This window comes from Mastigoproctus giganteus, unplaced genomic scaffold (genome assembly GCF_048544385.1).
Source record: "Mastigoproctus giganteus isolate SK-2022 unplaced genomic scaffold, ASM4854438v1 scaffold_30, whole genome shotgun sequence".
In the NCBI taxonomy this organism is placed as follows: domain Eukaryota; kingdom Metazoa; phylum Arthropoda; class Arachnida; order Uropygi; family Thelyphonidae; genus Mastigoproctus; species Mastigoproctus giganteus.
The window spans coordinates 75,500-219,678 of record NW_028328307.1 but is presented as its reverse complement, the minus strand read 5'-3'; the positions used below and the strand labels follow the sequence as shown (position 1 = coordinate 219,678).

The 144,179-nt window shown below is 39.1% G+C and overlaps 1 protein-coding gene across 1 annotated transcript; it reads left to right on the top strand.

Moving 5' to 3' along the window:
* Positions 1-35,004: 35,004 nt before the first annotated feature.
* Positions 35,005-131,209, top strand: LOC150074868 (uncharacterized). The gene is made up of 2 exons (XM_090389449.1): positions 35,005-35,255; positions 130,820-131,209. The coding sequence occupies exons 1-2, from the start codon at positions 35,186-35,188 to the stop codon at positions 131,173-131,175; spliced, it is 426 nt and encodes a 141-aa protein (XP_090245575.1). The 5' UTR covers positions 35,005-35,185; the 3' UTR covers positions 131,176-131,209.
* The last annotated feature ends 12,970 nt before the right edge of the window (positions 131,210-144,179 follow it).

The following is a 144,179-nucleotide window of genomic DNA, read 5'->3' as shown; positions in this document are numbered from 1 at the left end:
ATCTATCCCATGGCTCTGCTTTAGCCTTCCTTATTATATCTTTAGTTTTATTGCGTTTTTGTTTATATATTTCTTTATTCTCACTTGTCCTGTGTTTTATATATATTTAAGATACAGGTAGTTCTCGACTTTGAGTTAATTCGTTTCTAGCCCGCGCTCGTAAAGCGGGAATTTATTTCCCATAGACATAATGTTAAAAATAGGGGTTACGTTATCAACAATGAAATTAGTTAGCTAATTAGTTTATGTTTAAACAACGACTGATTTATCCAAAGAAATGAAAACGTAGCCTGTAAAATCAAGTAAATTATAATAATAGAGAAATCATTTATGACTTACAAAATTTGAAGAATGTTTATTCTTCATCATCATCATCGACTAAATGCACTCTCGTTGATCACTCATTATTGGCTCGGCACTCGTTGGTTTGTTGCACAAGGAATCGTCTTCTTCAGAAATGCTTCAAGAGGCGTTTATTTCCAAGCTAATCTTCTCTTTTCTTTTCTTTATAAATTTCAATAGCGTGCACGTAGCGAAAATTTGAACTTCCGCGGTCGTGGAATGAATTATCAAAAAACAACGCGTTATTGGGTTCACATTACGATATTTACGCGATACGATGCAGTATTTATGAATGTTTAACATTCATTTTTTGCAATTAATATTTTCGATTTTGTTGATACTTTGGGAAAAAAAAAAAAAATCGTTAAGCCGGAAACTCTTAAAGCGAGAACTGCCTGTATTTATCTTGTACTGCTTTAGCTATTTCTTCATTCCATATCTTTACCCCCCCCCCCCCTCTTCTTATAGTTTTTCCCGAATTGTCCTAGTGTATCTTTTGCTGTCTACGATCTAGTTATACGAAATAATTAATTTGCGATTAAAACAGAATTTTAAATCTGTATGTTACGCACTTTTAACGGAACTATATTATTTGCGGACGTATATTTTCTTCAACAGACGCTAAGATGTGCTTAATTTTGCAGCAAGTACAGTTCAGAAAACAGTTGTTGCTCTGCCTTCAAACGACGCCCACGTGACAGCAGTTTCTCGCCGTGTGATTGGATGGAAAACAACGACCTGCGGAAGAACACTAACTGCGCGGTAAATGAGGCTACAGCGGGGTTCGACATAGTAGCAGTGGTCACTGGGATGCAAGTCGGGAGAAAGAAAATCTTTCTGAGAGGCGGCCAGGTATGAATTTCTCTTTCTTTTAGTTTATAAATACACGAAAATATGAAGTGCGCATAGTTCGTAATATACCATTGCTATGATCGCGTGATATCTGCTTTTCGTGACTGAATTCCTCATAGAACTTACGGAGGTTGTGGCAGCCATCTTGCGTCCTGTTGGTGACGTGGCAGAGCTGCCGACCCAGACGTCGGACAATTTTGTCTCCACTTTGTGCCTTCTTTCTTTCACTATCTCGCACTCTGAGAACATTCTTTATTCTAGTTATGTTCGTTAACACATACGTTTTCTGCTTTAATTCGAATTGGCACTCTAATCGTTGCTGAGGTATTTCTTAAGTTGCCTCAGTCTCGTGATTCGTAGCTCAGCAGCAACAGTTGCTTGGATTGTACTCTGTTGTTAGCCTTCGTCGTTATTTCTGTTAAGATTTTATTCTTCTAGATCGTATGTATAGCTTAGCTTAATTTTCAGCACTCACCTCATAGTAATCAGCTTAGCTGGTGGAGAGTTTTACCACATACATACTGGTTATAGGATTCTAATAACTTACAGGGATTATGGGTTTAAAAACTAAGTTATTGGCTATAGAAATTTTTCTAAGAAAGGAAAGTGCACCTTCCATTCTATGGTTGCCTAATTAAATTAAATTAAATGAAGAAATAGAAGCTAATAGTCGCGACGAGCGACTTTCGAAATTCGTCCTCAGTTAGCTATATTGGGGGGGGGGGGCGGGGAAGAGAGCGCGCTTGTGTTATATACCGGTTGGGTTCCCGAAATGCATTTCAGTGCACATGGAAACTTAATACGTGCTAAATTCCAAATGGGGAGAAATTGGCGGGAATCTTTTTGTTTAACCCGTTGAGTGATGTGTGGCGCTTAAACCATTCGATGACGAGGGCTTCGCTTTCAAGGATTTTGTAGCTGGAATTTAATTTGACTACTGTGATGGCTGAATCGATGAGTGGGTTGTGATTTTGAGATTAGACATGTTGTGTTAGTTCTGTGCTTGCTGAATTAGTTTTGAAGCTATTAAAGTGGTAGTATGCGCGCATGTTGGAAATTTTTGATGTCCCGAATTTTGCTGTTGTACTGCCTATGTAACATGCTTGGCAGTCTGATTGGCATCTGAACAAATATATAATGTTGTTGTAATCTTGTGTCTCGTACTCGTGTGTTGTCGTGTATGAATTGAATTTGGAACTTAATTTGTTATAAGTTGTGAATATTAATTTGATATCTGTATTTTTAAAAATCTGTTGAAGTCGTCTATCATATTGTTGATGGTAAGGGTGGGCGATAAGGGGTTTATGTATCTTATTCTTGTTCACGTGGTTAATGATTTTGTTTGGGTTATTAGCTTATTATGAACCTTGGTGATGGTTTCTTTTATTAGTTGTGATGGGTATTTCCTGTTGATGAATTTTTTGGTGAGGTATTGTAATTCTACCGATAGGTCTGTTTGTGTGTGGCTATATTTTACAGCGTTGTATATCTGGTTGTATAGAACTGCTTTTTTTTTAAATCTTTAAAAATCTGTGAGTGTGAGTGGTGTGAGTAGTAATGTAAGAATTTACCTGTATGTGTGTTTTTTCTGTATATTTTGGTGCCTAAAGATGTGCTTATTTTGTATACAGTGAGGTTTAGAAAATTAATTTTATTATCGGTTTCTACTTCGAGGGTAAATTTGAGTCTTTCATGTGTTGTGTTAAAGGTGTTCAGTAAAGTATCGATGGTGGTTCTGTTGCCTATTAAGAGGACGTCATCTGCATACCTCATGTATAGTTTAATTCCTGGGGGAAAGGGTTGGAGAATTTTTTCTTCGATAGAAGCAAGGTAGATCTCGGATAAAGGGGCAGAGATTCCGAGGCCCAAGGGAAGGCCGAAAATTTGTTCGTAGATGTTATTTTGGAATTTAAATTGTTTGGCGTCAAGTAACAGTGATGTGAGTTCTAAATTGCCATTAATATTTAAGTCGGTACGTTTTGTCAATATGCCGTCTTTAATTAGTAGTTCTTTAAGGGCCAGTAGCATGGATTCGATGTGCACGTTTGTGTAAAGGGAGACGACGTCGAAGGACGCCAGAATATCGTTTTCAGATATGGTTATGGAAGTTATACTTTCGTGTGCTTGTTTAGTATTGTAGACCCTGAACCGAGAAAATCTCATTAGAGGTGAAATAATTTTGACGAGGAATATGGATAGGTTAGCATAGGCGGATTGTTTATAGGAAACGATGGGCCTTAAAGGATAATCTTGTTTATGGAGTTTGACTATTCCAAAAATGTGTGGGAGAATGTTATTTCGTATGCCTATTTGCTGGAGGGTATGTAAATTAATTTGTTTGTTGGCTCTGAGTCTTCTTAGGATCCCATCAAGTTTATTTTTAAGTTTATTAATGTTAAACGTGTTGCAAGCTCTGTATGATGTTGAATCTGATAAGATTAGCATTAGCATTAGCAGAGGCATATGATGCAAGAAAGCAAGCTTATTCAGCATCAGCCAAAAAAAAAAAAAAAAAAAAAAAACAACACACCACTCTCATTTCACCCCTCCGTTCGTTCGAAATACCTGTGCAGTTGAGCCTTAAATTTGTTTAGGCTATCAACTTCAACAACAAGTGATGGAAGTCTGTTCCACCAACCAACCACCCGCTGGCCAAAGGCAAATTTCCGCACATCTATCCGACATCAGTCCTTCCTCAATTTGAATTTATGCCCTCTGAGGTGATTATTCTGAGCAAGATGAAGAATCCCATTGGCATTGAGCATGCTCAAACCACTCAAAGCCTTATACACCTCTATCAGATCACCTCGCCGGTGCCTAGTTTCCAGACTCTGTAATTTGCAAAATGTGAGCCTTTCTTCGTAAGAGCAACCCTTTGTTCCATTCACTAATCTTGTTGCACTTCTCTGTACCCGTTCCAGCAGTTCTACATCCTTCTTCAAATGAGGCCTCCAGACCTGTATACAGTACTCAAGATGTGGCATGACCATTTCCTTATACAAGGGAATAATCACCTCCTTATCCCTGCTAGAAAAATTCCTGTATATCATTGATAAGACACCATGAGCTACTCTTGCAGCTCGTCTGCACTGCTCAATGAACTTCATATCTGCCTGCACAATTACCCCCAGGTCCTTTTCATTCTCCACCACTGTCAGTGTAGTTCCGCAGAGTTGATACGTTGCTCTGGGGTTACTGTTTCCCATATGTAGTACTTTACATTTGTCAATGTTAAACTTCATTTGCCACCTCTCAGCCCATCTGTTCAACCTTACCAGATCCTGTTGCAGCAGCATAGCGTCAGTAGTGTCCTTAACAACCCTGCCAACCTTTGTATCATCTGCAAACTTGGACATTAAACTTGATGTACCATCATCAATATCATTCATAAACACCAAAAACAACAACGGACCCAACACCGAACCCTGAGGAACTCTACTAATAACATTAATCCACGTTGAGCAGTGTCCATTGATTACCACTCTCTGTCTTCTGCCACTCAACCATCCCCTTATCCATAGCAGCAATTTGCCTCCAATGCCACAGTGCTCCAATTTGTGCAGCAGTCTTCCATGTGCAACAGTATCAAAAGCCTTTCTAAGATCCAAATATATAATATCAAAGTTATTCACTGCATCCAGTTCTTTTGTGACTACATCATAGTATCCAATCAAATTGGTCAGGCAAGACCTGCCCTTAACAAAACCATGCTGCGTCTGAGCTATAACTGAATTCTTGTCTAGATGATCCTGCAGTGCTTCTTTAACCAGTGCCTACATTAATTTACCTGGAACAGAAGTTAAACTAACAGGTCTATAATTACTTGTGTCAGCCTTTGATCCTCCTTTGTGAATTGGGGTTACATTTGCACATCTCCAGTCTATGGGTACCTCCACTGAGTCCAAAGAAGCTCTCATAATTAGGCTAGGGGTTTGCTTACTTCCTTTGCTGCCTCCTTTAATATAAATGGATAGATCCCATCCACCCCAGGTGCCTTTTTTATGTTTATCCTCAACAGTCTCTCCTCCACTTTCCTCTCAGTTATTACAAAATCATCTAGCTCACTGCCAATGTTTACTTTACCTACGTCATTCTCCTTCCTGAATAACTCCTCATGCGTGAATGTAGATGCAAAATACTCGTTTAGATTGTTAGCCACCTGAGCAGGATCCTCAACTGTTGAACCATCAATATCCAGTGTACCAATCTGATTCATCCCTTTCCTTCTTGAGTTTAAATAGGTAAAGAACTCTTTTCTGTTTTTCTTTGCATCCTTTGCCAAGGATTTTTCGTAGTCTGCCTTTGCCTGCCTAATCTCCTTTGTGACTTGGTTACAGACCAACGTATATCTATCATAGGCTTCCATGTCACCCATTAATTTGTATGTATCCCATGCATGTTTCTTCTCTGCCACATGTCTCATTAGTTCATCTGACAACCATTTAGGCCTAAACCTTGAACAATATTTCTTAGTTGGTATGTAAAGCCTGGTAGCTTCCAAGATTAGTTCCTTGAATGCTTCCCATTTTGAGTTTGCTGTTGGTAACATCATCATTTGGTCCCACTGTATATAATTTAAATACTGTCTCAGTCCATCGTAGTCGCCTTTACGAAAGCAATAACCCTTCCCTTTACCCCTGATGGTAGTTACCTCCTTGAATAAATCCCACTTCAACACATTGTGATCACTGCCACCTAGTGGTTCATTTATCTGCAGATTCTTAATGCATGAAGAATCACTGCTGATAATCAAATCAAGGGTATTACTCCCTCTTGTTGCCTCACGAACATGCTGATTTAGAAAACAATCATTTAGAAAATAAATCCACAAAAGCCTTGATAGTGTGTGAGTGACCAACCCCCAAATTCCAGTCAATATCTGGGAAATTAAAATCCTCCATTATAAGACTCTCTGATTTACTGGCCCACTCTATTTTCCTGTACAATATCTTATTATACTCATCAGAGTCATTAGGCCTATAGCACACTCCTACTCTCAATTTTGATTTCCCTATGCTTATGTCACACCAAACTGACTTGACACTGCCCTGTCCATCGATGTCGACTGGCTTCACTTCCTTGGATTTTATGTGTTTCTTAACTAATAGCATAACCCCTCCTCCCCTCCTGTCCTGTCTATCCTTTCTATACACATTGTATTCCCCAAATTCCAGTTCCGCATTCCTTATATCTGTGTGACACCACGTCTCTGATATCCCAACAATATCGGCCTTTGATGTTTTGAGCAATACCTCAAATTCATCAAATTTATTTACCAAACTCCTAGCATTGGTGTACACGCAGGTATACATGCACCTGTTTCTATTCTTAGCTACCCTAACACAACCCATGTGTTTACTTGTACCTCAGTGACTCCCAGCAGTCTCTGAAATATCCTGCATCTTGTTTTTCAGGCTTCTGCTCATTTCAATAGAAGCAGTGCAAGAATCTCTTTCACCTCTGCCAGTGGCTACTGTCAATCTATTGGTCTTTGTCTCCCCCCAACTAGCAGTTTTCCGACCCACCTAACACTGCCTCGACAGCATCAGCAAAAATTCTTGCACCCTTTCTATTTAAGTGTATCCCATCCCTGTAGAAGCAATCTCTCCTGGTAACAAGTACAGTCCAGGCTGAAAAAAATTCCACCCCTTGAGCCTTGCACAATCCCTCCAGGGCCGAATTGATCGACAAGGCTCTCATCATATACTCCCTCCTATCGTGTCTGGGCAGAATTGCAGAAACTTTCAAATTCAACCCTAATTCACGGCTTTTTTTCAAGAGTGACCTGTACTTGCTAAGTAATTCCGCCGCTCTCCTACTCTTAATAGCATTAGTGCCAACATGTACAACAATATCACCTTTTGTGCCCTTAAAAGATGATATCCGCTCTACAACGTCATCAACCTTTGCCCCTGGCAGACATACCCTGGTCTTATTCCACCTATCCTTTTTACAAAGCATGTTCCCCGTTTCCCTGACAATAGAGTCACCAATAACTACTAGTTCCTTTGGGACCAGCGCATTCTGCTTAGGGGGCTGCCTCTGTGTTGCCTGATGACCAAGTGCAAGCTCCGGCGTTGATGTGGGCAGCTGAGAGCTTGATGGGCCCCTCAATTTATTTCCTTCGAGGGCATCCACCCTGTCCTTCAAGCTCTCATAAAGGCCCATAACAACGCTGAGTTGTCGCCTGATTTCCTTGCACTCCTTACATCGTGCACACACAAAGACATCCCCCATGGCAGTATCATGTCCCGTACCCGACGGCTCCGCAAACATCAAGCAAACAGTGCATTTTAAAAGACTGTGATTCAGAGGGCAACTGCCCCCCTCAGTTCTCCCCTGAGCCACAGCACTCCCATTAGGTGGAGCCTTTTGCGTTGCTGTTCTGGTCTGAGTCATGATTCCGATTTAATTCAATAAAATTTCAATTTCAGAACAAAATTAAATCCTTAAGTTATATCCCAAAACAGTTATAACGCTATATTTATTTTTTCGGTATCGAGTGTTTTCTGCGTGTTCCCTTTATACAACTTCCGTATCACGTGTACCACTATAGTTATGTATTAATTATTTGTTATGGTTAAGTCGTTATATATATATAGAGTTAAAAGTACAATTTAATTGACAATAAAGTTTATCAAGATTAATAGATTTACTGATTAATTGACAATATTATATTATGCAGTATACTACACTAAGCTTATGCTATCGTGTAAAAATGGCGGGAATTCACGAACGGTATTTCTACGGACTCGTAAGTATTGATTAGCTTCCAAATCTCGCTATCTCAATTTAGAACAAACTATGGATCCTGACTAGGTCTATAATCTACTTGTAGAAGATAATTTGATATAACAGTTGGTTAATAAATCGACTAAATTTGGTTAAAAAAAAAAACCTCCCGTTCAATTTATAACACGTGGATTTGATACCGTTACCGATACTAACATTTTCTAAGACATGTAACATTTTCTTTATATATGTGTTTTTGTCCATGATTGCGATGGTATCCCCTTTGTCTGCCTTTTGTATTATAATGTTCGGGGTTTTCATAAAGTCTCGTATGTGGGTTAATTGTTGTTGGGGAATGTTAGGTTTACTAGTTAATTGGAAGTTAAAAACAGCATTAGTTTCATGTATGATTCGATATTTATCTGGGTGGTTATGAAGTTTGGTTTGTATTTCTATCATGGCGTCTTTAACTGGGTAGTGGTTGCTGTTAATGGCGAAATTGAATCCGTATTCTAGACTGGCAAGTTCGTTCGGGGAAAATGTTTGTGTAGAAATGTTAACAACTGAGTTTGTGGGGGGGTTTTTGTGTCTCCTGGTGACTGTATCCCATTTCTTGGGGTGTTTTTGTGTAATCTGATTTAAAGTTGCTTGGATTCGTGTGTTGTTCTGTTGTACGTAATCGTACCAAGTCGTGGGGGTTAGCTCTCTTTTAAGTTTGAATTTAAGGGTATGTATTTGATCTAAAAGGAGATATTTTTCTCTCTATCTTTTCCGTAATTCGGCTTTAATTATGGCAATGGAGGCTTGGTGTATGATAAAAGGGTATTTTTTAACAGTGTTTTTGGTGCAGATACGAGCGAAATTGGGGATTATGTCATATGTGAGACATTTCTTTAAGAATGTGATATGGAGTTTGTCGGAAAAGTATTTAACTAATAGTTTTGTGAAATGGAGTTTCCTATCGTGCAGATCTGAAAATTAAGTGCTGAAAATTAAGCTAAGCTATACATACGATCTAGTTATTACATTACAGCACATAAGGACTCCTTAAAAATCAAGAGTCGATTTTATTCTTCTTAAGAATTTATTCTTCTATTTTCCTTAAATTGTGTTAACATCCTCTTCTTTTCCCATCCATCATTCCCTCTAAGATTCTTTTGTTTTAACCGTATTCCTGTAATGGCTGTGTTTCTATCGCTAAAGAAATCGTCGCAAAGGGGAACCGATAGAAGGATGGAGGGGCGGTTTGGTCCTTCGATTGGTTTGCTTTTGCGACGATTTGTTTAGCGATTGAAATGCAACGATTTGTTTAGCGATTGAAATGCAACGATTCTATGACCATTATTGGCCTCGTGGTCCTCTGTCGATATGGGGCACAATGGTCAATCTATTATTACGTTGTTTTATTTTAGTAGTTTGTTTAGTACTCTCTCTTGGTGATATTTCACGTTTGTCAGAACGGCACCCACCAAGTACCTTACTTGGTGGGTGCCGTATAGTGGGTTTACTATATAATTGGCTTCGTATTTTAATATGGATTTACTTTGAATTGGATTTAAATTGAATTTATAAATTATTTGGAGTTTCCGTCTTGTTAATTTTCCCTTTCCATTAATGTTGAATTTTTAGGTTAAAATTTCGCTCTACAGTTTTGCCGTACTAACTGGCATATGTTTTAATTCTGATTTTCATTTTATATTAAAATTCATACGTAATTTCGGTAATATATATAATATTGTAGAATTAAAATTAAATCCAATTAAACTTGAAGAATAGACAGCAAAAATGAGTACAAAATTAAATGTAAAAATAAAAAGAAAAAAATAGAGCAAACATAAGTAGCAGAAAAAATGCAAAAACAACATATTGTGTGTATTTAAGTATAAAATGCGAGGTAAAGATGTGACAAGTATGCCAGTAGTGTGGCCAACCAGGAGAGTGAAGCTTAAATTAACTAATAGAACAGCAATAAACGCAAAAATAATGAAGAATAGAGTACGGTTAGAGAAACAATGCTAATTAATTTAGCAAAAAAGGTCCAAATTAAAAGAAATTTAATGGCGCCCATCGACAAAGCACCGAAATATGTGAAATATGCAATTGTAATCTGCGAATATTAGAGACTAGTAGACAATACTGAAAATAATATCGATTTGGATAGAAAAGACTGACAATTATGCCTCATCTCGGCGGAGAACCACGAGGCCATTAGTCATGGAAACTGCATTTCGAACGCTAAACAAATAAATGGCACAACAGAATAGCATCAAGCTGCTGAAGCGATAGATTTGCATAGCGGTAGTCCTTATGCAGAGTAAAAATAATGGAGCAGAAAAAGATACTCACGTAGAGAAACCCAAACTACTGAACTAAAAAAGCAACGGCCAAACTTGTATATCTGGAAGTAAAATGGCCTATAGAGGGCAGCACAGACGCAGCGTTAGCAAAACATCCGCTACTACCACGTAAATATAATTCAAATTGAATCGAAGAATAGAGAGCTAAAATGAGGGCAAAATTAAATGTAAAAATACATTTAATGATACAAAGAGCAAAATAAAGCAAAAATCCAAGGAAGGAGTACAAATCCTTTTAATCTTCGGCATTCCTTCTAGTTTGAATACTGTAACCCCTTCATATTGGTGTGTCTTTTTAAACCTTGGTAATATGTTATCTTGGTCCTCAGGACCAAGATATCGACGAGGAATATTACAACTTTCTGAAAGTGATAAAGCCCAAGAAACCTATAGGGAAACGGAAAGGCCCCTCAGGCAACGTCGTTTCAGAGCTATTTGGCCCCTCCTCAGTGGGTGGGTAGGTATCCATTGCTTCTTAAAAAAAAAAAGCTGATCTCATTTGCACTTATTAAAATGATCTTATATCCCAATTGGGTTAAACTCAGTCAGAAACATTCCGTGGAGGGCCCCGTCCATGTGACTACCTGCTTCCCAAGCAGCTACCTGGACTTGGTTTGCCCTACATGAATTCTCAAGTCCTCCACCTCTTTCATTCTTCCCTCCTTACGCGGCTGTATTCTAAACGTAAGCCGCCGCATTGTCGGGAGAGGAACCATTTGCTTGCAGCCAGCTTGGTCCATATCCCTTCTAGCCTAAGCTAAGAAGATTTCTACCCCTTAGTCCCTAGTATACCACATAAGCTGCACGTACACCTCATTGTTCACTAGCCGGCATAGTGGTGTAGGGTACCACCATTGTTTTAGGAATTGCTGGTTCCCCAATTGAAGTAGTTCCAACATCAGAAATCTCCTAATTGCAGCATATATGGGTCGGATAGTGTATTTGTATATCTCCATGCATGTTTCCTCTGTTTTTCTCTTCCTAATCTTCCATGCTTGGTATTTTCCTTCATTTATTACGAACATCAAGACGTGTGTGGCTCTGGAGACAGGCTCCGGAAATTGCAAAAATAACACCTGATCTCTTGTTAATCGCGGTACTTTCATGATTTTGTGGACCTTGTTCCAGATACGTTGTACAGCTGGACAGGAGAAAAACGCATGGTCTACTGTTTCCCGCGCTTTGCAATATTGACGCTCAGTGTTTGAGTGTCCTCGGAACTTAGCCTTGTTTACTTCCACCGGCAGGTGCCCGTAAATCACTGTCCAGGCTAAGTCACTTCCTGACCCATACCCTATATGTTTGCGAAGATTTTTAAACATTTGCGTTTCTTCTGAGCTGCACCATGCTCGGGGATTTTGTACTGGTTGCATGTATAAGTCAAACAGTTTCCAGTAGATTTTTGAGACTTTTAGTTTTGTCCCCATGTCTAAACCTGCTGCCGATAGCTGCTGGAGGTATATTTAATGATCCGTTTGTAGAAAGGTGGTATTATTTCTGTCGCAGATCCTGTATATTCTACTCCTAGCAATTTTGTGAACCTTCCCATGTGATATTTTATTATGGTGGATGCTACATGCGTTTTCCATAGGGCCGTTCGGATATGTTTCATTATATACGCCAACCGTAGCCACTTTAGTTGTGGTATTTCATAACCACCGAGCGCTTTTCTACAATGCAACCTTTGTTGCGTCACCTCTTGTTGCCTGTTGTCCAGAATAACTTAAATAGCCTTCTGTGCAACCTTTTTTGTGTGATATATTTAAAGGTAGTGACCGTCACAATATTCATAACTATTGGGATGAGAATCATCCATATGATTGTTACTCTTCTAGAGAACGACAGCAGGCCTAGGTTCCATTGGCCGATTTTTTCCCCCAGGAGCTTAATAGTTGTCGGGTTGTTATTTTTGGTTGTCTTGGGAAGGGCACTCCCAGAATGGTGATGGGCTCTGCAGAGAAGGAGAGGCCCACTGGTAACTGTAGTGGAGCATTCTTCCCCCATTGTTGACATTTTGTTTTATGTTTATTAAGACATAGGCCACTTGACAGGCTAAAGTAACTGAACAAATCCAGCGCACTCTGCAAGGAACTGCAATCAGACATGGTTAGAATGACATCATCCGCATGGGCTATGTATTTGCAATCGGGATTCGATCCAGGGAAATGGACTCCTTTGATATTACTGGAGTTGTCTAATTGCCTGAGTATGGGCTTCAACGCCATTGAAAAGAGAGCAGGGCTTAGTGGGCAGCCCTGTCTAACCCCCCTCTCCAGTGTTACTTTATTCGAGCTGTATCCATTGATGACTAGAGTGGTGCTAGCTCCTTTATATAAACTGATGATGGCTGCTCTTAACTGTGAACCCACCTGTACAGTATACAACAGATTTTCAAGATAATTCTGAGACAGTTTATCAAAGGCTTTCTCTAGGTCAAGCACCGCTAGGATTATGTTGTAATTTTCCGCTGACAATATGGTTGCAGGTCCCTCAAGAAAAACAGATTTGCTCCCATGGATCTGCCTGGCACCCCATATGTCTGGTTTGCACCTATAATTGATCCTAAATGTCTTTTGAGGCGATTATTCAATACTTTAGCATACAGTTTATAGTCTACATTTAGTAGTGAAATCGGCCTCCAGTCTCCCACTTCTTGACTCCTTCTCCCCTGCTTTCTTAAGAATACCGTCTGAGCCTCCAGAAAGCTTTCCGGAACTTTACCCGCCATGAAGAAGTCAGAGAGAATTGTAGCCAAAACTGGCCCCACCTTTTCCCAAGCTTTCTTGTAGAAGTCTGTTGTTATTCCATCTGGGCCTGGCGCTTTGTTTGCTTTCATTTCTCGTAAGGCTGTGGAAACTTCCTTCAAAGAGATTGGCTGGTTATGTTCCTGTTGCTGAGCCACGGAGAACCATGACGTCTCCCAGCTAGTTGGTAACGCTGGCCCTAGAAATGCGGCATTCAACTGTTTGTATACTCCATTGAAGTATTCCATGATGTCTTTGGTGGTATCGTACTGACGTGATCTCACTTGGATCTGTTGTATGGGGCTGTTGCTCGTTTGCATCCTGTTGTACTGATCGAAAATCAACCCTGCCGTCTTGTCGGCAAGCCTATATCGCAGTCGCATTTGGACTGCTTTATTCTCTGCCTGTGCTTCCAGATGTAGCTGTATTTCGTTTTGCGCCTGCTGTACCCCTATTTCATCATGACAGTAGCTTAACAATCGCCTCACTTCACACAAATGCCTTAGCAATTTTTTCCTTTCCACCCCTCTTTCCTTAGCTGATTTTTGGAATGCTGTTCTTACAGCCTGCTTAAAATCTGCCCACCTCTCCCATGTCCAATGCTCAGACTGCACCAGCTCATGCGTTAAACTTTCGACGTTATGCCACCCGTCCTGCAAGAGAGCCGAGTTTAAATGCCAAGTGCCTCTGCCATAGTCTATTGTTGCGCCCAACGGGAGGTTCATTATTAACAATTTGTGATCCGTCAGGGGGCGTGTTCCAGAGATATTTACATGCCTAACTCTGGTTGCTTTGCTTGCCATATCCCTTGGTGCATATATATGGTCTATTCTTGTGCCTACTGTACCCCTAGTCCATGTTGCGTTGTGTGCTGTGGGATTGTGCCAACGCCATACATCTATGAGATCACACTTTAGACAAATGTGCAATTCCAGAGTGCTACTTGTCCCTCTTGTAGGGTCCCCCGTGCCAATCTTATCCTTAACTGGATCTAGGACACAGTTCCAATCGCCCCCAAGGATACTCCAACGTGTGCCCATCATAAATGGGCGCAGATTGTTAATTAACCGTACCCGTTCTGGGGCATCGTTTGGCGCATATACATTTATCAACCGTATTGTATTGGAATCTAGTTTCCAGTCTATGGAGACTACCCTGCCTTCTATATCTCTTTTAAGGTTGCTAAACCTTCCTACAATGGGTGGTAGGATTATGATGCCGACCTCCCTGGCATTTGTTGTGCCAAAGCTCCAAAAGCTTAAACATTTAAATCGATTTTGAAAATTTTGTACTTGTAAAATATTATGCATGTGGCTTTCCTGAATAAATAAAATTCTGATACCCATTAATAATGTCATTCTCCAGATGTGATGTTGTGTGTGCCCCTGGGAAAAGCCCCGGACAATTATCAGAACCCCGGGTTCCGATAATTACCATGTGTATTGATAATGGATCCGCCAAGGGATTTCACCTATTTTGTTTGGGATATGCTAAGGCCGTATAGGGTTTTACCCAGCTTTTGTTCTTGCCCCGCGATCCATTTGATTAGGGAGTTACTTAATTGGTGTGTGATTCCTACCGAATTGCCAAAGAAAATATCCCTCCACATAAATTGTATTCTCTCCATCTTTTCCTCTTCGGTTTGCTCTAGTATTATTCTGGATTTCCCCAGACTTTGCTCCCATTCTGCTAACTTTTCCCCCAGCTTTTCCTGACCTGGTGGTACACATTTCCCTCCCTTCATCTCGAGATCTTTTCTTTTTCCTCCCCTCATCTAGTGGCATCTGCGTATGACCTCACTGAGCAGCTGCCTGTTTTGTGGTTTGCATCACCACATTTGCTGCATGGTTTTGGGCAGTCGCTACTGATATGCCCAACTTCTCTACAGTTAAAACACCGCCCTTTTGTGCAATTCGCCCCTAGATGGTCCGAACTGCCGCACTTCAAACATTTTTTCTCCACCCGTCTGTGGTTTAAAACTAGTCGGTTCCCCATAACATATATGATATTGGGGACTGGCTTCCACATTTCCATTTGTATCGTCACTTTGCCTGTGTAGTATAGATCTGGGAAACCCTCCCACGCGTGCATTTCTATTCGTGTAACATTCCCGTATGCGTCTAATGCACTTTTTAAATATGTGTTTGGTATCTCAATCGGATACCGTTCAATGGTTATATACCTCCTGATACTGCCCACCAAATGGGGGTGTATCATTTGGTTCTCGAAAGGAAACCCTCTGACCAGTGTGTCCCTGGTCACATAGTCCTTACATACTACTTGATACTTCCTCAGAGGCAACAAAGTGAACCCCTGTAGCCTCGACAGGGTCACGCATTTTGCTAATCCCTCTATTACCTGCCTCGGTTCATATTCTGTGTCCAGAGTAAACTCCAGAGTTCTTTCACGTATGAAAAATTCATCTTGGAGAGAGAGAGAGAGAAAAAAAAAAAAAAAAAACCACCACACAAGTGCCCGCAGGCACTTAATCCCACCCTGTAAGCTTTACCAGGGTCAGCAAAGAAATAAACTTAATGTCAAAACTTACGGTCTTCAGAAAATCTTCCCTCTTTTCGAAACAATACCCGACGAAGTAATACCGTAGCAAAGTCCGTTGAGCGTCTTCAGTGGGCGGGCAGGTACCCAGGTAATGCAACATGCCATCACGGTTGCGAAGCTATTTCCACAATATGAAAGTTGCAAAGGGTGTGGGAAATATAGTACAGTGTTTGAAAATTTTATCGGTGTAGGGATTATGCCTTGTGCATAATCCCTACACCGATAAAATTATGCACAAGGATTATGCACAAGGCATAATCCCTACACCGATATTATGTAATTAACTACCTAATATCTTTGTGTGGAGATACAGAATAGTCAACCCATTTATTTGAACTACGAATGTAGTGTAAAGGGCATCGTTTTAATTGTATCTCTCTCTCTGAAATTATTGTATATCTCTGAAAATAAATAACAGTAGTCTTCTCTACTAGAGAAGTGTTATATATTTGAAGTAGTGCAATACCAGCTATCTCGTTATGACGGCAGCCACAATACGAGATACAATTAAAAATAGGTTATAAAATTTAATGTTATGTTATGAAAGTTTATTTGTATGTATATATATTTTTTATTTATATTTGTTACGTTATGAAAATTATATTTCTGTTAAACTTCTCGCACCTCCTTTTGCACTAGTCCGCGCCTCCCAGTTTGGAAATCGCTGCTCTGAAGCGTCTGTTTGAAAATTTCTTGTAACAAAATAACTTGAGTGTAATTCTGAAAAAAACAGTGATTTGCAATTTCAAGTAATGCGTAAGTTGTATGCTTCAAAGCAGGTCTCTCTTGGTAAAAAACCTGTACTGATATTAGATTGTAGCAGTTCCCACCTATCTAACCAATCAATAAATTTATTTAGAAAAAATAACATTTTCATGATTTTTAATTAAGGGTTTTTACGGATGCTTTTTTAATCTTTGTCCCTTTAGGGGCATTTTCACATTCACTATATACCACCATGTTAAAACAGTTCTAACGAAATCGGTGGTATCTTTATGAAACGGCAATTCTCTTTTTGGGCCTAAAAGAATAAGGCTATTAATGACATGTTCATTGAAAATCTGCAATACAAGTTTTGCACTTTGTCTCTCCAAACTTGAGGGATTCAAAGCCTTCAATGTTGTAACTATATTTCACAGATTTTTCAGTTTCAATGGAATGCAATGCTTTAAGGCAAGATAGTAAAGCTATATGAAGAAGTTCAGCACCTTCAAGTTGTGTTTTTTTTTTTTTTTTTAATGAAAACCCCAAACACGAGAGGTATTAGAACCTATAGTTTAGTAATTAGTACCGTGCTTGGGTTGGAGGTTGAGAAGATGAAAAAAGATATTTGTTGACATTGGACTTGAACTTCTGTAGACTGTAATTTTTAGGAAATACGTATGAAGGAAGGTTGTTCCAGACAACGGCAGTTGAATGAATAAATGAGGAAGATGAAAAGTTGGTTCTGTGGGTTTGAAGTTGGACAGTAAATGGATGTTGGCTGGTGGCGGCACGTGTTCGGACTGTTTTGAAAGAGAGAGCAGGAATTATAGAAGCCAATTCAGAAGAACAGTGCCCATGGAAGTATCTGTAGAAGAGGCATGCAGCAGAAACAGTACGTCTATGAGACAGCAAGTGGAGAGAAACTGTTAAAGATGAGTCATTAATTAACCTAACTGCCCTCTTCTGAATGGAATATAGAAACCTGAGAGAGAGGTTTTCGGGGCACTGCCCCAAATGTGGAAACAATATTCCATGGTAGGGCGGATTTTTGATTTGTAGAGTGAACAGCTTTTTCGAAGAAAGCAAAACACCAAGTTTTTTACATGCAGAGGAAGCATTATTTCTCATAGACGTACTGTTTCTGCTGCATGCCTCTTCTACAGATACTTCCATGGGCACTGTTCTTCTGAATTGGCTTCTATAATTCCCGCTCTCTCTTTCAAAACAGTCCGAACACGTGCCGCCACCAGCCAACATCCATTTACTGTCCAACTTCAAACTCACAGAACCAACTTTTCATCTTCCTCATTTATTCATTCAACTGCCATTTTCTGGAACAACCTTCCTTCATACGTATTTCCTGAAAATTACAATCTTTAGAAGTTCAAGTCCAATGTCAACAAATATCTTCTTTCGTCTTCTCAACCTCCAACCCAAGCACGGTACTAAGTACTATAGGTTCTAATACCTCTCGTGTTTGGGGTTTACATAAAAAAAAAATATATATTTGTAATGTGTTTGTGATGTATATTTGTAATGTGCTTGTGATGTATATTTGTAATGTGCTTGTGATGTAAAATATATATTTGTAATGTGCCGAGAGAGATTAGAAGTCAGGGTAATCCCCAAAACAGATATATCCGATAAATAGGAGTGTCACCAAAGATAAGCATAAGAGAAGAAGAATCCTTTTTGCGAGATATAAGACAAGACTAATAAGTTCTACCAGGATTGAAATCAACTAAGCTGTCTTTGCCCCTGTTGGTACTGGTGGAAATGCAAAATGCTATGTTTGGGCGGCAGTTATTTCTGACCTGTCATTTATTGTTACCCGTATTTCGCCTATGCCCTGCTTTTGCAGTCTGTGCCTCTATTGAAGTCTCCTTTGGTCAGCTTATTTTTATTTCCTTGTACTGCCAATTTTCTGAAGCCACACAGACCTTTATGGATTATCCTGAACTGGTTTTTGGTACACTACAACAAAAAAACGTTATCATTCTTATGGATTCTAACGCTAACTCTGTTCTTTGGAACAATCCCCACTGATGATAATGGAGAACTTTTCGAAGATTTGTCTTTTCTCATAGGCTTAAAGTCCTAAATTGTCCTGATCGACCTCCAACTTTTGTAAATTGTAGAGGATCCTCCTTTAATGATGTGTCTCTTGTCTCTTCGGCAATTGCTGCATCCTGTCTTGAATGGAAGGTTCATACCTCTTGGTCTACAAGAGACCACGATGAAATTACCCTTTCTGTATTTGCTAATTTCACACAATCCAGATGTGAAAACAGGTATGTTGCTAGGTTTCACACTAAATCTGCTAATTGGCCTTTTTTTTGAACCACTGCTAAAGAATTCCTTCTCTGAATTTTCCTTTATGGACATTGAAACTCTGGATGCGTTTGCCTTAACTAACCTAGTGCAAGGTCTCATCTTACAGGCCTGTGATGAAAGTATCCCGCTGCGGAAAAGGAAAACGTATCACGTGCTGTGGCGGTCTCCTGCTCTCATGGATCTTAAGAAGAACACCAAGTCCTGCAGAAGAGATTATCAGAGGGCTTGACGGTCCTCTTCTCATTCCAACTTAGAGATTGCTGTTTTGTTATCCAGATATAAGAATGCCAGACGACGCTATCACGAAGAGATTTATAAATCCAAAAGAGCATCTTAGGAGTCCCTTGTTACCTCTCAGGAAAATAATGAACACTGGGGGCTAGTTTATAAATTAATCAATCGCAAACTTTCCCTTAATGAAGTTTTCACCTCTACAAAACTTGACGATGGTACTGATACCTTATCTTGGGCTGACTTGGTCAATAAGATTCTCGATGTCGTCATTCATCAAGATGCTGATGCTGAATTATCCTATGATCAATCCAGTATTATAGAGGAAAATTTTAGATGTTCTGGTTCTCCTGATGAACCAGGTTTTATCAAAGATGAAGTTAACACTGGCATCATGTCTTTGAAATCGGGCAAATGTCCTTGTCTTGATGGATTGGAAGTTGAGATTATTAAGCGTTCCTAGAAAATATTTCCTGATGTCTTTATTTATCTCTTTAAAACCTGTCTTCGTGATGGAACCTTCCCTTCTGCTTGGAAAATTGCTGTACTTAAAAAATACTAATTAAGGGACCTGATAAATCGCCTGATTCTCCATCTTCCTATAGGCCTATTGCCTTACTGCCCGTTCCTGGCAAGGCTTTTGAAAAACCTATTGCTAAACGTCTTATGTCTGCTTATACTGCACTTCTAGAGGACTTATCTCCAATTTTCAATTTGGCTTTGTCAAAGGTCGTGGTAAAAGACGCTATTCATAAGTTGTTTGACTATCGTGATCTTTCCCCTCTCTTAATATGTCCTGGGTCTCTTTGTGAACTTTAAGGGGGGAAGCCTTTGATACACTTTGGTGGCATTGTGTATCGAAGTCCCAGGCGGCCCAGGTTTGCATGCCTATCTGTAATGTCATAAAGAATTATTTTACAGACCATCATATTAAAGTCACTTCTGACTTTGAAGAGATTACTCGCTGTGTTACTAGGGGCTGCCCACAAGGGTCTGTTCTTGGGCCCCTGTGTTGGAATATTGGTTTTGACAGTTGGCTCTCAAAATCCTTTGATAATGTTAACACGGTTGCTTAGGCAGACGAGGTGACTATCATCATTAATGGAAACTCTAGACAATGCCTGGAAGATACAGCTAACTTTATAATGAAAGAACGTTTTAATTAGACATCGATCCACAAATTACAAGTGTCAACTGCCAAGACTTGTCAGATGCTACTTAGTGTAAATTGGATCCGGATCGGTCGCCAACTATAAAATACAATGGTATCCCCATTCGCTTCAACTCTACTGTAGGTGTAAAATCTTAATGGTTAGATTAAAACAAATTGCTAAACAAGACTAGGATATCAGAGTGTGCTCTGATACCCTAGTCTTGTTTAGTCTGATACTCTGATACGACTATATTATAATTGCTTCTTTTTAGCCAGCATTTTGTACGGTGCTGGTGCTACCGTGCAAATAAGGTTGCTATTATCAAACAACTTTTGCAGGCTCAAAGAGCTGCTCTTATCTTGATCATGCAAAACTACCTCTACATCTGCTCTTCAAGTAATGCTAGGTCGACTTCTAATACATTTTGAAGTGCAATATCGATACTTTCTATATCATCTAAAAAGACGTTACCCTGCTGCCATTAGTGGTTCTACTTTGAATCTTGATGAAGATTTTTCTCCTGAAAAGAAGAGGATCAGAGTGAATTTTAATAATATGTGGCAACAGGATTGGTCAAATTCTTCTGTTGGTGCTGCTACTAGAGGTTACTTCCCAATTGGCAAGGAATTTCAGAATAAAGAATTGCTTTGGTTATCTCCAAGCCTTTCTGCCACGTTTCTCCTTACTGAACATGGGAGCTTAAACTTTAAACTCTTCTCGTTTGGTCTTTTGGACACACCGCTTTGCCCTTGTGGTGCTACTGAAACTGTAGATCATGTCCTCTTTCACTGCCCTTCCTATTGTGACCTGAGACTTGATTTACACTGTGCCATTCCAAACCTCACTATTGAACACACGGAACTGATAAACCAAGGAGTTTTTTATTCTGTTTAATTCTTATGCCAACAGGGCCTTCAAAAGAAGAAATGTTATTCGTGCCTCAGTACTGCCTCACTAATAGCGAAGTTTCTTCCGTGAGATCCTTATCACCTTTTAAAATTTGAGAACTTTCACTGTCGGAAGTCACTTACTACGTTGAGAACTGAGAACTTTCAGCCTCTGTTTTCACATACTGTTTTTGCTTGCTAACAGTTTTCTTGTTAATATGTTAATAGTTTTTATGTGAACTGAGATCTTTCATCTTTTAGAAGCCTCCGTTTCATTTTCTGTCTTTGTATGCTGACAGATCACATGTTGATATGTTAATAGTTTATATGTTCATATGTTAGTTGCACAGATATTTAAATGAGTGGTAGTTCTTGTGTTGATGTTGAATCTAAGAAATGTAATATATAAATTGTAAAAATGTAAAATATGCATCCTTCTCAATGGCAATGGTTCCAGTATGATAGAATTGATTGTTGTTGTTTTTTTTTATTGTTGTGTATATTAGCATTTATTGTTTTGTTTTGGTTTGCTTTATTTCCGCTTGTTGTTCCTCCCTCACCCTTTTTAATCTTCTTTTTAACCCCCTTTTGTAATCAGAGCTACTTTGCTACTTTGAGCTGCTGTTTTACGTTTTAATTTTCCCAGCTGTTGTGTCTCTTCTTTTATTATATCTCAGTACATACTTTTTAATTTGAATTTTTATTACATATGTGTATTAATACTATAACCCATATAATTTTTCTTTTCTTCATGTCATGACCACATTTTTACGTATTCTGTATATATAACTGATTTATTTTGTATATATTGCTATTTGAACCTTGTGGTTTAATAATTAAGAGTTTTTTATTAGTTAGACTTCCCCTTGTAATTAAGATGCATAATCTCTTGTCCGATATATATATTGCTGTTAAATTTTGTGGTGTAATAATTAAGAGTTATTATTAGTTGAGACTTCCCCTTGTAATTTAGATGCATAATGATAAACTTGTTGGGTGGGCAGGCAACACCATTTTCCACTATCTTTTTTCTTGCTTTATTTCTATTGTCTTCTGAAAAATCCATCTGTGATTTTTCTCTACTTTCTGTAGATAATTTTGTATAGTTAAAAATTACTCTTCTCTCTCCACATGATGTTAAACAACGGCTAATGGGGGAAACCCTGGGGTCCACCAATAAATAAATAAAAAATGCTTCGTTTAACCTTGAGATAACGTGAAACGTTGAGATGCAACCCATGCTAAATATGTACTAAGCGAAATGAAGACTTTGACAGACAATATATAATTAGAATTACCAAACGTTCTTGGGGTGGGAAACCCTCCACTTTCAAGCTGTACTACTAATGCATATTTATTCCTATTGTCTGCTATGCTGCGGGCGCTTGGGGCCCCAGTATACATAGACTCATGGCGGAAAAAATCTTGACTCAAGCTCAGCGCTTCTTCCTGATTGCAACTTAAAGAGCTTGTCCCACGATTTCGACGTCAGTATTGCAGGTAATCAACGGCAAACTGCCAATTAAATACGAAGTACTGTACAATTATTTTCAGGCGCCTCTGTAGCCAGGTTGGCAGAAGCAGCAGTATGTAGCACACGCTTTTTGATTAGACCGGGGTTCAAACCCACGACCACAGAATACGGAGGATGCGGAAAGGTCAGGGAATGACCACCGCATACCCCCAGAGCAATATGGCCTTAGTTGCTAATGCTCCTAAAAACCAAATAACAACAACAACAATTATTTTCAGTATTGTTGATGGAACGGTATTGCATCACATTTCAATCAGTTTTCTCTTAACCTTGACGTGCCAGTGAAAGAAGACAACGCTAGATTAAGAAACCAGGTCCACCAGGAGTGGCAAAACGAATGGACTACTGTAATCTTAGAATGTCGATATTATGTAGATATTCGTTTTGAACTTCAGACATTAATGGAGGTTCATGGTGTAAATAACTTCAAGTTTTTAGGATGTAAGGAAAATTATCAGGCACTGGCTATCTTTGCAGACAAGGCTTTCCGCAGAAGGAAAGGACTTGACTATTGAGTATAATTATGGTGTATAAATAAATTGCTGATATAAATAAGGTGTATATTAGTGTACTATCACTGTATATAGTTGCCTTTGTATTGATGGTATTGTTATTGGACCTCTGATGGAATGGAAATGCATTGATTGATGCAGTTCGTCCAAAAACCGTTTTGTATATATGTTGAGGTGCCAGGTTCACTGTTGGGTGGGCAGTGTCCTGGGACTTGGGCCTCTAATAAGGAGCATAAATTGTAAATCTTAAATTCTATAAATTGTAAGATATATCTATAATTGTAACCAAACTGATAGGTGTATAAGTTGTGAATGTGAAGGTTAAAATAGAAATTGGTGCTTTCAACATATTTTATTTATTGAGTTCCAAGTATTATGGACGACTGATATGCAATACACTATATAACACTATTTTTGCTGTTAAGTTAGTGGATCAAGATGTTTTGCAAGACTATAAATTATAAATAATGTACAGTTACTCTTCAGCGGCGGACAGGGGAATCCTGGCGCCCACAGAAAATAATAAAATATTTTGAATACTTTGCCTCGTTTAACGGTTATGTCCATGTTGTTTTGTGGGGGGGGGGATATTTTTATTTTTTCTCTTTTGATTTTAATTATAGACCTTATTTTAATCTATCCCTTAGCTATTTCTTTCCCCCTTTACCTTGGAACCACAAAGGCTGTTGTTGTTATTTTTCTTTATTCCTTTAAACAGGGGGGTCCTCACTTCCCTTCCAAGGCCCACACGCTACCTGCTGCATAATATATTATTCCCTTAATTTTATCCTCTTTGTTCATCAGAAGATCCAAGTACTGAGGACTTTATTTTATTATTTTTTTTTCTTTATATTAGCTTCCCTAGCTTGGATAGTTCGTGTGACTTACAGTTAATGCTTGGTGTCAATATCACACATAAAGCTCATGATAAAACAAACTAGATTTATTTACTTGTTTATACCAGATATTTACACACACTATATAATTCATAATATCCAATTTCTTACAACTAATTATTAATATACAAGGGGTAATTCCATTGTTTCACTTTCATCCTATATACTCTAGAGAGGAATGTTCTACTGAATTAATATAATACACTGTTATTACTAGTTATACATTCCATAAACTTGACCCTTTTCAGGTTTAACAACTTTCCTTATTTTTCAGATACTTCTAATCACAGATGAGTAACACTCACACACTTTCTTTCTCTCTTTTTCCCTAGTTAGTGACTCTAATTTCTATCACTTACGATAGTGTTCATCTGGTTTCAGTTCTTTACTGACTGTCCTGTCCATTACTTTTTCTTTCGTTTATTTCTTTATAACACCGTTTCTGTTAATAAATATTCTACATAAGCTTACTTGCTTTCCTCTTCTACCACCTGGATGAGTTTTCCTTCTTTGCTTCTTCCGCTATTTCCTCGCTGGACTTGGCCACCGCAAATTCGCTAGATGTGCTCCCGGCTCGACCTCAGACGTTCCTATTGTGCACAGGATCTTCCTCCAGGACTGTTGCTTTTTTTCCCCTCAGTGGATAACTCGAACGACCTTCCTTACTATGACCCTTCCGCCTTTTTTGCTATTATTCTACCCACTATATTTCCATTTTTTCGGAACTTTCTATATGCGTTTCCCGCACTCCCAAAAATATCTTTCCGCCACTCTCACGCCTCTCCCCGGAATTTCCTCCGGATCCTTCCTTCCAGGCTTCGGGACTCTGACTTTCGGGCTCTCGCTCCGTCTTCTTCCTGCATCCGAGTTTTGTTTCCAACTCTCCCTTATTTTTCGTCCAATCATAGTTTTCTCTCCCTCTTCATCTTTAATTTCATTCGCTTATTTTTTTTTCTCGTTGTCCCGACCCGCGTCTGGTAGGTCGAGCTCCCTTCTTTGTGTCGAGAACATCCGGGCACTAAGCAATCTGTAGAACTATCTTTGGGATGCCGGCTACCACTTACCTCTTCCGTTACGCTTCCTTCCAAGACACCGCCTGTGAAATTATTGAGAATGCCTCCCGTATCGGCCTGTTTGGACTTTGTTTACCGCTCGAACACGGTGAGCTCTCTGATCTGGGTCTTCCCTTTGGATGGAGTACGAAACCACTTTAGGGGTGTGGGCGTACTTTTGTCCCCCGCTACCGTCAGTAGGCCACAGCCCTTTTTCTGTACACACGAACTGCGCCAAACTGGCCTACCCATTGTATCACAGTTCGGTCAGCGCCCCCCCCCCCCCTGCTGTTAAGCTAATCTCTTAGTATTGAAAGGTGCACTGCACAAGCAAATCAGCTGAGTGCTTATCTGTTAAAAACATTAGATATTGTAAATTATAAATTCCAAAATATATGTAAGAATAGTTCTTACAGTTTAATGGTCTGTTATGACAGTCCGTTATGAAGGGATTTTGTCACTACATATAAGGGAATTTGTCACTACACACAGCATATAAGGTGTATCCTTCCGATTCCTATGTATGCTTCTGAAATTTGGTCCTCAGCTTCTGACTCACATTATAAGTCTGTCATAGGAATAGAGTTCTGGCTTAACAGAGTTGCTAGACCCCCGTTTTACTATCTCTAGGTCCAACCTCCACTGAAACCTCAGCGTTACACCCTGGATGCAGCAGACAATAAACAGGCATATACACATACTAAGAGAGATACCCAGGTTGGAGGTTGATGCAATGGTCTTTTTTTTTTTTTTCTTTCATTCGTTTGCCCATCAGTTTGTCTTGTCTTTTACATACATTTGTCTAGTCATTCATTTTTTACTCAGTCCTCTTACATACTTTTTACTTTCCAGAATTTGCAGTTAATGAGCTGCAAAAGTTCTTTCTATTCGATTTTTCTTTATTCATATTATTCATTTTCCCCCATAAATGCTCATAGGCAGATTGGACGCACCAGCCCTTGATAATATTCTAGCTCAGCGATTTCCAAACTGGGGAGGCGCGGACTAATGCAAAAGGAGGCGCGAAAAGTTTAACAAAAATGTAATTTTCATAACATAACATATATAAATAAAAAAATATATACATATAAATAAACTTTCATAACATAACATTAAATTTTGTAATCGATTTTTAAAGCATTTACCGCCACCTATCTCGCTCTAACTTCGATATAAACATGAGATAAACATTTATATCTGGAAAAAAAAAATTATATTTTGCTGAAATGGATCGATGAATTATGATTGATATGATGTAATGTAAATATAATTTAGTGCGTACTATGTATGACATATATAGGTAGATTGCATAGTATAGCATTAGCTGCATGGTTGAAAATATGGTTTCAGCGGTGTGCAATCGTGTTTTTTATTGTTTTTGGCGTGATTACTTACTGATAATAATCGTTAGTAATTTAGAAGTTGTGTTTTTTAAGAATATAAATTTAATCCTAATATTTTTAGACGAATGGATAAATTTTTGACTGGTTGCGAGAGAAAATCCACTAATAATGAAGATACTGACGCTGATACAAGCAACGGGGAACAAGGAGGTAGAACTCCCAAGACAAGAAAATACAATTCATCCTATTTATCATTAGGATTCACGAGTGTTATTATAGATGACTTGGAAAAACCAATGTGTTTGTTTTGCACGAAAGTTTTGGCTGCAGATAGTATGAGACCTGGCAAATTAAAACGGCACCTTAATTGATAATTTATTTATCCCTATTTTGTGTTACAATTGTTGGGAGATAACAGCAAGAAGGGAGGGAGAACACATAAACCAGAGGCTTTTTAGGGGGTGTTCCCTTTGAAAAAGATAACAATAAAACCAGATACACCATGAATCAGACATATTTCTACATTAAACTAACCACACATGTCGCGTGGTTAACAACAGTACTTGTAATTACATTGTGAGTATTTTTACAATAACAAGTATGAAAGAAAAAAATATGAAATAATTGCGTAGAGTGTTACAAGCTTTTTGACAGCTATTCCTTCAACTTGTTTACAGAATTTCCAAACTGGTATGCATTGTGGAAAGTTCAGGAGTTGAGTGGAAGGTGATTTAGATTAGACATCCCTGGTGATGTGTCCAGTCAGGAGATTCTTGAACCTGTTTAGTGAAATGGCATTTTTGAAATTTTCAGGAAGATTATTCCAGGTTTTTGCGCCTCTGTATTTTATATTTTTCTGAAAAGCGGAACCTTCGGGTTCGCTTCATTTCTTAAATTATTCCTTCTTCTTCTATTGTTATAAAAAAGGATCTGAAGAGAGGAGGAAAGTTTGGTGTTTTCAAAGCATTGCAGACAAAGACCGCCTCAGCTTTTTGTATCAGTCCCCTCGACGTGGGCACCTGTACGTGGTGAGGGGACCTCCCAGTGATGCTGCAGGTTTTCCAGATTAGCATCACTGGGATCCAACGCCCATACCTTGGTTCCAGGGTTACACCATTGGAATCCGGCGTGTGCAGCCGTGCGCCGCGACCCGTGGAAGCGGAAAGGGGGATCCTGGTGGTTGAGGGGGCCCAGCCTTAATACACCACTTTGGCCCCTGCTTCGACAAGACGGGCGGTCCCGGACCGGCTCGACTGGGATCAATCGGCGGGTGGTTTTATACTGCTAGGGTCAACTGCGTTCCAATAAGTCTCCCTCCCTTTGGTCCTGGGACGGGATAAAGACTTATTGGTAACGTGGGTATGGTGTTCTAAGCGAACTCGGCGTCCCATTCGTGTACGCAGTACCTGCTAGTTCACGAGTGGGCGCCCCCTCGTAGGGCTCCGTGGTGGGTGAGGCATCAGACATTTTTCCTTTACTCCTATGAGTAATTTAAATTCTTCTTCTGGGGCCCCAACAAGGCCCCTACCTAATCGAGATGATGACGCAAATAACACCTCTGCAAAACGAGCCAGAACTGAGGATAAACCACCACCATCAGTGACAACGCTTTTCCTCATTCTCCATTCCACCGGAGAGCAGTCCATTGGAAAGATGTCACCCTTCTTCATCCAGAAAGGATTAGAAGGGTTGTCAGGTTCACCAAAATCTGTAAAAAGACTGCGTTCTGGCGACCTTTTGGTCGAAGCTTCTACCATCAAGCAAGCCGAAAAAATCATAAAGTCTACATCCATAGGGGGAATACCTATCATCGTAACCCCTCACAAAACTCTAAATTCTTCACATGGTGTCATATCAGAGTAGGATCTTCTTCATGTTCCTGAAGAAGAGATCTGCTCTGAATTAAAAGACCAAGGAGTGACAGCTGTCAAGAGAATATCGATACGGAAGGATGGGAATCTCGTCCCTACCCGAGTTTTTATCCTCACGTTTAACACCCCACGGCCTCCAAGTTTCATCAAGGCAGGCTATCTAAACTGCCCATTGAGGATTTATATCCCAAACCCACTGCGGTGTTTTAGATGCCAAAAATATGGCCACTCACAAACATCTTGTCGTGGTAACCCTGCCTGTGCTCGATGTGGTGTTAAAGACCACGAGAGCAAGGAATGTTCAGCTCCAAAACCGATCTGTGTCAATTGCCAAGGAGAGCACCCCGCCTACTCTAGAGCATGTCAGCGGTGGAAGGATGAAAAAGAGATCCAAAAGTTAAAAACAGAGCTGAATATCTCCTACCCAGAGGCCAGAAAACGTATCCAACCAATAAATAGCGGGAAACCTTCATATGCCCAGAAGGTTTCTGCAAAGTGCCCTATCGGTACACAAACTGAGATGACTATACCACCGAAAGAGTCATTCACTCCGATTGCACGCTATTTATTGAATTCACAAAAGCCCACCAAAAAAACACAATGAGTTGCCACTCCTATATCCGTACGTCCTAGTGCTCCACCACTACCAAAACCAAGTGGTAAAGAGCCTGCAGTAAGAACAGAAACAATGGATGTAGAGAACAAGGAGGTACAGGATGAATCAGTCTTGGAACTCTTTGCGGAGGAAGAAATGGACACGGGACAGCGTCCATTCTTCCCCAAAAAAGATAAATCCAAGACTGACAAAAGTAAGCCCTCAGCACCTCGGAAGCCGCCTGATGGACCCACCAAGCCAAAGTAATGGCTAAATTCCTACAATGGAATTGTCGTGGATTCCGGCGAAATACTGATGACATCAAGGCCCTCCTGCAAAAGCACGAGCAAGTTTGCTTTTGCTTGCAGGAGACTTATCTAAAGGCAAATGATCATCCCACAATGCATAACATCACAATCTTTCGTAAGGATAGAATTGCGGATGGTCCTGCTCATGGAGGAGTGGCTATCCTTGTGTATAATCAGACCCCAGTTCAGCCCTTGCTAATTACAACCAGCATTGAGGCTGTTGCAATTCGCCTTACAGTGGGATTTTTATTAACTGTGTGCTCTATTTATTTGCCACCTGGGACTGACACCTCCCAGGAAGACCTTGATGACCTTGTATCGCAGTTGCCTCCCCCTTTCTTACTTCTCGGGGATTTTAACGGACATAACACCCTGTGGGGTAGTGCTAACATCAATGGAAGGGGACGGGTCATAGAGCGTATGCTCAATGACAATGACCTTTCCTTTCTAAATACTGGAACAAACACCTTCTTCCACATGCCTACCCGTACTTTTTCTGCCATTGATCTCTCTATCTGCTCCCCTTCTCTACTCCCTTCACTCACTTGGGAAGTGGAGGAGAATCCATACGGAAGTGATCACTTCCCTGTGATAACCTCCTTACACAGTGGGTGACCGTGTCTTCCTTTCAGGTTACCACGGTGGAAGATTGATCAGGCTGACTGGTCTGCCTTCCATCATCAGGCAACTTTTGATCTTAGCACCGTCAGTCAGGAGCCTATCAATGATACAGTAACGTACATCACAGAAACTATCGTCCAAGCAGCTGCGAATGCTATACCAAAAACATCTGCCCGGTTTCCATCGTTTCCCAAACCTTGGTGGAATTCACAATGCACATCAGCAAAAAAGGCTCAAAACAAAGTGTGGGGGATATTCCGCCGATATCCTACCACGACCATCCTTATAGCCTTTAAACGTGCTCGAGCCAAAGCACGCTATATCCGCCGTCAGAGTCAAAAGGAATCATGGATCCGTTTTACCTCATCCATTAACCAGTCTACCAACTCTAAGGTAGTCTTGGATAAAATCCGGCAAATTAAGGGAAAATATACATCCCACCCTTCTTCAATCCTAGATTATAATGGATGCACTATTGCATCCATTATAATCTAGGATTGAAGCTACCGCTTTTAATCATCTGACTGAACCGTATACACTCAGTCAGATTTTATCTGACAATGACAATGTGTCTGCTCTTTTAAGCTTTTTAAAATCAATAAATATTTTTACTCGTATATAAAATTTACATTTTTCTTTTATATATTTGTTATACGTTTTGACATAGTGACCTAACTAATTGGGTCACTGAAAATTTTAATTTTCTTTTATAAATGACCTGGTCTTGGCGCATTATAGCCTTAGTAGCTAATGCGCCAATAAAATTAAAACCAAACCAAACCAAACCAAACCAATTTGTATCAGTTGGTAGATGCTTAAGAGGCTCGCTTCCTTATATCTCGAAGTCACCGATGCATTCCAGGGAAGGCCCAAAATTGAACGAACACATCGTTTGACAATTGAATTGATTCTCGTAAGGTTATCTTGACTGGTCGTACCCCACGAGATGATTCCATATGTGAAGTGAGGCTGTATAAAGGAAAGGAATACTAGTCTGAGAAGGGAAGGTGGTACCCAGGCAGAGGCTTGGGCGAGTATTCCTGCTAGTGACGAAGTCTTCTTTCGTATGGTGATCATTTGTTTATCCCAAATCAGCTTGTCATCTAGCCAGATTCCTAGAAACTTGGTATCATTCACCCTTTCGAGTCGTTTTCCTTTGTATGTTATTTCGAAATCAATATTTAATGGTTTATTTTCCGTCCTAAACACCATATATTTGGATTTTTCTGGGTTTAGTATTAGCTGATTCTTTTGAAGCCAACTATGCATTTCGGAGAGCAGGGCAGAGATCTTGCATTGAAGTTGGTTAGGGTCTTTATCAGTGATTAGAATGGAAATGTCATCGGCATACGCTACTAGGTGGGAAGATGGAAGATGAGAGAGAAATTCATTAATGTAAAGAACAAATAGGATAGGTCCGAGAAGTGAGCCTTGAGGTACTCCCCTGGAGAAATAAGAAAAGTCTGAAAAAGACTAGTTTGTTTTAACGACAAATGGCCTATCAGTAAAGTAGTCTTCAAGGAGAAGGTTAATTTTTCCTCTCAAGCGAAGATTGTTGAGTTTCTTGAGTAGGATATTATGATTTATGCAGTCAAAAGCTTTTGATAGGTCTAGAAACAGTGCTATTGCATAGTGACCCTTTTCAAGACAGTCCGTGATAGTAGAGCAGAAGTCAACAATTGCCAGGTCAGTGGATCTTTTTGAACGATAAGCGTACTGTTGTTGATGGATAAGCTGATTGACTTCCAGGAAGCCCATGAGTCTGCCGTGAAGAATTTTTTCGAATAATTTTGCAAAAACTGAGAGTAGAGCTATTGGAGGAAAATTGTTGATAGAGTTACAATTTTTCCCCTTAGGAACAGGAACAATGACTGCTTTTTTGAATTGAGACGGGAATTTACCAGATTGAAAGGAAAGATTGTAAATATACTTCAGTGGTGTTAGAATTGCGTTAAGGTCCTTTTTCAGCAGAGCAGGAGATATTTCATCAAAGCCAGGGGCTCCCATTTCTTTTAATTGATGTCCTGCTTCTAAAATCTTTTGATCTGAGAGCGGAGCGAGGAAACAAGAGCTCCTCATTGAGTGCTTGACAGATTCTCTCGTTGCATTATCTCTAGAGTCAACTTCGTCTTTAAAAAGCTTATTCACACTTGAAATAAAGTGATTACGGAAGGCTGCGGCTTTTTCCTGGTCATCCGAAATGAGTACCCCGTTCTCAACTACATCTCCAACGTAGCTCTGTGATTTCGTTTTTCTTCCAGGTAGTAGCTTGTCCAAGACTGTCCACTTTTCCTTGCTTGTAATGACGACTTTATGTTGGGAACTACAATATTTCCTTTTCTCCGACCTAATACTGTCGGTGACTTTGTTTTTGTACGTTGTGTATTTGTTTTTATCCACCTCCTTTCCTGTTTCTCTATCAATTCTTGCAAGTTTGTCCCTTTTCTTTAGCATGTTACAAATTTTGTTTGACATAAATGGGCATAATTTCCATCTTGGCCTAGTGGTCTTTTTATTCCCTGGGATCCTGATGTATGACGCGCATTTTTTGTAACTATTTAAGATGCATTAAAACTGCATTCTGAATACGTTGGTAAGCCCGTAGAATTTTTTAAAAGAAAATTAGATGAGTTTTAATAAACAAAAGCAAACGTTCAAAAAAATAGTTTCTGTTCCATCAAATGCATTGCTAGCGTCGTACCAAGTTTCTTACAGAATCGCGAAATGTAAAAAACCACGCACAATAGGAGAAACTCTGGTTTTGCCAGCAGCTATTGATATGGTTAAAATAATGTTCGGCGAAACAGTTGCGACAAATACCGCTCGCTGATAATACAGTTGGCAGAAGAATCGATGATATATCTGAAGATCTTTGCGATCAGTTAGTTTCTCGACCGCGTACTTCGAAATTTGCCATACAAGTAGATGAGGCAACTGATGTAGCTAAAGATGCTCATTTAATTGAGTATGTTCGATATGTTGCAGAAACTAATATAATGGAAGATATATTATTTTGCAACCCCATTCCTGGAAAGGCCACATACAATGAAATTTTTGATATAATTGACACTTTTTTCGATGAGAACGACATAAAGTGAAATAACCGCATTGGACTCTGTACTGATGGAGCGCAATATCAGGACACGAGGCAGGTCTTCGAGCATTAGTTAAAAAGAAAGCGCCCGAAGTTATCTGGACGCACTGCATGCTTCACAGAGCAGCTCTTGTGTCAAAAAATATGAGCGAGGAACTCAACAACATTTTTTCAAAAGTTACGAAAGTTATAAACTACATAAAAAACAACCCTCTAAAAGTTAGGTTGTTTGCAAAGCTGTGTGAAGATATGTAAGCTAATTATACCTCACTTCTATACTGTTGTGAAGTGCGCTGGCTATTTCGTGCAAAAGTGATTCAAAGAAGAGATTGCAATTTTTCTTGATGAAAATCATAATGAAGAGACAAATTTATTGTTAAACTTGCCTATTTGGTTGACATTTTTGGAAAATCGAGTGTTTTGAATAAATCAATGCCAGGACCACAAATGCATTCACAGATTCAAAAAGACAAAGTGAAAGCATTCATAAAAAAATTGGAGCTGTGGAAATCAAATTTATAAAAAAATAAGTTCGACATGTTTCCACTTTTAAATAATTTCTGTACCAGAGCTAATATTGAAGCAAACAAAAATCAATTTACTGAACACTTGGATGGTTTGCTAATGCACTTTCACATTATTTTGAAGATCTTGATTTTACAAAGTTCGCGTGGATACAGAATCCATTTGTCGATGAACAAGATGATGAATTGGGATTGACAACTATTGAAAAGGAAAAATTGATAGAATTATCAAGCGATACTTCATTGAAACAAAAATTTCGAAGTGAAACCCTAGTTCAATTTTGGTTGAATCGAAGTGAAGAATATAATACTTTGTCAAGCAAAGCTATGCAAGTACTGCTGCCATTCGTAACATCATATTTATGCGAAACGGGATTTTCTGCATTAGCTGAAATGAAATACAAATATCGAGCCTGGTTAATAGTAGAAAAAGAACTACGAGTAGCACTCTTCTCAATGACACCTAGATTTGATAAATTTTGCGCTAATAAACAAGCACATCCATCGCATTGAAAACAAATTAATTTAAAAATGATAACAAATTAATTTTACTATATATATATATATATATAGTAAAACCTTGTTATTATTCTGTCAATTACGTTTTTTTCATTTTTTGTGTTAATACATTTTTTACCATTTAAAAATGTGTCTGTATTTTTTTATGAAATAAAAGGGGGGGGGGCGCCAAGGTTAGATTTTTTTTTTTAAAAGAGGACGTAGTAACATAAAGTTTGGAACCATTGTTCTAACTAAACAACATGCCACAGCTAGACATTGTGGAAGGGTAAATTACCATTTCATCCAATCATCAACAATCTTAATAGCCTACGGAGATTCTTCCCATGAAATACAGTAAAATATTTAATTAACTGTGTGCAGATAGATGCAGAAAAACTGTGAGGATGCAACGTACCGGAAAGAGATTTTCCAGATTTCTTTTAGACTTCAATATATAAATGAGCTGAAATGTGAAAATGTACCAAAGAGTTATGAGTAAAATAAACTGTTTCATGCATCATAAGTGAAACTTTTTTCTTTAAGAAAAATAATAATGGTAAGCTATTGGAAACATACTGGAAACATGCCCTCTTTAGCAGTTGCGGAAATATATAATTTATATATGGAATTACTGACTTGTAAATATAAATTGCGTAATGTGTATACTGAATTATTTATGTTTAAATATAGTGTATATTAAATATAAAATGTATATAGAATATTTAGGGACGAGACTTGGTGTTCAGTATATGTAACCCATTGCCCGTGCCCAGCAATGGGTACTTGCTGTGTAATTAGCATCCTCCTGGCACTTTGGGATCCTGGGGTCGTTTCCTTTTGTGAAATAAACAGATAATAATAATACGAACAAACTTCGGACAGCACTGAATAAAAGAAGAAACGAATGAATTCAACAGATCAAATAGAGGAGTCACGAGGGAAAAAAATCTTTCTCTCAAAAATTTCCGAAAAAGAAAAAGAAATCATGGGTGGATGGAAAGTAATAGTAGGACAGGATAGAAATGGAACCATAGTAGTCCGATGGGGATTAGGACAAAGGAATGAACAAGGTGATCATATGGTAGAATTATGTAATAGATATGATTATTTTTTTACTAAACCCAGGGTTCTCAAACTTAATATGGCTGGGGTGAGAACCTGGTTTTCTCAAAATAAGAATAGAGTCATGAAATTACGTGTATATTTCCTAAGTATTCCCCATTTTTGTCTTTTCAGCAATGGCACTTGGCCATGGAAAAACTTTGGGAAGTAATGCATTGAATCACCACCGATTGTGCTAGTCCCAGTTTGAATACCATCATAATTCTTATTGGTTTCTTGGATGAACTTAGCCAATCATACATGAAATGGGAGGCCTTTTATCCTCAGTGAGCTGTTCCAAGTTTTTAATCCAAAGAGCATGCAGATCTGTCAAGAATGAAAACAGACTTATACAAATATATATACGCTTTGACGAAGATGCTGCTCTGTTGTGATATCTGTCCAAGTAAGTATGCATATTTTGGGTAATTTTGGAATAATAATAGATATTTATTTTTAATTATGTTTCTAATACACTTATTACTTAAACTAAATGCAACATGGCATAATACTTTAAGAGTTTAAGATTCTATATCTATATAATATTAGTGTAAATACACCATAGATAACTCTTCAAGAAAACTATGGTAGTAGTGCGAAAGGCATCATTTTGTCTGTATCTCATATTGTGCTCATCCTTCATGATGAGGCTTCAGGTATTGCACTACCTTGAATAAACAATGCTTCTCTAATAGAGAAGACTGTTGCTACTTATTTTTGGTGAGTACCACACCCAGATGCCACCGTTTGTATATGGGTAAGGGATAAACAATCCACTTTCATACTAATTCCCCCTATTAGATTTAAGAAAGGAGAAAGACAAGAAAAAAGGAGATAGCAGAGGGAAGAAAGAAAACATGCTATCAGAAAGAGAAAAGGGGCTGGTTTTCACCAACTAGTCATACTTGTACTTATTGCAATAATCTTACAATCTCACTCAGAAACACTCCGTGGAGGGTCCAGTTCATGTGACTGCTTGCTCAACAGCCCCCTGAAGTTGGCTTGCTCTAAAAGAGTTCTCAGATCCACCACCTCTTTCACTCTTCCATCTTTACACAGGGCTTTATTTAAAAGCAATCTGCCACATTTTTAGGAGAGAGATCATTTGCCTGCAGCCGGCTTGGTTCCTATCTCTTTTAGACTAAGCTAGTTAGATTATTGCCTCTATCCCTAACTTACACTACATTTTAAAATCTAAGCTGCATATAAACCTTATCTAATAACTGACACAGTGGTGTGGGATAACACCACTGTTGTAAAAATCCATGTTCCCACAGTTGTAGTAGTAGCTCTAACACCAAAAATCTTCTAATTGAAGCATGCATTGATTTAATAGCATATAATAATCTTCAACCAGCACACTCTCAACCAGTTTTTCATAAATGTCAGGTGATATGTTCCTGCATTTGAACTTTAATGTAGCCACCAGTTCAGCCTTGTTTTTTCGGGCGATCTCCATGTGCACGTACCCAACGATCCAAAGAAATGTCTGGGGTCGAATCGACCCCGTGTGACTAACACAAGGTTAATAGAAAAGAAAAGCTATGCAGTGAAATGCAAATATTTCAGAACTATTAGTTTGCTTCCACATGTGGTCAAGATCATGCTAAGAGTATTAAATGGAAGGGTGGAGGAAAACATGTGAGGTCAGTTTGGTTTTGGGAGGAGAACAAGATGTCTGGAAGTGAACAAAAGATGTATGTAGGTATTTTTTAGATATGGAGATGGCTTTTGATTGGGTAGATGAGAGTAAATTATTGAATATACAGGTAGCCCTCGTATAACATGGTAGTTGTGTTACTACAAAATCTTGTGTAATGCGAAACCATGTTATACAGGAATAAGAACCAGTACAAAAAGAAGGGTTACGTTCCAAAAGCTAACAAAAATATTCCATTTTTTTATAACTATCGGAAACTTAATTTTTATAGTAGTAATAACTTAAATAGTAATAACTAATAACTGAACAAACTGTGATACTTATATGTGAGATAAGTGAGATAATGTACGTTCATTTAATTTTCGTCCTCTTCAACACTGCTAAGAACAATCTCTTCTGCAGCATCTGTAGATTTTAGATTTTGGGTACCTTCTGTTCTCTTTAAAAGTCATGAACTGCACTCTTTGCAGTCACAATTATTTTTTATGGTCTCAAACAAGCACAAATTCAATAGCGCAGAATTTGGGATCTCCCAACCCAGGGATCTCCCAACAAAATACAGTGGACCTCCCGCTTTAAATGATATGTGAAAATCGGAAGAATATTTTCCAGTTAGCAAAATAAAAATAAATTTACGCTTACATACATAGCTTAATTAATACATCTATAATATATACATACTAATTGATATTTCTATTCACTGACTTTTTTTGTTGTAAAATTTAAAACAGTAGAAATGATAAGCAATTAATAACAATGAACATGATGCACAAGTGAGATATAGAGTAATGAATTTCTGAAAATATATTTATTTTTTGATTGAATATTTCACGGAAGGGGAAACACATTTTGCCATAATAACGTGAAAACCACAGAATTCCAGCTATCGGTATGATAACAAATGCAAGAAGATAGTTTACTACCCATTTATAACTGATTACAGTAACAGAAAAGACTAATAAATTGGAAACTGCAAATTGTTGTTTTTATTGTTTTATGGTAATGATCGCCAGAAATGTGCTTTAGAAAAGTATGAAGGTGATAACGACTAGTGAAATGTTGAAAATTACATCTAACATGATAGCAAGGTTTCCCAGCACAAAAACTCAAAAATATTGGGTTATGTGAGATTTCCAGCAATTCTCAAACCGTGTTAGAGTGAAACCTTGTTGTAAAAGTCCCGTGTTGTGTGAGGATTGCCGCAATTTATCAATTGTGTTAGAGCGACACCATGTTGTAGAAGTACTGTATTATATGGGAGTTGCCTGTACTAGAAAGGACAGCAGTTGATTGGAAGGACAGCTCAATGATTAATAGATTACACTGGAGGGGGGGAGTAATATTTAAGGTAGGATGAAGTAATACTGAAAGAGTCAAAGGAAAAGTGTGAGAGGGTCGTGTTGCTTTATATTAATTTTATATATATGTAGAAAAAATGGTTGAGGCATTTGATAAACGAAATCCTGATGAAGGAGACTTGTATGGGATGAAGATGAGGGCAAAGGCTATTGAGTGTTTGATCTGCAGATCAAACACCCATTGGTGGATTCTGAGGAAGAATTTAAGAAATTAGTTACTTGATAAGTTTGTGGTGAAAATGCACACTAAGAAGACAAAGGTTATGAGAATGGAAAAAGAGAAGTGCAAGTGAAGTACTAAAAACCAGGGGGGAAAGAGAAAAAGCAAAGAGCAGCAAATATAAGAATATTAATGGGTACAAAAACTCTTGAGAAGCATTTTATCTCATTGTTCAGGAATTGGTTTGAGCAAAAGATTAGTACTATGATATGGAATGTGGTACTTTATAGAGCAGACATGAGCACTGAGGATGGAAGATAGTAGCTTTTGAGATATGGAGATAGATAATGGCAGAACAGATAACATGGGATGATAAAGTGAGAGGAAGTTTTGAGAAGGGTGGGTGAGGAGAGATGTTCGAATGTTTTTTTTAAAGAAAACCCCAAACACAAAAGGTATAATAACATCTACCACTTAGTAACATGGATGGGTTGTAGGTTGAGAAGGTGAGATATTTATCAACATTACACTTCAATTTCTGTAGGTTGTAATTTTCAGGAAATACATGTGGTGGAAGGTTGTTCCAAAAGACAGAAGTAGAAGGGATAAGCGAGGAAAAGTTGGTTTTATGAGTTTGCACTTGGACTGTGAATGGATGCTGAATAGCTGAGGCATGCGTTTGGACTGCTTTTAAAGAGAGTGAGGAAATTACAGATGCAAATTCAGGACACTGTTAGATTCATTAATTAACGTGACACCCCTTTTTAACGGAGTCCAGTTTGAGGGCAGAACTCCAGATGTGGGGATAATAATATTCCTTCGTGTGATGGATTTGTAGCAAGTGAGCAGTTATTTCTGAAGAAAAGTACTGCTGAGAGCAAAAAGAAACTTTTTTTGGATACAGAGAAACCAATATTTGTGGCGTGCTAATGCTAAGAGAGATTAGAAGTTAGTTTAATTCCTAACTTCTAATAGCTAGTCTGTAATCAAGTCGCAAAGAAGGTTTTTTTTTTTTTTTTTAACGTAAACCCTAAACACGAGAGGTATTACAACACATAGTACCATGTTTGGGTTGGAGGTTGAGAAGACGAAGGAAGATATTTGATGACTTTAGACATGAACTTCTGTAGACTAATTTTCAGGAAATACGTATGGAGGAATGTTGTTCCAGAAAACGGCAGTTGAATGAATAAACGAGGAAGATGAAAAGTTGGTTCTGCTAGTGCAGCAGAAACAATGTCTATGAGACAGAGTGGAGAGACTCTGTTAGAGATGAATCATTAATTAACCTAACTGCTCTCTTCTGAATGGAATCAAGAAGCCTGAGAGAGGTTTTGGGGGCACCACCCCAGTTGTGGGAATAATATTCCATGGCAGGGTGGATTTGCGATTTATACAAGCTGATTGGAAGAAAAGTAATGCCGAGAGCGAAAGAGAAAATGAAGTTTTTTAGATGCAAAGGAAGCAATATTTGTAATGTGCTTGTGTCAAGAGAGATTAGCAGTCAGGGAAATATATCAAAAGAGATATATCGTTTTGCCTAAAACTCGGAGTGTCAACAAAGCTAAGCATAGGAGCAGAAGAATCCTTTTTGCGAGATATAAGACTGAGTTTTAGAAGGATTGAAATCAGTTAAGTTGTCTATGCCCCACTGGAGAATTACCTGGAGATCCGCAATTAAGGAATTGGTAGCAGATTTTCGAGAGGTTGAAGCTGATTGAGCAGGACAAGGTTTCTCAAAATGGAAAGTGTAATGCAATGTGCTATCATCGGCAAAACTATGGATAGGATTTCCAGTCTATTGAAGAAGGTCATTAATATACAAGAGGAAAAGTGTGGGGGAAAGAACTGAACCTTGGGGTCACTGGCATTAGTGGAGAAGTTAGAAGACAGAGAGCCATCACTCTCAGTGAGCGGCCAGAGATAAAACTGGATAACCAATTACAAAAAAAAAAACAGTTGGCAAACAATAAGATGAATGTTTGTTAAAAGACCTTTATGCTAAATACGATCGAAAGCTTTTGAGATGTCAAGCGCAACTGCTTGTGTTTCACCGAACCTTTCCGTTGAGTTAGTCCATAAATGGGTAACAAGCCAGAATATCACCAGTGGATCGATACTGACGGAATCCATACTGGCGATTGTTGATCAGACGGAAGGTTTCCATGTAGTTTAAGAGTTGGCAGTTAATTGATTTCTCCATTACTTTAGAAAGAGTAGAGGTAATTCCAGTGGGACAATAATTGGATGGGAAGGATTTGTCACTCTTTTTAGGAACTGGCTGGATATGAGCAAATTTCCAAAGAGAAGGAAAAACACCTTTGGAATAAGAAAGTGAAAAAAAGGCGGCAAAGAACAGGAGTAAGTTCAGGAGCACGGCTTTTGAGAACAAGTGGCGAAATATCATCAGGACCTGGAGCTTTCTTAGCATCAAGATTCTTCAAATTCGTTTTGACATCCTTTTGATGGAAGACCACAGGAAGCATTGAATGGAGTGCGTTGGCAATGGAGGGAGGTGTTTCACAAAGATCAATAATACATGAGTTGGAAGAAAAATGGGATGCTTGGCATGTCAGCTTTATCCTTGGATGGAGAGACAAACGAACCATGTGGTTTGGACAGAGGTGGGAGCAGGGATGGGCAAAAGTTGCAGCCAATAGCTTTGGCAAGAGACCAGAATACCATAAGGCTACCATTAGGGCAAGAAGCAAATTTTCTACTCTTAGCCTGTTCAAACTCTAGTTTGGACCAATTAATAACTGCTTTACAATTGTTGCGAGCTTTGGTGTAGGTAGAAAATAAAACTGAAGAATTAGAAACTAGCCAATTACGATATGTAACGTTCTTCTCTTGAACAGCCTTAGCACATTTATTGGAAAACCAAGGTTTAAATGAAGGACAAGATTTTAAAGTGGAGTGTGGGATAAAGGATTCCATTCCTGGAAGAATAACTTCACTGACACGATCTGAGCGAACGTCGATATCAGTAGTTTTGAAACAGTATTCCGACCAATGAAAAGAAGAAAAGAAATCTCGCAGGTCATCCCATTTTGCATTCTTGAAATGCCAAACAACACGAGGTTGGGAATAGCCATGAGATAAAGACTACATTGGAGAAGAGACAGTCACCAAGTTGTCATCTGAAGTACCTAAAGGACCTCTCACTTCGACTCTACTTAGAAGGGTTGGTTGTGAGAAAAAGATAAAGCGTGTTGGCTGTATGATTAGGATTGTCCGTTATTCCTGTATGTAAATGAACTATCTGTGCAAGGTCATTGGTAATTGCAAAAGTGTCAGCATCTTGACTAGCTGGGTCAGTGTGATTAGAAAACGGTAGCCAGCTGGAGTTGTGAACATTAAAATCACCAAGCAAAATTACCTCACTGTTAGGAAAGTTGGACTGGATAAAGTCAAGTTGCAAAGGGAGGAAGTCAAAGAGCTCCAGATGAATTTGACATGAGGTAGAGAGATTTTAAGCCAGAGAAGATCGAAAAGAGGAGATTCCAAATTACCAAGTCTGTGACAGAGAATATCAGAAGGGACATATGCACAAGTATCACCTTTGAGGTGAAAGGATTCATACAGCGTATAATTCGGGCAACTGAAATGAGCAGTAGTTGAATCAGCCGATAACTAAGCTTCTGTCAGAAAAAGTACATGGGGTTTGGCAGACTGCAAATGGAAACGAACATCGTTGAGGTTAGAATTTTGACAACGTATATTTGTGAAATTAACTTGGAAGTGTTTGGGAGGGGTTTAGATCTTTTCGCAGATAAGTTTACTCTATTAGTTTGACAATTCGTGGTGAATTCAATGGTAGGAAAAAGTGAATGGGACATGCTGTTTGAAGTAACGGAATTTTTGGATATGGTGTAGTAAGATTATGCCCAGATCCTTGGCAATGCCCCCTCGCATACACTACTCGGACTTCCTCCAGTCACTATCTGGCAGAGTAGAGTAGCAAGATTATACACTGCAACACTAGCTGATCCGGAAGCCTCATAAGAGTTACCATTGGGTTCGGTCCGGTGTTCTAAGTAGTGGCTGGCCTGCAACCACCGTTTTAGAGCTGTACCATCGAAATTTAAGGAAGATTGGATCTCGCCATGATGTCCATCAAAACCTGAAAAGTCATCAGTCTTACTGCATGATGGAAGTGATGGGGAAGGGTTGACCGGAACTTAGCTCTGGAGACTAAACATGGGTTCCACCACTTCAAGCCTGCAATAAGCAAAGTGGTGGTATTGCACCAGTTGATGAGAGTCATTTACCACATGGTAACACATAGTGGTGGCATTCATCCATGTGGTGTGGGTGCCACACCTTGACCTCTGCTTATGTTGGTTCACACCTGGGTAGTCACCCACTGTGTTTGTGCCTAGAGGTTATACCGAGGATTCTTACAGTCCCACTGTCGTTAAGGTGCAAGCAGAGGATTTGGCTGGCACAGACCGTCCGGACTTTGCCGAAATTGGGTCCACTTGACTTGAGGGTCACACAAATATCAGTTTCATCAGGGTTTTAGACCACTAGGTAGCAAGTACAGCTTGTCTGGCATATCTGAGAGAATGTCTGTGACAACTTCAAGGACGAATTCTGTAATCAAGTCACAAAGAGGTTACCAATTATGGAGGATGCGGAAAGGTCAGGGAATAATTGCCGCATATCCCCGGAGCAATATGGCATTAGTTGCCAATGCTCCTAAAAACCAAATGACAACAACAAAGAGGTAAGGCAGGTGAAGGCAGTTCACAAGAAATCTTTGACAAAGGATACAAAGAAAAACGCCAAAGAGTTCTTTATTTATGTAAACTCTAGACGAGGATAAATCAGATTGGTCCAATTAACATAGATGGCCCGATTATTGATAATCCTGCTCAAGTAGCTGATAAACTGAATGGGTATTTTGCCTCTACATTCATACATGAGGATTTATTCAAGGAGGGGATGCCAGAAATTTATTAAACTGTTAACATGGAGCTAAGCGATTTTGTAATAATTGAGAGCAAAGTGGAGGGGAAATTGTTGAAATTAAGCATAAAAAAAGCACCTGGGGCAGATGGAATCTATCCAGTTATAATGAAGCAAGGGAAGTAAGCAAACCCTTAGCCATAATTATGAGAGCGTCCTTAGAGTCAGTTGAGGTCCCCATGGAATGGAAATGTGCAAATGTATCCCCAATTCACAAAGGGTGTTGAAACGGTGACAGAAATAATTATAGCTGTTAGTTTAACTTGTGTTCCGGGGAAAATAATGGAGTTACTGGTTAAAGAGGTGACACAGGATCACCTAGAAAACACAACAGTAATAGCTCCTGTACAGCATGGGTTTGTTAAGAGGGAGTCTCGTCTGTCCAATTTGACTGGATACTACAATGTGGTCACAAAGAAACTGGATGCAAAAATAATTTTGTTATTATATACTTGGATTTCAGGAAAGCTTTTGATACAGTTGCACATGGGAGACTGCTGTAGAAATTGGAGCGGTATGGAATTAAGCGCAAGTTACTGCGATAGTAAAGGGATGGTTGAATGGGAGATGGCAGAGAGTGGTAATAAATGGACACTGCTCTTCATGGACTTATGTTATTAGCAGAGTCCCCGAGGGTTCAGTGCTAGGCCCATTGTTGTTTTTTGTATTTATCAATGGTAATGATGAAGGTAAATCAGGCTTAATGTCCAAGATTGCAGTTGATACAGAGGCTGCAGGGTTGTCAATGAAAAGTAATGGCATTATGCTATTCCAACAGGATCTATAAAGATTAAGCATGAGATGTCTGAGGCAAGTGAGAGTTTAACCTTGACAATGCAAATCCATGTTGGTAGCCGTAACCATAGAGAAAGTATCAACTGTGTGGGTACTACACTGAAGGAGATGGAGATGTATGTTACTTGTGGGTATTGTGATGAAGTCAGATATGAAGCTACTCTGAGCAGTGCAGGCGGAAATTGCCAAGCAGGTCAATAGGATTTTTGTCAAGATATATAATTTTGCTAGTAGAGACAAGGAGGTATTACATATACCTTTTGTATAAAGTAATGATCAGGCCACACTTTGAATAGTGTATACAAGTCTGGAGGCCTTATTTTAGGAAGGATGTAGAGTTTCTAGGAGTATAGAGAAGGGCAACAAGATTGGTGAGAGGATCAAAGGGGTGCTCTTACGAAGAAAAGCTTAAGTTCTGTAAGTTGCAGTATCTGGAGAGTAGGCACCTGCGAGTTGATCTGATCGAGGTGTATAAGCCTTGAATGGTTTGATCTGGCTCAATGCTGATGGGATACTTCTGCTTCTCCATTACGAACCTGAGGGGGCATAAATACAAATTGAGGAAAGAGAGTTGTAGATTTTATGTGCGGAAGTTTGCCTTTAGCCAGTCGGTAATTGATTGCTGGAACTGAATTCCATCTGTTGTTGTGGAAGTTAATAACTTAAATAAATTTAAGGCTGAAGTAGACAAACATTTGGAGTTACTGGATGGGTGAAATGGGAAGGTTTTTGTATAAGCTTGCTTTCTTGCCTCATATGCCTCTGCTAATGCTAATGCTAATGCTAATACATCCCAAATACATCTAATACATCCCTAATACATCTCGATAGGGTTCAGATCAGATCTCTGGGCTGGCCAATCCAACTGTTTCACATATGTTCTCAAACCACTCTGTTATGACATATGGAGTAGGGCATGGTCCCGTTGTTTTGCTGATACAGGTATTAGCCTTCCCTGAAATATTACCATAATGTTAGAAGCACATAATTGTCCTGGTATTTCACAGCATTCATGGTTTTGTCAATAACTGGGCCCAAGCCAAACCGCGAAAGGGCCCTCATACCATGACACTACCTCCCCCAAATTTCATCGTTGGAAGTACAGTATACAATTCGTCACACCTGGGAATGGCCATCAGACTTGTAGAGTGCAAACCTCTGCTTGTCTGTCCATAGGACTGTTTTTCACTGCCCTACAGTCCATGATTCACACTCCTTACATCATGCTAATCAGCATCTAGCATTTGTTGAGGAGGTCAATTCTGTTGAACTATTGAGGTAATTCTGTTGAACGTATCATCTTGCATGCCCACTTTTGAAATTCAGTTCAAAGCCCACTGTGCCTATTCATAGCGGGTTCGGTGATGTGTTGCATGCATAGGACTTGATTTCCCATCCATAGAGGTGTCTGGATATTAATTGTAGTGCAGTGTACATTCATATAGGTTCCTTCTATTTTTCTTTCTCTAATTTTCCATGCTTGGTATTTTCCTTCATTTATTACGAACATTTGAATGTGTGTGGCTCTGGGGACAGGTGTCGGAAACTGCAAAAATAGCACCTGATTCCTTGTTAATCGCGGTACTCTCATTACTTAATTAACCCTGTCCTAGACATATTGAACAGAAGAACAGGGGAAAAAAAGCATGTTCTACTGTTTCTCTTGCCTTTCAATATTGACACTCAGTATTTGAGTATCCCCAGACCTTAGCTTTATAACTCTACTGGTAAATGCCTGTAAATCATCCTCCAAGCTAAGTTGGTTCTTGACCCATAGCCCATATATTTGTGAAGATTGTTAAACATCTGGGTTATATCTAAACTTTGCCATGCGTGGGGATTGTGTACTGGTGGTATGTATATCAAATAATTTCCAGTATATTTCTGAAACTTTTTGTTTTCTTTCCGTATCTAGACCTCCTACCACTAGTTGCTGAAAACATTTTATAAACAGTTTTTAAAAGCGTGGTATTGTTTCTTCTGTAGGGCCTGCATTCTCATCTCCTAAGAATTCAGTATACCTCCGAAAGTGTTATTTTACTAGGGTGGAAGCTGCATGTGTGTCCCACAGGGCCAATCGAATGTGCGTTTTTACATACCCCCGCTGTAAACACTTTAATTGTGGTATTGCATAATCTCAGAGGCTTTCTGCAATGAAATTTCAGATTCACCTCTTGTTGCCTATTATTTTTAAAAAAAACTTATATAACCTTTACTGTGTTAAATTTTTAAGTGGTTTCTGAAACAATATTCATCACTATTGGGATGAGAGCCATCCACATGATTAATACTCTTCTAGAAAATGATAATAGTCCTAAGTTCAACTGGACAATGTTTTCTTCTCAGAAGCCTAATAGTTGTTGGAGAGTTATTAATGGCCGTTTAGCGAAGGGTACCCCAGAATGGTGATGGGCTCCACTGAGAAAGAGAGGCCTACTGGTAGTTGTACTGGAGCATCACATCCCTATTGTTGACATTTTGTCTTACTCTTATTTAGGCATAGTACATTAGGCTAACTAAAGTAACTGAGAGATCTAGTTCATTCTGTAGTGAAGTACCATCAGACACTGTTAAAATGACATCATCGGAATGAGCTATGTAATTGCAATCAGGATATGATTCAGGGAGATATTTCTAGAGCTGTCTCACTGCCTAAGGATAGGCTCCAGCGCCATTGAGAAGAGAGCAGGGGTTAGTGGGGAACCCTGTCTAACCCCTCGCTCTAGTTTTATTTTATCTAAGCTATGCCCATTTCATCACTACGGTAGTCTTTGTCCTTTGTATAAGCTGATAATAGCTTCTCTTAACTGCGAACCCATCTGTACAGTGTATAAAAAATTTTGAAGATAATTGTGGGAAAGTTTATCAAAAGCTTTTTCTAGATCAAGCATCGCTAAGAATATACTGTAACCTTTCTTCTTACAATATGGCTGCAAGTCTCTCTCAAAAAAAACAAAAAAAAAAAAAAAACAGATTGGAATCTACACGTCTTTTAAGACTAAAATTCAGTACTTTAGCATATAGATTGTAATTTTCATTAAGTAGTAATACTGGCCTCCAATCTCCTACTTCCTTGCTCGTTCAACCCTGTTTTCTTAAAAATACCATTTGGGCCTCTAGAAACTTTCCGGGACTTGGCCTGCAATGAAATCTGAGAATATCGCAGCTGAAAGTGTCCAAATTTTTTTCCCAAGCTTATAAAATTCTGTTAGTAGCCCATTCGGACCTAGTGCTTTACCCAGTTTCATTCCTTGCAAGTTTAGGAACATAGATGGTCCAACTATTCATGATCCTGCTCAAGTAGCTGATAAACTGATTGAGTATTTTGCATCTACATTCAAGTTTATCAAACTGTTAGAGTTTGAAGTTTATCAAACTCTAACAGGGAGCTAAGTGGTTTTGTAATAACTGAGACAAAAATGGAGGAGAAATTGTTGAAGTTAAACATAAAAAAGGCACCTAGGGTGCATGGAATCTATGCAGTTATATTGAAGGAAGCAGCGAGGGATGTTAGGAAACCCTTAGTCATAATTACGAGAGCATCCTTAGATTCAGGGGAGGTCCCCATGGACTGGAGATGTGCAAATGTATCCCCAATTCACAAACGGGGGGTTCAAAGGATGCAAATAATTATAGACCTGTAACTTCTGTTCTGGGGAAAATAATGGAGTCACTGGTTAAGGAAGTGATGCAGGATCACCATGACAAGACTGCAGTAATAGTTTAGGCACAACATGGGTTTGTTAAGGGGAGTCTTGTCTGACCAATTTGATTGGATACTGTGATGTGATCACAAAAGAACAGGATACAAAAAAATAATTTTATCATAATGACTAAATTTATAGCTGAAAGCTTGAAGTACTGTTAATTATCTATTTAGATTCTTAACAAAGTTTATTATCTTAGTACTCACCTCTAGATCCATATTGATTAGGGTTAAATTTAAAGGGGAAAGTAATTTTTAATAGATTAATTTATTTAAAAATATGTCTCTAGGAAGAGGAAGTGCAGCACTTTTTCGTGGTTCTCATTTATAAAATTATATGAAAATTTGCGTGTTGAAAAACCAAGAGCTGGACGAGAAGCTTTCAATGTTGTCGTCATCAGTTGGTGAGTGACACAAGTTTTTCAACAAGCGAATCTTCTTCGTATAATTTTATGACAACCAGGAAAAAGCGGTGCACTTCCTCTTTCCAGCGACATGTTTTTAAATTAATTAATCTATTAAAAATTACTTTCCTTTATGTAAATTTAACCCTAACCAATACGATCTAGAGGTGAGTACTAAGATAACAAGCTTTGCTAAAAATCTTTTCATATCATATAATTCGATTTCAAGAAAGCTGTTGATACTGTTGCACATTGAAGACTGCTGTACAAATTGGAGCAGTATGGCATTAAGGGCAGGTTGCAGCAATAGATGCTGCAGGTTGCTGCAAAAATATGGTTGAATGGGAGACGACAGAGTGTGGTAATAAATGTGCACTCCTCTGTGTGGACTATTTGTTATTAGTGGAATCCCCCAGGGTTCGGAGCTGCGCCCAATGTTTTGTGTATTTATCAATGATATTGATAAAGGTATATCAGGTTTAATATCGAAGTTTGCAGATGATGCAAAAGTTGTCAGGGTTATTAATGACACTAAAGGGAGTATACTCCTGCAACAGGATCTAGAAAAAGTTAGGCAGATGGGCTGAGAAGTGGCAACGGAAGTTTAACATTGACAAATGCAAAGTACTGCATATGGGCAGCAGTAACCTAAGAAAAATGTACCAACTGTGTGGTGCTACACTTATGGAGGTGGAGAATGAAAAAGACCTGCAGGTAATTGTGCAGTCAGATTTGGAGTTCTCTAAGCAGTGCTGAAGGACTGCCAGAGCAGGTCATGGCGTTTTGTCAATGTTATATAGGAATTTTGCTAGCAGAGACAAGGAAGTGATGATCCCTTTGTATAGGGGATCAGGCCACACCTCGAGTATTGCGTACAGGTTCGGAAGCCTCATTTCAGGAAGGATGTAGAGTTGCTAGAATGAGTACAGAGGAGGGCAACAAGATTGGTGATCGGACCGAAGTGGTGCTCTTACGAAGAAAAACTTAGGTTCTGCAAGTTGCAGCATCTGGAGGCTAGGCAACTGTGAGGTGATCCGATTGGGGTGTTTAAGGCAACAAGATTGGTGATCGGACCAAAGTGGTGCTCTTACGGAGAAAAACGTAGGTCCTGCAAGTTGCAGCATCTGGAGACTAGGCAACTGTCAGGTGATCTGATTGTAGTGTTTAAGGCCTTGAATGGTTTGAACAGGCTCAATGCCGACGGGATACTTCCACTTGCTCAGACTTCGAACTTGAGGTGGCGTAGATTCAAATTCAGGAAAGACTGTAGTAGAATATGTGCAGAAGTTTTCCTTTAGCCAGCGGGTAGTTGATTGTTGGAACAGATTTCCTTCTGTTGTCGTGGAAGTTGACAGCTTAAATAAATTCAAGACAGAACTAGACAAACATTTGGAGTGACTGGATAGGCAAAATGGGAAGAGTTTATTTATTTTTTGGTTGATGCTGTATAACCTTGCTTTCTTGCATCATATGCCTCAACTAAAGCTAATGCTGATTTCCTTCAGAGAGATTGGCTGGTCATATTAGCACACATTCTTTGAGTGGACCGATTTTCAAGTCTGTGACCGCTATATACTATTAACAATTTGTATTGATTGATTTATTGTAAATTCACTGACTTGGTCGTGCCGGAGTATAAACAAGAACACACACATGACACATCTCCCAGCTTACTGGTAACGCTGACCCTTGAAATGCTGCATGTCTGTTTATAAGCTTCATTAAAACACTTCATTGGTATAATATTGTCATGATCCCACTTGAATCAGCTGTATGGGACAACTGCTTTTTTATATCCTGTTATTTTGATTGAAAATAAACCCAGCCCCGTAGTTGTTAAGCCTATACTGCAATTGCATTTCGACCACTTTGTTTCCTGCCTGCATTTCCAGATGCGATTGTATTTCGTTTTGCACCTCTTGTCCCCCCATTTCATCATAACAGTAGTTTAATAGTCGCCTCACTTCATATAGAAGTCTTAACACTTTCCTACTTTCCACCCCTCTTTCCTTTGCTTATTTTTGGAACAATGTCTTTGCTGCCTGCTTAAAATTTACCCATTACTCCCATGTCCAACGCTTAGACTGCGCCAACTCGTGCGTTAAACTCTCAATGTTATACCAATCATTCTGGGGACGATTGGTGAGAGCTGAGTGTAGGCGCCGGAAATGTCTGTCACAATCAATTGTTGTACATAGCGGGAGGTTCATCATTACCAATTTGTGATCTGTCACAAGTCATTTTCCAGAAATACTGACATGCCTAACTCCGGTTGCTTTATTTACCATAATTCTCGGTGCATAAATGTGATCAATGCATGTGCCTACTGTGCCCCTAGACCAAATTGCGCCATGTCTTGGCTTTTGTCAGCACCATACATCTATAAGATCTCACTCAAGACAGGTTTCGTGCAACTCCAGAGCACCCCTTGCATCTCTGGGAGGATTGTCCATGCCCGTCTCATCTTTGATTGCTCTAAGATGCAATTCCAATCACCCCTAAGAACAATCCAGTAGGTACCCATCATAAATGGATGTAGGTTTTTAATTGAATGTACCTGTTCTGGAGCATCATTTGGTGCATATTAATCAACAATATTAATGTAGTGTGCGAGTCTAGGTTCCAGTCTATGCTGACTATTGAAGGTTACTAAACCTTCCTACAATGAGTGGTAGGATCATAATGTCCACCTCTCTGGCATTTCTTTTGCCAGAACTCAACAAACTTAAGCATTTAAATCTGTTTTGAAATTTTCTTAGTTGTAAGACGCTGTAAAAGTGACTTTTTTAAATAAACAAAATTCTGATTCCCATTAATAACGTATTTCGACAGACTGACGTGTGTATCCCTGGGAAAAACTCCGAACATTCAAGGTACCAATAGTTAACATGCGTACTGAGCACGATCCCACAAGGGAATTTTACCTATTTTATTTGGGATACACTGAAACCATACAGGTCATGCCAATCTCCTGCTATTGTCCCTCGATCCATGTATTTTGGGAGTTACTTAACTGTTGTGATTTCTAATAACATTTACCCCAGTAAATTATCAAAAAATTCCCTCAATATGAATTGTATTTAACCTACCTTCCCTTCTCGGGTTTGTTCTAATACTATTCTGGGTTTTTCCAGATATTACTCCCATTCTGTCAGTTTTTCACCCAATTTTTTTCTGCCCTGATGGGTACATACGTCTTTAAATTCTCAACCCCCCAAAACCTTTTCCGTCCTTCCCCTAATAACCTTCCATTTTGGAATCCCCCCGAACTTGACTCTTTCACACCTTGGATGATAACATTCTCCTCCTCTACAGTTTGTTTATTCCTTTTTTCCCCTCCTCCTACATATTTCCTTCCTCGTTTTCCCCCTCTTCTGACCGCTGCCATTTCCTCTATTTCAATTAAAGTGGAAGTCTCTTGTCTTGTATCTAGAAACCCTTTCCCCTCCTCAACTCCTGTTATTAAGTCCCCTTGCTCTAATGAAGATACCTTTTTTGTAGTTCCCTGTAGTTTTAAAATGGCTTATTTATCTCTTTCAAACTCTCTTTATTTCCCTTCTCCCCTCCTCTAATAGCAACTGCATATGATCGAGCTGAGCAACTGCCCACTTTGTGGCTTGTGTAACAACATTTGCTGCATGCTTTTGCAGTAAATACTAATATGCCCAACTTCCTTACAATTAAAATGATGCCTTTCTTGTAATGTGCACCTAAATGGTCTGAGCTGCCACACTTTAAACATTTTTTCTCTACCCCTCTATATTTCAAAAGTAGTCTGGTTCCCATGACATAACATCAGCTGTTGCCTGCCCTGCATCAGTGCGAGCGCAAATTCTATGTGCTCCGTGTTTACGTTTAATAGTGAATGATATTTCCTATGGACTGTTCCATGTGTAGCATCTACATGATCCTTAGGAAAGGGTTCTTGGGGAAATGTTGTCTAAAGAGTAAACAAATAGGCACCACGGCAACGGCGATTAGGAAAAGTGACCCCCCCCCCTCCACAAAAAGAAGTAAATGCATCTGTAGAAGCCCTTCATACTTTGGAAGAGGGCAATTCCGTAACCCCTCACCGCTGCACAGATATGCAAAAAAATGACTTGGAGGATAAAGAAAGCAATTTTGATAAAGAAGTTACACATCATTTGGAATATGAGCGAGACCGGACAAATGACCCACCAAACGATGTTAAGGGAAATGCTGGGAGTCCACAAACGCAGCCCGATACAATCAATGAAAACAAATCGTGTTGTTGTATCTCTCCTGACAACTGCCAAACTGCCAGTCGTCACAGCTCTGTGAGTGAACAGTTATACGCCCCACATCTCAGCAACCTCACCAATAGCCTTAGCAGCATAATAGCGAAAGCATTTACACAATTTGTTTACCCTGTTACTATGCAGGCTGAAGAGCATATGCACAATTTAGAGGAGAAATTTCCAAAAATTTTTGAATGTTTATCTGCTCTACTCAGTATAAACCAAGAATTTCGTGCACAGAATGAAGAAATTAGAAAGGAAATGAGCTTTTTGAAAAACCAGATGATAGACCTGAAGAGTAATATTATGCTATCGGAGAGATCCGCATATGAATCGTCTCTGCGGGGTCCTCAGACCTCTAAACCAGCTTGGAGAAATCTCGATGCCTTATCTTCTCAATTTGAAAAAGGTTGTGTTGACCGCGCATCCTTCTCGACGACTAGCTCTCGCGTTAAAGCTGATTAACCGACCGGAACACGCAGTCGTAAACACGCCGCCCATTACTCTCTATGAACGTAATAGAGGAACAGAAGATTTCATTGAACACTCTTCTGAGAGAAATAAATCGTATCTAAACGCACTCAAGCTATACCTGCCCAAGGAAACAATAGGTGGTGATGTGCCACCCAACGAAGTTAGCTATGATCAGTACATAAATAAAAATACCACATTAAACGCCCTTGAACTGCACCCAGGAAGCCATTCATCAGCTAGTCCTAAACAAGAGTGAACCACTGCCAGGCCTGCGACCAACTTGGTGATGGGTGCCGAACCGGGAAATAACCAGATTACCAAGTGCAAGACGGCCAGTAGAAAATGTTTGTAAAGGAAGAAAACGACTTGGACGGGCACCGCACTAATCTCGAAGCTTCGGCCTTTCAAACGGGATGGTTCGTCACCCAGACTCCCCGCCAGCAGTTTGTTTGTCTCATGTTTTGCCCCAGACATGGCAGCATAACTTGTCACAGATGTACTGATTGAGGAATTACAATTAGAATTAAAGATTCAGAAATTGAACACTCGAAGCACAACATATGCTCCTTTTCACATCTATTGTGATAGAATTCAGTTTGAAATGATTGGAATGTGCACCATCATCAGGCCATTTTATGAAGCACGAAGTAGAAAAGAAGTGATATCCATAAACGCTCCTGAGATGTGTCCACAACAGTCCAGACTCAGACTATACGATGTATCGCTATTCCCCACTAACAACCCAACTGCTCCGCATGGGAATAGCCGTAGGAAAAACAATGTAAATCCATGCTTCGCCCTTAGCATACCCATTGAAAAGGGACTCCCAACGGTCATTGAAAATGATGAGATTGAAAATTACCCAAAATCTCTATCATCTCTCTCCCCGAATTTTGCAATCACTGTCATGGTTTCAACATATCGAAGATCAGCGACGCATCACAGATGGATCAGACCGCGTACATCCCACGCGACGGTAAAGAGAACAGCTTCATTCCAACTCCATTTCCAAAATGTGCGATCCATGAGGAATAAACTGAATGAAGTTGAGGAGCTTTTGCTGTCCAGTTCAATGGACGTGGTTTGCTTCGCAGAAACCTGGCTTGACCCCAATGAAGAAACACTTTCCTCTACTTGGCCTGCGAGGTATCAGATGGTGTGCACATCTAGAGAAAACTGGAGGGGAGGAGGAGTTGCAATTTTTTTCCATGAGCAGGTATTTTCTATCCTCCACTCAGTATCGAGCCAGTCTGACTCTTTCGAGGCAGTTCTAGTTACGCCAAAACCTAAAAACAATAACAGCCGGAACAATTCTCTCGACATAGTCGCAGTGTATATCCCACTGGTTCCAGACGCACAAGTAGTTGATGAACTCCTCAATTGGCTGCTTAACCATATCCATTCATCATTGAAACACGTCGCGTGTGGGGATTTCAATCTCCCGAATACTCAGGGAAACCTCAAGAGGAGACTGAGTTAGCGTCTAGGTATATTAGGTCTCAAACTGGTTAGCACACCACACACGAGGGGCGAAAGCACATTAGACCTTGCGTTCGTGTCAGCAAATTGTGTGGCTAATCAAAACCCTACAAGCAACATATAGTCTGATCATAACCCAATCATTCTCTCTGTGCAAATAGAAATACCCATTACTTCTGGAAGAAGGAAAGTCACAACCAAAACAATTACAGCTCCCAAATACCTTAATCCTGAAAAGTGTGTTTATGAGGCTCAAGCGATCCCATGGGATGGCCTTGAGGAATGTGATCCCAAACTCGGGATTGACCTGATTACAAGATGGATAGCCACTGTTTCTCTCTATGCTGCAACAGAGAAACTAACCATCACAGAGCATTCAAAGGCCTGGTGGAATCCAAAAATCTCTGAAAGTTTCCATGTTATACAGAATTTGCACAAAAAGTGGAAAAACTCCGGCTCACCCTCGGACAGAACTGCCTATTCCCGAGTTAGGGCGCTTTTTATTTAGAGCAAGAGGGAGGCAATAAAACTTCACCTAGAGGATACCATAAATAAGGGAAAGCCCTTCCATAGAATCCAATCAGAGGACGCCATTGACTCACTCAATATGAGCAGCTGGCTCGACCATATAACTAGGTTCGCTGCTCAGCCAGAATCCACTACGCCAATGGAATTCCCAATCAATCCGATTTAGACAGAACCCTTAAATTCAGTTCACCTCACCAAATACCAGCTGATCGACGCTGATCGGCACCTGATGCAGCCGTAGCACCTACGGCTGCATCAGGTGCGGACGGAATTCCTCAGTTTATACTGAAATGCCTCAGTACATTTGTTGTTGATCCTATCCTGTCGTTATTTAACAAGATCCTTAATCAAAATTTGTTTCCTCCTATGTGGCATGTCTATCTAGTAAGACCGCTGCCGAAAACACACTCTGCTTCTCAGCCCAGTCACTTCCGTCGAATTTCCTCTGCATCATGCCTATTAAAGCTCTTTGAGAAATCTCTTCTAAGAACATTAACCATCCAAATTATGCCACAACAGCTACCGGAGATCCACTATGCTACCCGGTCAAGATCCACTGCTACAGATATAGTCACCACCACTATCAAGATCCTCGAGGCATTTGAGCACCATTCGGAAATCACCGTTACGTATATCGACGTCCAGATAGCATTTGATTTCGTATCCGTTCACGCATTGGCAAGGCCACAACGTGAGTATTACCTCATTGGTGGAGACGTGCTCTGGTTCATTCAGACAATGCTGGAAAACAGGACCATTATTGTGCGCGATGGCAATCTGCGCTATACCAGGACTATTACAGCTGAAGTCCCACAATGCGGGTTCCTCTCCGGAATCTTATTCTCAGCTGTTTTCGTGCCATTTCTGATAGGCCAAACTGATATCCTCAGCTTTGCCGATGACATAACACTGTTTATTCCCATCAGCCCTGGAGACAATACCTGAATCCTTCAGAAACTCCGGAACCTTGAGGCCTTCCTCTCCGATTTCAGACTTCAAATCAATTCCGAGAAGTCAAAACAGTTGACTTTCTCTCTCAGACGGAGCCCAACAATAGTACAACCCATTTTAAGAGGATGTGCGATTTCTGCCGTCCAACAACATACAGATCTGGGCGTTATTTTTGATCAAAAGCTCTCCTTTCTACCGCACATAGACCACTTGCAAATAAAGTTCTGTCGACTCCGGTGGATGATTAAACAACAACTAATGCACGTCCATAACCAGGCTGGTGGGTGCAGATATATTAAGACTTTATCCAGTCATACTCTATGGCGCCGAAATCTGGACTTCAACTGCTACGACCTATCTTAGACGGATTTTCGCAGGGAATTCTGGCTACTGAAGTGGGCCTTATGGAAATTTCGGCTTCCCCCTACACCAAGGACCACCCAGATGGCGGCAGCAGCTCTCAACATGAGGCGTCTTCCTGACATCATTCACGAGAGAAGACTCGTCTTTGCCATCAAAATGATGGTCGGCATTATTTCAGTACTAGATTTCTGGGCTAACTGCGTATGGAGGATCCCGGTCCCAAGCCTTAGGGCTAATCCAGTCCTACAGGCCATTCCAAACCGGTTAAAGCTATCTGATCGGTTCCTACCTGTGCAAATGCTGCAAGACATTTCCTTGGACAGCGACCTCTACAAATTCACAGTCGACAAGGAATATAGGCAGAAAGTACTCGGTCGACTTCCTTCCCAGGACCGCGTCGAGGACCTTAGAACCTGCTCCCGGAGACCTATTCAACACTGCCTTGAATCCATTATCCCAGTGTTCAAACCAAGTCATAATGCTTTTTTTTTTTTTTTGTGTGTGTGTTTATTATGTTGTGATTTCTTTTATGTAAACCCCTGGCTTGTAGCCTTGAAGGGAGTTGTATACAGCAATGTGCTTTCTGTATGTTATAAAGAGTTCTTCTCCTTCTTCTAAATAATATTGGAAACTGACTTTCTAATTTCCATTTGCACTGGGACTTTTCCTCTATATAGCTCTGGGAAACCCAACCACACATGCATGCCAATTTTCATAATTTACCTCTACTCTTCCAATGAATATTTCTAATACATGTTTGTCATTTTAATCGGATATCGTTCTATAGTTATATATTTTCTGATACTCCCCACCAAATGGGGTGTATCATTTGGTTTTCAAAAGCAAAACCTCCCAATAATGTATCTCTAGTCGTGCAATCCTTATATGCTATTTGGTATTTCCTCATTGGTAGGAGAGTAAACCCCTGTAATCGCGATAAATTCACACATTTTGCCAATCCATACAGGTCTCACCCTTATCCTTCTATCAGACCTTGTATGATAACTCTCACCTGTCTTGGTTTGTACTGTGTCTAGAGTGAATTCCAAAGTCCTCTCACGTATGAAGAAGCTCATTTTGAAGAAAATAAAAACCAATCAAACAATCTTGCCCACAGATACTTGATTCCACCCCGGGAAATTTACCAGGGTCAACAAAAAACATTTAATATTTAATATTAAATCTTAAGCTATCCAGAAAGTTTTCCCTTAAATTTCTTTCTGTCTTCCAACAATGAAATAGCACTTACCAGCCTCTTATTGCTGGTTAGTTGAACATACCTTATAAACCATTAATCACACAATATGAGAGATGGCAGAGGTATATGTGATAATATTTAAATAAACTAAATTAAGAGTTTGATTCTATATCTATATAATATCAGTGTAAATACACCATAGATAAGTCTTAAATAAACTATGATAGTAGTGCGAAAGGCATCATTTTGTCTGTATCTGATATTGTGCTCATCCTTCTCAATGAATTTTCAGGTATTGCACTACACTGATTAAGAAACACTTCACTAATACAACACTACTGCTACTTATTCTCGGTGAGTTCCACCACCCAGATGGCACCGTTTCAAAACTAGTTAACTTTTCAGTGGAGGGTGGGCAGGTACCCTGGTATTGCAAACATGACATCCCTGTTAAGTTAATCACACATAAGAACCCAGTTTATTCGAGATAGTGCAATACCTGAAAACTCGTTCTAAAGGTTGAGCACAATATGAGATAAAGAAAAAATGAAGCCTTTTACACTACTATTGTATTATAGTTTTCTTTAAGAGTTAGCTGTGGTGTTTATACACTGATATTATATAGATATAGAATCTTAAACTCTAGTTAAATATTATCACGTACCTTTTGGCATCTCTCGTATCATGTGATTAACTTCACATGTGGGTTGACATATTTGCAGCACCAGAATATCTATCGAAGAAGGGCCAAATAGTCCTGAAGTGCTATCTTTGGTCCTCATGGGGTCCTCGTTACCACGAAAGGGTAAAAAAACATGCCATCGAAAGATTCAGATACTCTTTAGATTCAATCACTGAACTAACTAACCATTCATAAATCTCCCGAATAGGCAATACTAATGGGAAAGTATTGCCTATTCGGGAGATTTATGAATGGTTAGTTAGTTCAGTGATTGAATCTAAAGAGTATCTGAATCTTTCGATGGCATTTCTTCTTTCTCTCCTATTATCACTTTCCTAAACCTTTTTTTTTTTGCTTCCTAAGTCTAATAGGGACAGTATGTGGATAACAGAATATCTTATTCCATAACATTTTTCAAACGGTGCCGTCTGAAACGGTGGCGGTACTTTCTGAGAACAAGTAGCAATAGTCTTCCCTATTAGTGAAGCATTGCTTTTTCGAGTTAACACAATGCCTGAAAACTCGTGAAGGATGAGCACAATATGAGATACAAACAAAATGATGCTTTTCCCACTTCTATCATAGTTTTCTTTAAGAGTTATCATGGCGTATTTACACTGATATTATCGAAATACATTTATTACGTAACAAGGTTTCTTAACAAATTGTGTTATGTTAGATGTTTTAGTCTGTTTGCGATCTCATTAATTGGGCTTGAAGTGTGGATACCAATGCTGTTATCTCTGCAAGTTCTTTCTCTCACACACAAAAAGAGCAAAATGAATTTGGATCTGCATTCAAGCAAAGGGTGTGACGTATTCTTCAAGTTCACTCCACAATATCGACCCATGTTGGCAAGTTGTGCATTCCCACATGGGTTCCCTATGCACATCAATCTCTGTTTCTTAATATTAACGGGTCTGAAGATATGGAAGCATGTGGCCAACTGGCAGTCATGGCTCAACCCAAGCTGATGTGGATAGTGGAATAAGCAGTCATCATTGCTCTCCTTAGCCTCAGCTTACTTTAAGTAACTGTTTTTATTCATTTCCACTGACTTCTGAGTACATTTGTTCTAAATGTTTCAGCGGAGCTCACTCTCTCACAAACCGTTATCCCAGGTGCCGTCTGACATGAACATAACTTATAAATCATTTCTCCAAGTTTCCAAATTTCTAGACGTTTCTTCCAGTTAAGCGATGGTCTGCTTTCTCTCCACTCCCCGACTTGCAAATCTGAGCAGGAAGGCCAACTTCAGGTGGCTGCCTCTGGGCAGTCTCTCAGAAGCAAGTTGAAATGGTACTTTGGTCTCTTGATAGTCACTCGTCTTCCCTGTTGTATTTTGAGCCGATGGGTTTGGATCTTGGTGTTATCAGAATTACGCGATCATATGAAAATGCGTGTTTCCAAATTTATAGACGTTTCTTCCAGTTAAAGGATGGTCTGCTTTCTCTCCCCTCCCCGACTTGCAAAACTGAGCAGGAAAGGCCAACTTCAGGTGGCTGCCCCTGGGCAGTCTCTCAGAAGCAAGTTGAAATGTTACTTTGGTCTCTTGATAGTCACTCGTCTTCCCTGTTTCATATTTTGAGCTGATGGGTTTGGATCTTGGTGTTATTAGAATTACGCGATCATATGAAAATGCGTGTAATATGCATTAATTTGTATTGATTTCCTTCAGTGACCTCAGTACGGGCAGTCAGGAGCCAATCAATGATGCAGTAACGTACATCACAGAAATTAATGTCCAAGCAGCTGCGAATACTGTTCCAAAAACATCTACCCGGTTTCCACCATTTCCCAAACCTTGGTGGAATTCCCAATGCACAGCAGCAAAAAAGGCTAAAAACAAAGCGTGGGGGATATTCCGCCGATATCCTACCACGACCAACCTTATAGCCTTTATACATGCACGAGCCAAAGCATGCTATATCCGCCGTCAGAGTCAAAAGGAATCGTGGATCCGTTTTACATCATCTATTAACCAGTCTACCAACTCTAAGGTAGTCTGGGATAAAATCCGGAAAATGACGGGAAAATATACATCCCACCCTTCTTCAATCCTAGATTATAATGGATGCGCTATTGCAGATCCAACTGCAATAGCCAATTCTCTTGGGGAAACATTCTGTAACATCTCTGAATATCTTCGTATTCGCAAGAGTTCCTGGTCCTGAAACATAAACTGGAAAAACAAGCACTTAATTTTAAGTCTAAGAGCATCTATCCCTAGAACGGGGCATTCACTACACAGGAACTGAAAAGAGCCCTCGCTCTTTCCAGAGCAAGTGCTGTTGGACCAGACGGCATCCATTATAAAATGATTAAACATCTTTCACCAAAATCTATGGATTATCTGCTCTTTCTATATAAGAGAATCTTTATTGAAGGGCAGTTTCCGGATTCCTGGCGCAAGGCAATCGTTCTTGCCTGTGCTAAGCCAGGAAAGGATCCAAAATTCACTGCCAATTATCGTCCTATTGCTCTGACTAGCTATCTGTGAAAAATCCTGGAGAGAATGGTTTAATGTGGTACTTAGAATCAAATGACCTTCTCTCCAACATTCAGTGTGGCTTCCGATGGAACCTGTCCACTTTGGACCATCTTATTAGACTGGAAACATCCATCCGAGATGCTTTCCTAAAACGCGAACACTTGGTGTCGGTGTTCTTTGATATGGAGAAAGCGTATGACACAACTTGGAGATTTGGCATCTTTAAAGATCTGCATAGCCTTGGTCTTAGGGTGCAACTCCCCTTTTTTATTAAAAACTTTTTAGCCAATCAATCTTTCCAAGTTCGTGTGGGATCCTCACTCTCTCGTCCCTTCAGCCAAGAGGAGGGAGTACCAGAAGGATCAGTATTAAGTGTCACGCTTTTTGCCATCAAAGTAAATTCCATCACAGAACAACTTCCTCCAACCGTAAACAGTGCCCTCTATGTTGATGACTTTAGCATACTTTGTCAGTCATGCAACATGAAGGTTATTGAAAGACAACTTCAGAAATCCATTGATCGCCTCAACTCCTGGGTACTTGCAAATGGCTTGAGTTTCTCGCCGGAGAAGACCGTTTCCATACACTTTTGTCGTAAGCGTAATCTTCATCCTGAACCTGAATTAAGGCTCGGACAAAATGCTATTCCAGTAGCAGCGGACACAAAATTCTTGGGACTCAGATTTGACAAAAAGCTGACCTTTCTGGATCATATCTGTCAGCTCCGCACAAAGTGCACAAGAGACCTTAATATTCTCCGCTCGCTCTCCTCTACATCATGGGGTGCAGACCGGTGCACCCTTCTACGGCTTTACCATGCACTTGTGCGATCCAAATTAGATTATGGGTCCCAGGTATATTCTTCAGCCAGAGACAGCGCCCTTCGATGGCTGGACTCTGTCCATCATCAGGCTCTTCGTATCGCTACTGGAGCATATAGAACAACTCCTGTCCAGAGTTTATACGTCGAAGCAAACGAACCACCGTTATCGCTTCGACGTAAGCAGTTGTCTTTAAAGTACGCTTTAAAACTGAAATCCCTGCCAGACCATCCAACGTGGCCATCCGTTTTTGAGCCACGATGGGAAAATTTGTACAATACCCGTAAGACTGCCAATCGTCCTTTTGGTATTCGTCTCCAAGAGCTACTCAAAGAACTTAATATCAAGGTAGAAAAAGTTGCCCAAACACCAAAGCAACCCCTTCCACCCTGGCATGCTCATGTCCCGGCATGTGACTTATCCCTTAGAAATTGGGGAAAGTCGGACACTCCATCATGAGTCTACCTGCAGCTTTATTCAGCACACCGAGCTGAACATTCTGAGTTCGCGCCAGTTGACACAGACGGTTCGAAGTCGGAATCATATGTGGGATCTGCTGCTGTCTTTACAGACACCACTACATCGGAGCAGATATCCTCTGAGCATATTTACTGCAGAGCTGCACGCTATAGAGTTAGCCTTGGATCACATTAGTGAATGCCAATACCAACGGTTCATTTTATATTCTGACTCTCTCAGTGTGTTACAGGCTTTAATAACTGTGAGATATATTTCTCATCCAGTTCTGTCTAGCATTCAGCAGAAGATTCACTTCCTCCATGAACGTGAATATGATATCCTCTTCTGCTGGATTCCCAGCCACATTGGGATTATGGGAAACGATTTGGCTGACACTGCAGCCAAATCAGCAATTCCCAATAATAATCGTTGCCTGTCAGTCCCCTATACAGACTACAGGCAAATAATACACGAGAAAATACACTCCCAATGGCAGGATTCGTGGAATAGACAGACTGCGAATAAATTATATCATATAAAGCCTGTAATTGAACCGTGGCAGTCTAGTCTGCGCAGGAATCGTAAGGAGGAAGTTGTTCTTTCCCGGACCCGCATAGGACATAGTCACATTTCACTCATTCTTTTTTGCTGAGGGCTGATGACCCTCATATGTGTGAGTCTTGTGGCACAATTTTATCAATTAGACACATTTTAATTGATTGTCCAGGTTTTAGTAATATCCGTTTTACTGCTTTTAATCATCTGACTGAGCCTTATACACTCAGTCAGATTTTATCTGACAATGACCATGTGTCTGCTATTTTTAGCTTTTTGAAATCAGTAAACCATTTTACTCATATTTAAAATATCTACTTTGTTATTGTTACTTGTTTACTGATATTTGTCTTTTACCGTTTATACTTGTTTTTTTATACTTTGACTTGGTGACCTAATTCTTTAGGCCACTGAAAAAAAAAAATATTTTTTAATGACCATGTTTTGGCACATTATAGCCTTAGTTGCTAATGCGCCAATAAAACCCAACAACAAACAAACACAATCTGTATATGTCTCCAGGAAACGTACTTCAAACAACAAGATACCCTGAATATCAGGAACTACTCAATGTACAGAAGAGACCGATTAACTGAAAGTATAACACATAGAGGAGTTGCTATATTAGTAAATGACAGAATACCAACACAACAGGTGCATTTAAATAGCCCATTAGAAGCGGTAGCAATTCGTACAATAGCAAGGTCCCTATTAACCATATGTTCATTTTACATTCCACCAGGAGATGATGTCTCTTATGAAGATCTAGACGCAATACTACAACTACCACCCCCAATTTGTCTGATGGGAGATATGAATGGACATAACCCTTTGTGGGGATACTCCGACTACAACAGAAGAGGACGCATCATTGAACAACTGCTAGATAATCATAACCTCTTACTTCTTAACAGGGGTAACCACACTTACTTCCATTTTCCAACTCGGACCACCACAGCTATAGATCTTACCATATGTACCCCTACACTTTACACAGCATTTAATTGGGAAGTTTTTGAGGATCCTCTTGGGAGTGATCATTATCCAGTAATTTCCACACTGGTCAGTGAATATCCATATCATACCAGCAGGACTCCTCGCTGGAAAATAGATAAAGCTAATTGGGAAGCATTCAGGAGGAAAGCAGTTTTCAACACCAATATCATTGAACAGGAAACAGTAGTTGTTGCACTAGCACATGTCACAGAAACCATACAAAACGCAGGCAAGCTAACAATCCCTAAGACTTCATCACGTTTTCCAAACCGTCCGAAAACATGGTGGAATGATGACTGCACTGAAACAAGAAAACAACAGAATAGGGCATGGAACCGTTTTCGCAGGTATCCCACAACAGAAAATCTGATTCAGTTCAAAAGAATGCGTGCCATAGCGCGATTTACTAGGAAGCAGAGTCGAAAAGCAACATGGATCAAATTGATATCTACAATAAACAAAAAAACAAATGCACATATAGTCTGGAATAAAATAAGAAAAATGACAGGTAAATATAGAAATAGGCCATCACCAATACTTTTCTGCAATGGAATTAGTTTGACTGAACTTACCGTTATTGCAAACACATTAGGCGAGACCTTCGCAAAAGTATCAGCCAAGGATTCATACCATCAGGAATTTCTGATCCAAAAAGAAAAAGCAGAAAAGCATAAGATCAAATTTAAATCAAAAGGTAATGAACCCTACAATCAACCATTCACAATAAACGAACTACACGAAGTTTTGTTCACAGCCAGGCCAAGTGCAGTAGGCCCAGACGATATACATTACGACATGATCAAGCACCTTAACAAGACTGAATTAGAAAATTTATTGAAACTGTATAACAGAATATTCCAAGAAAATGTATTTCCAAACACATGGTGCCATGCAATAGTACTAGCTTTCCCGAAACCTGACAAAGACCTGACAAATCCATGCAACTATCGACCAATAGCCCTCACCAGCTGTTTAGGAAAATTATTAGAAAAAATGATAAACAAAAGACTGATTTGGTATCTAAATGAAAATAACATCTACACAAACACGCAATGTGGTTTTAGACATCATAGATCTACTCTGGACCACCTAGTCAGGATTGAAGCCAACATCAGAAATGCATTTATCAGATCACAAGATATGGTTACAGTATATATGGGATCCTGCGAGATATGCACCATGCTGGACTCAGAGGCAATCTCCCTGTGTTTATCCAGGACTTCCTTATGAACAGAACCTTCCAAGTCAAAGTACAAACTTCTTTCTCTAAAATCTACCAACAAGAAGAACGCGTTCCCCAGGGCTCAGTCTTGAGTGCCACTTTGTTTGCCATAAAGATTAATTCGATCACAAATCAACTCCCTCCTTCAGTTTCACATGCACTTTACGTTGATGACTTTAGTATCTCTACTCAGGCACAGAACATGAGAACTATCGAGAGACAATTGCAGTGCGCAATCAACAATATAAGTAAGTGGGCACTAGATAACGGTTTCAGACTGTCAACACAAAAAACAATATGTGTACATTTTTGTCGCAAAAGAAATCTCTATCCTGATCCTGAACTAAAATTAGAAGGAAAAAATATACCAACGCAGCCGAAGGCAAAATTTCTCGGACTAATCTTAGATAAGAAACTCACATTCGTGGAGCATATTCGAGAGCTGTGTAAAAGCTGTACAAAACACATGAACATACTTAAAATCCTTTCGTCAACAGCATGGGGAGCAGACAGATATTCCTTACTAAACCTATACAAAGCACTAATTAGATCAAAATTGGACTATGGAGCCCCAGTGTACGATTCAGCACGGAAAACAGCTCTGAAATGGCTGGATCCAATTCATCACAATGCACTGCGTATAGCTACTGGCGCTTATCGTACCTCTCCCATATATAGTCTCTATGCTGAAGCCAACGAACCACCTTTAACTCTTAGGCGACAGCAACTCGCATTGTATTATACATTTAAAATAAAATCTATGCATGGACACCCTACTTGGGAGACCCTCTTTGATCCACGATACAGAAACATATATCAGAATCGCCAACAAGCAAACCGACGCTGGGAATTAGAATGCAAGACTTTTTGGCAGTACATAACCTTAATATAGACAAAATAGCACACATGCCAGTTCATACTCCTCCACCATGGGATTCGCATATCCCGATATGCGTCTTCTCCTTTCAGAAATGGAATAAAAAAGCGATACCTTCAACAATCTTCCAACAGTTACATGCAGAGCACAGAATTCAATTTCCTGACTATATTCCAATATACACAGATGGTTCAAAAACAGACACTTTAGTGGGAGCAGCAGCTGTATTCCCATATATAACTTTAACACAACAGCTACCGAAAGAGTGCAGTGTATACACAGCAGAATTACACGCAATAAAAATAGCCTTAACTCATGTACAAGATAAGCATTATACGAGAAGTGTAATATATACAGATTCCTTGAGTTCCTTACAATCCATGCAAAACATAGGTACATCCAAACACCCAATCCTTTGGCACATACGGCAAATACTAACTGACTGCGCCAGAAATGAACAGGATACTTTTTTCTGCTGGATCCCAGGACATACAGGGATTGCGGGAAACGAAGCAGCAGACAAGTCAGCCAAAGAAGCCGTACTACAGATCGGAGAGGATATATCAGTCCCGTATTCCGATTACAAGCCTGCGATATGGCGTCTTTGCCAGTTGCAATGGCAAGAAACCTGGAATCAGCAAACTGCAAACAAATTATACCAAATAAAGCCGAATATTGAAAACTGGATTTCTAGCAGTCGAAGGTCGAGAAAAGAAGAAACAGCACTCACCAGGCTAAGAATTGGGCATACCCATCTTACACACTCATTTTTGTTGCGAGCAGAAGAACCACCACGATGCCAGACTTGTGACACCGTTCAATCAGTTCAACACATATTAACAGACTGCCCTACATATACAAATGAACGCAAACAAGCCTTCAAAGATATTTATGAGACACATGATGCCATTACACTAACAGATCTCTCTCTATGTATTCTATAGCTATGTATTCCTGATGCATTTGCACTATATTTATACATAGACTAACAGATCTCTTGAAAAATAAACATGACTGCACAGATGTTTTCAACTTTCTTAAAGCTATCAATTTATACCACCTCCTCTAAGGAAGTGAATATAAGCAACAGACTAACACAAGAACGTATGAATCAGGTTAAAATGAACAATTGAAATTGAAAGTAAACACCCTTGAAACACATCACACCGTATGAACTGGCGCATTATGACCCGCGTAGTCCATGCGCCATTAAACCTCAATACAAACCAAACCAAACCTTATATATATATATAAATAACCTCCATTAATTTCCTGGAACTTCGGTTCCAGGAAAATTAATGGAGGCACTGGTTAAAGAAGCACTGCAGGATCATTTAGACAAGACTTCAGTTATAACTCGGACACAGCATGGTTTTGTTAAGGGGAAGTCTTGCCTGACCAATTTGATTGGATATTATGATGAAGTCACAAAAGAACTGGATGCAGGGAATAGCTTTGATATTATATACTTGGATCTTAGTAAGGCTTTTGATACTGTTGCACATGGAAGACTGCTACACAAATTGGAGCAGTGTGACATTGGAGGCAAATTGCTGCTATGTATAAAGGGGTGGTTGAGGGGGAGAAGACAGAGAGTGGTAATCAATGGACACTGCACATCGTCGACTAATGTTATTAGTGGAGTCCCTCAGGGCTCAGTGTTGGGTCCATTATTGTTTTCTGTATTTATAAATGATATTGATGATGGTATATCAAGCTTAATGTCCAAGTTTGCAGACGATACAAAGGTTGGCAGGGTTGTCAAGGACACTACTGACACTATGCTGCTGCAACAGGATCTGGAAAGGTTGAGCAGATGGGCTGAGAGGTGGCAAATGAAGTTTAACATTGACAAATTTAAAGTGACATGGGAAACAGCAACCCCAGAGCAACGTATCAACGCTGTGGTACTACACTGACAGTGGTAGAGAATGAAAGGGACTTGGGGGTGGTTGTGCAGGCAGTTATGAAGTTCTCTGAGCAGTGCAGACGGGCTGCAAGAGTAGCTCATGGAGTATTGTCAATGATATACAGGAATTTTTCCAGCAGGGATAAGGAGGTGATTATTCCCTTCTATAAGGCAATGGTCAGGCCACACCTAGAGTACTGTATACAGGTCTGGAGGCCTCATTTCAAGAAGGATGTAGAGCTGCTGGAACGAGTACAGAGAAGGGCAACAAGATTAGTGAATGGAACAAAGGGGTGCTCTTACGAAGAAAGGCTTAAGTTTTGCAAATTACAGTGTCTGGAGACTAGGCACCAGCGAGGTGATCTGATAGAGGTGTATAAAGCCTTGAATGGTTTGAGCATGCTCAATGCTGATGGGAGTTTTCCTCTAGCTCAGAATAATCACCTGAGAGGGCATAAATTCAAATTGAGGAAAGACAGATGTAGGATAGACGTGCGGAAATTTGCCTTTAGCCAGCGGGTGGTTGGTTGGTGGAACAGACTTCCATCCCTTGTAGTGGAGGTTGATAGCCTAAATAAGTTTAAGGCTCAGCTTGACAGGTATTTTGAACGAACAGAGGGGTGAAGTGGAAGTGGTTTTTTTTTTTTTTTTTTTTTTTGGCTGATGCTGCATAAGCTTGCTTTCTTGCATCAAATGCCTCTACTAATGCTAATGCTAATGCTAATGCTATCATAATGCTAATAACAATTGCCTCGTTATTTATATTGTTAACAATAACAATATAAATAACGAGGTAACCTTTTTAAAGGTTACCAGAATTTATCATCGATGATATTTTAATCGTTTCCTGGCGCAGTATAACCTTAGTTGTTTTTGCGCCAATAAAACGAAATTCAAACTCAGACTCAAGCTACTATACCACCATCTGCCTACCAGCAACTCTTTGCATCACATAGACAGCAATATTCTGACTTTCTACCAATCTATACAGATGGCTCAAAGTTAGAATGTTATGTGGGATCTGCTGTTGTGTTCCTTCACAAAACATTATACTATAAGATCCCACAAGAAACTGGCATTTATACTGCAGAGTTGCATGCAACACAAACAGCCCTAGATCACATTAAAAATCGCGACTACCAGAGGTACATGATTTATTGCGATTCATTAAGCGTGTTACAGGCTCTAGTATCGGTGAGGTATAACCCTCATCCGATCCTGTCCAGGATCCAGCAGATTCTATTTTCCTTCGTAGAATTGGAATGTGATATTCGATTTTGCTGAATCCCAAGCCACGTTGGGATCCGGGGAATTGAATTAGTTGATACCGCTGCCAAATCAGCCCTTTCCCTGAATAGTAGTCATTGCCTGTCAGTCCCCTATACAGACTACAGGCAAATAATACGCTCTAAATTATATTCCCAATGGCAAGATTCTTGGCATGGACAAGCCACAAATAAACTACATCACATGAAGCCTGTAATTTCGCAATGGCAGTCCAATTTCAGGTCCCTACCTGAAATTGATGAAGATAATGTATCATCAAAAGAGAAATACTGAACAGAAGCTGCACCACCTCCTGTACCTCGAACCGGTGAAAAGGAAATAGGTAAAATGTCGCCCTTCTACATTCAGGAGCAATGCCCCGAAGTCGGTAAAACGACTTAGATCGGGTGACCTTTTACTAGAAACCTCCTCAGTGCGACATTCAGAATTGCTTCTCCAAGCAACATCTCTTGGGGGCATTCCAATTAAGACATCACCACACAGGACATTGAATACATCGCGTGGCGTAATTGCCGAGTGGGATCTCCTTGAAACATCTAAAGAGGAGATATGCACCGAACTGAGAGATCAGGGAATAACAGCCGTTAAGAGGATATTTATGCGTAAAGAGAAAAACCTAGTCCCAACTAGGGTTCTTTTCCTTACATTTAACACACCTAAACCGCCTACTTCCATCAAGGCTGGTTATCTGAACTGTCCTGTAAGGCTATACATTCCAAACCCGTTGCGATGCTTCAGATGCCAAAAATATGGCCACTCTCAGATGTCATGTCGTGGATCACCTGCTTGTGCTCGCTGTGGAGCAAAAGAACATGACAGAAAGGAATGTTCTGCCTCGAAACCAGCATGCTTGAATTGTGGCGGTGAACACCCTACATATTCAAGAGCATGCCAAAGATGGAAAGATGAAAAACAAATTCAAAAAATCAAGACGGAACAAAACATCCCATATGTGGAAGCAAAGAAACAGGTAACACCAGTAAACAGTGAAAAATCTTATGCACAAGCAGTTTTAAGGACGGTTTCAATTTCGACGCAAACTGATATTTCAATATCGCCATGTGATTCTTTTTCACCCCAAACTAGATACTTGTTGACACAAGCACAGCAAGATAAAGCAGTCGCTACTCCCATTTCAATACCACCCAAGGAAGTAGCACTTAAAGGAAAATCACCTCCAACTAAAACTCCGCCTGCTATTAGTGTGGTACAGGAGGAAATGGAGGTAAATGAAGAAGCTGAAAGTGTAGAAGAATCTATTCTGGATCTTCATCCGGAGGAAGAAATGGATATTGGGCGCCCTCAATTTCCCAAAGGCAGAATAAAACCCAAAGCGCGCCAATCAAAACCCGCATACTTTGGAAGCCAGTCAACGGTTCCACTAATTCCAAGTAATAATGGCTAAATTACTGCAATGGAATTGTCGGGGATTCTGACGAAATATGGAGGATGTCAAAATGCTAATGCGCAAATACGAACCTGTTTGCTTTTGCTTTCAGGAAACGTACCTAAAGGCAAATGTTGACCCATTCTTGCAAAATTTTACTGTTGTTCGTAAAGACAGAAACGGGGATGGCCTGGCCCATGGAGGAGTCGCAATCCTTGTGGGCAACCATACCCCTTTCTGACAAGTTCAATTGAACACTAACTTAGAAACAGTAGCCATTCATTTAGCAATAGGGTCTTTACTTACAATATGTTCTATATATTTGCCTCCTGGGACATTTTCCCAGGTAGATCTCGACGATCTTATTACGCAATTGCCCTCTCCTTTTTCACTTCTTGGAGACTTTAATGGACATAGTACCCTGTGAGGTAGTGCTGAAACTAATGAACGAGGTCGTATTGTTGAACGTTTTCTAGACAATAACGACCTTTCATTACTAAATATGGGAATAAACACCTATATCCATATGCCTACCCGTACTTTCTCTGCCATCGATCTTTCCATCTGCTCGCCTTCTCTGCAACCTTTGCTTTCCTGGGAAGTGGAACAGAATGCTTATGGAAGCGATCATTTCCCTGTAATATCTACCATAGTGGATGGACAACCTTGTCATCCATTTAGAACTCCACGTTGGAAGTATGATCAAGCAGACTGGAGTAAATTTTCACGGCTCACTGAATTTGATCATGTACAAATTCAACAGGAGTCAATTGATGAAGCACTGAAGTCATCACAGATTGTGTTATCCCTGCAGCGGAAATTGCAGTTCCAAAAACATCCTCCCGATTTCCACGTTATCCAAAACCATGGTGGAACCAAGACTGTAAAGAAGCAAAGAAGTCACAAAATCGGGCATAGGGAAAATTTCGACGTCACCCCACCACCGAACATCTTATAGCCTTTAAACGTGCCCATGTTAAAGCACGATTTATACGCCGACAGAGCCAAAAGGAATGCTGGGTCAAGTTTACATTCTCAATTAACCAGATGACCAGAGCTAAAGTTGTCTGGGATAAAATTAGGAAAATGAAGGACAAATATATATCACTTCCCTCATCAATGTTAGAACACAATGGGCGTACATTAGCCGAGCCAATTGATATTGCCAACGCTCTAGGAGAGTTTTTCTCCAGCATATCTACTGAGACTTCGTATACTGCAGAGTTCCTATTATTAAGCAAAAACTCAACTTTTCTTCAAGCAAAGTCCAGCCTTATAACCTGCCTTTCAGTAGAGTGGAATTAACCATTGCGCTTGCTACCTCAAAGGTCAGCGCTGCAGGACCAGATGATATTCAGTATGAGATGATCAATCACCTTTCATCTCACTTTCTAGGGTTGTTGTTATATCTGTACAACCGAATTTATCTGGAGGATCAGTTTCCTAATTCTTGGCGTAGGGCAATCGTTCTCGCATTCCCAAAGCCAGGAAAGGACCCTAAAATTCCTAACAACTATCGGCCTATTGCTCTGACCAGTAGCTTATGTAAACGTTTGGAAAAAATGGTGAATGCTCGCCTTATATATTACCTTGAGGCAAATGACCATTTGAACAAGATTCAGTGTGGCTTCCGAAGAAATCGGTCCACTTTGGACCATTTAATTCGACTGGAAACAGCGATTCGCGATGCGATTGTAAAGCGTGAGCACTTGGTATCAGTTTTCTTTGACATGGAGAAAGCTTATGACACAACCTGGAGGTATGTGGTTTTAAAAGACCTCCATTTATTTGGTCTTAGAGGTCACCTTCCTATTTTTGTTAAGAATTTTTTATCAAAACGACTCTTCCAGGTTCTTGTTAGATCCAGTGTGTCCCGCCTTTTTTGTCAAGAGCAAGGAGCTCCCCAAGGCTCTGTCTTCAGTGTTACGCTGTTTGCAATCAAAATTAATTCCATTACAAAACAGCTTCCTCCTTCAGTAAATAGTGCTTTGTATGTAGATGATTTTAGTATTTTTTCGTCACTCCTGCAGCATGAGGGTAATTGAACGACAATTGCAACAAGCAATCAACCATCTTATTTCCTGGACATTAGCCAAGGGGTTTAGATTTTCTGCTGAAAAGACTGTTTGTGTGCATTTCTGCCGCAAACGGAATCTACATCCTGACCCGGAACTCAAACTTGGACAGAATCCAGTTCTTGTGGTAGCAGAAACAAAATTTTTGGGACTCATCTTTGATCAAAAGCTAACGTTCCTCCACCATATCCGTCAGCTCAGAGCAAAATGTACGAAATGTTTGAACATGCCCAGTGCTATCTCCTCCAACTATTGGGGAGCAGACAGAAGCATATTATTACATCTGTATCGAGCACTTGTCCGCTCTAAATTTGATTATGGTTCCCAAGCCTATTCTTCAGCTAGAACTTCTGCACTCCGATGGCTCGATCCAATGCACCATAGAGCCATATGGATTGCCATAGGGGAATTTCGTACGTCGCCGGTACAAAGTTTATACGTTGAAGCCAATGAACCACGACTGATGCTTCGACGTCAGCAATTGTCGTTACAATATGCCATAAAAATAAAATCCCTGCCTGACCATCCTACGTGGACATCTGTTTATATGCCACGGTGGGAAAATCTATATAATACGCGTAAACCAGCCAGTCGACCCTTTGGTATTAGCATTCAAGAGCTAGTTCGTGATATTAATTTTACATTGGATAATATATCCATGTCAGGCAAGCAATCAGTTCCTCCCTGGATTATGCAATTTCCGACTTATGATTTAAGTCTTAGGAGCTGGCTGAAAGTTGATACATTGCCAGGTATATATCGGCTCCGGGTGCCAAGCGAATTCGAGGTCAAGCGTTCAAAGTGCGAATATATAGCGTTCTTTCCCAGTGATAAAAGTTCATTTTAAGTTATATCGTTTTTTACTGGAAGTTCATTTATAATTCAGTTCTATACTTCAAAAATCACAAGTAAGAACAAGGAAGGAAACGCACCTTTCTTTTTCATTACATATATTACTCTATTTTACAAACCAACTAACTTATCTAACCGCTTGGCCTCCTTTCGGCACTGCTCCTGTCTCCCAGTGGCGGGGCTGGAAACTTTGGAGGGAAAGTCAACCTCCCAGGGCAAAAAGGAGCCTAACATGGACTACGACAATTACCCAGAGCTTGAGCAGCGTAAGCGCTCATTCAGTACCATCAACAATGCTGACCATGAAATTTCTCACCATGTAACAAAGTCTAAACGAGTGCGTACAGACACAGACCAACAGGAATGCCGATCATTCCTTATCTTACATAGTCTGTCGGACAAATCTATGAAAACTCTCTCTCACCATTTCTTATACAGAAATGTTTGGTAAATGTGACGGGCTCTCCCAAAACTCCCATAACAACAACAACAACAACAGCATTGGACAGTTTTGCATCGAACGTTTCGTCTGTACGGGAGTCAAAGCAATATTGTGGACTTTCTTGAAAGCTTGGAAGGGACTTGGCTTTCACATTTGGAGAATCTTTCCTCTTCCGCTCTTCAAAACTGTTGTTTTCAAGGGACTTTTTCACAATATTTGGAGAACTGCTAACATTTTGTCTGTTAATTGCGAAATGCTTATATTTTTCTATAAAATAAAAAAGAATAAAAAATGAATTTAGTATTTTTAAAATCTTCTTACATACGCAATTTGAAAATTTGATCAGGTAAGTGACGAAAAATGAAAATAATAATAATTTTTTACCTGGAATTCGCACAAATTGATACTTCTTGATTTCCTGGTTCGAAAAGGGCAGTTTTTTCAAATAACGACATCTGGATAATTCACTAATAAATCTCTTCTTTATAAGTACGAAATAGCGTGGTGTTTTCTTTGGATTATGTCGATACTTTATTTTGTTATATTCCTACAGAAAAAAACAAATAATATCAGGAAAAATGTTGTACTTCGTAAATACAGAAAGCATTCAGAAATATATGCAAAGAACGTACCGCAAACAAGTCACAATGTCTTTAATTCCAAATGGGTTTTTTTTTATGGTACCATTGAAGAGTAAAAATCAGACTGTTCCAGTTTCCCATTTTCAGCACGTTTGGGTATTCTCTTTAAGACACAAAAAAAGAAATTCGCCAAAAGTCGAAATCTGCGTATCATCAGTTTCATTTAGAGGCTTTGTTTCAAGTTGTTCTTTTTCGTTGGTTTGGTGAACATCAGTACAGGATGGCGACATTTGTGTACTATTTGAGGAATTGGACAGTTTTGCGTCGTTGCTTTGGTGAACATCAGTACATGATGGCGACATTTGTGAACTATTTGAGGCATTGTACAGTTTTGCGTCGAGGTGAACATCATAAGATAAAGTGGAAATCTGCGTATCAACAGTTTCATTTAGAGGCTTTGTTTCAAGTTGTTCATTTTCGTTGGTTTGGTGAATATCAGTACATGATGGCGACATTTGTGAACTATTTGAGGCATTGGACAGTTTTGCGTCGTTGGTTTGGTGAACATCAGTACATGATGGCGACATTTCTGAACTATTTGAGGCATTGGACAGTTTGGCATCAAGGTGAACATCATAAGCTAAAGTATATGATGATGACATCTGCGAAGTATTTGAGACATTGGACAGTTTTGCGTCGAAAGTTTAATCCATACAAGAGTCAAAACAATATTGTTGAATATCGGGTGACAAGTCTTGCGAACTATTATATCTATCTTTAGAAAGATCGGGTGTTGTCATACTGTTTATAGTATTGGGTAGTATTGCTGTGTAAGTTTGGTCCGTCGTGATATCCTTGATATCTTCAGGCAGTTTTGCTGTGTAAGTTTGGTTCGTCGTGATATCCTTGATATCTTCAAAATTTAGAAGGTCTTCAGAAGGAATCATAAGAGACAAAGAAAGAAACTCACTCTCATCTCCACAATCATTTATTCCGTTGCAGATCCAGTTTTCGAGTATAAGTCCATTGTCACACAAAGGCATATGATGCAAGAAAGCAAGCTTAAAGACAACAAAATCAAATTCAAGGAATTTTAAAATCGATGAATACATTTCGTATTTATCGATTGTGGCCCCGGGTGCCAAGCGATTGTGACTGAGCGATTTCCCTGTGCTTTCACTGCGATTCTCGAAAGGTGAATTCTAGTTCTCTTTTACGTTCTTCTCCTTAATAAATGCTTTTATTTAATAGCAGCTCTTTTTTCAAAAGTACTGATCGAGAGCAAGAAAGGAAAGTAACCTTTCTTTTTTCATATTTAATAGACTAATCTTTACTAACTTCGCTTAGTCACACCAGGCACTGCTCCTGCCTCCCCGTGGCGGGGCCGGTAACCTTGGCAGAAAAGTTCATCTGCCAGGGGCTAAGAGGCGCCATCATGGAAAAAAATATGTTTCCATCTGTAGAGTCGACGAGCTGTCGGCCAGATACCGAACATAAACATGATTCGTCACAAGCAAAGAGGTTGAAAACCAATCCCTTGGTGACAGACTTACCAGAATTTTTAATAATGTACTCACTATCAGAATAGCCTCTCAGTAAGCTATCCCCTTTTCTAATCCAAAAACATGTGGAAAGTATTGCAGGGTCTCCCAAGACGGTTAAGAGACTGCAATCAGGGGACTTGTTGAAACTTTAAACCACAGGCATTCTGAAAAACTACTAAAAATTACAAATTTTGTGGTATTCCAGTTATCATAACTCCACATGCAACCCTAAATACATCAAAGGGTGTAATATCTAGTTGGGACCTGATGAATGTGACGGAGGAAGAAATTAAAGAAGAGCTTAAGGAACAGAATGTAGTTGCTGTAAAAAGAATTATGGTCAAAAGAGACAATATACTCATACCTACCAGAAATATAATTTTAACCTTTAACAGTCCAAATCTGCATTCATCAGTAAAAGCAGGATATCTTCTTTGCCGCACTCGTCCTTTCATACCCAATCCGTTGAGATGTTATAAATGTCAAAAGTATGGCCACTCTCAAACGACATGCAGAAGCAACCCAGTTTGTCCCAACTGTGGATCCTCTGATCACATTCAAAGTGATTGTTCGGTGAAAGAAATGATCTGTCCCAACTGCAAAGGCAACCATCCGGCCTACTCTAAGACATGTGAGAGATGGAAAACAGAGAAACAAATTGTGAAATATTATGTGGGGGAAACGGGGCGACGTTTAAAGGACCGTCTGGGGGAACACACGACCGCTATCAAGACTGCTAACTATGTGAGGTCTGCTGTGGCAGAGCATTTCTGGGAAAAGCAGCATCGGATCTCCCCTGAAGACGTGGTCATTACTGACCGCGCCCATGGATTTTGGGAACGCAAGTGGCTCGAGAACTTGCGAATCGGTTCATCCAGTCACAATACTATTATTAGGGACAGGGGGACCCGTTTACACCCCCTGTTTGAGGCAGTTGTCCTCAGAAGGGATGACCGGTTCTCAGAAGGGATGACCGGTTACTGCTTTTAACTATATTTTAACTATATTTTAACTATATTGTAACTATATTTTAATTTTTATTGTATTTTATTTTATTTTCATTACATTTTACTGTATATTATTTTATTTTATTTTATAGTAAATTTTCAGTTTAATTTCTTGGCTGGTGTTTATCATTAATTATTATAGTGTGAAATATAAAGTTGAAAATAAAGTTAGTTATCAGGAAGCAAGAAAATTAATTGCACCCAGTATACATAACCGTACCTATGCCAGTATCGCAAAAAAATATCAGACAATAACCACGCAAACTGATGTTACCATTCCACATAACATATCAATCTCCGACTGGGCTCGAGCTGTCCTCTCTCAGCAAGAGTCCAATATCCAGAAGCACTCAGACCAAGCAAGTAATACACCTCTTAAGATTCCAGTAAAATCTCCTCCTCCACCAGTGATTGCTACTAATTCAAATAATCCTAGTTCATCCTCAAAAAAGATTATTCAGGACACATCGATGCATTCAGAGTATTCATCCAAACAGGAAGATCCGATTCTGGAAATAATTGTAGAAGAAGAAGATATGGACACAGGTCGCCCTACATTTCCAAAAATAGACAAACCAAAGCCAGAACTCCATAAGACAGCCACGTCAGGTACAGCTTCTTCTTCTAAATTCAAGTAATGCCTAACATCTTGCAATGGAATTGCAGAGGCTTTCGTGGCAACATTGACGACATTCATTACTTAATTAACCGCTACTCTCCAGTTGGTTTCTGCTTGCAAGAAACCTATTTAACTCCTCAAATTTCCATTTCCATAAAAAACTACTCAGTCAATCGACTAGATCGAAATACATCCAATTCTGCTCGTGGTGGTGTAGCTATTTTAATTAACACAAGGATTCCAGCTAGGCAAATCACTCTCCAAACCCAAATCGAAGCTGTCGCTGTGCGTCTGATTACTCAGAATGCTTTAACTCTAGTCTCAGTTTATCTCCCACCAAATCATACTTACTCTTATAATGATCTTAAGGAACTTTTATTACAGCTACCCTTCCCTATCTGCCTGCTAGGGAATTTCAATGGCCACCACCCATTATGGGGTTCAACTAAATTAGACAGACGCGGCCGACTGATCGAAACTTTACTGGAAAAACAAAACCTCACTCTTCTTAACAGTGGTTCGCACACCCATATACAGTTACCTAATGGACAGCCTTCTGCCATTGACCTATCGATTTGCTCCCCGATACTGTTTTCAGCCATGCAATGGTCCGCTCTGGATAATCCCATGGGCAGCGATCATTTTCCAATTGTTTGTAATCTGATGACTACACAACCACCATTAGCCGAATCCTGCAGGAAATGGAAATTCTCTAAAGCTAATTGGGACAAATTTCAGTCAGAAATCACATTGGACAAAAAAATTATACAACTACATCCTATAGATGAAGTTACCGACTATATCACTTCCTGCCTTTTATTTTCAGCTAAAAGCTCAATTCCAATATCAAATTCCAAGACTCGACGCCATTTAAACTGTTGGTGGAATGAGGAATGCACAAAAGCAAAGAAAGAACAAAATAAAGCATGGAATTTATTTCGTCGAACTCCAACTACAGTTAATCTTATTAACTACAAGAAACTAAAGGCAAAAGCTCGTCTCATTCAAAGTCAAGCCAAGAAAGATTCTTGGACTCGGTTTGCATCGACTATCAATAGAAACACGAACCCACGATTAATATGGAAGAAAATTAGGTAGCTTTCCGGGAAGTTTCCAACTGTTCCTTCCCCAATTCTCTCCTGCAATGGTCTAGACGTCTCTGCTCCTCTGGATATAGCAAATGCCTTAGGCAAAACTTTTGCTCACGTCTCAGCTGCTTCCACCTACTCTCCGGAATTTCAGAAAACTGAGACCACCACAGAACAGAGACACATCAACTTTCGAACTTCACTGCTACTTCCATATAACCAGCCACTCCAAAAATGTGAACTTATGCAAGCCATCAGAACAACACGCAACAGTGCCGCTGGGCCAGATGGGATAAATTATGTTATGTTACAGGACCTTGATGAGAAAAACTTACAAATGCTGCTAGCCTTCTTTAACCGAATCTTCCTGGGAAATGTTTATCCCACTTCTTGGCACCATGCTACAGTTCTGGCCTTTTTGAAACCTGGAAAAGACCCCTCCAATCCTAATAGTTACAGACCAATATCTCTGTCCAGTTGCCTCGGTAAAATTCTTGAAAAAATGATCCACAGTCGACTCACTTGGATCATTGAAAGTGAACATCTACTAAGTAATAGTCAGCATGGCTTTCGCCAAAACAGGTCCTCCTTTGATCTGATGATCAAGGCTGAATCCGAAATTCGCAATGCTTTTGTTAAAAACGAACACCTAGTTATGGTCTCCATACATATAGAGAAGGCATTCGATACTACCTGGCGTTATGGAATTCTCCGTGACCTCCATAATCATGGTCTCCGTGGCAACCTGCCTATATTTATTAAGAACTTCCTCAAGAGCAGATCTTTCCAGGTGCGATATCAAAATTCCCTTTCTACTACATTCTTGCAAGAAGGAGTACCACAAGGGTCAGTTTTGAGTGCAACCCTGTTTGCCCTCAGAATTGATTCTATCACAAAAGAACTCCCAAATACTGTAGAGGCGTACCTTTACGCTGACGATCTCTCTCTTTCTTGCCTTTCACAGAATATGAGATCTATTGAAAGGCAATTGCAGATGTCTCTCAATAAAGTACAAAAGTGGGCTGAGCGCAATGGATATCGTCTTTCCCAACAAAAAACAGTTGCCATCCACTTTTGCAATCAACGCAAACTGCATACAGATCCTGAACTTCACATATCAAATACCACCATTCCAATTGCCAGCAATATCAGATTCTTGGGACTAATCCTGGACAGTAAGCTGAACTTCTTTGAGCATGTTAAATTTTTACGTACTACCTGTCTCAAAAAGATCAACATGCTAAGAGCTTTATCTGTCCATTCTTGGGGAGCAGATCGTACAACTTTGCTGCTCTTATATAGAGCATTGATCAGATCCCGTTTAGATTATGGCGCTCCACTTTATGATTCTGCCCGAAGGAGTGTACTACGCTGGCTGGATCCTATTCAACATAATGCACTGCGGATTGCAATTGGTGCGGATAGGAGATCTCCAACTCATAGTCTATACATTGAAGCTCATTAGCCCCCTCTGCATCTCCGCAGAAAAATGCTGTTACTTAAATATGCAGCCAAAATTCAGACTTGCTCTTTGCATCCTATTCAGCCATACCTTTTTAATCAACCACTAGTTAATCTCTATAGAAATAAACCAAGTAAAATCCGACCAGCTGGCCTACAGCTCCTTGAAATATCACAGAACTGGAATGTTCCTCTCCACAATAGGCAAAAGATAAAGAATTACTCTCATCCTCCGTGGACCCCCTTTCCTCAACTAACTTGTGATACTTATTTTCTACAATGGGGAAAGAATCGCCTACCGACACTGAATGTGCAACAACTCCATGCTAGCCATCAAAGCTGTGCTGACTTCTTGCCGGTATATACGGATGGTTCCAAATCTCTTTCAACTGTTGGAGCAGCAGCAGCAGTGTTTCCCTCTGCTATCATATCAGCTTCTCTTCCACCTGAGTATAGCAACTTTTCAGCAGAACTGTATGCAATACAATTAGCTCTAGAAAATTTGACTCTACACCCATCTGCAAAATATATAGTTTACACTGACTCTCTCAGCTCAATTAGAGCAATGCAGAATCCGTCTCAAAAGAATCACCATATTTATTTTAATTAAAATCAGGAGTTTGCTATTGCAAATTGACCACCGTCAACAACTAGTGAAGGTTTGCTGGATTCCGGCACATTCAGGCATAAAAGGAAATGAACTAGCTGATATATCTGCTAAAAATCCATCAACCTTAGACTTAACCTCTGCCTTCATTCCAGCATCTGATTATAATATCATAATTCAAACAGCATACCATGCACAGTGGACAGAGCTATGGCATAAAGAAACAAATAACAAACTTTTTCAATTGAAACAGGACCCAAAATTATGGCACTCATGCACTCAGACAGTTCGGCGAGAAGAAGTGGTACTCGCACGGATAAGAATAGTGCATACCCATCTGACTCACCTCCATTTACTCACCGGCAATGATCCTCAGTGTTCACACTGCTCTGAACATCTAACATATATATATATATTCATGTGTTGTTGTGGCGGATCCCAGGGTTCCCCCCATAAGCCGCTATTGTACTTCTTGCATTGAAGCTTATGCCAAAACCGGCCAATTGTATGTAGTGTGTTGGACGTGTAAGTGTTATGATGTGTTCTGTTGTTATGTTATCGGCTGGTGCCTGGCTCTTAGCAGATAAGAAGCAGTAACACCTGGTCACTACGTCTCACCCCCCATCCCCACCACGTGGAGGCGGCCAGGATCAATTATCTCCTGCTGGGCAAGCCCAGGGCATAACACCTGAGAGTGCCCGAAAAAGAGAGTGAAGTGGAAAAAGAGGAATACAGAGGGAGAAGTTTGGGATCTGGGGAGGTAAATGGATAGAATAGAGGAGAATCAACAGAGGGACTCTCCAATAGTTAGAAGTGAGAAGAAGTTAAGCAAGAATAAAGTAGGGAGAAGTGGACTAACTTCTCTAACCAATGGAGACCTATCTCATGGAAAATCCCATCCTAGGAACTAGGATCAGCAAAACATCTTAATTTACAGTTTGCCTAACCCCTTGTAGGCAGAACGTCTTCAGTTGTTGAAGAAATGATTGATCTTCTAACAAAAAAAAAAAAAAAAAAAAAAAAAAACAGTGAAAGCAAATTCCACGAATTCTGAAAAGCTCCACAGAAAGACACTATGTGCAATATGTACAATATCCTCTTCTTCAGGAACACAGCAGAATATACACTATGTACAGATTCGTCCAATGTAATGCCAGCCAGGGTAATGCCATAACCTGGCCAATAAATAAAATGTTTCAGGGTTAACGCAAAAGTAATATACATGTCCAAATCTTAGATGAGATCACATTAGGCAGGGTTCAAAATTATGTTTTAAAAAGTTCTTGCCTAAATACAATTTGCGTGTGGTATTCACTCACAAAGAAATATTAATTCCAAAAACTATGAAACGCTAAAGGCCAAATAGTTTAGGTTACCACGGTGGAAGATTGATCAGGCTGACTGGACTGCCTTCCAACAACAGGCAAATTTCGATCTTAGCACAGTCAGTCAAGAGCCGATCAATGACGCAGTAACGTTCATCACAGAAATCATCGTCCAAGCAGCTGCTAATGCTGTCCCAAAAACATCAGCCCGGTTTCCACCATTTCCCAAACCTTGGTGGAATTCACAATGCACAGCAGCAAAAAAGGCTCAAAACAAAGCGTGGGGGATATTTCGCCGATATCCTACCACGAACAACCTTATAGCCTTCAAACGTGCACGAGCTAAAGCACGCTACATCCGTCGTCAGAGTCAAAAGGAATCTTGGATCCGTTTTACATCATCTATTAACCAGTCTACCAATTCTAAGGTAGTCTGGGATAAAATCCGGAAAATGAAGGGAAAATATACCTCCCACCCTTCTGCAATCCTAGATTATAATGGATGCGCTATTGCAGATCCAACTGCAATAGCCAATGCTCTTGGGGAAACATTCTCTAAGATCTCTGCAACATCTTCGAATTCCCCAGAGTTCCTGGTCCTGAAATATAAAATAGAAAAACAGGCACTTAACTTTAAAACTAAGGGCATTTATCCCTACAACGGGGATTTCACTATTGTGGAATTGAAAAGAGCCCTCGCTCTTTCCAAAGCAAGTGCCGTTGGACCAGATGGCATCCATTATGAAATGATTAAACATCTTTCACCAAAATCTATGGATTGTCTGCTCCTTCTGTATAACAGAATCTTTACTGAAGGGCAGTTTCCGGACTCCTGGCGAAAGGCAATCATTCTTGCCTTTCCGAAGCCAGGAAAGGATCCAAAAGTCACCACCAATTATCGTCCTATTGCTCTGACTAGCTGTCTGTGCAAAATCCTGGAGAGAATGGTCAATTCTCGTTTAATATGGTATTTAGAATCAAATGACCTTCTCTCCAACATCCAGTGCGGCTTCCGACGGAACCGGTCCACTTTGGACCATCTTATTAGAATGGAAGCATCTATCCGGGATGCTTTCCAAAAACGGGAACACTTGGTGTCGGTGTTCTTTGACATGGAAAAAGCGTATGACACAACTTGGAGATTTGGCATTTTAAAAGACTTACATAGCCTAGGCCTAAGAGGGCATCTGCCTTTTTTTATTCAAAACTTTTTAGCCAATCGATCGTTCCAAGTTCGTGTGGGATCCTCACTCTCTCGCTCCTTTAGCCAAGAGGAGGGAGTACCAGAAGGATCAGTATTAAGTGTCACGGTTTTTGCCATAAAAATAAATTCCATCACAGAACAACTTCCTCCAACTGTAAACAGTGCCCTCTATGTTGGTGACTTTAGCATTTTTTGCCAGTCGTGCAACATGAGGGTTATTGAAAGACAACTGCAGAAAGCCATTGATAGTCTGAATTCCTGGGCACTTGCTAATGGCTTCAGGTTCTCGCCGGAGAAGACCGTTTGCGTACACTTTTGTCGCAAGCGTAATCTTCATCCTGAATCTGAATTAAGGCTCGGACAAAATGCCATTCCAGTAGCAGCGAACATAAAATTCTTGGGACTCATATTCGATAAAAAACTGACGTTTTTAGATCATATTCGTCAACTCCGCACAAAGTGCACAAGAGGCCTTAATATGCTTCGCTCGCTCTCCTCTACATCTTGGGGAGCAGACAGATGTATCCTACTTCGGCTCTACCGTGCACTTGTGCGATCCAAAGTAGATTATGTGTCCCAGGTATATTCCTCAGCCAGAGACAGTGTCCTGCGATGGCTGGACCCCGTCCATCATCAGGCCCTACGTATTGCTACTGGAGCATATCGCACATCTCCTGTCCAGAGCTTATACGTCGAAGCAAACGAACCACCGTTATCACTTCAACGTAAGCAGTTGTCTTTAAAGTATGCTTTAAAATTGAAATCCCTGCCAGACCATCCTACGTGGCCCTTCGTTTTTGAGCCACGATGGGAAAATTTATACAATACCCGTAAGACTGCCAATCGTCCTTTTGGTATTCGTTTCCAAGAGCTACTCAAAGAACTTAATATCAAGGTAGACAAGGTTGCCCAAACATCAAAGCAACCCTTTCCACTCTGGCATGCTCGTGTCCTGGCATGCGACTTGTCGCTTAGAAACTGGGGAAAGTTGGACACTCCATCATGTGTCTACCTGCAGCTTCATTCAGCACATCGAACTGAATATTCCGACTTCGCGCCAGTCTACACAGACGGTTCGAAGTCGGAATCATATGTGGGATCTGCTGCTGTCTTCACAGACAGCACTATATCAGAGCAGATTCCCTCTGATTGCAGCATATTTACTGCAGAGCTGCACGCTGTAGAGTTAGCCTTGGATCATATTAGTAAATGCCAATACCAACGGTTCATTTTATATTCCGACTCTCTTAGCATGTTACAGGCTTTAATATCTGTGAGGTATAATCCTCATCCAGTTCTGTCTAGCATTCAGCAGAAGATTCACGTTCTCCCTGAACGCGAATATGACATCCGCTTCTGCTGGATTCCCAGCCACATTGGGATTAGGGGAAATGATTTGGCTGACGCCGCAGCCAAATCAGCAATTCCCAATAATAACCGTTGCCTTTTAGTCCCCTATACAGACTACAGGCAAACAGTACATCAAAAGGTACATTCCCAATGGCAGGATTCGTGGAATAGACAGACTGCGAATAAATTACATCGTATAAAGCCTGTTATTGAACCGTGGCAGTCTTGTCTGCGCAGGAATCGTAAGGAGGAAGTTGTTCTTGCCCGGACCCGCATAGGACATAGTCATTTGACACATTCTTTTCTGCTGAGGGCTGATGACCCTCCTATGTGTGAGTCTTGTGGCACAATTATATCAATTAGACACCTTTTAATCGACTGTCCAGATTTTAGCAATATCCGTTCTAGCATTTTTAATCATCTGACTGAGCCGTATACACTCAGTCAGATTTTATCCGACAACGACAACGTGTCTGCTGTTTTTAGCTATTTCAAATTAATAAAAGTTTTTAATTGTATATAAAAATTTACGTTATTGTTACGTATTTATTGGTTTACTTTTTATATCTTTGTTATTATACATATGGACATGGTGGCCTAACTACTTAGGTCACTGAATTTTTTAACCTTTTATATATGACCGGTATTTGGCGCATTATAGCCTCAGTTGCTGATGCGCCAATAAAACACAAACAAACAAACAAACAAACAAGCCAAATAGTATCTCGATGAGTAGAGCAAAATTCCTTATACAGTAAATACCTATTCTGCAGAAAACAGTTTCACATCAAGAACAAGTCTATTATAAAATCCAGGAAAGAATAGTGTAGCACTTTATGATACTAATCAGTTGCAAATATAGAATCCAATCAAAAATGAGAGATATTTCTTTCCTAATCCAATAAAGGATCCAAGAAATCGCAGGAACAGTAAAACTAGGACCTAATTTCGGTTCTTCTTTTAAATTCACGAGAAGCAAACACATTCATAGCATTAAAAGCTGTCTGAGACTCAACCAGAATTTTATTGTTGCTGGAGTCCAAGTTAGGAACTACACTAAGTAGGTCACGTCGAAGATCGTTATAATAATGACATTGATGAAGAATATGGTTAACAGTTTCTTCCTGGCCACACAAACAAGATGTTGGTGAAAGTCCCAGTTTGTGAAGTTTAGTATTTATACTTCCGTGGCCAGTTAATATAAACATACCATATAAGCCCGGCAAAAACCACTTTAACTCCTCCTTTTTAATCTCACTTGCTACAGGCAGAAAGTCCCTTGTGACTGCACCAATATCAGATGAAGACCACTCTTGCTGCCATTTTGCAATAAAAATTTGCCTTAATCTTGTTTTCTCAGTCTTAATGGGAGCACTTAGATCTAATTGGATGTTATCATAGGTCAATGGTATTTTCTTCAAAAGGTGATACTTAAGGTAGCGGCACTGAACTTCAAAATGGACAGGTAGTTTCCCAAGCAAAACCTGAAGAGCCATGGTGGAGGTAGTTCGACAAGCTCTTGACATGGTCAGGAGGGCAGCCCTCTGTGCTTGTAACAGTTGCTTTACTACAGCAACTTTATTAGCTCTAAAGCCCCATGCACCAGCTCCATAAGAAATTATCGAGAAAAACACACAATTATAGTGAAGTCGTAAGGTTTGGCCTCTAAGAACCCAGTCTTGTCTTGCTATCTGTTTAATTCGGCTCAGGAACAATTTAGCCTTTTCTTTCACATACTGAACATGTGGTAGGAAACTGAGAGCATTATCAATATAAATGCCTAGGTATTTGGTCTTCGATAAGTACTTAATGGATTGTTCCCTATATTTAATAACTGGAGGTCTTCCATGGTCAAGCTTTCCCTTAAGCAACATCTGAGACATTTTTGCAATAGAAACCTGCAATTTATGTGTTGAAGACCAGTTGGAGAGTTCTAACAGCACAGCATTTGCTGATTCTTCAAGCCTTTTCCTAGAATTACCCTGGATTAATATTGTAAGATCGTCAGCGTATGCGATCATATGAATAGCTGGAAAACTCTTAACCAACCAGGAATCAAAAACAAGATTCCAGCACAAGGGACCAAGTATTGACCCCTGTGGACATCCTCTTGTAACACTGCGAGAGACCTCCTCCAGTCCAGATTTGACAGAGATGGTACGATCAGAAAAATAGCTCTTTAAAAGCTTATATATATTTATGGATACTTCGGCCTCCCGGAACCTCGCCAGGGCACTTTGCCACCAAAGGGTGTCAAAGGCCCCTTTGAAGTCCACAAAGAGGCCGAGCAAATACTTGGAATCTGTATCAGCCTGAATATCTAGAAGTCTAACTAATGCATCTTCTGTCCCTCGTCCTTTGGTAAACCGATACTGGTCTCCAGAAGCAAGTCTTTTGTCGGCATATGCTGCAATTAATCTACTGGCAACAACCTTCTCTAGCGCCTTTCCTAGAACTGGGAGAAGGGCTATAGGCCTATATGATGATGGATCCTCAGCCGGTTTTTTGGGATTCTTAAGCAAGATTTTGAGCAAAGCTCTTTTCCACACTCTAGGGAATTCACCACTTCGTAGGCATGAATTAAACAAAATTAATATTGAAGCTGGTACAATTTTCCAGACTCTTTTAACAACATCTACTTCAATTTTATCATACCCAGGGGATTTACCTGAGCGCATGGATTTTATTGCGCATTCGACCTCTTCCAGAGAGAATGGAGGTTCTTCAGTCAATCCTGTGTAATTAGAATTTAAATGTACGATGTAAATTTGTTCCGGTGACATATTAGTATCAGAATCTTGATGTATAATTACATCTAATATTATACCTATAGTAGAAGACCAAGATAGGGTACTTTGACCTTCTGCTGTTGTGACAGAAGTGAAAATCTCCCCTGGTGGAATCTTTTTGGTCACAAGCTTGTAAATAAGTCCCCAGGGATCACTATTTCCCTGGGTGCTAATTAAACTCTCCCAAGAAGTCCTTTTTTGTTTGCGAATCTCATTATGATAATTTTGTCTTGCTTGTTTGTATCTACTTTGTAAAACCGTCAATTCAAGTACCATACGCGATGGATTTCTCTTCGCCCTCTGGAATTCACGTCTAGTCCTTCTAATAAGCTGTTTTAAATCAGTTAATGTAGAAGACCACCAAGGAACGTGATATGGTTTGCGCTTTCTAAATTTCATTGAGGCTTCACAAGCCTGTATAATAGTGTTCTGTATAAATTCAACTTGATTATCCAAAGAAAGAGATTCCATAATACCCATCTGCTCAGGAGTAAACATTTCTTTTATTACCTTGTCAAAGACCTGCCACTTTGCAGACCTAGTGTGAAAACGAGGCACATCAAAAGGATCCGATCTAGAACGAGAAACAATATCTGTCATAGTAAACTTGATAACATTATGGTCACTTGTTACCCAATCAGTTTTAACCTGCCAATCCGAGATCCTTTGGGCCAAAGACAGTGTTGCCAAGGAGACATCTATAAATGATTGTCCACGTGTGGTAACAAAAGTCGGTGGATGTCCATGTGTGTTAAGAATTTTTAGACGATGTGTCATAATTACTTCCTCTAAACGTTCCCCTTTTTCATTTGTTTGTTGAGCATTCCACAATGTCGAATGGGCATTAGCATCCATTAACAGGAATATTTGTTCATTCTGTAAAGCTCTCACGGCGGAATCAATATAGTTCACAAATGGTTGAATAGAATCATTATGTTGGGCACATTGACAATAAATCGAGATAAGATAAAACTTCCCGAACCAGCCTTCAATGCAGGCACAGACTGCGTGTGCAGAGCAAAGACTTGAAATCCGAGTAACAGTTAAATTAGGGTCAGCAATGACAATAGCTGCCCAAATTCTCCTTCAGATTGTAAGACTCTAAATCGCATTGGTAAACCTTTTACTAACCTTATAGGAGTAAGGTTCCTGTAGGGCCATGATATGAATAGAGTGATCAAGAACAGTTGTGGTGAGGTCATGCATAACTGCAATCGCACATTGACAGTTAAGTTGGAGAAAATTTAGTTGTTTTAAATTTGTACTGCTTGTGTTGGAACTGATTGGAGGTGTATTATTCATAACTAGTTTTAGATCTGATAATTTCCAGCGCCTTTAAATATTCTTGGCATTTAGCATCTTTGTATGAATGAGCATAGTTCATTTTTCTCCGCTTACAGTTCGGACATTCTGGGGGTTTGTCTTTATTCTGGCAATCTGCAATATTATGACCTGAACAACCGCAGTGACCACATGTTTGAGCTTCTTGAGTACATCTAACAGTCAAACATATTTTGATTGACCTGATATTTGACCTGATATTTGATTGATATTTTGTCTGAACATCTAACAGTCAAACATATTTTGATTGACTGTCCACACTATCAAGCACATCGTACTTCAACACTTCAAAATCTGGCTAAACTTCAAGAATCGCTGACACTACATCATATCATAGGAGAGGAGGCAAATATTAAGGAACATTTCTGCTTTCTGAAACAAATTAGAGTGTATAATCTTTTATGAATAGCTCTCAGAACTGAAATGAATTTGAACTGTTACGTTCTTTATTATTTTCTGATATAACTACGAATAGGCGCACTATAGCCATAGCAGCTAATGCGCCAATAAACAACCATACCACACACACATTTATCGATTGAATTCGAGACTATTTAAAATTCAAGGAATTTTAAAAGCAAGCTTAATCATCTTTGTTTATTTCAAAATTGAAAGAACAATTGTATTTTTCCTTAAAAATATTAAATTCACCGTTACAAAAAATTTTATACGATGCAATGAGTAAATTTAAAGATATACTATCTCGATCTAATTTTCCTGCCCATATCACGACCGGATTCTGTTGTGAATAGCACACAAGATCGTTATTAATTTTTTCCAATTTACTATTTGGAAAAGGACAAAAAACAAAAGGTTCTTCATCGTTATTACAATTTACTTTAACAGATGTGTCTAAAATAATATCGCCCGTTTTTAGTTTTCCATCACAGTTTCCTTGATCGTCTTTATTTTGTTTCCAAAAATTAAATTTACTGTGGATAAAAGGACTGTTTTTGTCGGTATTTAAAATTATTCTATTTTTGTATAATTGGCAATAATTATTAGAATCAATGTATATTACGATCGTAATATAATCGTTTTAAGAAGCCATATTTCGAACACACAAACGTTATATTCGTAAATATAAATTTCGTGTTTATTACAAATTTCTTTGTTTTCCGAAAACGTATTTACTGCAAAATTATACATTACAATTCCTTTGAGTGAAAAACCGTGTTTTATTTTGGTAAAACACGTTTGTCGAGGAATGTGAAAATATTGTCCTTCTGCACATTCAACTATTTGCTCATTTTTACAATCGTAATGCGAATAAAAATCGATTATCGGTGCTCTTTTTACACCTTTCTTTTTGCAATTGTTTACCATCATTCCATTTTCGATAATATAACCGTTAGATAAGCTTTCACCTTTTAATTTATTTTCGTCACAAATGTAATACGATAATTTATCCATTTCTTGGGCAAATTTAGAATTTGGTAAGAGTGAAACTCCATTTGTTAGACGAAATGTAATAATTTTCGACGGGAAATTTATTTTTGCACCATTCCGGTTGTTCGCACTGAAATGATTTTTCATTTAGTGCAGTTGACGGTGGACATATAACGGTATCACCCGTAGCACAATTTGTATCTTCAACAATCTATTCGTGTTCTTTATCTTTAATATAACCAAAAATATTACTAGTAATGTTTTTCCACTTTTCCGTTATACATTTATTAAATTTATAAATTTCGTTGATTTTACAAGGCTTATAATTATTAAAATAAATTATAATGATTAAAAAAGTCATAATTATTGCTAGTAATATAATATATATTTTCACGTTCACTTGTTTACAATATCGTAAATGTAATAATTTATAATATAATTCATAGAATATACGTCAGTCAGTTTTGTTTCACACGAAAGACTGAGAGGTATAAAGCTTCGACCCTTTGGACACTTTTCGACTTTTTTTGTCTTGTCAGAATAGAAATAAGAAAGCATATTAGTTGGTTTCATATTTGATGTAATTTCTATATTTCCAATTGCTTTGTCGGTAAAAGCAATATTTAATTTATCTAACTGTTCAATATTATTATTATCGTAATTTTATTTCCCTCATCGATTGAAAGTTCGACATTATTAATGACACTTTTTTTAAGATGAAATTTTTCGTACACGTATATTTCACATTTAATAATGTAAACTCTCCCTTATAAAAAAGTTATAATTAGTAGCCAAAACTAAATTAACTTTGATATGCAATTGTTGTATTCCTGTTAAGATAAAGGTTTCATCTTTTGGGTTCGGGTAACATACAAAATCATTCGCTATCTTTACAGATATACCGTCAGGAAACGGACAAAAAATGAAAGGTTCATTCTCATCGTTACAATTAACTCTGATCGATGAATCTAAAACAAAATCATTAGTTTTTAACATTCCATCACAACCATTTTCATTACCTTGTTTCCAAAAATTAAAATCCTTATCTAACTTTCTTTTAGCACCGGATTCACAACGATTTAGTTTTAAACGATTTTCTATGACAAAACCATTTGATAAAGATTGAAGTTTTTTATGTTTTGTCTTAAATTAGATATTTTCATATTTTTGCCGTTAAGTTGACAATAACTTTGAGAATCTAAATGTATTTTAGCGTGTTTATAATTTAGTCGTTTTAAGAAGCCTAATTTTTCACATTCATTATTGACAAAAACCTTATATTCAGGAAGGTATGTTTCGTTTTTAAGGCAAACTTTACGCTTCTCGGTAAATACATTTATTGCAAAATTATATATTTTTATTTTATTTATATATTTTATATAAAATATATAAATTATATATATTTTATGTGAGGAAACCATGGTTTATAGAAGGTAAACATGTTTCATTAAGAATATTATAATATTTATCATTTGGGCATTGAATTAATTTTTTTGCATCACAATCGTAATATGTATGAAAATTTGTTTGAGATAACTTTCTTTTAGTACCGGATTCACAACGATTTATTTTTAAACCATTTTCTATGACAAAACCATCTGATAAAGATTGAAGTTTTTTTGTTTTTCCTTCACAAGTATAGTAAAATAATTCATCAATTGCTTTGGCAAAGTTTGAGTTTGGTACGATTGAACTCCATTGTTTATACGGAATGTGATAATTTTCTTTGGGAAATTTATTTTTGCACCATTCTGGAAGTTCGCAAATAAAGGATTCTTCGTTTAATACTGTTGGATTGGTACATTTGATTGTATTTGCTGTTGCACAATCTGTTCCGGCCCCGAGTGCCAAGCGAGTGATCAAAGCGAATTTAAAAAGTGAACTTCAAAGCGACTTCTCCAGAATCAGCAGATTACTGAGAATTTAAGTCTTTATTTGCAAAATTATTTCGTTTCTGCTCTTCTGAATAAAGAAGCAAGCTCTTCAAAAAAGAAAGGAAAGGTACCTTTCTTCTTGTATATTGAACTACTTTATATAACACACTAACCACTAATCTCTGATCGCTTGGTCACTGGTGGCACCGCTCCTGCCTCCACGTGGCGGGGCCGGTAACCTGGGGGAAAAGTTATCCTCCGGGGCCAAAAGGAGCAATCATGGATTTTGACAATTATCCCGCACTTGAGCCTAAACGCTCAACTCATGACCTGATTGAAACCGAATGTGATGTATCACAAACCAAAAGACAACGTAGAAATGAGAATCAGCAGGAATTCCCAACATTCCTTATATTCCATTCTCTCTCATCCAAGCCTATGAGTGCCCTTTCACCATTTCTAATTCAGAAATGTTTAGAAAGCGTGGCTGGTTCACTAAAAATGGTGAAAAGACTCCGATCCGGAGATCTACTGATTGAAACAGTGAAATATCAGCATTTTCAGGCTCTACTAAAATTATCAAATTTTGGAGGAATTCCTATACAGGTCACCCCTCATGCTACACTAAATAGTTCAAAAGGAGTAATAGCTGAGTGGGACTTATTGAATGTCGCTGAAAATGAGATAGTCGAAGAACTAAAAGAGCAAAAAGTCGTCCAGGCAAAACGAATAATGATTAAAAAGGATGGTGAACTTGTTCCAACTAGAAACATTATTCTAACGTTCGATACACCTACCTTACCATCATGTGTGAAAGCCGGATACCTAAATTGCCGAGTACGTCCGTGCATTCCCAACCCAATCAGATGTTTTAAGTGTCAAAAATTTGGACACTCGCAAACAGTATGTCGAGGGGACACTACTTGCCTGAACTGAGGCTCCAAAGACCATTCACAAACTGACTGCACTGCAGAAAAGCCACAATGCCCAAATTGCAAAGGCCAACATCCAGCGTATTCAAAAAATTGCGAATTCTGGAGAGTAGGCAAAAAGATTCAGAAGTACAAAGTCGAACAAAAGGTCACCTATCAGGAAGCTAGAAAGCAAGTTATGCTCGATATGCCAAAAATTACATATGCTGCAGCAACAAAAAAATACCAGTCAACAGCAACACAAACGGCAGTAAAAGTACCACCATCCATTTCAATTGCTGATTGGGCTCGATCAGTGCTATCATCCCCACAGCAGTCACCTACAGAACAATGTAAAGTAACTTCTGCTAGCAATACCCCGCTAACAGTTCCACCAACCGCTTCTGATACCCTACCAGAAACTGCAAAATCAAAAGCATCACCGCCAAACAGTTCAAACCAACCATGCTCAGCAAATATGGATATCGATTCTGGTACCCTACAGAATGAACCAATACTAGATCTACATGCAGAAGATGATATGGAAATTGGACGCCCCACTTTTCCAAAAAAAGAAAAGATGAAATTAGATAGAGGCAAACAGGCAGGATATAAAAAACAGACAGAACCATACACAATTTCTAAAATTAAATAATGCACAACATTATACAATGGAACTGTAGAGGTCTACGAAGCAATATTTTTGATATTTATGAACTAATCAAAGAACATAGTCCAGTTATCCTATGCTTGCAAGAAACCAATCTAACCCAACAAGTGACTCCGGTGATCAAAAACTATAGTATCTATCAACAGGACAGAAACAATACTAATTCAACAAGAGGAGGCATAGCCATAATTGTCGACAACAAGGTTCCTACAAAACAGATCCCGCTGCAGACCACATTAGATGCTGTAGCAGTACGAATAGATCTGAGTGTTATGTTAACCGTAGTCTCACTGTACCTTTTCCCAAACAAAGAATTCACTGTGAAAGAGCTGGAGGAACTCATAAAGCAGTTTCCATCTCCTTTTATTCTGTTAGGAGATTTCAATGGGCACCACCCTATGTGGGGATCTCCCCAGATAAACAAAAGAGAGAAACTCATTGAAACAGTTATTGATAACCAGAATCTCACATTATTAAATACTGGTGCTGACACCTATATCCACTTTCCTACCGGAGTATCTACTGCCATAGACCTATCAATATGTTCCCCAAAATTGTTCCCAATCATTCAGTGGTCAGTCTCAAATAACCCACTGAACAGCGACCATTACCCGATTATTTGCAAATTGCAAACAAACAGAACCTCACATATAATCAGTCCCATAAAATGGAAATTCTCCAAAGCAGATTGGAACAAGCTCACCAATGCAATTTCCTTTGACGATCAAGTTATTAAAAACCAGCCTGTTGATGATGTTACCGACCATATCACTACACAGATAATAACAGCTGCAACCAGTGCCATACCCAAAGTCATAATTGGTCCACATAGATATGCCAATATTTGGTGGAATCGTGATTGCCGAGATGCTAAAAAAGAACGGAATAAGGCATGGAATCTTTTTCGCAAGCACCCAACAACCGACAACCTAATTAATTTTAAGAAACTCAAAGCCAAGGCACGTTACGTGCAGAAAAAAGCAAAAAAAGACTCTTGGATCCGGTTTGCTTCTACCATCACTAAAAATACTGAAAGTAGAAAAATATGGAATAAAATAAAGAAACTAAATGGAAAATACTTCCCAGAACTAACGCCTATTCTAAGCTGGAAGGGTAAAGAGTTTTCCTCTTCAGTGGATATTGCAAATGCCCTGGCAGAATGCTTTTCTCAAATATCAGCCACGGCAGCATATGAGCCTGCCTTCAAACAGCATAAAGCCAACGCAGAAAAGTATAAACTGAACTTTCATACAACGGCATCTCTATCATATAACCGACCTTTTACATTACTGGAACTAGAGAGCTCCCTAAATCGGTCAGCGAATACTGCACCAGGGCCTGATGGAATATACTACATGATGCTTAAACACCTAAACCATCAAGTTCTGAACTCACTACTGGCATATTTCAACCGGCTATTCTCAAAGGTTACTTCCCTCATTCTTGGCGCCACTCAATTGTCCTAGACTTTCCTAAACCTGGAAAGGATCAGTCAGATCCACAAAACTATCGGCCAATATGTCTCAGCAGTTGCCTTGGTAAGATAATGGAAAATATGATTCATGCTCGATTAGTCTGGTTTCTAGAATCTTATTCGGTAATGGACAAGAATCAATGTGGCTTTAGGAAAAATCGGTTAACTCCTGACCTTATGATCAAGGCAGAATCCAACATACGGAATGCTTTTATCCGTAGAGAACATCTCGTCATGGTCTGCCTGGACATTGAAAAAGCCTTTGATACAACCTGGCCCTATGGCATTCTTCAAAATCTTTATGCCACAGGATTTCGGGGCCAGCTACCACTAATCATACAGAGCTTTCTCCAAAATAGAACATTTCAGGTGCGTTACTGCAATACACTGTCCCAAAAAGTTGTTCAGGAAGAAGGGGTCCCACAAGGATCAGTTCTTAGTGCAACGCTCTTTGCAGTTAGGTTGAACAATGCAACAGATAATATTCCGCTTAATGTCGACACTTATCTATACGCAGATAACCTTACAATATCCTGTCATTCACTAAATATGCGCTCCATTGAACGCCAACTGCAACTCTCAATAAACAAAATAGAGTCATGGGCATCCCACAATGGCTATCGCCTATCCAGGACAAAAACAACTGCTATTCACTTTTGTAAAAAGCGACAGCTTCATCCAGATCCTGAGCTAAGGTGAGGAGCCCAACTAATACCACTTAGCAACAATATCCGGTTCTTGGGTTTAGTACTGGACACTAAACTTACCTTTCAGGGACATATAATGCAAATGAGAACTCAGTGCATGAGAAAGATGAATATTCTCAAAGTTATCTCTTCTATGACATAGGGAGCCGATCGCTTCACACTCTTACACTTATATCGTACTTTAATAAGATCTCGTCTAGATTATGGAGCCCCAGTTTATGACTCTGCGCGTAAGACAGTACTAGCCCGGCTCAATCCAGTCCAGCATAGTGCTCTAAGGATTGCTTTAGGAGCCTTTAAGACCTCCCCAGTGCAAAGTTTGTATATAGACGCCAATGAACCACCACTACATCTTAGGAGAAAAGTATTGCTCCTTAACTATGCAGCCAAACTACATAGCCTCCCTTCTCACCCCATCTGACATATCTGTTTGAACCTCAGTGGGAAAATTTGTATAAAAATAAACCCAATGAAAACAAACCTGCTGGTATCCGGCTACAAGAGCTAACCAAACATTGGAACATCTGTCTAGGAAACATCTCTCAAGCTGCAGATGTAGTACAAGCACCATGGGCAATGTATATACCTCTTTGCGATAACTATTTTCTACAGTGGGGAAAACACTCCCTATCAAACCACTCCCTATCTTAGACAGTTACATGCGGACCATGCTTTGACCAATGCTCACAGTCTTCAGATATACACAGACGGATCCAAAACTGATATATCCGTGGGAGCTGCAGTAATCAGTCCGTCCTACATCCACTGTTTCTGTACAATTACCATGTGAATGCAGTGTATTTACTGCCGAATTATATGCAATCAAAATGGCTCTAAATCTCCTTAATGATCTTCTAAATACCCAGGTCATAATATACACAGACTCTTTAAGTGCAATGAATGCCCTACAGGAAAAGCCACAAAGTTCCCATCCAATTCTCGCACAAATCATATCCCAGTTATATCACCTCAATAAAAATAAACTGATTGTCACGTTCTGCTGGATACCCAGCCACGTTGGAATTCCAGGAAACGAGTGTGCAGACGAAGCAGCAAAACACCCTGCTTGCTTTGATCCCATCCCAGTTCCTTTTTCTGATTACAAGCCAATAATACGGAGGATATGTACAGAGATGTGGTCTGAAAAGTGGCATAATCAGATATCAAACAAACTTCTTGAAATAAAACAAAAGCCACAGCTATGGAGATCTAGTTCCCGATTAACCAGGCACGAAGAGGTCGTGCTTGCAAGAGCACGAATTGGTCATACGCACCTAACGCACCTTTTTTTACTGCTAGGAGAAGAGCCTCCTCTCTGCTCGCATTGTAGTTCCATTCTTACAGTGAAACATTATTATTGAATGTGCACACTATGGTTCAGCTAGAATTGAATGTTTCAGAATTGAATGTTTCTTTAACCAACTCAAAAAAACCCTTGCAATTAGCTCATATACTTAAAAATGATAAACGTATACAGTCACTTCTAGAACAATTCCTTTCATATATTGACCAACAATCTTAAGTTATAGGCGCATTTTGGCCATAGCAGCCCTTGCGCCAATAAATCCCACTTCAATAACAACAACAACAACAACAACAACAACAATCTGTGCCTTCAAAACTATATCTATATCCGTTTTCATCGAAATAATTAAAACATTTTTCAGCACTATTTTCGCATTGTTTTGGTATGCATTTGTTAAACTTATAAATTTCATTGTCATTGCACTTTCCATTCTCATTTTCAATATTATTATTATTATTATTATTATTATTATTATTATTAAAATAATAAATAAATACGCCTATTACGAAAGTTAAAATTGTTATTATCAATATAAAGGGATAATTCATTCCCTTTATTTTTTTACATTCGGGCACATAACTATTACTTTAAAGAAGCTGAAGCTAAACTTACCTTTAAGTTGTTTGCTATAATTTTTTTTCATAAAATGATTCATTTTATTTCAATAGATTTTATTCATTTCAATTTCTCTACAGTAGTATATTTCATTCAATAATTTAAACAATATTTAATTAACAAGCAGTAAAATATACTGCTTGTTAATTAAATATTTAATTTACAAGCAGTATATTTTATTTTATTTAGATTTTTTTGCCACATTTTCCTTCATATTTTCCTCGCATCGTTTACACTCCATAAAAAGTTCCTTAACACCTACATGTATATTGTGCAAATTGTCATTTTGAGCGCCTGTTAATATATATCCGACGTCCTGATTATTTATGTATTGAACACTATTTTGGTGGTAAAATCCTTCATCGCTGTGAAGATATTTATCTAGAGGGTTAAAACTCCGGAACACGGAATTTTTAAAAAAGTAACCTATGATGGTGTGATTCTTTTTTTTTTGTAAGCTTGGAGACATAAATAATTTTTCCCTCCTCATTGTTCTTTACAAAAATATTTTCACAATTAAAATTTTTTAATTTTTTTGTTTCCAATGAAACTACCTTCGTTTTCGCCTTTTAAAATTTTTAGTTTTTTATTGACGATATGCTTTCCACAATCATCGTTTATTTTTTGATTTACTACTATTAAGAAAGAATGATCGTGCATGTTCCAATCGCTCCAATCTGTTTGCAATAATTTTCCCCTTTTTAAAATACCTGTGTACCGGTATTTTCCGGGGAAAATACCGGTACACAGGTATTTTCCGGTACGCAGGTCAATCTCTTGAGTCAATATACGAAAATAATATTTGCCCTCAGGAATGGACAAAAGTGAATATAGTTCCAAAATGTTATTATAGGAATCGTCATAATCGAACACATTGTAAATCGTAAATTTATTTCCAATTTCCAAAGTGTTAGTAACTTGAGGCAATTTCATACAATATTTTTTATGCTCTTCGCAATATGTACTATGCATTTTTATTGTCTTCTTCGGTTTCTAGCTGGTTTGATTCACCTTTGATGCTTCTAGTCCTTTCTGGTGCTCACTGAAAATCAAATTAATCAAACTGGATAAGCAATTAATGAAAACCCTGCCAATAGATGATGCTGTCTTATATATCAACGATCAACTGCTAGAAGCTCCGAAATCTACAATACCTCAAATAAGTAAGGCAAAGCAGGCACGGTACAACTCTTTGTGGAATGCAGAATGTGCAACAGCAAAAACAAAACAAAATCGTCCATGGAATAGATTCCGTCAATATCCAACTACGGCCAATTTAATTACATATAAAAAAGCCAAAGCTGAAGCGAGGAGAATTCAGAAAAAAGCAAAGAAAAAGTCTTGGATCGTGTTCGCTTCCTCACTTACTAGGAACTCGAACCCTGGTTTGTTGTGGAAAAAAATTCGGATTTTAAGTGGAAGATATCCAATCACACAATCTCCAATCTTCCATTGGAAAGGGCAGGACCTTTTTCAAACAGACCAGATATCAGAAATTTTGGCTGAATCTTTCGCTTCCGAATCAGCAGTTACAAGCTACAGCACTGACTTTCAAAAATATAAAGAGCAAGCTGAACGGAGTAAATTGAATTTCTCTACCAAGATATCTCATTCCTATAATCTACCATTTCTAAAAGAGGAATTACTTACAACCATTACAAAATTACCTAATAGCGCACCAGGTCCCGATGGCATTTATTATACTATGATACAACACCTAAACTCTGATTGTCTGGAAATCCTGCTAGCTCTATATAATAGAGTTTTTCTGAACAACCTGTATCCATCCCTATGGCGGCATGCAATAATTGTCCTTGCATTTCCCAAACCCGGAAAAGATCATTCCTATACATATAATTATCACCCGATTTCACTGACCAGCTGCTTAGGAAAAATCCTTGAACGAATGGTGCATAATAGACTTACGTGGTTGCTGGAAAAAGAGAATGTTTTATCACCCCGCCAACTTGGATTTAGGAAAAATAGATCAACACTTGACCTACATGTCAAAGTGGAAAGAAATATTAGAAACTCATTTATAAGAAAGCAGCATATGGTGATGGTAAATCTAGATTTTGAAAAAGCCTTTGACACAACATGGAGATTCGGAATTCTACGAGATCTATTTCAATTAGGATACCGAGGACAACTTCCACAATTTATAGAAAAATTTCTTGCCGACAGAACATTTCAGGTACGATATAAAGGCTGTTTATTTACAATCTATATACAACAGGAAGGGGTTCCCCACGACTCAGTATTAAGTGCAACCCTGTTTTCACTGCGGGTGAACAATATCACAAAGGTTATACCCCCACCATTGGAAATTTATACGTATGCAGATGATCTTTCCATTTCATTTCAATCACAAAGCATGAACACAATTGAACGACAGCTGCAATTATCCATAAACAAAATAGAAGTATGGACTCAAAATAATGGATATAGAATATCTGAGAAAAAATCAGTTGTTATACACTTCTGTAAAATGCCTGGTCTTCATCCTGAACCGGTCTTATATATAAATAAAATTGCTCTACCTGTTGTTCAAAATTTCTCCTCTTTGTACTTAACAATAGATAGAAAACTAAACTTTCATGAACGTATACTAAGATTTCGAACTAGTTGACTCTTAAAACTTAACATATTGCGCACAGTATCAATGGCCTGGGGAGCCGACAGGTCCATATTATTACTATTACATAAAACTTTGATTAGATCTCGTTTAGATTATGGATCTCCTGTATATGTTTCAGCAAGAAGGAGCATCTTACGTCGCCTAGATACCATTCACCATAATGCTCTCCGCATAGCTCTAGGGGCATTTAGAACTTCACCAATCTACAGCGTGTATGCAGATGCTTCGGAACCCCCGCTGCATCTTCGATGAGATTATCTACTGTGCATGTATGCGGCAAAAATATACGGTCAACCATCACATCCAAATTGGTCCATTATTCACAATCCACCATGGACGAGTAATTATGATTGCAAGCCAAATGAATATAAACCAGTAGGACTGCGCCTCAAACACTTAGCTCAAGTTTGGGAAATATATTTGCAGCATATTTCTGCAGTAGATATAAACTCAGAACCTCCTTGGATTCCGGCTGTGCCTTTATACATATCACATCTTACAAACAGGAATAAAAAAGAGATCTCTCCAATTGTTATACAGAAGTTTCATGCACTGCACAGTTTTGAAAATAGAAACAGTCATCAGATTTACACGGATGGTTCAAAATCGAACAACTCAGTAGGTGCCGCAGTAGTTTTACCGGAATATATTATATCTGTCTCCTTGCCTCATGTTTGCAGTATTTTCACAGCAGAATTATATGCTATTAAACTAGCACTGGATAATATTACCGAGCATCAACTTCTACCTGCTCTAATCTATACTGACTCCCTTAGTGCAGTAGCAGCCTTACAGAACAGCAAACATTCCTCAAATTCCTTGATTCAGCATATCAAAAAAACAACTCGGAGTTTTGGATAAAGCAAGAAAACAAGTGCCTATCTGATGGATTCCCAGCCATGCTGGAATTCTAGGAAATAATCATGCAGACCAAGCCGCAAAAAATCCAGATCTTAATATACAAGTATAGGGATGTATTTCGTACCTCCGTAACCGAGTGGGCAGGAGCGGGAGTGCAGTAGCACACGCTCTTTGAGTAGACCGGGGTTCAAGCCCCTGACTGCTGAATACGGTCGATCTGCCAACCCGCACTGGACCAGCGTGGCAGATTATGGTCCATTTCCCTCAGCATGAATTGTTGAGGAGGCTTCCATCCTGCAGTGGGTTGATAATGGCTGCACTTTACTTTTTTTTTTTTTTTCGTACCAAATATACTTCCATCTGGAAACAACTTTGGAGGGACGAATCGTGCAAGAAACTTCCCAGAATAAAAAAAGTTCTATGTTTGTGGCGATCTAGCTCACGTACAAATAGACAGGAGGAAGTTATATTAACAAGACTGCGCATTGGACGTACCTTCCTCACTCACAAACGTTTACTTTTAAGAGAAGATCCACCGCTCTGCTCTGTCTGTCAGATACAACTTACATTAAGGCACATCCTGATTGATTGTCCATCCTATTCAGCAGTTCGAGCCACATCCTTCCAATCATTAGCAAACTTTCAAGCTCCTCTAACCCTCTCTCATGTACTTGGTGACAAAGAAAACCTAAGTGAGCTCTTTATATATATTAAACATCTAGTAATAATAAATACACTCTGATATATCCATCCTAAATCATTAAAATGAACGTAATGACGGTGACAGACACATATTGGCCACAGTTGCCCTTGTGTCGAGAAACGTTCATACCAACAACAACAATGAGACAGATTATTGTTTGATCATCATTGCATTGGGAGTAATAGATGTTGCTTTCACTCATTCTGCATGCAAGCCATCTATTGCTGATAGTGCGAAGACGATTCCATACTGTATGCTCTCATGGGAATGGTTTCGTTTTCAAAGAGGTCCTTTTATTTAGTCTATTATTGATTGACATTGTTGAAAAAGTTCCATACTGAGACGAAAAAAAATATATATATATATTTTGTTGGTGGTGTTCGTGATGTGAAAAAAAAAATTACACAGTAAATCAAAACTAAAAATTTTATCTTGAACAAAATGTGCTATACATAAAACTGTATTATGAATTCCATTGACATTCAAAATTATTCTATCCAAAAAAAAAAAAACCACTAAATAAAGAGTTGTTTTATGCGTTTCGAGCTGTTGGTTTTTTTTGGTTTGGAAAATGAAAACGACTGTATTATTCTGCTACCTGGAACGTTCTGTGTATCCTGCTTATCGTCGTGATTTTTGTTCACGATAAAACTTGGAAGGGACTTGGCTTTCACATTTGGAGAATCTTCCCTTTTCAGCTCTTCAAAACTGTTGTTTTCAAGGGACTTTTCAAGAGAACTCTTAACATTTTGTCTGCTAATTACGATATGCTCGTATATATCTATTAAAAAAATGAATTTTGTATTTATTAAATTTCTCTTTCATGCACAATTTGAAAATTTGTTCAAGTAAGCGATGAAAGTAATTAATTATATAAGTAGTTTTATTATAGGTTTTTATGGATGGAATTCCTTAATCGTGTAACTAATAATGGTCAAAGTTATTTTAAAAGATTGTAATCAACATAATATATATATATATATTTTTTTTTTTTGCAATTACAAATGATGTCAATATATATAATGTTTGCACGGATGCATTGAGCTTGATAATGATTATAATTCTTTCCCTGGAATTCGCACAAATTGATACTTCTTGATTTCCTTGTTCCAAGAAGGGAGTTGTTTTCAAATAACAACTGTACAATTCATACATAAATTTCTTCCTTACGTGTACGAAATAGTCTGGTTTCTTTGGATGATTCTTCCATTTTATTTTATCCCATTCCTATAGAAAAAACCAACTGATATCAAAAAATGTTGTATGTGGTAAATACGGAAAGCATTCAGAAATATATGCAAAGAAATTACCACAAACAAGTTACAATGTCTTTCATTCCAATCGTACTTTGTTTTCAGTGGCATTGAAGAGTGAAAATCAGACTGTCCCAATTTTCCATTTTCAGCATGTTAAGATGGGTATTATTTTTAAGATACAAAAAAATAAACTTGTCGAAACTGGAAATCTGCGTATCATCAGTTTCATCTAGAGGCTTTGTTTCATGTTGTTCGTTTTTGTTGGTTTGGTGAACATCATAAGATGCATAAATACATGATGGCGATATCTACGAACTATTTGAGGTTGAGGCATTGGACAGTTTTGCGTCGAAAGTTTGGTCCGTACGGGAGTTAAAACAATATTGTGGACTTCCTTGAAAGCTTGGAAGGGACATGGCTTTTATATTTTGAGACACGTTTGGAAAATATTCCATCTTCCGGTCTTTAAAACTGTTTTTTTCAAGGGACGTTTTCACAATATTTGGAGAAATGCTAACATTTTGTCTGCTAATTACGAAATGCTTGCATATTTCTATAAAATAAATAAAAAATGAATTTAGTTTTTATTAAATTCCTCTTACATACGCAATTTGAAAATTTGATCAGGTAAGTGACAAAAAATGAACAGAAAATTGACACCAGCAACTGAACGGATTGAGCTTGATAATTATAATTCTTTAGCTGGAATTCGTACAAATTGATACTTCTTGATTTCGTTGTTCCAATACGGGAGTTTTTTCAAATAACGACATCTGGACAATTCATATATAAATTTCATCTTTACTTGTATGAAATAGTGTGGTTTCTTTGGATTATATTGATTCTTCGACTTTATTTTGTCCCATTCCTACAGAAAAAACCAACTAATATCAGAAAATGTGTTGTATGTGGTGAATACGGAAAGTATTCAGAAAGATATGCGAAGAACTTACCACAAACAAGTCACAATGTCTTTCCTTCCAAATGCGGTTTCTTTTATTGCCGCATTGAAGAGTAAAAATCAGACTGTCCCAGTTTTCCATTTTCAGTAGGTTAGGGTAGGTATTCTGTTTAAGAGACAGAAAAAGAAACTCGACAAAAGTGGAAATCGGCTTATCAGTTTATAGTTTTGTTTCAAGTTATTCATTTTCATTGGTCTGCGAACTATTTGAGACATTGGACAGTTTTGCGTCGAACGTTTGGTCCGTACGGGAGTCAAAACAATATTGTGAACTTGGATGGGACTTGGCTTTCACATTTGGAGACACGTTTGGAGAATCTCCCCTCTTCCGCTCTTCAAAACTGTTGTTTTCAAGGAACGTTTTCACAATATTTGGAGAACTGCAAATATTTGTCTGCTAATTATGAAATGCTTGTATTTTTCTATAAAATAAATAAAAAATGAATTTATTAAATTCCTCTTACATATGCAAATTGAAAATTCGATCAGGTAATTGACGAAAAATTAAAATAATTAAGCTTTATTATAGTTTTTTGTGGATGGAATTCTTTAATATATATGAATCATATGATTAATAAGGGTCAATGTTATTTGAAATGATTGTAACCAACATTGACAATATATAAAGTTTTATATGGTAGCCACCAGCAACTGAACGGATTGAGCTTGAAATGATTATAATTCTTTACCTGCAATTTGATACTTTTTGATTTCGTTGTTCCAATAGGGGAGTCTTTTCAAATAACGAAATTTGGACAATTGTTCCTTACATGTACGAAATAGTGTGGCCGTTTCTTTGGATTATATTGATTCTTCAACTTTATTTTGTCCCATTTCTATAGAAAAAAACCAACTAATATCAGGAAATATGATGTACATGTGGTGAATACAGAAAGTATTCAGAACGATATGCAAAGAACTTACCACAAACAAGTCGCAATGTCTTTTATTCCAAATGCAGTTTGTTGTGTGACAGCATTGAAGAGTAAAAATCCCCTCGACGTGGGCACCTGTACGTGGTGAGGGGACCTCCCAGTGACGCTGCTGGATTTCCAGACTAGCATCACTGGGATCCAACGCCCACAGCCCAGGTTCCAGGCTTACATCAATGGAATCCGGCGTGTTTGCCGTGCGCTGCGACCCGTGGAAATTCGGAAAGGGGGATCCTGGTGGTTGAGGGGCCCAGCTTCAATACACCACTTTGGCCCCTGCTTCGACAAGACGGGTGGTCCTGGAAGGCCCGGCTAGGATCAATCGGCTAGTAGGTTCGCCTGCGAGGGTCAACCGTGTCAATGCCACGCCCCTACCCTCATGGTCCGAGGGACAGGATTCAGGCTGGCGGCGGTGCGGGTATAGTGTCTGGGTAGCCCTGGCGTCCCACTCCCGAGCGCATTTATTGCATGCCGGGTAGTGGGCGTCCCTTTGGGCTCCGTGGTGTGTGGGGAGCCCGGGCACTGAACAACTAAATAAACTTCATGAATCCTGATAAACTTACTTCTTCAGGGGCCCCAACCCGGTCCCTATCTGAAAAATTAGACGGAGAGGCAGATAATATTATTGCAACAAAGAGGCAGCGAACGGAAACACCATCATCAGGGCCTGTCCCAAGATTTCTTATTATGCATTCTACCACTGAAAAACCGATTGGTAAAATGTCGCTCTTTTTTATTCAGAAAGGGTTAGATGGGTTAGTAGGTTCTCCCAAATCACCTCTTAACTGAAACTAAAAATGACAGGCAATCCGAACATCTACTCCGAGTAACATCAATCGGAGGAATCCCTATAACAGTGACACCACACAGAACACTCAATTATTCTAGAGGTGTCATTTCGGAGTGGGACCTTCTTGACGTATACGAGGAGGAAATCTGCACCGAATTAAAACCACAGGGAGTCATTGCCGTCAAGAGAATCACTGCGCGAAGGGATGGAAAAATTGTTAAAACCAGGAGCGTTATCCTGACTTTTAACACTCCTAAACCTCCTGACGAGATTAAAGCTGGATACATCAATTTTTCAGTGCGTCCATACGTTCCCAACCCTTTACGGTGTTTTAAGTGCCAGAAGTATGGACATTCTCAAATGGCCTGCCGTGGAGTCCTTGCATGCGCTCGATGCGGTGCAAAGGACCACGAAACAACAGCATGTTCAGCCACAAAACCCACCTGTATTAACTGTGAAGGCGAACACCCCGCCTACTCACGAGCATGCCAGAGGTGGAAAGAAGAAAAAGAGATTCAACGGCTGAAGGCAGAGCTTAACATATCATACCAGGAGGCAAGGAAATCGGTCAAACCCCTGAATATCAACAAACCTACCTACGCCCAGAAGGTAGCAGGGAGATGTTCCGTCGGAACTCAGACGGACATGACCATTCCTACAAAGGAGTCTTTCACTCCCATCGCGCGATATCTATTAAGTTCTCAAAAACCTGCACAAAAGGACCAATCAGCTGCCACTCCTATATCGGTACCTCCTAATGCTCCACAAGTTCCAAAGGTAACTGCGAAAGAAAAGAATAAAAAAGGGGAAGTCCCCCATAGCACCCAAGAAAACATGGATGTCGAGCAGAAGGAGGTACCCGAAGAATCAGTTTTGGAACTCTTTGCGGAGGAGGAAATGGACACGGGACAGCGTCCATTCTTCCCCAAAAAAGACAAATCCAAGACTGATAAAAGTAAGCCCTCATCACCTCGGAAGCCGCCTGATGGACCCACCAAACCAAAATAATGGCTAAATTCCTACAATGGAATTGTCGTGGATTCCGGCGAAATATAGATGACATCAAGGCCCTCCTGCAAAAGCACGAGCCAGTTTGCTTTTGCTTGCAGGAGACATATCTAAAGGCTAATGATGATCTCACCATGCACAACATCACAGTTTTTCGAAAGGATAGAATTGCGGATGGCTCTGTACGTGGGGGAGTGGCTATCCTTGTGGGTAACCATACCCCAGTGCAGCCCTTGCTAATTACAACCGGCATAGAGGCTGTTGCAATTCGCCTTTCAGTGGGATTCTTATTAACTGTATGCTCTATTTATTTGCCACCTGGGACTGACATCTCCCAGGCAGACCTTGATGATCTTCTAACGCAGCTGCCTCCCCCTTTCTTACTTCTTGGGGATTTTAATGGACATAACACCCTGTGGGGTAGTGCTAACATCAATGGAAGGGGACGAGTCATTGAGCATACGCTCAATGACAATGACCTTTCCCTTCTAAATACTGGAACGAACACCTTTTTCCACATGCCTACCCGTACTTTTTCTGCCATTGATCTCTCTATCTGCTCCCCTTCTCTACTCCCTTCACTCAACTGGGAAGTGGAGGAGAATCCATACGGTAGTGATCACTTCCCCTTGATAACCCTGCTACACAGTGGGAGACCATGTCTTCCCTTCAGGCTACCACGGTGGAAGATTGATCAGGCTGACTGGACTGCCTTCCAACACCAGGCAAATTTTTATCTTAGTACAGTCAGTCAAGAGCCTATCAATGATGCAGTTAAGTACATCACAGAGAATATTGTCCAAGCAGCTGCTAATGCTGTCCCAAAAACATCAGCCCGGTTTCCACCATTTCCTAAACCTTGGTGGAATTCACAATGCACAGCAGCAAAAAAGGCTCAAAACAAAGCGTGGGGGATATTTCGCCGATATCCTACCACGAACAACCTCATAGCCTTCAAACGTGCACGAGCCAAAGAACGTTACATCCGTCGTCAGAGTCAAACGGATTCGTGGATCCGTTTTACATCGTCTATTAACCAGTCTACCAACTCTAAGGTAGTCTGGGATAAAATCCGGAAAATGAAGGGAAAATATACATCCCACCCTTCTTCAATCCTAGATTATAATGGATGCGCTATTGCAGATCCAACTGCAATAGCTAATTCTCTTGGGGAAACATTCTACAAGATCTCTGCAACATCTTCGTATTCCCCAGAGTTTCTGGTCCTAAAATATAAAATCGAAAAACAGGCACTTAGCTTTAAATCTAAGAGCATTTATCCCTACAACGGGGATTTCACTGTTCTGGAACTGAAAAGGGCCCTCGCTCTTTCCAAAGCAAGTGCTGTTGGACCAGATGGCATCCTTTATGAAATGATTAAACATCTTTCATCAAACTCTATGGATTGTCTGCTACTTCTGCATAACAGAATCTTTACTGAAGGGCAGTTTCCGGACTCCTGGCGAAAGGCTATCGTTCTTGCCTTTCCTAAGCCAGGAAAGGATCCAAAAGTCATCACCAATTATCGTCCTATTGCTCTGACTAGCTGTTTGAGCAAAATCCTGGAGAGAATGGTCAATTCTCGTTTAATATGGTATTTAGAATCAAATGACCTTCTCTTCAACATCCAGTGCGGCTTCCGCAGGAATCGGTCCACTTTGGACCATCTTATTAGATTGGAGGCATCCATCCGGGATGCTTTCCTAAAACGCGAACACTTGGTGTCGGTGTTCTTCGACAAGGAAAAAGCGTATGACACAACTTGGAGATTTGGCATTTTAAAAGATTTACATAACCTTGGCCTTAGAGGGCATCTCCCCCTATTTATTCAAACGTTTTTAGCCAATCGATCTTTCCAAGTTCGTGTGGGATCCTCACTCTCTCGTTCCTTCACTCAAGAGGAGGGAGTACCACAAGGATCAGTATTAAGTGTCACGCTTTTTGCTATCATAATAAATTCCATCACAGAACAACTTCCTCCAACTGTAAAGAGTGCCCTCTATGTTGATGACTTTAGCATTTTTTGCCAGTCATGCAACATGAGGGTTATAGAAAGACAACTGCAGAAAGCCATTGATCGACTGAATTCCTGGGCACTTGCTAATGGCTTCAGGTTCTCGCCGGAGAAGACCGTTTGCGTACACTTTTGTCGCAAGCGTAATCTTCATCCAGAACCTGAATTAAGGCTCGGACAAAATGCTATTCCAGTAGCAGCGAACACAAAATTCTTGGGACTCATATTCGATAAAAAATTGACCTTTTTGGATCATATTCGCCAACTCTGCACAAAGTGCACAAGAGCCCTTAATATGCTCCGCTCGCTCTCCTCCTTATCTTGGGGTGCAGACCGATGCACCCTTCTACGGCTTTACCGTGCACTTGTGCGATCCAAATTAGATTATGGGTCTCAAGTATATTCTTCAGCCAGAGACAGTGTACTTCGATGGCTGGATCCTGTCCATCATCAGGCTATACGTATCGCTACTGGAGCATTTCGAACATCTCCTGTCCAGAGTTTATACGTCGAAGCAAACGAACCACCGTTATCGTTTCGACGTAAGCAGTTGTCTTTAAAATATGCTTTAAAACTGAAATCCCTGCCAGACCATCCTACGTGGCCCTTCGTTTTTGAGCCAGGATGGGAAAACTTGTACAAAACCCGTAAGACTGCCAATCGTCCTTTTGGTATTCGTGTCCAAGAGCTACTCAACGAACTCAATATCAAGGTAGACAAGGTTGCCCAAACATCAAAGCAACCCTTTCCACTCTGGCATGCTCGTGTCCCGGCATGCGACTTTTCGCTTAGAAACTGGGGAAAGTCGGACACTCCATCTTGTGTCTACCTGCAGCTTCATTCAGCACACCGAACTGATTATTCCGACTTCGCGCCAGTCTACACAGACGGTTCGAAGTCAGAATCATATGTGGGATCTGCTGCTGTCTTTACAGACAGCACTATATCAGAGCAGATTCCCTCTGAATGCAGCATATTTACTGCAGAGCTGCACGCAATTGAGTTAGCCTTGGATCAAATTAGTACATGCCAATACCAACGGTTCATTTTATATTCCGACTCTCTTAGCACGTTACAGGCTTTAATATCTGTGAGGTATAATCCTCATCCAGTTCTGTCTAGCATCCAGCAGAAGATTCACGTTCTCCATGAACGCGAATATGACATCCGCTTCTGCTGGATTCCCAGCCACATTGGGATTAGGGGATATGATTTGGCTGACGCCGCAGCCAAATCAGCAATTCCCAATAATAACCGCTGCCTGTTAGTCCCCTATACAGACTACAGGCAAATAGTACATCAAAAGATACATTCCCAATGGCAGGATTCGTGGAATAGACAGACTGCGAATAAATTATATCGTATAAAGCCTGTAATTGAACCGTGGCAGTCTAGTCTGCGCAGGAATCGTAAGGAGGAAGTTGTTCTAGCTCGTCTCCGCATAGGACACAGTCATCTTACACATTCCTTTCTGCTGAGGGCAGATGACTGTCCTATGTGCGAGAACTGTGACACCATTTTATCTATTTATCACATTTTAACCATATGTCCACGTTTTACCCCTGAACGTGATTTTTATTTTACCGCTTTTAGTCATCTGGCTGAGCCTTATACACTCAACCAGATTTTATTCGACAATGACCACGTGTCTGCTGTTTTTAGCTTTTTAAAATCAATAAACGTTTTTGCTTATATATAAAATTTACATTTTATTGTGATTTTCTGTTTTTTATATATTTGTTAAATTTTTTGACATAGTGACCTAACTAATTAGGTCACTGCAAGTTTACTCTTTTATACATGACCTGGTCTTGGCGCATTATAGCCTAAGTTGCTAATGCGCCAATAAAACCCAAATCAAACAAACAAACAAACAAAGAGTAAAAATCAGACTGTCCCAGTTTTCCATTTTCAGTATATTAGGGTAGGTGTTCTCTTTAAGAGACAAAAAAAGAAACTCTGCAAAACTGGAAATCTGCGTATCATCAGTTTCATTTAGTGGCTTTGTTTCAAGTTCTTCATTTTCGTTGGTTTGATGAATATCAGTACATGATGGCGACACTTGTGAACTGTTTGAGGCATTGGACAGTTTTGCCTCTAATGTTTGGTCTGTACGAGAGTCAAAGCAATATCGTGGACTTTCTTGAAAGCTTGGAAGGGACTTGGCTTTCACATTTGGAGAATCTTCCCTCTTCCGCTCTTCAAAACTGTTGTTTTCAAGGGACTCTTTCACAATATTTGGAGAACTGCTAACATTTTGTCTGTTAATTGCGAAATGCTTATATTTTTCTATAAAATAAAAAAGAATAAAAAATGAATTTAGGATTTATTAAATTCTTCTTACATACGCAATTTGAAAATGTGAACAGGTAAGTGACGAAAAATGAAAATAATAATAATTTTTTACCTGCAATTCGCACAAATTGATACTTCTTGATTTCCTGGTGCGAAAAGGGTAGTATTTTCAAATAACGATATCTGGACAAGTCACTAATAAATGTCCTCTTTATAAGTACGAAATAGCGTGGTTTTTTCTTTGGATTATGTCGATACTTTATTTTGTTCCATTCCTATACAAAAAACAACTAGTATCAGGAAAAATGTTGTACTTAGAAAATACAGAAAGCATTCAGAAATATATGCAAAGAACGTACCGCAAACAAGTCACAATTTCTTTCATTCCAAATGGTTTTTTTTTATGGTAGCATTGAAGAATAAAAATCAGACTGTTCTAGTTTCCCATTTTCAGCACGATTGGGTATTCTCTTTAAGACACAAAAAAAGAAATTCGCCAAAAGTGGAAATCTGCGTATCATCAGTTTCATTTAGATGTTTAGTTTTAAGTTGTTCTTTTTCGTTGGTTTGGTGAACATCAGTACATGATGGCGACCTTTGTGTACTAATTGAGGCATTGAACAGTTTTGCGTCGTTGGGTTGGTGAACATCAGTACGTGATGGCGACATTTGTGAACTATTTGAGGCATTGGACAGTTTTGCGTCGTTTGTTTGGTGAACATCAGTACATGATGGCGACATTTGTGAACTATTTGAGGTATTGGACAGTTTGGCGTCGAGGTCAACATCATAAGATAAAGAATATGATGATGACATCTGCGAACTATTTGAGACATTCGACAGTTTTGCGTCGAAAGTTTGATCCATAGAAGAGTCAAAACAATCTTCAAAACAATATTGTTGAATATCGGGTGACAAGTCTTGCGAACTATTATATCTATCTTTAAAAAAATCGGGTGTTGTCATACTGTTTATGGTATTGGGTAGTTTTGCTGTGTAAGTTTGGTCCGTAGTGATATCTTTGATATCTTCAGGCAGTTTTGCTGTGTAAATTTGGCTCGTCGTGATATCCTTGATATCTTCAAAATTTAGGTCTGCAGAAGGAATCATGAGACAAAGAAAGAGACTTGAGGAAATTGGAAAAAATCTGCGCATTACCTGTTTCATTTATAGGTTTTGTTTCAAGTTGATCATTTTTGTTGGTTTGGTGAACATCGTAAAATAGAGTAGATGATGACGACGTCTGCAAACTATTTGAGGCACTGGACAGTTTTGTGTTCAAAGTTTTATCCGTACAGGTATCAGGTGACAAGTCTTGCTTACTATAAAATTCGTGTGTTCTCAAATGTGAACTGTTTATTCTATTGGGCAGTTCTGCTGAATAAGTTTGGTTCATCGTATAGTCCTCGAGCATAAAGATATCTTCAAAATTTGGAAGGTCATCTTCAATTACAATATTTGGAAAATCGGGTGACACCTTTGGATTTACAAGATCTGTAGAACTGTCAAACAATACCTGTGAATTATTAGACAGTTCTACAGATCTTTTTCTTTGATGTTCAATTACGATATTTAGAAAATTTAGATTATTAAACACATTTTCAAAACAATATTGTGGAATATCGTGTCACAAGTATTGCCAACTATTATATTTATTATCTTTAAAAAAATCGGATGTTGTCACATGTGAACTGTTTATGGTATTGGGCAGTTATGCAGCATAAGTTGGGTCCATCGTATAATCTTTGAACAGAAAGATATCTTCAAAATTTGGAAAGTCTTTAGAAGGAACCATATTTGAGAAATTGTGTGACCACACCTGCGAACCATTTACTGATTGGACAGTTCTGCAGATCTTGTGTTTTGATCTCCAATTTTGATCTTTGGATTTGCAATATCGGGTGACGACGTCTGTGAACTATTTACGGCATTGGACAGTTCTGCTGATCTTGTAATTCCGAACTGTTTTGGATTTACAATATTTTCGGGTGACACCTCTGAACTGTTTACGACATTAGAGAGTTTTGCAAATCTTTTTCTTTGATCTTCATCTTCAATTACAATATTTGAAGAATTTAGATTATTATTAAACACATCTTTTACAATACTCGGTGAATTACAGTCTGGATTCACAATATTTGGTCTATAGTTTATTTTCACTTAGAGACCTTCATTTAGAGGCTTTGTTTCAAGTTATTCATTCTCGTTGGTTTGGTGAATATCAGTACATGGGGCGACATTTGTGAACTATTTGAGGCAATGGACAGTTTTGCGTCGAGTTGAACATCATAAGATAAAGTGGAAATCTGCGTATCATCAGTTTCATTTAGAGGCTTTGTTTCAAGTTGTTTATTTTCGTTGGTTTGGTGAATATCAGTACAAGATGGCGACATTTGTGAACTATTTGAGGCATTGGACAGTTTTGCGTCGAGGGGAACATCATAAGATAAACTGGAAATCTGCATATCATCAGTTTCATTTAGAGGCTTTGTTTCAAAAGTTCATTTTCTTTGGTTTGGTGAATATCAGTACATGATGGCGACATGTGTGAACTATATGAGGCATTGAACAGTTTTGCGTCGTTGGTTTGGTGAACATCAGTACATGATGGCGACATTTGTGAACTATTTGAGGCATTTGATAGTTTGGTGTCGAGGTGAACATCATAAGATAAAGTACATGATGGCGACATTTGTGAACTATTTGGGGCATTTGATAGTTTGGCGTCGAGGTGAACATCATAAGATAAAGTACATGATGATGACATCTGCGAACTATTTGAGATATTGAACAGTTTTGCGTCGACGTGAACATCATAAGATAAAGCGGAAATCTGCGTATCACCAGTTTCATTTAGTGGCTCTGGTTCAAGTTGTTCACTTTCGTTGGTTTGGTGAATAAATTATTTATTATTGTTCTAAATCAATTCTTCTAACAGGCCTAGTGGCATATTCACTACACCCCTAGTGGCATATTCCGAAAATTGTTAATCTCTATCATAATTTTCATTTTGAGGGCCTGCTAATAAATATCCCACGCTCTCATTATTATTATCTGCGTATCGAACACTATATTGATTACAAATTCCTTTGTCACTGTGAACATATTTATCTAATGGGTTAAAGCTCCAGAATTCGCAATTTTTTAACTCGTAACTTACTGTGATGGTGTGAGCTTGTTTGTGAGTTTGTAGATATAAATATTTTTCTTTACGAAAATTTTTTCTGAATTAAAATTCTCTTTCAATTTTTAATATTTCCAATAAAAGCACCGTCGACGCTTTCGCCTATTAAAATTTTTAATTTTTGATTGACTATTGTGATTATGCCATCCTCGTCTATAACATTTACTTCTTTTATTGAAAAAGAATGATCGTGCATATTCCAATCGGTCCGACCTGTTAGTAATGATTGTGCAGTACACAAGTCGATCCCATTTTTTAATAGACGAAAATAATATTTACCTTTGGGAATAGACAAAAGAGGTTGTAATTGCAAAATAGGATCAGGAATCGGTTCTTTATATAACACATTGTAAATTCTAAAATAATTCCCTACTATTTCCAAAGTATCTGTAACTTGAGGCAATATCCGACAAAACTTTCGTGCTTTTTACAATAGGTATTATGCATTTCTATTCTGTTCTTCAACTTTGTTGTCGGTGCTCCCTGAAAAGAAAAAAAATAGGTGATACCGCTACAACAGCTTTCCTTATAAGTTTTATTTTTTTATTAGTAAGTGACAGCTTTTTTTAAAATTTAACCTACTATGTGACACTTATCTTTATAATAACTCTTACACTCACATTACCTTACACGTTTCTTTGTGATTTCATTCTTTACTACAGCTCACTGAAACCATACACTCTTCTTGGTGATTTGATTCTTTGCTACAGCTCACTGAAAAGAGGAAAAAAATTGAGCTACTAACATACTCAGGTATCATGTTTGATTTCATTTACTATCAACTTTTTTAATCTAATAAAGAATAAAACTAACGTTAACAACTAATAATTAAAGTTTCTTCTTCTTGGTGATTCGATTCTATTTCTCACTGCATTACGGTTATGTTTAAGAAAGTTTGACTTGTTTTCTTATTTTATTCAGATGATATATTTGTTGTGTAATTATTAATGAATGGTATTGCACAATCTTCATCCGTAGAATGATTGTGCATGTTCCAAACGTTCCGATTTATTAGCAAGTAATGATAAGTTTTTAGAAATAGACAATGGACAAGTTTGGTTCGTCGTGATATCCTTGATACCTTTATAATTTAGAAGGTCTTCAGAAGGAATCATAAGAGACAAAGAAAGAAACTTGACGAAATTGGAAAAAATCTGCGCATCATCTGTTTCATTTATAGGCTTTGTTTCAAGTTGTTCATTTTTGTTGGTTTGGTGAACACCGTAAAATAAAGTAGATGATGACGACGTCTGCAAACTATTTGAGGCACTGGACAGTTTTGTGATCAAAGTTTGACACGTACAGGTATCTGGTGACAATGCTTACTATAAAATTCGTGTGTTCTCACGTGTGAACTGTTTATTCTATTGGGCAGTTCTGCTGCATAAGTTTGGTTCATCGTATAGTCCTTGAGAATAAAGATATCTTCAAAATTTGGAAGGTCTTCTTCAATTACAATATTTGGAAAATTGGGTGACACCTTTCGATTTACAAGATCTGTAGAACTGTGCAACAATACCTGTGAATTATTAGACAGTTCTGCAGATCTTTTTCTTTGATCTACAATTAAGATATTTGGAAAATTTAGATTATTAAACACATTTTCAAAACAATATTGTGGAATATCGTGTCACAAGTCTTGCCAATTATTATATTAATTATCTTTAAAAAAATCGGGTGTTGTCACATGTGAACTGTTTATGGTATTGGGCAGTTATGCAGCATAAGTTTGGTCCATCGTATAATCTTTGAACACAAAGATATCTTCAAAATTTGGAAGGAAAAAGCGGACTTTCTTGAAAGCTTGGAAAGGACTTGGCTTTCACATTTGGAGAATCTTCCCTCTTCCGCTCTTCAGAACTGTTGTTCTCAAGGGACTCTTTCACAATATTTGGAGAACTGCTAACATTTTTTCTGTTAATTGCGAAATCCTTATATTTTTATATAAAATGAAAATGAATAAAAAATGAATTTAGTGTTTATTAAATTCTTCTTACATATGCATTTTGAAAATTTGATCAGGTAAGTGACGAAAAATGAAAATAATAATTTTTTACCTGGAATTCGCACAAATTGATACTTCCTGATTTCCTGGTTCAAAAAGGGGTGTTTTTTCAAATAATGACATCTGGACAATTCACAAATAAATCTTTTCTTTATAAGTACGAAATAGCGTGGTTTTTCCTTTGGATTATGTCTATACTTTATTTTGTTCCATTCCTATACAAAAAACAGACTAGTACCAGGAAAAATGTTGTACTTGGAAAATACAGAAAGAATTCAGAAATATAAGCAAAGAACGTACCGCAAACAAGTCACAATGTCTTTCATTCCCAATGGGGTTTTTTTATGGTAGCATTGAAGAGTAAAAATCAGACTGTTCCAGTTTCCCATTTTCAGCACGTTTGGGTATTCTCTTTAAGACACAAAAAAAGAAATTCGCCAAAAGTGGAAATCTGCGTATCATCAGTTTCATTTAGTGGCTTTGTTTCAAGTTGTTCTTTTTCGTTTGTGTGGTGAACATCAGTACATGATGGCGACCCTTGTGTACTATTTGAGGCATTGGACAGTTTTGCGTCGTTGGTTTGGTGAACATCAGTACATGATGGCGACATTTGTGAACTATTTGAGGCATTGTACTGTTTTGTGTCGAGGTGAACATCATAATATACAGCTGAAATCTGCGTATCACCAGTTTCATTTAGTGGCTTTGTTTCAAGTTGTTCATTTTCATTGGTTTTGTGAATATCATACATGTTGGCGACATTTGTGAACTATTTAAGGCATTGGACAGATTTGCGTGGAGGTGAACATCATATGATAAAATGGAAATCTGCGTATTATCAGTTTCATTTTGAGGCTTTGTTTAAGTTGTTCATTTTCGTTGGTTTGGTGAATATCAGTACATGATGGTGACATTTGTGAACTATTTGAGGCATTGGACAGTTTTGCGTGGAGGTGAATATCATATGATAAAATGGAAATCTCCGTATTATCAGTTTCATTTTGAGGCTTTGTTTCAAGTTGTTTATTTTCGTTGGTTTGGTGAATATCAGTACATGATGGCGACATTTGTGAACTATTTGAGGCATTGGACAGTTTTTCGTCGTTGGTTTGGTGAACATTTGTATAAATTTGTATATCTATCGAGAATTTTTGTATAAAAATTCTCAGTAGATTCGATTAATTTATTGTTATCAGTATTTTGCAATTTTCACATTGCAGAAAAACTGACATTTCGTCACTACATCTAATTTGTCTGGTGAAATATTTCTTTTTACTATTTTCACAATTACATATTTTATTATGTCGTTAGTGTTGAGGTTGCGACTTCATTTTTTTCCACGATAAACAGTCTTTTATAAAATGTTTCTTCCGATAACATGTTTATTTATTTTCCTTTTTTTTTAAAAAATTTCAAAGCATAATGAATTATAATTTAGGATATAAAACCCAGACGCAGCGTGATATCAGAAGCACTTCTCGACAGTAAATGGCATCGCGTTTTGTGTGCGGTAATTGTGAAAACGGTTATTATATCGATTTTCCTATTTTTAAAAAAGACATCTTGCAAAATTCATGCAGCAGACATTTGCAATTATTGTGGCGAGTTTATGGGAAAATACGAAACTTTAGACGATTACGCGGTAACGTTTTATACTCCGATCGTGAAATATGAAGAATCCACGTGTAGCAGACAAAGGCTTACACATCGACAAGGTTATACTATTTACGAAGGTTTTTGTCATCCAATTTTAACGATGGATTGGAACTATCCGTTATTACGAAGAGGAGGTAGAATGTGCAACACCGTCATTTGCAGTTGTATTCATGACTTTTTATTTCCTCGTTCATAAATAAAAAAAGATGATATTAATAATTATTTTACTATTATTATGTTTAATAGTATGAATCAGAGCTGTAATACTCAATATGTTCTACGTTGATAATAATATTAGTAAATTAATAAGAGGAGTTTACCTCAATATAGTACGTGGAACACTTCAGTATGATACCCTCCAGAAATTAAAACGGAAAAAACGAAAAAATCGACAACTTACCGGAACATTAAAGTAAAATATAAATAATTAAAGAAAAATATAAATAATTAAATAATCAATTTAACACAATTCAAAATCAATGTAAAACAAATAAAATTCAAATTAACGCAATTAAAAGAATCTAACGAAAATATTCAATACGATTTTCCTTCCTGAAGCTGACAATGCTTTTCGACCGACTGTCGTGATCACAGGAATGAAAATTACCGAATCAGGCTAAACCTGCAACTTAAATAGTGATTATATGTCTTCGCGCATGCGCCCCTCGACGTGGGCAACTGTACGTGGTGAGGGGACCTCCCAGTGACGCTGCTGGACTTCCAGACTAGCATCACTGGGATCCAACGCCCACAGCCTAGGTTCCGGGCTTACATCAATGGAATCCGGCGTGTTTGCCGTGCGCTGAGACCCGTGGAAATTCGGAAAGGGGGATCCTGGTGGTTGAGGGGCCCAGCTTCAATACACCACTTTGGCCCCTGCTTCGACAAGACGGGTGGTCCTGGAAGGCCCGGCTAGGATCAATCGGCTAGTAGGTTCGCCTGCGTGGGTCAACCGTGTTAATGCCACGCCTCTACCCTCATGGTCCGAGGGACAGGATTCAGGCTGGCGGCGGTGCGGGTATAGTGTCTGGGTAGCCCTGGCGTCCCACTCCCGAGCGAATTTATTGCATGCAGGGTAGTGGGCGTCCCTTTGGGCTCCGTGGTGGGTAGGGAGCCCGGGCACTGAAACTTATAAAACTATATGAATCCTGATAAACATATTTCGTCAGGGGCCCCAACCCGGTCCCTATCTGAAAATACAGACACTGACAGCAATATTGCTTCAAAGAGGCAGCGGACTGAATTACCATCAGGTCCTATCCCGCGGTTTCTAATCATGCACTCCACCAATGAAAAACCGATTGGAAAAATGTCACCTTTCTTTATACAGAAAGGGTTAGATGGGTTAGTAGGTTCACCCAAATCAGTTAAGAGGCTCCGCTCTGGAGACCTCTTAATTGAAACTAAAAATGACAGGCAATCCGAACATTTACTCCGAGTAACATCAATCGGAGGAATCCCTATAACGGTGATACCACACAGAACACTCAATTCATCGAGAGGTGTCATTTCGGAGTGGGACCTTCTCGACGTCACCGAGGAGGAAATCTGCTCCGAATTAAAACCACAGGGAGTCATTGCCCTCAAGAGAATCACTGCGCGAAGGGATGGAAAAATAGTTAAAACCAGGAGCGTTATCCTGACTTTTAACTCTCCTAAACCTCCTGACGAGATCAAAGCTGGATACATTAATTGTTCAGTGTGTCCATACGTTCCGAACCCTTTACGGTGTTTTAAATGCCAGAAGTATGGACACTCTCAAATGGCCTGCCGTGGAGTCCTTGCATGCGCACGATGCGGTGCAAAGGACCACGAAACAACAGCATGTTCAGCCGCAAAACCCACCTGTATTAACTGTGAGGGCGAACATCCGGCCTACTCACGAGCATGCCAGAGGTGGAAAGAAGAAAAAGAAATTCAACGGCTGAAGGCAGAGCTAAATATATCATACCAGGAGGCAAGGAAATCGGTCAAACCCCTGAATATGAACAGACTTACCTACGCCCAGAAGGTAGCAGGGAGATGTTCCGTCGGAACTCAGACGGACATGACCATTCCTCCAAAGGAGTCTTTCACTCCCATCGCGCGGTATCTCTTAAGTTCGCAAAAAACCTACACAGAAGGACCAATCAGCTGCCACTCCTATATCAGTACCTCCTAATGCTCCACAATTAACAAAGGTAATTACGAAAGAAAACAATAAGAAAGGGGAAGTTCCCCTAGTTCCCAAGAACAGATGGATGTCGAGCAAAAGGAGGTACCCGAAGAATCAGTCTTGGAACTCTTTACGGAGGAAGACATGGACACGGGACAGCGTCCATTCTTCCCCCCCCTCGACGTGGGCACCTGTACGTGGTGAGGGGACCTCCCAGTGATGCTGCTGGGTTTCCAGATTAGCATCACTGGGATCTAACGCCCATACCTTGGTTCCAGGGTTACATCTTTGGAATCCGGCGTGTGCAGCCGTGCGCCGCGACCCGTGGAAGCGGAAAGGGGGATCCTGGTGGTTGATGGGCCCAGCCTTAATACACCACTTTGGCCCCTGCTTCGACAAGACGGGCGGTCGCGGACCGGCTCGACTGGGATCAATCGGCGGGTGGTTTTATACTGCTAGGGTCAACTGCGTTCCAATAAGTCTCCCTCCCTTTGGTCCTGGGACGGGATAAAGACTTATTGGTAACGTGGGTATGGTGTTCTAAGCGAACTCGGCGTCCCATTCGTGTACGCAGTACCTGCTAGTTCACGAGTGGGCGCCCCCTCGTAGGGCTCCGTGGTGGGTGAGGTACTTAGGCATCAGACCTTTTTTCTTTACTCCTATGAGTAATTTAAATTCTTCTTCTGGGGCCCCAACAAGGCCCCTACCTAATCGATCGTTAGATGAGAGTGAAAGTAATTCAGCTAAAAGAGCCAGAACTGAGGAGAAAACAACATCTGTGACACCTCTTTTCCTCATTCTCCATTCCACCGGAGAGCAGTCCATTGGGAAGATGTCACCCTTCTTTATCCAGAAAGGATTAGAAGGGTTGGCAGGTTCACCTAAAACTGTAAAAAGACTGCGTTCTGGCGACCTTTTGGTCGAAGCTTCTACCACCAAGCAAGCGGAAAAAATCATAAAGTCTACATCCATAGGGGGAATACCTATCATCGTAACCCCTCACAAAACTCTAAATTCTTCACGTGGTGTCATATCAGAGTGGGACCTTCTTCATGTTTCTGAAGAAGAGATCTGCTCTGAATTAAAAGAACAAGGAGTGACAGCTGTCAAAAGAATATCAATGAGAAAGGATGGGAATCTCGTCCCTACCCGAGTTCTCATACTAACGTTTAACACCCCACGGCCTCCAAGTTCCATCAAGGCAGGCTATCTAAACTGCCCAGTGAGGATTTATATCCCAAACCCACTGCGGTGTTTTAGATGCCAAAAATACGGCCACTCACAAACATCTTGTCGTGGTAACCCTGCCTGTGCTCGATGTGGTGTGAAAGACCACGAGAGCAAGGAATGTTCAGCTCCAAAACCCACCTGTGTCAACTGCCAAGGTGAGCACCCCGCCTACTCAAGAGCATGCCAGCGGTGGAAGGATGAAAAAGAAATACAAAAACTGAAAACAGAGCTGAATATCTCCTACCCAGAGGCCAGAAAAGGTATCCAACCAGTAAATAGCGGGAAACCTTCATATGCCCAGAAGGTTTCTGCTAAGTGCACTATCGGGACACAAACTGAGATGACTATACCACCAAGAGAGTCATTCACCCCGATTGCACGCTATTTATTGAGTTCTCAAAAGCCCACCAAAAAAACACAGTCAGTTGCCACTCCTATATCAGTACCTCCTAGTGCTCCACCACTACCAAAACCAAGTGGTAAAGAGCCTCAAGTAACAACAGAAAGAATGGATGTAGAGAAAAAGGAGGTACAGGATGAATCAGTCTTGGAACTCTTTGCGGAGGAAGAAATGGACACGGGACAGCGTCCATTCTTCCCCAAAAAAGATAAAGCCAAGACTGATAAAAGTAAGCCCTCAGCACCTGGGAAGCCGCCTGAAGGACCCACCAAGCCAAAATAATGGCTAAATTCCTACAATGGAATTGTCGTGGATTCCGGCGAAATACAGATGACATCAAGGCCCTCCTGCAAAAGCACGAGCCAGTTTGCTTTTGCTTGCAGGAGACTTATCTAAAGGCAAATGATGATCCCACCATGCATAACATCACAATATTTCGTAAGGATAGAATTGCGGATGGTCCTGCTCATGGAGGAGTGGCTATCCTGGTGAATAATCAGACCCCAGTTCAGCCCTTGCTAATTACAACCAGCATAGAGGCTGTTGCAATTCGCCTTACAGTGGGATTTTTATTAACGGTCTGCTCTATTTATTTGCCACCTGGGACTGACATCTCCCAGGAAGACCTTGATGATCTTGTAACGCAGTTGCCTCCCCCTTTCTTACTTCTTCGGGATTTTAATGGACAAAACACCCTGTGGGGTAGTGCTAACATCACTGGAAGGGGACGAGTCATAGAGCGTATGGTCAATGACAATGCCCTTTCCCTTGTAAATACTGGAACAAACACCTTCTTCCACATGCCTACCCGTACTTTTTCTGCCATTGATATCTCTATCTGCTCCCCTTCTCTACTCCCTTCACTCACTTGGGAAGTGGAGGAGAATCCATACGGAAGTGATCACTTCCCTGTGATAACCTTGTTACACAGTGGGAGGCCATGTCTTCCTTTCAGGTTACCACGGTGGAAGATTGATCAGGCTGACTGGTTTGCCTTCCAAAATCAGGCAAATTTTGATCTCAGTACCGTCAGCCAAGAGCCTATCAATGAAGCAGTAACGTACATCACAGAAGTGATGTACGTCCAAGCAGCTGCGAATGCAGTTCCAAAAACATCTGCCCGGTTTCCACCATTTCCCAAACCTTGGTGGAATTCCCAATGCACAACAGCAAAAAAAGCCCAAAACAAAGCGTGGGGGATATTCCGCCGATATCCTACCACGACCAACCTTATAGCCTTTAAACGCGCACGAGCTAAAGCACGCTATACCCGCCGTCAGAGTCAAAAGGAATCGTGGATCCGTTTTACATCATCCATTAACCAGTCTACCAACTCTAAGGTAGTCTGGGATAAAATCCGGAAAATGAAAGGAAAATATACATCCCACCCTTCTTCAATCTTAGATTATAATGGATGCGCTGTTGCAGATCCAACTGCAATAGCCAATGCTCTTGGGGAAACATTCTCTAACATCTCCGCAACATCCTCGTACTCCCCAGAGTTTGTGGTCCTGAAACATAAACTGGAAAGAGAAGCACTTAATTTTAAGTCCAAGGGCTTCTATCCCTACAACGGGGATTTTACTATTCAGGAACTGAAAAGAGCCCTCGCTCTTTCGAAAGCAAGTGCTGTTGGACCAGATGGCATCCATTATGACATGATCAAACGTCTTTCACCAAAATCTATGTATTGTCTGCTCCTTCTGTATAACAGAATCTTTACTGAAGGGCAGTTTCCGGATTCCTGGCGAAAGGCAATCGTTCTTGCCTTCCCTAAGCCAGGAAAGGATCCAAAAGTCACCACCAACTATCGTCCTATTGCTCTGACTAGCTGTCTGTGCAAAATCCTGGAGAGAATGGTTAATTCTCGTTTAATATGGTACTTAGAATCAAATGACCTTCTCTCCAACATACAGTGCGGCTTCCGAAGGAACCGGTCCACTTTGGACCATCTTATTAGATTGGAAGCATCCATCCGGGATGCTTTCCTAAAACGCGAACACTTGGTGTCGGTGTTCTTTAACATGGAGAAAGCATATGACACAACTTGGAGATTTGGCATCTTAAAAGATCTGCATAGCCTTGGCCTTAGGGGGCAACTCCCCATTTTTATTAAAAACTTTTTAGCCAATCGATCTTTCCAAGTTCGTGTGGGATCCTCACTCTCTCATTCCTTCAGCCAAGAGGAGGGAGTACCACAAGGATCAGTATTAAGTGTCACGCTTTTTGCCATAAAAGTCAATTCCATCACAGAACAACTTCCTCCAACTGTAAACTGTGCCCTCTATGTTGATGACTTTAGCATATTTTGTCAGTCATGCAACATGAGGGTTATTGAAAGACAACTGCAGAAAGCTATTGATCGCCTCAACTCCTGGGCTCTTGCTAATGGCTTCAGGTTCTCGCCGGAGAAGACCGTTTGCGTACACTTTTGTCGCAAGCGTAATCTTCATCCGTAACCTGAATTAAGGCTCGGACAAAATGCTATTCCAGTAGCAGCGGACACAAAATTCTTGGGACTCGTATTTGATAAAAAGTTGACCTTTCTGAACCACATCCGTCAACTTCGCACAAAGTGCACACGCGGACTTAATATTCTCCGCTCGCTCTCCTCTACATCTCGGGGAGCAGACCGATGCACGCTTCTTCCGATTTACCGTGCACTTGTGCGATCCAAACTTGATTATGGGTCCCAGGTATATTCTTCAGCCAGAGACAGTGCCCTTCGATGGCTGGATCCTGTCCATGACCAGGCTCTTCGTATCGCTACTGGAGCATATAGAACATCTCCTGTCCAGAGTTTATACGTCGAAGCAAACGAACCACCGTTAACGCTTCGACGTAAGCAGTTGTCTCTAAAGTACGCTTTAAAACTCAAATCCCTGCCAGACCACCCTACGTGGCTATCCGTTTTTGAGCCACGATGGGAAAATTTGTACAATACCCGTAAGACTGCCAATCGTCCTTTTGGTATTCGTCTCCAAGAGCTACTCAAAGAACTTGATATAAAGGTAGACAAGGTTGCCCAAACACCGAAGCAACCCCTTCCACCCTGGCATGCTCAAGTTTCGGCATGTGACTTGTCCCTTAAAAATTGGGGAAAGTCGGACACTCCATCGTCTGTCTACCTGCAGCTTTATTCAGCACACCGAGCTGAATATTCTGACTTCGCGCCAGTTTACACAGACGGCTCGAAGTCGGAATCATATGTGGGATCTGCTGCTGTCTTTACAGACAGCACTACATTGGAGCAGATTCCCTCTGAATGCAGCATATTTACTGCAGAGCTGCACGCAATAGAGTTAGCCTTGGATCACATTAGTGAATGCCAACACCAACGGTTCATTTTATATTCTGACTCTCTCAGCATGTTACAGGCTTTAATATCTGTGAGGTATAATCCTCATCCAGTTCTGTCTAGCATTCAGCAGAAGATTCACGTTCTCCATGAACGTGAATATGATATCCGCTTCTGCTGGATTCCCAGCCACATTGGGATTAGGGGAAATGATTTGGCTGACGCCGCAGCCAAATCAGCAATTCCCAATAATAACCGTTGCCTGTCAATCCCCTATACGGACTACAGGCAAACAATACAGCAAAAGATACATTCCCAATGGCAGGATTTGTGGAATAGACAGACTGGGAATAAACTATATTGTATAAAGTCTGTAATTGAACCGTGGCAGTCTAGTCTGCGCAGGAATCGTAAGGAGGAAGTTGTTCTTGCCCGGACCCGCATAGGACATAGTCATTTGACTCATTCGTTTTTGCTGAGGGCTGATGACCGTCCTATGTGTGTGTCCTGTGGTACAACTTTAACTATCAGACACCTTTTAATTGACTGTCCAGTTTTTAGCAATATCCGTTTTACCGCTTTTAACCATCTGGCTGAGCCATATACACTCAGTCAGATTTTATCTGACAATGACAATGTGTCTGCTGTTTTTAGCTATTTTAAATTAATAAAAGTTTTTAATTGTATTTGATTTATGCTTTTGTTACATTATTATATATCTGGACATGGTGGCCTTACTAATTAGGTCACCGAGAATTTAATTTTTTTAAATATTGCATAGTCTTGGCGCATTATGGCCACAGCTGCCAATGCGCCATTAAAAAAACCAAAAACAAACAAAAAACAAGTCCATTCTTCCCCAAAAAAGATAAATCCAAGACTGATAAAAGTAAGCCCTCAGCACCTCGGAAGCCGCCTGATGGACCCACCAAGCCAAAATAATGGCTAAATTCCTACAATGGAATTGTCGTGGATTCCGGCGAAATATAGATGACATCAAGGCCCTCCTGCGAAAGCACGAGCCAGTTTGCTTTTGCTTGCAGGAGACATACCTAAAGGCAAATGACGATCCCACGATGCATAACACCACAATTTTTCGTAAGGATAGAATTGCGGATGGCTCTGTACATGGGGGAGTGGCTATCCTTGTGGGTAACCAGACCCCAGTGCAGCCCTTACTAATTACAACTAGCATAGAGGCTGTTGCAATTCGCCTTACGGTGGGATTTTTATTAACTGTGTGCTCTATCTATTTGCCACCTGGGACTGACATCTCCCAGGCAGACCTTGATGATCTTCTAACGCAGTTGCCTCCCCCTTTCTTACTTCTCGGGGATATGAATGGACATAACACCCTGTGGGGTGGTGCTATCATCAACGGAAGGGGACGAGTCATAGAGCGTATGCTCAATGACAATGACCTTTCCCTTCTAAATACTGGAACAAACACCTTCTTCCACATGCCTACCCGTACTTTTTCTGCCATTGATCTCTCTATCTGCTCCCCTTCTCTACTCCCTTCACTCACCTGGGAAGTGGAGGAGAATCCATACGGAAGCGATCACTTCCCTGTGATAACCTTGTTACACAGTGGGAGACCATGTCTTCCCTTCAGGTTACCACGGTGGAAGATTGATTAGGCTGACTGGACTGCCTTCCAACATCAGGCAAATTTTGATCTTAGCACAGTCAGTCAAGAGCCTATCAATGATGCAGTTAAATACATCACAGAAAATTTTGTCCAAGCAGCTGCGAATGCTGTTCCAAAAACATCTGCCCGGTTTCCACCATATCCCAAACCTTGGTGGAATTCACAATGCACAGCAGCCAAAAAGGCTCAAAACAAAGCGTGGGGGATATTCCGCCGATATCCTACCACGACCAACCTTATAGCCTTTAAACGTGCACGAGCGAAAGCACCTTACATCCGTCGTCAGAGTCAAAAGGAATCGTGGATCCGTTTTACATCATCCATTAACCAGTCTACCAACTCTAAGGTAGTCTGGGATAAAATCCGGAAAATGAAGGGAAAATATACATCCCACCCTTCTTCAATCCTAGATTATAATGGATGCGCTATTGCAGATCCAACTGCAAAAGCTAATTCTCTTGGGGAGACATTCTCCAAGATCTCTGCAACATCGTCGTATTCCCCAGAGTTTCTGGTCCTGAAATATAAAATCGAAAAACAGGCACTTAGCTTTAAATCTAAGAGCATTTATCCCTACAACGGGGATTTCACTATTCTGGAACTGAAAAGGGCCCTCGCTCTTTCCAAAGCAAGTGCCGTTGGACCAGATGGCATCCATTATGAAATGATTAAACATCTTTCATAAAAATCTATGGATTGTCTGCTCCTTCTGTATAACAGAATCTTTACTGAAGGACAGTTTCCGGACTCCTGGCGAAAGGCAATCGTTCTTGCCTTCCCTAAGCCAGGAAAGGATCCAAAAGTCACCACCAACTATCGTCCTATTGCTCTGACTAGCTGTCTGTGCAAAATCCTGGAGAGAATGGTCAATTCTCGTTTAATATGGTATCTAGAATCAAATGACCTTCTCTCCAACATCCAGTGCCGCTTCCGAAGGAACCGGTCCACTTTGGACCATCTTATTAGATTAGAAGCATCCATCCGGGATGCTTTCCTAAAACGGGAACACTTGGTGTCGGTGTTCTTTGACATGGAGAAAGCGTATGACACAACTTGGAGATTTGGCATTTTAAAAGACTTACATAGCCTAGGCCTAAGTGGGCATCTGCCCTTTTTTATTCAAAACTTTTTAGCCTATCGATCGTTCCAAGTTCGTGTGGGATCCTCACTCTCTCGCTCCTTTAGCCAATAGGAGGGAGTACCACAAGGATCAGTATTAAGTGTCACGCTTTTTGCCATAAAAATAAATTCCATCACAGAACAACTTCCTCCAACTGTAAACAGTGCCCTCTATGTTGATGACTTTAGCATTTTTTGCCAGTCGTGCAACATGAGGGTTATTGAAAGACAACTGCAGAAAGCCATTGATAGTCTGAATTCCTGGGCACTTGCAAATGGCTTCAGGTTCTCGCCGGAGAAGACCGTTTGCGTACACTTTTGTCGCAAGCGTAATCTTCATCCTGAACCCGAATTAAGGCTCGGACAAATTACTATTCCAGTAGCAGCAAACACAAAATTCTTGGGACTCATATTCGATAAAAAACTAACTTTTTTGGATCATATTCGTCAACTCCGCACAAAGTGCACACGTGGGCTTAGTATTCTCCGCTCGCTCTCCTCTACATCTTGGGGAGCAGACCGATGTACCCTTCTTCGGCTTTACCGTGCACTTGTGCGATCCAAATTAGATTATGGGTCCCAAGTATATTCCTCAGCCAGAGACAGTGCCCTTCGATGGTTGGACCCTGTCCATCATCAGGCTCTACGTATTGCTACTGGAGCATTTCGAACATCTCCTGTCCAGAGCTTATACGTCGAAGCAAACGAACCACCGTTATCGCTTCGTCGTAAGCAGTTGTCTCTAAAATACGCCTTAAAACTGAAATCGCTGCCAGACCATCCTACGTGGCCATTCGTTTTTGAGCCACGATGGGAAAATTTGTACAACACACGTAAGACTGCCAATCGTCCTTTTGGTATTCGTTTCCAAGAGCTACTCAAAGAACTTAATATCAAGGTAGACAAGGTTGCCAAACACCAAAGCAACCCTTTCCACCCTGGCATGCTCATGTCCCGGTATGTGACTTGTCCCTCAGAAATTGGGGAAAGTCGGACACTCCATCATCGGTCTACCTGCAGCTTTATTCAGCACACCGAGCTGAACATTCCGACTTCGCGCCAGTCTACACAGATGGTTCGAAATCGGAATCATATGTGGGATCTGCTGCTGTCTTTACAGACAGCACTACATCGGAGCAGATTCCCTGTGAATGCAGTATATTTACTGCAGAGCTGCATGCTATAGAGTTAGCCTTGGATCACATTAGTGAATGCCAATACCAACGGTTCATTTTATATACCGACTCTCTTAGCATGTTACAGGCTCTAATATCTGTGAGATATAATCCTCATCCAGTTCTGTCTAGCATTCAGCAGAAGATTCATGTTCTCTTTGAACGCGAATATAATATCCGCTTCTGCTGGATTCCCAGCCACATTGGGATTAGGGGAAATGATTTGGCTGACGCCGCAGCCAAATCAGCACTTCCCAATAATAACCGCTGCCTGTCAGTCCCCTATACAGACTACAGGCAAATAATCCAAAACATACACTCCCAATGGCAGGACTCGTGGAATAGACAGACTGGAAATAAACTATATTGTATAAAGCCTGTAATTGAACCGTGGCAGTCTAGTCTGCGCAGGAATCGTAAGGAGGAAGTTGTTCTTGCCCGGACTCGCAGAGGACACAGTCATTTAACTCATTCATTTCTGCTGAGGGCTGATGACCCTCCTATGTGTGTGTCCTGTGGCACAATTTTAACAATAAGACACATTTTAGTTGAATGCCCAGATTTTAGCAATATCCGTCTTACTGCTTTTAATCATATGACTGAGCCGTATACACTCAGTCAGATTTTATCCGACAATGACAATGTGTCTGGTATTTTTAGATTTTTAAAATCAATAAATATTTTTACTCGTTTATAAAATTTACATTTTTCTTATACTTCTTGACATAGTGACCTAACTAGTTAGGTCACTGAAAGTTTAAAGTTTAAATTTTTTTATAAATGACATGTTTTTGGCGCATTAGAGCCTTAGTAGCTAATGCGCCAAAAAACCCAAAACAAACAAACAAATCGCGCATGCGCGTAAAGGTCCACGGATCGGAGATCAAATATGGCCGCCGAACATTAACAGAATTCTCTTGTAATTTAATTTCAATTAATAGTCGCGTATAATTACGTTGAACATTAAGTATTTTGGCCTCGTTAAATAAAAAAGTATGTTTTTCGTTTATGGCATGAAAGGCTAATTCTGACGCTGCCGAACGAGAAGCACGAACTGAGGCTTCGTGTTGATTTACACGGATATTAAGAGAAAACCGGGTCGAACCTTGGTAAGACGAGTCGCAATCACCGCAAGAAATGTTGTATACTAGATCATTAATTTGTGTTGCGAACGCGGAAAGAACCGAGCGATTGTTCAGTATAGTGTGTAACTTCCGTATGGGCCTAGCTATAATTTTAAATTCGGTATCTTTAAAGAATCTGTTAAGCTGTTTGTGCCACTGTTCAACATATGGGACAGAAATAAAGTATTTTTTGATATTACTATTGTTGATTGGTGTAGTATTTTGTATCCTATCCTTAGCTTGTACCCTAATTCGATTTATTGTGTTAATGGGATAACCCCTGTTTAAGAATCTGCTAGTTAATATTTGTATTTCTGAGTCCAAAGCAGAATCCGTCGTTGAATATTTATAGGCATTTAGAAATTGATTAAAGATAATCGATCTTTTGTAGGTGAACGGGTGGTAGCTATTATAATGTAGAAGCATACCGGTGTTTGTGGGTTTTCGATAGATGCTAAATTGTATTTTGTTCGAGTCCCGGGTAAGCGTGAAATTTAGAAAGTTTAATGACTTTGTATCCGTATCTTCCCTTTCCAATGTAAATTTGAGTCTCGAATGAATATTATTAAACGAATGTAAAATGTCTTGGATAGTACTACTATCGGTAATAACTAGAACATCGTCTAAATACCTCCCATAGTATGTGATACGGGGACGAAAAGGTGTCAAATGTATCTGTTCAATCGTTGAGAGATAGATCTCTGACATTAAGCCACTCAGGCTCAAACCCATTGGTAATCCAAAAATTTGTTTGTACACCTTGTCTCGAAAGGTGATGTAGTTAGCCTCAACTAACAGTTTAATTAAGTGAAAAATTTCCTTAATAGGCAGCTTCGTATAATTAATCGGTGTCGAGTTTTTATTTAACATATCCCAAATAATATCTAATGTGTATTCAACGTTTACATTCGTATATAATGAGGTAACATCTAATGAGAATAAATTGTCATTGTCGCCGAGTCTACAGTCTTTAAGATTATTAAATAATGTATCGTAATTCTTAATCCCAAATTGTATAACCTGTCTAAAAGGTTTTATAATGTTATATACATGTGTGGCTAAGGCTGAAAATGCCGAGCTATTGTTTCCTACAGTTCCTGTAGGAAACAATAGGTCGAATCGGAAATCCAGGCTTGTGTAATTTTACCTGACCGAAAAGTGCAGGAATATTGTATGTTCTGGACTTCAATTCTTTCAACTGAACCATAGTAATGTAGTTGTTTTTTATTAATTTTATTAATTTACTAATATTATTATGTTTAATAATATTTACGTTTTTTTTCATTACCTAGCAAAACAAAATGGCAAGACAGTAATTCAAGACAGCATGATACAAGGAATAACATGTAATCCTACTAAATCTGTTCCAGTTCGATGTAACACGAACGAAAAAACGTGCGAGATATGTGTCGAAAGTAATTATCGCTGTGTATCTTTTCCAAAAGCTGTTAAAATTTACGACGATTACAACGATCACGACGTACAAATACTCGAAAATGATGATAAACACGATGGAATTTGTATCGAGGTACCAACGAGGCAGAAAGAGAAGAAAATGCATGTAATTCGAAAACCGGAACTTGGAGTCTCGTACAGATATCAGAAAATAAATATACTTGGATATGTCACTGTACGTATCCTCATCTAGTGACGCAAAATAGTCTCTTTCAAGATTGTAATGTGGATGTCGCATGTGGAAAAGGTAACCATTTGGATAATTTAAACGTCCATCCCTTTCACGAAGGAACGTGTGTTTGTCAAGAATTGTATATTTCGATAGAAATTCGAATTGGGGACCATACTGTCGATTAAAATTAGAAAAAGATGCCCATTTTTGTCATCCAGGTATACTGTCTAGTGACGATATACCTTGTGATTGTCCGCTATTTCACGAAGCAAAACTGATAGGCGATCGCACTCGATGCGTTCGGAAATCATGTAAATTTGATGCTCTGAGTGATGACAAAGACGAATTATTAAAATATACGACGATATTAAATGATGATGGACATTGTTTTTGCGATGCTCGATACGGTAATATAGGTCTTTCTTTATACCAATCCGATGATAAAGTTCCAAATCATTACAATACGTGTACGAATATTTTCAAGTCTGAACCTTCCCATCCGATACAGGTAAATCTACGATGTTATTTTTACGTAGACGTCGAGAAACCCTTAATGTTTTTACGTGTTATCGAAAATACACAAAAACGATTTAAAAGATTTATTTCAAAAATTATTATACTTAAATAACTTTAGTGACAAATCATTTTTAACACCCATAATTCAATTTATTCTGAAACTAAACAAAACTTCAAATCTTTGTAAAAAAATCCTGGAAATTATAGAAAATATCATAAATACTGATAGATCTAAAAGTCATAACGATCGTATCATTAACTTAAAGAAATTTGAACAATATAATATTTATGGTGTTGTAAATGTATTGCTTAATCATTTTTCAAAATTGTCAAAGTTAGAAATATTTTTATTAAAATATTCACCACATAGACTGGATATTGAATCTTTTATTAAAGAATTAAAAACAGATTATTGTGATACAATTTATAAACATATTATTGATTTTATTGTAGAAATATTAGTAAATAATAAACGTAGAAAACATTAACAACAAACAAACAAACAAACAAGATAGGTTAGGTTAGATGAATAGAAACATTAACAAAGAAATGTACGTTGGAATATTGGATGATTGCACATTTCTTCTTGACTTATATGATGATATTTTGTGAAAGGAATTCGTCCTTTGTGAGAAGTCCATCGATGTTCAACTATAGTAATGAAGTTGTTGGAACAATCTCGTTATTGTAAACTACACTATTAAGTAAAATGTATTCTTTTTCTATGGCAGCTAATCTAACTACCATCATATATTTACATATTTGAAACATACAATAAATTGGATTTTTTTCGTACAAATTATTAATATATTTCTTATATTTCTCATTTAATTGTGGATATCTTTTAAAAATACTACCATTGCTAAAATAGTAAATTTCAATTATTTTGTAAGGATACACTGTATTTTACATAATTTGGTTCTTCAAAATTAGTAGCAACAATTTCAAAATAACCTTTAAATAAGAATAATTATTTAAACGGGAATTGTTAATTTTATAAGAAGTAGGAAAATATGCCTTTAGTCCATAAACTGGTCGTCTTTTTTATCTTAGTTTCGGGATCTTTTGGTTCAGAAAAGTTCGTAGGTTTTAGAGACTCCTGTGTACAAATTTCAGATTCAGCATCACCATAATCAGTTTCGATATCTTCGCAAATTCCATTTTTTTGAGATTCAACCAAATATTCTGGAGCATAATTTCCAGAATTAGCATGACTATCAGTTTTGAGATCTCCATTAAAATTATTTCTCGAATCAGCATGACAATCGTCTTCAGGTTTTAAAAAAAAGTCAGAATCAGCATGACAATCATGTTCAGGTTTTAAAATTTCAGAATCAGCTTGACTATCTGTTTTGAGATCACAATTTCCAAAATCAACAAGACAATTTGCAGATCTTCAATTTCGAAAATATTTCCTCAATCACCAGGACTATCGGTTTTGAGAACTTCCATTTTAAACAAATTTCCAAAATCAGCATGACATTTCCTTGATTCAATAGGACAATCGGTTTTGAGATCTCCACTTTCAAAACAATTTCCAGAATCAACATAAGAATCAGTTTTGAGATCTTCAGTTTCAAAATAATTTCCAGAATCAACATGACAATTAGTTTTGAGAACATTACCTGGAAAATCTTCTCGAGTTTCATTATAATCCAAACAGCCAGTTTTGTCACAATCTTCTTCCAGTAGAGCTCCGACGGAATCTTTGAGATCTAGTTTGAATAAATCCATATCACGTAATTCTCGAATAAACCTTTTTCCCATTAATATGTTTTTATATAGGTACGTACATATTTTTTCTAAAATCTCATTGGAGTTGTTCTTTGAAGAATCCATTGCAAAAAACTACCGCTTAATATAAAAAATTTCAGCTTATATACCGGCGATCAATGGATAAAGCATTTTATTATCGTGCAATTGTTTTAATTCTATTTGAGTCATTGGATAGTTTGGCGTCGAGGTGAGCATTAGGGATAAAATGGAAATCTGCATATCATCAGTTTCCTTTACAGGCTTTGTTTCAAGTTGTTAATTTTCGTTGGATTGGTGAATTTCAGTACATGATGGCGACATTTGTGAACTATTTGAGGCACTGGACAGTTTTGCGTCATTGGTTTGGTGAACATCAGTACATGCCGGCGACTTTTGTGAATTATTTGAGGCAGTGGATAGTTTTGCGTCGAGTTGAACATCATAAGATAAAGTGGAAATCTGCGTATAATCAGTTTCATTTAGAGGCTTTGTTTCGAGTTGTTCATTTACGTTGGTTTGGTGAATAATTTATTTATTATTGTTCTAAATCAATTCTTCTAACAGGAAAGTAACACACTACACCCCTAGTGGCATATTCCGAAAATTGTTAATCTCTATCATAATTTTCATTTTGGTGACCTGCTAATAAATATCCCACGCTCTCATTATTATTATCTGTGTATCGAACACTATATTAATTATAAAATCCTTTGTCACTGTGAAGATATTTATTTAATGGGTTAAAGCTCCAGAATTCGCAATTTTTTAAAACGTAATGTACTGTGATGGTGTTGCGCTTGTTTGTGAGTTTGTAGATATAAATATTTTTCTTTACGAAAATTTTTTCTGAATTAAAATTCTCTTTAAATTTTTTAATATTTCCAATAAAAGCACCGTCGACGCTTTCGCCTATTAAAATTTTTAATTTTTTATTGACGATTGTGATTATGCAATCCTCGTCTATAACATTTACTTCTTTTATTGAAAAAGAATGATCGTGCATATTCCAATCGGTCCTACCTGTTAGTAATGATTGTGCATATTCCAATCGGTCCTACCTGTTAGTAATGATTGTGCATATTCCAATCGGTCCTACCTGGTAGTAATGATTGTGCATATTCCAATCGGTCCTACCTGTTAGTAATGATTGTGCAGTACACAAATCGATCCCATTTTTTCATAGACGAAAATTGTATTTACCCCTAGGAATAGACAAAAGAGGTTGTAATTTCAAAATAAGATCAGAAATCGGTTCTTCATATAACACATTGTAAAATTTAAAATTATTCTCTACTATTTCCAAAGTATCTGTAACTTCAGGCAATATCCGACAAAACGTTTCGTGCTTTTTACAATAGGTATTATGCATTTCTATTCTGTTCTTCAACTTTGTTGTCGGTGCTCCCTGAAAAGAAAAAAAAAATAGGTGATAGCGCTACAACAGCTTTCCTTATAATTTTTATTAGTACAAGTGACAGCTTTTCTTTTAAATATAACCTACTATGTGACACTTATCTTTATAATAACTCTTACACTAACATTACCTTACACTCTTCTTTGTGAATTGATTCTTTACTACAGCTCACTGAAACCTTACACTCTTCTTGGTAATTTGATTCTTTGCTACAGCTGATTGAAAAGAGGAAAAAATTTGAGCTACTAACATACTCAGGTATCATGTTTGATTTCATTTACTATCAACCTTTTTAATCTAACAAAGAATAAAACTTACACTAACCACTAATAATTAAAGATTCTTCTTGTTGGTGATTCGATTCTATTTATCACTGCATTACCGTTATGTGTAAAAAAAGTTTGTCTTGTTTTCTTATTTTATTCAGATATGTTTGTTGTGTAATTATTAATGAATGGTATTGAACAATCTTCATCCCTAGAATGATTGTGCATGTTCCAAACGTTCCGGTTTATTAGCAAGTAATGATAAGTTTTTAGAAATAGTCGTTGCACAAGTTTGGTCCGTAGTGATATCTTTGATATCTTCTGGCAGTTTTGCTGTGTAAGTTTGGTTCGTCGTGATATCCTTGATATCTTCAAAATTTAGAACGTCTTCAGAAGGAATCATAAGAGACAAAGAAAGAAATTTGACGAAATTGGAAAAAATCTGCACATCATCAGTTTCATTTATAGGCTTTGTTTGAAGTTGTTCATTTTTGTTGGTTTGGTGAACATCGTAAAATAAAGTAGATGATGACGACGTCTGCACTCTATTTAAGGCACTGGACAGTTTTGTGTTCAAAGTTTGATACGCACAGGTATCAGGTGACAATGCTTACTATAACATTCGTGTGTTCTCACGTGTGAACTTTTTATTCTATTGGGCAGTTCTGCTGCATAAGTTTGGTTCATCGTATAGTCCTTGAGCCTAAAGATATCTTCAAAATTTGGAAGTTCTTCTTCAATTACAATATTTGTAAAATAGGGTGAGACCTTTGGATTTACAAGATCTGTAGAACTGTGCAACAATACATGTGAATTATTAGACAGTTCTACAGATCTTTTTGTTTGATCTTCATTTACAATATTTGGAAAATTTAGATTATTAAACAAATTTTCAAAACAATATTGTGGAATATCGTGTCACAAGTCTTGCCAAATATTATATTAATTATCTTTAAAAAAATCGGGTGTTGTCACATGTGAACTGTTTATGGTATTGGGCAGTTATGCAGCATAAGTTTGGTCCATCGTATTATCTTTAAACACAAAGATATCTTCAAAATTTGGAAGGTCTTTAGAAGGAATCATATTTGAGAAATTGTGTGACCACACCTGCGAACCATTGACTGATTGGACAGTTCTGCAGATCTTGTGTTTTGATCTCCAATTTTGATCTTTGGATTGACGATATCGGGTGACGACGTCTGTGAACTATTTACGGCATTGGACAGTTCTGCTGATATTGTAAATCCGAACTGTTTTGGATTTACAATATTTTCAAATGACAACAACTGTGAACTGTTAAAGACATTAGAGAGTTTTGCAAATCTTTTTCTTTGACCTTCATCTTCAATTACAATATTTGAAGAATTTAGATTATTAATTAACATATCTTTTACAATATTCGGTGAATTACAGTCTGGATTCACAATATTTGGTCTATAGGTTATTTTCATTTAGAGGCTTTGTTTCAAGTTGTTCATTGTCGTTGGTTTGGTGAATATCAGTACATGATGGCGACATTTGTGAACTATTTGAGGCATTGGACAGTTTTGCGTCGAGTTGAACATTATCATCATCATCAGCATCATCATCATCATCATCATCATCAGCCATTTTCAATGCACTGCAGGATGAAGGCCTCTCCAGCAACTTTCTAGTTCCTTCTGTTTTGAGCACTGGCCATCCATTTAGTACCCAAAAACTCATGAATTTCACCTATCCTTCTCCGACTTTGTCTTCCAGGTTTTCTTCTAGCTCCTCTTGGATACCATTCTGTTATTTTCTTAGTCCATCTGTCATCATGTCTTCGAGCTATATGTCCTGCCCAAGACCATTTTAGTTCTTTAGTTTTGATAAGAATGTCCTTTACTTGAGTTTGCTGCCTAATCCATGTGTTTCTCTTCTTATCTAACAGTCTGATTCCCAATATAATTCGTTCCATTCTTCGCTGTGTAGTTCTCAGCTTCTCTTCCATTCTTTTGGTGAGTGCCCAAGTTTCACTTCCATAAGTCATGGTGGGGAGTATACATTGATTCATTATTTTACGTTTCAGACAAACTGGGATATTGCTCTTCAGTATGTAACTATATTTCCTGCATGCTATCCATCCAAAATTTATTCTTCTCTTGACTTCCAGCCAGTTACCATTATTACAGCTACTAACTTGTCCCAGATAATTATATGACTCCACCTTTTCAATTACTGCTCCTTCAATCATTATTTCCCTTTCCGTGGCATACTTGTCCATCATTACTTTTGTTTTAGCAATATTCATCTTTAGTCCAAAATCCTTACTAACTGTGCATAACTGATTAAGATTTTCCTCTAATTCTTTGGGATCGTGGCTTATAACCACAATGTCATCTGCAAATCGTAAATGGTTTAGGTACTCTCCGTTCACATTGACTCCTTTCTGTGACCAGTCTAATCCTCTGAAAGCTTCCTCAAGGGCAGCAGTAAACAGCTTCGGAGATATTGTGTCTCCTTGTCGAACTCCTTTCTCGATTTTAAATTTGCTACTGTCTTTGTCTAGTCTAATAAAGGATGTAGCACTCTCATATATTTTCTTCAAAATCATAATATATGGAGCATCAATGCTTTTGTCTTTCCATTGCCCGAAACATTGCCTTATGCTGCATGGAGTCGAACGCCTTTTCATAATCCACAAATGCCAGGCATAATGGTGTTTTATATTCATTTACTTTCTCTTAGCTGTGATATTACATGAAGGTGATCCATAGCTGAGAATCCTGTCCTAAAGCCAGCTTGCTCTTTCGGTTGATTCTCATCACGTATTCTTTCTAATCTGTTAGTAATGACCCTTGTGAACAACTTGTAGATGTGGGATAACAAGCTAATTGGTCTATAATTTCCAATTTCTGATTTATCTCCTTTCTTATGCAGCAAAACTATGATTGCATTATTCCACTGCTTAGGCGTCACACCTTTTCTAATGCACTTTGTGAAGAGCCTTGCCAGTTTTTGTGTTATGTCTCTTCCTCCCAAATTTAACAACTCTACAGTAACTTCGTCTTCCGCCGGGGCTTTCCGATTCTTCATTTTCTTCAATGCATGTTCTACCTCATCAGGAAGAATATCGGGTATGTCGTATGTGTTGCTACTTTGCAATCCATCTTCCCCACTGCTGGTATCATTCCCTCGCTCCTTGTATAATTCTCTATAGTAGTCTTCTGCTATTTGAATTATGCCCTCTCTGCTGTTTATAAGTACACCATCGCTATTCTTCAGTTTCAGTATCATTTGTCTTTCTGTATTACTGCTCATGGCTGATTTAAATCCTTTGTTTTCCCTTAATGCTTGTTCAACTTTTCTTGTGTTAAATCTTATGTCCTCTCTGAGTCTCTTTCTAATGGCTTTGCATAACTCAGTATACTCATTTTTCTCCCTGTCAGTGTTTTTCTTGCTTTCATTTGTCGGCTTTGGTTCATCATGACAAGTGTTTGTTGACTAATTTTTTCTTCTTTGGATTTCTGTTTCCCTATAGGTTTCTTGGGCTTTATCACTTTCAGAAAGTTGTAATATTCCTCATCGATATCTTGGTCCTGAGCAGTCTGCAGAAGCTCAAACTTGTTTTTAAGTTCCAGTACATACTGCTTTTTCCCTTCCTCTGTTATCTCAAAGACCTTTGTATTATTTACTCGAGTCAGTTTTTTCCTTTCCTTCCCTACATCTATATCAAGTGTACATCTTACCATTCTGTGATCACTTCCAACATTTACCTTATTCAGGACAGTAACATCATTCACAATATATCTCCTGTTAGTGAGGATGAAGTCGATTTCATTAGTTGTTAATCCATTGGGACTCTTCCATGTCCACTTTCTGTTCACCCTTTTCTTGTAAAAAGTGTTCATTACTGACAGTCCTTGAGATTCTGCAAATTCCACAAGTCTTTCACCTCTTTTATTTCTTTAACCAATTCCAAAATTTCCTATAGTTCCTCTTTCTGCGCTGTTTTGCATTTTTCCAACCTTCGCATTGAAGTCCCCCATAATAATAGTGTAGTGGGTTTTCTGCTTATCTAGAAGACTCAATTTCGGTGTACATTTCTTCAACTTCTTCATCATCATGGCTCGATGTTGGTGCATAAATCATTATAATCTTTAGCTTGTACCTCTTAGAAATCTTGAGTATTAGCCTTGACACCCTTGGTGATGTACTTTTGAATTCAAAAATGTTGTTTTAAAATCTTTATGGACCAGAAATCCAACACCACCTTCACTCCTTTCACTGTTCCATTGGTGTACCGCAGATTTCCACTTGAGAAACTTATGTGATTCATTTCTTCTTCTTGTTTCAGCCAAACCGACGATATTCCAATTCACATTTTCTAATTCCTTTTCCAGCTCTAATATCCTGTCTTCACCGATGAGTGATCGTACGTTATTACAGGCCAAGTTCAGTTTCCGTGCATGGCAGCCTGGTCGTACCCAGAGATTCTTAGCACCCTATGCTTCCACTCTGATCCTCTCGCTGCCGTAAGAGGGAGAGTGAAAGCTGCTGGGGACTGAGGGCCATTTATATTGTTGTGCTCTCATGCTGGAGGGTTTGGTCTTTTCCTCTTCACGCTGACCAGGCGTCTTGAAGAGAACCACTCTACACGTTCGTTGCCACCTAAGTGACATAACAGGGCTTACCATCGAGAAGGTGTGCATGAGTGGATTTTAAGGAGGCAGGCCAACCGGACTTCTCCTAAATCTTCTGTAATACAGAGATATTGGATCCATCAGTGTTTTAGGCTGAGTGTCTGATAACACACAGGATACCTGTTCCCCTCTGAGCCCTTATACATTATACTGAACATTATAAGAAGTGGAAATCTGCGTATCATCAATTTCATTTAGAGGCTTTGTTTCAAGTTGTTTATTTTCGTTAGATTGGTGAATATCAGTATATGATGGCGACATTTGTGAATTATATGAGGCATTGGACAGTTTTGCGTCGTTGGTTTGGTGAACATCAGTACATGATGGCGACATTTGTGAAATATTTGACGCATTCGACAGTTTGGCGTCGAGGTGAACATCATAAGATAAAGCAGAAATCTGCGTATCATCAGTTTCATTTAGAGGCTTTGCTTAGGCATCACACCTTTTCTAATGCACTTTGTGAAGAGCCTTGCCAGTTTTTGTGTTATGTCTCTTCCTCCCAATTTTAACAACTCTACAGTAACTTCATCTTCCCCCGGGGCTTTCCGATTCTTCATTTTCTTCAATGCATGTTCTACCTCATCAGGAAGAATATCGGGTATGTCGTGTGTGTTGCTACTTTGCAATCCATCTTCCTCACTGCTGGTATCATTCCCTCGCTCCTTGTATAATTCTCTATAGTAGTCTTCTGCTATTTGAATTATGCCTTCTCTGCTGTTTATAAGTACACCATCGCTATTGTTCTATTGTTCAGTTTCAGTATCATTTGTCTTTCTGTATTACTGCTCATGGCTGCTGATTTAAATCCTTTGTTTTCCCTTAATGCTTGTTCTACTTTTCTTGTGTTAAATCTTCTTATGTCCTCTCTGAGTCTCTTTCTAATGGCTTTGCATAACTCAGTATACTCAATTTTCTCCCTGGCAGTGTTTTTCTTGCTCTTCATTTGTCGTCTTTGGTTCATCATGACAAGTGTTTCTTGACTAATTTTTTCTTCTTTGGATTTCTGTTTCCCTATAGGTTTCTTGGGCTTTATCACTTCCAGAAAGTTGTAATATTCCTCGTCGATATCTTGGTCCTGAGCAGTCTGCAGAAGCTCAAACTTGTTCTTAAGTTCCAGTACATACTGCTTTTTCTCCTCCTCTGTTATTTCAAAGACCTTTGTATTATTTACTCGAGTTAGTTTTTTCCTTTCCTTTCCTACATCTATATCAAGTGTGCATCTTACCATTCTGTGATCACTTCCAACATTTACCTTATTCAGGACGGTAACATCATTCACAATATATCTTCTGTTAGTGAGGATGAAGTCGATTTCATTAGTTGTTAATCCATTTGGACTCTTCCATGTCCACTTTCTGTTCACCCTTTTCTTGAAAAAAGTGTTCATTACTGACATTCCTTGAGATTCTGCAAATTCCACAAGTCTTTCACCTCTTTTATTTCTTTCACCAATTCCAAAATTTCCTATAGTTCCTCTTTCTGCGCTGTTTTGCCTTTTTCCAACCTTAGCATTGAAATCGCCCATAATAATAGTGTAGTGGGTTTTCTGCTCATCTAGAAGGCTCTCAATTTCAGTGTACATTTCTTCAACCTCTTCATCATCATGGCTCGATGTTGGTGCATAAATCATTATAATCTTTAGCTTGTAACTCTTAGAAATCTTGAGTATTATTCTTGACACCCTTGGTGATGTACTTTTGAATTCCAAAATGTTGTTTTTAAAATCTTTATGGACCAGAAACCCAACTCCACCTTCACTCCTTTCACTGTTTCCATTGGTGTACAGCAGATTTCCACTTGATAAACTTATAAGTGATTCATTTCTTCTTCTTGTTTCAGCCAAACCGATGATATTCCAATTCACATTTTCTAATTCCTTTTCCAGCTCTAATATCCTGTCTTCACCGATGAGTGATCGTACGTTATAACAGGCCAAGTTCAATTTCCGTGCATGGCAGCCTGGTCGTACCCAGAGATTCTTAGCACCCTCTGCTTCCACTCTGATCCTCTCGCTGCCGTAAGAGAGAGAGTGAATGCTGCTGGGGACTGAGGGCCATTTGTATTGTTGTGCTCTCATTGCTGGAGGGTTTGGTCTTTTCCTCTTCACGCTGACCAGGCGTCTTGAAGAGAACCACTCTACACGTTCGTTGCCACCTAAGTGACGTAACAAGGCTTACCATCGAGAAGGTGTGCATGAGTGGATTTTAGGGAGGCAGGCCAACTGGACTTCTCCTAAATCTTCTGTAATAGAGAGATATTGGATCCATCAGTGTTTTAGGCTGAGTGTCTGATAACACACAGGATACCTGTTCCCCTCTAAGCCCCATCAAACACTATATTGATTATAAAATCCTTGGTCACTGTGAAGATATTTATCTAATGGGTTAAAGCTCCAGAATTCGCAATTTTTTAAAACGTAACGTAATGTGATGGTGTTGCGCTTGTTTGTGAGTTTGTAGATATAAATATTTTTCTTTACGAAAATTTTTTCTGAATTAAAATTCTCTTTCAATTTTTTAATATTTCCAATAAAAGCACCGTCGACGCTTTCGCCCATTAAAATTTTTAATTTTTTATTGACTATTGTGATTATGCCATCCTCGTCTATAACATTTACTTCTTTTATTGAAAAAGAATGATCGCGCATATTCCAATCGGTCCGAACTGTTAGTAATGATTGTGCAGTACACAAGTCGATTCCATTTTTAATAGACGAAAATAGTATTTACCCATAGGAATAGACAAAAGAGGTTGTAATTGCAAAATAGGATCAGGAATCGGTTCTTCATATAACACATTGTAAATTTTAAAATGATTCTCTACTATTTCCAAAGTATCTGTAACTTGAGGCAATATCCGACAAAACGTTTCGTGCTTTTTACAATAGGTATTATGCATTTCTATTCTGTTCTTCAACTTTGTTATCGGTGCTCCCTGAAAAGAAAAAAAATAGGTGATACCGTTACAACAGCTTTCCTTATAATTTTTATTAGTAAGTGACAGCTTTTTTAAAAATTTAAACTACTATGTGACACTTATCTTTATAATAACTCTTACACTAACATTACCTTACACACTTCTTTGTGATTTGATTCTTTACTACAGCTCACTGAAACCTTACACTCTTCTTGGTGATTTGATTCTTTGCTACAGCTCACTGAAAAGAGGAAAAAAATTGAGCTACTAACATACTCAGGTATCATGTTTAATTTCATTTACTATGAACCTTTTTAATCTAATAAAGAATAAAACTTACACTAACCACTAATAATTAAAGTTTCTTCTTGTTGGTGATTCAATCCTATTTTTAACTGCATTACTGTTATGTCTAAAAAGGTTTGTCTTGTTTTCTTATTTTATTCAGATGATATGTTTGTTGTGTAATTATTAATGAATGGTATTGCACAATCTTCATCTATAGAATCATTGTGCATGTTCCAAACGTTCCGATTTATTAGCAAGTAATGATAAGTTTTTAGAAATACACATTGCACAAGTTTGGTCCGTAGTGATATCTTTGATATCTTCAGGCAGTTTTGCTGCGTATGTTTGGTTCGTCGTGATATCCTTGATATCTTCAAAATTTAGGTCTTCAGAAGGAATCATAAGAGACAAAGAAAGAAACTTGACGAAATTGGAAAAAATCTGCGCATCATCTGTTTCATTTATAGGCTTTGTTTCATGTTGTTCATTTTTGTTGGTTTGGTGAACATCAGTACATGATGGCGACTTTTGTGAGCTATTTGAGGCATTGGACAGTTTTGCACCGAGGTGAACATCATAAGATAAACTGGAAATCTGCATATCATCAGTGTCATTTAGAGGCTTTGTTTCAAAAGTTCATTTTCTTTGGTTTGGTGAAAATCAGTACATGATGGCGACACTTGGGAACTATTTGAGGCATTCGACAGTTTGGCGTCGAGGTGAACATCATAAGATAAAGCGGAAAACTGCGTATCACCAGTTTCATTTAGTGGCTCTGTTTCAAGTTGTTCACTTTCGTTGGTTTGGTGAATAACTTATTTATTATTGTTCTAAATCAATTCTTCTAACAGGACAGTAACACACTACACCCCTAGTGGCATATTCCGAAAATTGTTAATCTCTATCATAATTTTCATTTTGAGGGCCTGCTAATAAATATCCCACACTCTCATTATTATTATCTGCGTATCGAACACTATATTGATTATAAAATCCTTGGTCACTGTGAAGATATTTATCTAATGGGTTAAAGCTCCAGAATTCGCAATTTTTTAAAACGTAACGTACTGTGATGGTGTTGCGCTTGTTTGTGAGTTTATACATATATTTTTCTTTACGAAAATATTTTCTGAATTAAAATTTTCTTTCAATTTTTTAATATTTCCAATAAAAGCACCGTCGACGCTTTCGCCTATTAAA

Bases quoted from the DNA above. Each gene is read 5' to 3' on its own strand.
- LOC150074868 (XM_090389449.1), top strand. From the start codon at position 35,186: ATGAAAACAGACTTATACAAATATATATACGCTTTGACGAAGATGCTG. The intron at 35,256-130,819 runs GTAAGTATGCAT...TTCATTACCTAG, and splicing joins CTGTTGTGATATCTGTCCAA to CAAAACAAAATGGCAAGACA.